Genomic DNA, 140,992 nt, shown 5'->3' with positions numbered 1-140,992 from the left:
AGGCAGCACTTGGGAAATTGTGTTGATATTATGTTTTTGAACTTGAGGATTCATGCTAATTGATGCCCTGCTGAGCTGTTGCAGCACGGAGCACAGGGTAGAGGAAGGTCTCTTCTTTCTGGCCTTAGAGATACTGACCACAACCCATGGGCAAAAGGAAAATGAGGCATAGATGGCTTTGAGGAAATGATTGCTTAAACCATGATCTCAGCCCCAAATAAAGAGGATACGTGTAATCAAAGGAGACAGCTTCCTACTTTAGCTAGGGAGCAGCAGGGAAAAACATGAAAAGGAAAAGAGCAGTGCAGCTCATCACTTGATTAATATATGCAAACAGAAACGAGCAGTTTCCCACCTTGCAGCAACACAAAAGGATCCATAAGATACAACGTTCAGACAAACTATCTCAGCCCACCCTCCAGCCAAGCTTCATTGCAGAAATACAGGGTTGGTGCTGGTGGAGATGCAAGCAGGGTCTGGCCCAAAGACCTAAGTAGGGCAAAGTACAGGGCCACAATTTTTGGATGGGCTGGGGATTTCCAGAGCTGCATTTTCAGGGACCTAGCCCGGGATACTTAGAGGTACTTGATTTTCAGAAAATGTAGAGACCCTGCTTTATGGTGGGAAAAAGAAAAAAAGCTTGTGTGAGTACTCTTTATAAAAGCCGTTGTGCATCACCCAGATGCTGCTGTGCCCAGGCTCAGGACAACGTCTGGACCCCTGAGAAACCAGCACACTTGCTAAGACACAAACCCTTCCAACCTTTACCACGGGGCCCCATGGGAGCTGCAAAGGGTCCCAGCACCCCCTCCAAATCGGGGCTGTGCTGACCCAGGACGGTGTGCTGGCACTGGGGCACGGTCACCATGGACTTCCCGATCCCCATGCATTTTCTTCCAGGAACAAAGCCACCAGCAGCTGGGGAAAAAAAAAAAAAAAAGAAAGAAAAAAGGCTCGTGCTTTGCAGTCCTACCTTCCTAAATAGTGTATGAAGAAGGAAGAGGCTTTCACGACACATTTCTTCTGTTGGTTTAATCCAACCACTCCTGAAGTTATAAATAGCATCCGTACGCTCCTCCACTCCATTCCACCCAGCAGGGATGGGAGCTGATCCCACAGGCAGAGGCATTGTGCACAGTCAGAACAAAACCATCCAAACCTTTTGTTTGCTGGTCCTGGCCCAACTCATGCTTTCTCCTGCAAGTCTGGGCCAAAGAGCGGCTGAGGTGGGCAATGTCACTCTGCTCCAGAGGCCCTCAGGAAGCTGCTCTAGGACATCTTCTGCCACTCATCACACCTACAGCGTGATCGGCTCCTGTGCGATGTCACTCTGCCCACGATATTGCTGTTGCGCCCTGTGCCAGAGATGTGTGAATTTCAGTGACGTTTCTTGGAAAAATCCATTTCTGGACAGAACAAGCAATTATTGCCAAATAACAGCAAGACCTCGGGACTCTTTGAGGCAAACGACATCTTGGAAAATCAAGCAATGATTGTGTTTTGAAGGACCTCCAGCCACAGATGACCAGATTTCCTTGGACTGGACCCAGGTCAGGCTTTTGACATCCCATGGCAAGGGCTACAGTGAGAGGTGCAGGCATCCTGAAGGCTAATATTTGGGTTTGGGCCAGGAGAAGTCACCTATCTAGGGTGCTTGCAGGCATGAGCAGAAGGACCAGAGGCACGACTGCCATGGCTCTTCAGGTCTCCTGGAAGAGAGGATTAGCAGAGGGAGGGAGGGAAAGAGGTTGTTCCCTCCTGCTGCTGCGTGTCAAGCTGCCACCTTGGATTTCACGCTTGCAAAAGCGTGAGACAAACAGCTCCCCAGCAGCGGCTGAGGACGGGCACCGCACATCCCCATGCTGCTGCTGAGGAGCATCCTCCGCTCTGCGGCGGCTGGAGAGGACGGGAGGGCAGGCGTCACACGGGCATCCCTCACCCTCTGTCCATCTCAGTCTGGAGACTGGTCCAAGTGCCGCAGGAACGGCCAAAGAATTCACATTCTCCCCACGCCTCCCCACCATGAGTGTGTGAATACCTCTGCCATCTCCGAGGAGGATCTTTGAGCACACGGGCATGAATAACGTTCAGAGAAGCAGCCTGTAAACTCTGCCTTTTATTAATAAGCATTAGCTCTTAATGAAACGTCGATATGACCCCACATCGTGTAGCAATCTGTACCTGCCTCCCAGCCTGCAAAACAACCCCCACGGTCATGCCGTAGGCAAAATTCCCATTCAAGTCAGCAGGACTGAGGCTCTGGGCTTTGCTCATGAATAACTCAACGATCCCCAGCCCGCGCCAGAAACCTCTTATTCCAGCCCCTGCCTCCACAGGTATTTCTGTGCCAGCCACAGAGGGAAATGCCAGGAGCACAAACAGGACTCGCTCGGGCTCTGCTGGAGATGTTTGCTGGGATGAACTGGGGCATGTGTCTGGCTCTGATCTCTGGGTCCCTTCGGACTCTGCCCACATGGGCAGCTCTGCATGGCTGACCCCAGAAGATGCTCCCCGGCAGGGGTTTCCTAGGAGGCAGGGTTGGGGTTACCGTCGGTCTACACACTCTGCTGTCCTGATTTAGCTGCTCTGGGGACTAAGCCTCTAACAGGAGCCAGGAGCTGCTGGTACCACCCAAAATGAGCATTGGTGGGGCTGCAGACCAGCCCCAGCCACCGAGGTTTGGGCACGGGTCCTCTCCGCTCAGCTGGGTCACACCATTTCTCTAGGCCACATGAAGACTGGCGGTCCTGAAGCCATCCTTGATGACGATGTCAAAGACACTCACCCCATTTAGTCTCCCTAATGGCCAGGATGCATCTGGGGTGCTCTGGGACGGTGAGGCACAAAATCACTGACACATCCATCCCACGGGGCCCCCACTCCTCTCACGCCATCTGGTTGGGATCTCCTTGCTCCCTGGGGCATAAAGCAAAGATTGGGTAAATAATCACTATTTTCTCATGAGTGAGGAGCCTGCGGCCAAGCGGCAGCCCTGCGACATGAGCCGCAGGAGGACCCCCAAAGGTGACTCGTCCCCTGACAGGCAGCTCCCCAGGCTTTGGGATACTCAACCATCCACAGCCTCATGGCTTCCTGATAGCTTCACTCATTTAGATTTTTTCTCATGCTGCCACTTATATCCAGGATTTGCCAAGTCAGAGGGAAGATGGGGTCTGGGTTTTCCTGACACGCATAAACAAGGAGATGTCTGGAGATGATTCCGGTTGTTCACCTCAGCTGGTTTGTGTCTTGCTAACTGAAACAACCAGCAAAGCCAGGCTGAAAACACCGCTGCAAACAGAACAGCCCTGAGGACACCAACAAGCCTTAATGGCTCTGAGCAGCCTCACCTGGAGCCTCCACCCACACCCATGGGCCTAGGAGAGCTATTTAAGCTTGGCCTCAGGCTTTTAGTCAGCTTCTAGACTGTATTGGAGGGCTGCTGGTCTTCTAGCTCAGTTCTGGTTTGTGTCTGGTCATGGATCCCCTTGATCTGGACATCAACCTGCAGACTGACCTCCTGGATTGACCTTGTCACTATGGACCTGCCTGATGCTCCTGACTTCCCAGCTTGACCTTGGACCTGCCTCATCACCATGGTGTATTGCCTTGTGATTTGGACTCTTGGTTGGACCTGGTAACCATCTCTGTGTCTGTCCTGCTTGCCTTCCTTGGGTAATGTGGGACTAGGTCCTGATGGCTGTGTGATCCACCTTGGCTCTTGGCTCTCCTTCCAGCCCTGTTGTTGCTGCTCCCTGATGACTGGGAGCAAGTGCGTGGTTGCAAAGCTTCAACTGCACATGGCTGTTACTGTGCATAGAAGTTTTCTGCTGGGAGCATGAAACAAGAAAAAAAAAAAACCTTGAACAAAATGAGGTAGGTTTATGGATGGAGTATGTTTTTTCTTGAAAGTGCTTCACATCTCTTGTAAAGACAAAAAGCGTTTTGTGGAGTGAAATGAGGTTTTTGTCCAGAGTAAGGCAGAAAAAAAGCAACCAGCCACACCTACTTTCTCATTAACTTTCCAGCTACATCACAGCTCTCCCTCCGTGGCTAGATGCTTATCCATTAGTCTGATTAGCTGGGTGGAAGCAGCAGCTTGCAGTCACTACCCAAGGAAATCTATTTTGGGAAATTACAAACACTGTTGTTTTTCAGCCACATGCTAAAATGCTTTAATTTCTGGACAGCTGAAGTCCTCTCTTTGTTGCAGAACAAAAAGGATATAGCTTATATTTATCAACCCCACTATAGCAGGGATCTCCTGCCTCATAAGAGGTAAGGGTTGACCTCTTATGGACCATCTAGACTGTTATCTTTCACAGAAAGGATATTTATCATAAACAGGTAACAATGGACAAAGCATTGCAGGTTATCTGCTGCTCTCCTCTCCCAGCCATTGCTGAGCTAGGGGAGGAACCAAAGACTTCAGATTCCTTGCCAAATCCCTTGAGCTCCCTTCAGCAATGAGGATGTATCAACCAGTTAATGAATACAGATAGATTTTATGAAAAATGCATGATGAATGTACATGTCCTCTCAGAAAAGGAAACGTGCATCTCTTTCAAGCCTGGAAATGCACCAGAACCTTGAGGAAGGTACCTGAAGTTCACCTGAATGACCTTGTAAATACAGAGAAATTACTCTGCCCATACAGCTAAGGACCTGAGTGCTCTTTGCTGCATCTGGCTCACGCAGTCAAGAGGTAAAAATGCATATTGCTGTCTTGCTAACATCTCTAATGTCGGGGCACATCTGAGCCCTTCTATAATAAATGTGGTGCTGGGAAAGGCAGAGATGCTTCTATTCAAGGGTGGAGTCATGCTCTTGGCATCGTACTGTCTCTTCTGGAGACAGAGCCTCTGCACTTATGGGGAGGGACTCCTGGACGTGAGCTTGGACTCCACAACAAGTGGAGTACTTTGAAGGTCTATCCTAGGACCTGTCCAATGCCTTTAATGACCTGGATGGGATGGAATACTTGCTCAAAGTTTGCAGATAGTATCAAATGGGCGGGGGGGGAGCAGTTGATATGCTTGAGGACAACATTATAGTGACTGCACATCTCAAGCTATTAATTTCTTGGGAAGTTCCTAAATCCTAGGAATTAAAAGAATTGGGAAAGCCTATCCTGCAACCACAGACTGTATAATAAACCCCTGTGTACACCCTGAGATGTGGACAAGTAGGCATGTTTTCCTCTTTTCTGATTGTTCAGAAAGTGTCAGGATCCTGAGTCTGGCCCAGCAGCTGGGGGCCAGTGGGGGGAAAGGAGAAAAGGAGGGGGTTTTGTCATGGATCTGCTGAACAAAGCCAGCAGCAAGTGCTGGGGAGATGGCACAGCCAGGGCTGCAAACATAACGATGAGTTCCTCTATTATATGCTTGTCAATGGCTTATTGCTTCATCGACCAAGCTGGTGACTGGGTTTGAATTACAAAGCCAAGCAGGCAGAGACAAATCAATGCGCTGTAATTCCTCCCCTCCTGTCTCTCTGGAGAGCAAAGTTGTGCAATTGGTGCTGATTACCAGTGAGGAAAAGGGATGCTTGCTCAATTGGAGGTCTCTGGCTGCAGGTCTGTGGTGCCTTCACATCACAGCTACTGTGTGGCTTACTTGACTGTGTCAGGAGCTATGTATCTCCTTAACCCCTAGAGAATTTCAGGCTGTTGAATGTGGTCTTGATGACTTGCTATTTTAAGGCTAACCTTGAGCAGCTGGTTCTATGCAGATTGTTTAGATATTCCCACAGTTGGTATCTAACCTATAATCAATGCTACCTGGTGGTTGATTGCAGCTTACATGGTGTGTTTGGTCAGGCACCTCTCTGTGCTCCTGACTACACAGTTTATCCCTGGATGGAGTGATGAAGATTTGGAAGCTTAATTCCCTGGGATTTCTTGATACAATCATACTTCAGATATGTGCAAATGACAGTTGTCCTGTTGTCACAGGAGCATTTTCAGGCCATCTTTCCTCCCTTGGTGTTGGCTAGCTACTGGCACACCCTCAGTCTTAGGTCTACACTGGGGCCAAGCATGCATCTCTGCTGCCCAGAGCTGTTAAAGACCTCATCCTGCACCTGAATCGATTTACAGTGCATCTAATTGAATTGTAGGAGTCATTGTTTACTGGGAATCCCACAGATGTCTCCCAGTCTTCTCTCCATCCTGAATGTCAATAGACTGCTTGTTTGTCATGCTTGTGATGCATGTGATTCCAGATGGCCTCAGCTGAACTCCAGCTGGAAAAGTGCCTTGGTCAGCTCCATCATGACCCCCTTGCTGGAGATTGCCCTAATTGTTGTTGGAGGAGCAGTTCTCCTATGGCCAGACATCCAGGCAGCTTGCTCCAGCCCAGTGCAACCTTTTTTTTTGGCTGCTGGAGGGGTGGAGAACTCACTGGGGTGAGCTGGGAAGTCTCACTGAGAGTGACCTCAGCTTACACAACATACTGAAATGTCTTCTTTCTTCTAAAGACTTAACTCATGCATAAAACAAGAAGCTGGCCAAGATGTTTTTATGCTTATGAGGCAAAACTGAGAACCTGAGGTTGGGGATGAGAGAGGAAGGATATGACCCAGGCTGGCAGCAGAGGTAGATGAGTGGTGACAAGTCACAGCTCTGCAAGATGGGTTCCTACCAGGGGTAAAGGTAGCAGGGGAAAAATCTCTAGGCATTTTTCTTGAAGGGTCACTCATAGCTTGTGTTAGCCTCTTCTATTTCTGCTTCAGTTGGTCTTAATTTTCTTTTTGCTTAGGGAGTTGGCTCTCCCCACCCTCAACTGTCCTGCTCAGGCAGTTGTCCCCTAGAAAGCTGAGGAAAATGGGTAAAAACAAGCATTGAAGTTTTGGCTGTGCTTGTGTCATCAAGAAATGAAAGTACTGCTATGGCTGGGGGCAGCAGTGCTGGCTTGGAAAATCACAGCTGAGTCTCAAAGCAGTTAAAAACACCCCACCCCCCCACCCCCCCAGTAACCTCTGCTTCCTTCTTCCTTTCTGGCAGTAGCAGGAGGATGGGTCCCCCTTCTCCCAGCTTACTTGGGCTCAGATTTAAGTCTGTATCCTCATTCATACCCCCTTGTTGCTTGCTAAGAGTTTTACAGGCCACCCTATCTAAAAAAGTTGAGAAATAAAAAAGAGGTTTTGCTGCCTTTTTTTATTCCTGCAAAACTCCCCAGCTTGGTGTTGAGCTTCACTGTCACTTTGGCTTAGCAAAAGATGAAAATAATAGTGATAAATCCCCCTGAGGAGATAAGAAGCCACTGTGCTCCCCACTTTGTAATGTCACATCCAGTCTAGACTCAATGGGATAATATAAGATGAAGATTATCCTTGGGGCTTCCCAGGAACATCTCTTCCATGTTATTCTAGTCCAAGAAGTTGTCAGACACCAGGAATAATATGTGGTTTTGTGTGTGTGGGGAGAGGTACCTCCTGCAAGGCTTTCCTGCCTGTCGATGTCTCTGAGACAGCTCTGTGCATGCCATTAGGCCAAGCAGCGAAAGCAGCTCTGTCTTCCTCAGGCTTTGCCCAAGAGGATGGAGAGTGTTAATGTGGCACTGGAAACCTCATGTTCTTGTCAAAACCCCAGTGATTAGTGTTCCCAGATTAATAGATACAGCTCTACTTAAAACCAGATCAATAGGTTTCACTCACTTTTTTTTTTTGGTCCTGTTCCCTGGAGCTGAGGCATTAAGTGATCCTTCCTGGAGATATATTGCACAAGGTGCAGTTCTGTATGGAAATGAGCTTCCTGAGGAGAGCAAATGTTCAGATAATAGCTCATGCCTTTGACCATGCCTTTATGGATGGCGACTGCCTGATCAGGGTTATGTATTATTTCAGGGCTGTGAATAATTACTAACCTCGCTCACTAACTGATGTAACTAGAAAAGTTTCTGGGGTCTCAACCAAGTGTTAGTGAGCAAAGGAATGTGTCTCTCTTGCTGTTCAAAATGCAGGGAGTTTAATCATCCTGCCCACAGGATAAGCCTGGTGAATGTTGGGTGTGATCAGGGGTGTTCTGCTGTTGTCCATCCCCTCGCACCCACTTTAGGCTCAGATTCATCTCCCGCTCTGCCCAGACACCAGCTCACTGCAGCAGCCTTGCGAGCAAACTCGGAGCATGGGAGATGTTTGGCTTTTCCTGCAGCTTGGTGCTAAACTGTTGGGCCGTGTGGCATGCTGTACATCTCGGATTCAAAGATTAAATACCCATTGCACAAGCACATCTGGGTAGCAAAGAGGGTTCTTGTGTTTCTGGTTTTCTCCAGGCAGGAACGATGCCAGCTAGAGGCTGTTGTCACGGGTTAATGGGTCCCCCGCTGATGCATCAGCACCAAGGCAAAGCTGAGACACTTATTTTCCAAGCAGGAGATGCTCATCTTGTGACAGAGATTCTTGTCTAATGACACTAAATGATTGATGCTGCAGATGCAATCATTTGCTTGGTTGGACATTGCGGGAGCTGTGGTGATACACACTAAAACCCATTACTGAAGTGCTCTGTCCTCATTGCCTCCCTCACGCTACAGGACTCCTGTTTTGAACAGACATCAGCCCATCTATAAAACAAGTCCTCATCCAAAATGCATCTTGACTCAGTATCAAGAGGGTCCTTGACTAAGCTTTATTTTATCTCTTACAATGTTTTCTTGTCCGCTTCTCTTCTTTTTGCGGGGTGACAATGTGTCCCTTGGAAGATATTGCGCTCAAAGCGAGACAATGGGAACTCTGAAATGACTGGTTTGTGTGTGGGAATGGTTCCTTGTGCAGAGGCATTGCGTGAAACAATAAAACCTTCCTGCCCTGGGGGAGCAAAAAACACCCCAAAACAATTTCTGCTATGTAAATATTCAGATATCTTTTCCTCTGTCTGGCTGTGATTTTCTTTTTGGAGGATGTAAACTTCAAATCTGAGTAGGTTTGCATGTGTTGAAGAGCTGAGTTTCTATAGGAAATGGTTTGGTCCTGACTGGACCCCACATCTGCTCCGTCATCATGAAGATGCCCTTGGCTGGAGGCTGCCTACCCTGGAGAGAGTCAACAGGGTGCAATAATACTTGAGAAGCAAGTGAGGGACTGGTTATAAATCTTGTAGCTGGGCAAGCTGGTTTTAGACTTAAGCTTTGTGTGTTTAGGAGCAGGCAGGAGTTTTGTCAAATGATGTTTTTGAGTCTCTTCTTCCCATGGGTGCTGCTGTGATGGGATACCTTAAGGGCTGAGTCTGCTTCTTTGGACGAAGACCCTACATGAGCCAGTGGGGCTCATGGGGTGCAAGCAAGGTGCTCCACACCTCCCTGGGTGCAGCCATGGGCACACTCGGCTCAGTCCTACAAGATCTCTTCAGGTGCTCTTCCTTCCCCATGAACCTCTCTGCAGGGACTACATCAGCAATGGAAAAGGAGGAAGGGAGACCAGGACAACTTCCATCCAAACCCAAGCCAAGAGGCTGCGCTTCTCAGCTTCTCATATTGGCAGGGGGGTTGGAACTGGATGGTCTTTAAGGTCCCTTGCAACCCAAACCATTCTATGAAATTGGCTGGTGGATTTGCTGATGGCAGAAGAGGTCCTGGTACCTCTGTCTGCTAGAGGGAGCACTGGGGAGAGGGGCACAGAGGGCTGTGACATCTTTGGTCCACATCCTCCCTTAGCCAGAGATGCTGCAAGTGCTGGGGGTCTGGTTGGTGCAGACATCCCATTTACTGTGAAAAACCCTTGGAATCTGGTGTTTCCACTGAGAATTTCTGGAATTGCCTTTTATTGCTTCCAGTAAGCACAAATTATTTTTTTAATATAACACAAGCTGCACGCTGTCATCAGCGCAGCACTCCCATCAATATGAGCTAATTGGGGAAGCAACTTCCCCTGATAAACCAGTGCAGAGTGGAGACATGCTGTAGTTCTTATGCAACGGGCCAAACTTCTTGCGTTGCCATTTAAAGTGATCAATGAGCCTGACACATCCTTGTAATTAGATTTTTGTTGCTGATATCTAAGCTCACACTAAATTAGACTGATCTCTTGCTTTCAGAAGCAGATGCAAGTTATCTGCCACTGACACGCTCCAAGCGCAGAAGCAACTGAACGGTTCCCAAAATGTTGATCTTGTGGTGCTTGTTGTGATGGAGTGATTCCCTGCAGGGAGTCACCTCTCTGGCATCTTGCGGTGTTTCTTTCCCCTGAAACTCACAGCTTTGCAATTCCCTGTTGTTCAGGGTTGAAGTGCCAAGGACTCTGGGGAAGATGCCAGTAGACCTGGCCAGAGGTAGCACGACGTGGTGTTCTTCCCCTCCAGCTGTCTCAGCTGGGATGAAGCCCCTGGAGGTCCAGGGCTTGGGAAATAGCATTTTTGCTGTGGCTGCAGGCGCAGCATCCTGGAGGTGCATGTTAGTGGCAGGTTAGTGATAAGGAGGGTTAATGCGTGATCTTGGCATTGAGTTATTCTGAGAGTATCAAGTTTTATCTCTCCCTGCTTTGGGGCTTAGCTCTGTGGGTGTTATCACCTGCTAGCTCTCACCCGTGTGCTTTCTGCTCTGCAGGAGATGTGATGCTCTCTTCTGTGAGGTTATTGCTGTCTGATCTTTTTGGTCTTTCTGCTCTAACCAACTCTTTACAGCAGTCTTCAAGGAACTGGGAATAAGAAACTCTGCCAGAGGTGGGAGGACCTGCGGCTAGAGATGGGAAAGGCACAAGAGAAATAGTCTTCCAGGATGGAGCTCAGGGCGGCAGGTGGGAAGGACCCACCATGGAGGATGGTTACCACTACAGTCTGCACCTCTGCAAGTAAAATCGCCAGGGTTCATCCCCGAGCCCTGGGGTCCTTGGCTGTGACAGCACTCATGTCCCCTCTGCTGGCTTTCCCCAAAATATAGGGCATCCTCCACCATGCCAACTTTTGGGATAGGGGCTGTCCGTTGGGAATGATCCTGTTGGGATATCCTTTTGGGAACCAGTTCCCAGAGAGGCTCTGCCCTAGAGCCAACAAAACTAGCTCAGGAGGCAGGAAGAGATGCCCATCAGCTGCAACACTCATTGCTACGTGTTTCAAGGTGCATTAAGTGATTTCCACAGACAAAAGCAGAACCAGGAATGGTTTAGAGGACAAAATAACATCTTCCTAGAGCAATCTGAACTTCCCCTTCTGCAGTGTGAAGCAAACAACGTTCAGGTCGCAGCATTCATTGTCCACTAGCTTCATGTGTCAAAGGAAGCCTCTTCTCTGAGCTGGAGGCAATAACAAAAGGAAAAAGCCTTGATAAGAGTTTACAAAATGTTTTGGAGTAGTAGGAGAAAGGGCTGAGCTGGAAGTCCTCCCCATGCCTTGCCAGCTTCATCTGGAGATGGAGCCTGGTGGAGGGGACCAGAAGCTGGGCTGTGTACCTACCCCAGGAGCTGGGGACACAGCTGGCTCCACAGCTGGCTTTGCTGCACCTCAGGGGTGGGTAACATCTCTGGCTGCTGGGAATTTTGCCCAAAAAAGGAAGGGAGGGGAGAGAAAGACCTCAGTTAACTACAAACTGAGGTCAAACCTGACAAATAGCTTCAGCCCAAAACATGAGGGGAAGGAACCTTCTTGAAAGTGTCAGGACATGTTCTGTTGACATTTCTTTAAGTGTTTCCATTTGATCTTCTCTTATACTTCAGGATTTCCTGCATTCAGGGCAACATTTTCTTCCTTTAAAATGACTTTTTTTTTTTCCATTTTAAAGGGCCCCATAAAGTGCAGAACTCAGTAACCTTGCAAAGGGCTCTGGGACAACGCAGTCATTTCCTTCTGTTTCCAAACAACACCAGCCCCTAAATTCTGCTTGGTTGGCTCAAACCTTCTTTCTCTCTTCTTGTGCTCTGGCTGAGGAGCCATGCTACTGCGAACTGATGCTTCCCGGGGGTAGGTGGTGGTGCGAGAGGCTGGACCACCTCTCCTCTGAAGTGATGCACCTCTTCCCATCACGGCACAGCCCGGGGCTTTCTGAGCAGTTTCCCCTGCTTTGCCAAGCCTGGGAATTTAATTATGCACCCAATGTTGGCTCCAAGCATGGCTGGAGGCTTGTTTGATCCCAGCAGCTTGTGCATGGGGCTGAAGGAGCCCAGCAGTCCCTCACCTGGCAGCTCCTCTCCTTTGGGGTGTCTGCAGCAGGTCTCCTCTGGCAGAGCACTGCCTGCTTGAAGTGTGTAGCTGGAGGGAAGAAAGGGGGGGGCATGAACTGTAGGACTCTGGAGAGGCAGGATCATCCCCACCTCTCTGATGAAAGCAAGTGGCAGGAAAAGCCACAAACCGTCTCAGTGTTGGTAATAAGGAGAACAGGAAATACCCCAGATATTGTTAATTCCCCAAATAAATCATCCCCCCAGGACAGAGGTGGGGAGGTGCAAGCAGGAGAGGTGAAACCCCACCGAAGGGACACATCTCCCACCCATGGTCCTACCCCTGGGTGCTGGGTTGCCTCCCCAGGGGCAGCTCTCCCTTTCTGCTTGTAACCCATTTAACTGAAAACAGACCACCAAATTTGACCCAAATCTTCCTTCTCAGGAGTTTGTGCCTGGAAGCACTTTGCCCTCCTTGCTCCCTCCTACAGCCCCATCCTGCCTTTCGTCTGCAGTGACCGCTGATTGCCGGGGTCCCCGACATCCTCGTTAGCACCCCGGTGCGTGCTGACCCACCTCCCCTGTGCACGGAGACCTTGAGAAACGTCACGTTAATGATGCTGCTCCCGCTGCCCACCCGGCAGACTCGGGCTCCCTGGGGACCTCCCACCCGCGGGTGCTTTCAGAGGGTTAATTGCAGCAGGAGCCCCGGCAGCTTTCCAAGGAGGCCTTTCCAGCGGGGTGCTGGCACAGTGGAAAATCAAAACCTTTCCCTGTCTCGGTAGCTCTCTGTAGAGTTCAATTATGCACGGGGTGATTGCCCCGCTGCTCCTGCAGCGCGGATGGATGAGGTATCATGCAGCACACGCTGCTGCAAAAAACACGGTTTACTGTTTAACTGAATTTACTGTTTCCAGCCTGGATGGATCTGTGTGATAAAGCTCCGTTTCACAGCGTGTCTTTGTAAAAAGGGGTGCGGGACAGGACAGGCGACCCAGGTGAGAGCGCCTGCGTGTTGCTGCGCTCAATGCACGCGTGGCTTGGCGGTCAGACAGCCGTGCAGAGCGTGCTGCTGCATCTCGCAGCAGGACCACGTCAGGCACGCACGTCCTCAGCAATGCTGGTGTGTACGCAGCACACGTGTTTTCACGTGGGCTGGGTGCTCGGGGCAGGCAGGCGGTCCCTCCGCAACAAAAAGGACGTGCGTACATCCCGCAGCCGCATGCGCTCAGATGGAAAAAGCACGTACAAGCCACTGCAGTTGTTTCAAGCACTGATGTCATGAAAGGTGCTAGCAGGGAGAAGTATTTTATATACTTGGGTGATGCCAAGGGACCAGGACAGGGGAGAGCCTTTTCTCCTGCCTTAATTAGGTGATTCAGGTCACAGCAGACTGGCTCATTTCAGCACATGCTACATGGATGCTCCTGGTCCTCAGAGAACATGCCCACCCTTCCCAGCTCAGCAAAACTGCATCAAACTGGGGGAGGAGGGGTCTTCTAAACCTGAGGATCCTGACCTCTCTGCTTGAACACTTCAGTCTCCAGGACATCTGCAGAGATACATAGAGTTTGCCCAGACTTCTTGTCCTGAATTTCTCTTTTGTGGCCAGGCATTCCAAGAGGAGCTGACGCTCTCCCTCACTCAGCTCTGTCTGTATGATGGGAAGAACGCTGTTATTTTGGCAGAACATAGGTGATATCGTGATAAGTTAGAGGAATATTGGCTGAGGGAAAGGCTTGCAATGTGTCCAATGCTGTCAAAGATCTAGGAAAGATGTGGCCACTGCAGGTGTAGCCTGGGGTTAACCGCTCTTCCTTGAAGTTATTAAATCTGAAAAAATACCTGTGGGGTGGTGTGCTGTGATTAGAGCTCTGCCCTTGGGGAGACAGGGATCTGCCAAGTGTTTATAGACTTAGAAATTCAAGAGCTGCTTCTGATTTGGTTTAAAGCAACCATGCATAGATCCATCTGCAGGAGCCGTCTCCGTCGGCTGCACCCGAAGTGGAGGTGCAGGTGAGCAGGGAAGGGGTGCTGGGCACGACCCCCCCGTGCCAGGCAGAAGGTGAGGGCACGGCACGAGGTGGCATTTCCCAACCGAGAAATTGAGGTTTGGGAAGAATAGCGGCAGCAGGTAGGGAACAGGAGGTACCAAAATGCTCTGGGAGCAGAGCCGAGCTGGGCAAGGGCTCTGCATCATTCCCCGGCAGCGCACCGGTGCCGGGGGAGCCATAAACGCCACTCGTGTGATCCGCAGTCCCTGATTTATGAACCTCGCCTCCCTTCTTCCAAGCGACTTTCCTTTCTTCTCACGAAAGCAGCCACCGGCTGCCCGGGAAAGGCAGCATCCGGGTGCCACGCCGGCTCCGCTCAGGGGACCCTCACCCGAAGCATCCCCCCGGCGGGGTCCCGCCTGCCCCTCACTGCTGCCGGGGTCCCTGTGGGCTCTATGCTGCGTCCCAGGCACGCTGTCCGGCCGCGGGGATCAAGCGGAGTTGCTCCAGCGGGTACCGGATCGACCCCTCTCCCCTCCCAGCCTCAGGCGTGCTGCCGGTGCAGCTCACCACCCCCTGCCTCATCCCCAGTGAGGATGAGCCCTAATTACTGCTTGTAATAATTTATTATTTATTGCACTAGTAGCATCCTAAAATGCATGAGCAACACCTTGCAGCTCTGGTCTGGACTGAAAGCCGGTTGAGATTGCACGGCAAAGCTCTGGTTTACATAGAAATGTTCTCAGGCATCTTTATTCACTGAGGCTGAATGGCATCTGCTCCTGGGGCATTTAATTTGTCCCTGTTTAATAGACATCATCCTGGGTTCACTCTTGCTTTCGGGGCTGTTCTTGCCGAGTAACCCTGCCGGATAGGCTGGCTGAGCTCTGCAAACACTGTCCTGCCTCGCATTTTCTGAGCGAGTGCAGAGAGTAATGCAACAGCGAGCTGCAGTGCAGATAAGAGAGAGCTACCTGGGAGCTGGCGCAGAGGACTCTGCCCTTTATTTCCTGCAGGCCAGCAAGCAGACACGGACTTTCCCCCCCCCCCCCCTTTTTTTTTTATCCGCAGTCTGCAAGAACTTAGGTCTTGATAAATACCAGGCAAGTGACGGTGGCTGTGATTTGACTTAAAGAGAGCAAAGGTTTGTAACTACTGCTGGGACCCAACGGCTCGGCACGGAGCTGCCCGAGTCCCGACATGACGCCAGCAGCCTCGCGTGGCAGATGTGATATGCCCTGGTGTCAGCAGCGGCAAGGGGAGGAGGGAGCTGGAGCTGGTGAGATATTAGGATGAAGCAGCAAAGTGTATTTATTCCCAAGGCTGCAGTCCCATTCGACCCAGAGGAGCGGTGCTCCCTTCCCAGGCACCTGGGAAGAGCAGGAACCCCCTGGTCTTGCCCACCGGCATGACAAGTCTTAGATGCATCATGCGAGGAGAATTCACAAGAAAAGCTGTTAATCAGCCCCAAGGCAAAGCTCCTTTAAAAACAGCACCTGCTCCACTTAACCGAGGGAGGAGACCACCTCCTCAGGCTTCCCGTACAATTAAACCCCCTTGGACTCTTGTAGCAGGTCGGCATGAGAAGATGCCAGGCTGCACCGGGGCGGTGCCTTGACTGAGGAGTGGGTGAACGGGAGCAGATGCCGGATCACAGGCACGTGCACCCTGTGCACGAAGTAACGTCGCTGCTCGGCTCTAGCACGTCCCTCCAGCCAGCATCATCACAGGTCAGGCTATAGCGGTAACCCTAGCTTTCATTTTTTTGGTGGTGGCTTCTGCCAGGTCGCACCAACAGCTTGGAGCAGCTGCAGGGAGATCAGCCAACCTCGTCCCGCTCTGCACGGCTGCAGGCAGGACTGGGGTACCGGCAGATGTGGAGAACAGGCGGAGTGACCTGGAAAACCCAGCCTTTTCTTTGCAATATCCGCACCGCAAAGAAGGGGCTGTGCAGCCGGACGGGCCAGGACACCGGTAACGCGCTGCAGGCAGAGGCAGGGCTGCTGGCCAGCGTCGGAGGAGATGCAGCACGTCTTTCACAGGCTTATAGTAAAAATATCTCTTGCCAGCGAGGCTTTGTCGCATCACTCCGCTCATCCCAGGCAAATGCTTCTCCTTGCAGGGCAATCACACAAAGCACAGGTCTTCCTGATACCTCGCCCACCTTGCCCTCTTCATCTCAACCAGCAGGTCCTCCATGCTAGCTGCTTTCTGCAGCACCGTCCGCAGAGCAGCACCGCTCCGTGAAACAGGATTTCCCCACACAGACACACAGCACGGCCGCCAAACCCGAGGGTGTCTGAGGTCAGCAGGATGAGGTGAAGCAGGGGGATGGCCGCTGACCCCAAGTGATGGGTGGCTTGTTGGGTGCTGCTGGGGAGAGGCAGGGGGTGGAGGAAGGGTGGAGATGATTTCCATCACCCTGCAGAGTTGGCAGTCTGTGAGGAGCTCACCGGGATCTGAGATGTTGGGGGTGGTGATGGGCAGTTATTTATTTATTTATTGCTTTCTTCCTCCCCACAAATCTAAAAATAAATCAATTGAAACAAATAGCAGGAGCAGATCAAGGCCAGCACAAGCTCCCAGCACCTCTGAAGAGCAGCAGCAGCAGGAGCGAGCGGCGGATTTGGATGCAAAGCAGCCTGATGGGGCTGGCATTTTCCTCCCGACTCCTTTTTGCCCAGGATCCAAAGGTCACCGCATCTCCTGCCTCTTTGTCTGCCCACCCCTCTTCCCCCTGCCTGCTGGGATGAAGGCTTGCGGGGCAGGCTTTGATCTTTAAACCTTGCAAGCAGAAACCTCGAGCGTCTCCTCTCGGATGTGAACCCCTCCAGGGGAAAGAGCCGCCGCGGGCACCCTTGTGCGGGAGATCGCAGCATCCCAAAGCTGCCATGGGCTCCCCTGCAGCCCTCCCAGCACCACCCCGGTCACGGGGAGGTGCCCGCATCGTTCCCAGGCTTTTCCTAAATCCCCTCCCCTGTTCCTGGTGCTACGGCCACCCCCAGAGCTGGAGCACTTGCTGCTTCGGTGCATGCCGAGGGTCCTCAGCCCTCCCCATCCCACCCGGCTCCCCAAGGAAAGCCCCCAGAGATAAATTCACCCATGGGTTGTGGCCCGTTACAGCAATGCTTGTGGTAGATCTAGGGCCCAGAGAAAGGAGAAAGTGAGAATATTGTCTTTTCCCCTTGCATTTTGCACCATTCACTGAAGGCTGAACTCTTCTGGGACCTTTGAGAAGAATTTGCATTTCTGATTTCCCCCCCCCCCCCCGAGAGTTTGATGGGACAATGCATCCTGGCTGGTACATCTGCCCTCGGCTCCTAAAAAGGCCTCACAAAATGCATTGGCTCTACTGTCATTTCTCTTTCCCTGGTCAAACAGGGACCCAGGGATGCGATCCTTTGTGCACAGGTCCCTGGCATACAGCTGACTCCAGGCAGCGGTGGGACAAACCCTGGGTGGTGCCTCCTCCAGCGAGGTCAAGGAGAAGAGTGTTAAGGGCAGCATGAGCCCTTGAAGACCGAATCTCCTGGGGTTTAGTCCAAGATCTGAGGCTGAACTGCTGGCAAGCGTGACTAAGTCCTTCTGCCACTTTCCCACTGCTAAAGGAAGGGTCTTGCTCCCTCCGTAGAAGGCCATTGCCACCTCTATCTATAGCAAAGGATCTTCTGATGGACTTGTGCTAAGTGTCCTCCTTATGCCAAAGCTCTGTGACGTTTAAACACTGATTCACTACGCGCCTCAAATACATCGTTGGGCTTCAGCAGGGGAACTGCAGTCGGTTAGGATCCTCCTTCCCACAAGGTGATCCTCTGGCTGAGGTGGTGGCGTAGGTGCAGGATGGATGGGTGGCTGCAGGGCCCCGTACCACTGCCTCCCTGCAGGAACTCTCTGGGATGCTGGAGATACAACTGAAGAGGTCCAGGAACCTGTTTGCCAAATCAGAACAAACACCTAGAAGCAGACACAAGTGATTTAGACCCCTCGTTCCCTTGGCAGATGTGGATGGCGGGAGCTTCAGACTCAGAAGCGAGCCAGTGGATTCAGATATTGTGTTTCTCCTCCGCCCACAACAGCCCTAAATGATGCTCGTTGCTCATCCCCATTTTCAGAAGTGATTTTGGCTTCTACCCATCCACGGCCAGCAGTCCCACCAAGCCCAGGGACTTGGGCCACAGCCAGGAGCCCCTCTGGGAAGAGGAACCAGTGTCTCTTTGGGGAGAGGCTCCCCTCTTTCTTCAGGACTCTCAAAGCCGCCGCCTTGCCTGAACCCCAAGACTTCAGCCACATTTCTTGCAGCCTCCACGTTTTTGCTGAGGATGAGATTTGGCAGCGTGGCAGTTCATGCCATGGGGAAAACTGAACTGGGACAAAGCGGGAAATTCCACCTTTGAATTTCCATTGCCAGCAACCCCACGTTGAGCTGATGGTCGAGCACGGAGGCTCCTCTGCCCTCCCGTGACATGGGGAGCAGGAGGCTCTCCCAGGGCAAATGCAGCGAGCTCACTGCGCCTGCTCTCCTGAATAACTCCGGTAACTCTCACTGTCCTTCCCTGGGACTGTGATTTGTTTTGGGTGTCAGCGCAGCACTCCCTGGGAGCCATTAAGATGAATCTAATAAATATAAATATGACCTTGATGATTCCTCCACTGGCAGAGGCTGAAAAGAAAAAAGAAAAAAATTTATTTTACATTTCAGTAGCAGAGAGGACACGCAGCAAACTGCACTGCTGCTGCAAAGCCGCGTTTGCCATCACGGGTTTCCATAGGAAAGGTCTCTGCTGTTGCTTGGCCACCCACCGCTGCCTGCGGTGAGGGTCGCTGGCTCTGCTGGGGGGGGGGGGGGTCCCATGCACCCCTTGTTATGATGGACCCCATTAAGCCCCCCAGCAACAGGGTGCAAGGGAGCTGTTTGTGGCCATGGGGTGCAGGGACAACAGCAGCACCATGGGGACCGTTCACCCTCATTCCCTGGAGAACCACAGCTAAAAGAGGGGTTTATAAAAGGTCCCCAGGCGCCTGGGAGCAGGACGGGTCTGTTGCTACACGGTGGAAAGAGCTGCCTGGGCTGGGGGTGTTGCTAACGGCAGTTCTACACACACACACACACACACACAAAAAAAAAAAGTCTGAATCCATCCAGAACAGGTTAAATACTTGGCTTTTTGTATCTTTTGACATCTACCACACTTACAGCCAGCCTCTAACCATCTCAGATAGAAACACTGACATGTCTTCACAAGAGCGCACTGAAGACTTTGAAGAGTTTTAGGGAGTTATTTCTAGTGGGAGAAGCCTTGTTTCAGCCTCCTCTGAGGCTGAGCAGGAGGCCCCTGAGGGCACTAATTGGCCTTAATGACCATGAGCATCCTTACCTGGGGCCTCCACCCCCACCCATGGGCCCATTTAAGCTCAGCTCAGGACTTTCTAAACAGTGCTGGAGGGGTGCTGCCTCCAGGTCACCTACAATCATGCCCATCCTTGGCCATTGATGCTCCTGATCCAGGCCTTGACCCATGGAGTGACTTCCCAGCTCAACCCTGGACCTGCCTCATCACCGTGAGTTTGTCTGGTGACCTGTTTGGCTGACTCCAACTGATATCCCCATGTCTGCCCTGAGTGGAGGTGGTGGTGGGACCAGGTCTCTGCTCTGCCGGCTGTGTCCTTGGGTGGATCTCCTGGAGGGAGAGGTGGCTATTTTAGATCAGTCTGGTTTTTCTCCTTGCTACAGTCGTTGTGTGCTCCTGCAGACAAAGCTGCTGTAGAGGAGTGGTGGGCAAAGGGAGCTTCATGCTGGAGAGGGAGATGCGGAGCCTCCTCAAGCAAGCGTGGGTTCAGAGAGATGATGGGAGCAGCCATGCCTGGTGGCTGAAGCTTTTTTTTTTTGACAGTCAAGGAGAGTTTAAAGCAGTCCCAGCACCTGCTGGGGAAGGGCTGAGTGCTGTGCAGCCGCTCTGTACCACCCGGGGGTCAGGGCTGGATTGCGCTCTCCCCTGATGGCTGTGCTAATTAATATCACCAGGGAGGTAGTACACAGATATTAGTACTTGATGGTGATTAATGGGTCTAATAGGATTCTACCAGACAGTCATTTTTGTTTTTCCACCATGTCTTTCCGAGCCTGGCAAATGTAATAAAAACTCTGAAATAAAGACCATATTACTCTAATATTTCAGCGCTCTGTTATTGAAAGCCATTAGCTGAGGCTTCTTGCCACTGAACTCATGCACTAATGCAGCTCACCTCCCCGCACCCGGGGGATCAGTGTGTTTCCATCCTGCGGAGCCAGGCGCTGCTCCCGCACGTGCACGGCCAAATCGCAGCGATCCCTTTGATACGAGCAGAGTTTGTCTCCCTGAGGTCAGAGAACCCAAAGGCACCTGTGAACCCAGGTCTATAAACCCATCCTTCTCCAAAAACTCCTCCTCTTTTAGAAACTCTAAAGATCTCGACTTCCTCCCCAAAGCATATGTTAATCTAATTTTAATCGTACCTAGTAACACTGAACACGAAGTCCTCGGTGAATTCCCACAGTGATTCTCTTTAGCAGTGTAGCAGCAGGGCTGCTCTGCTGAGCAACTCTAATTCCTCTGCTGGAGGCAGTCACCTGCTGCAAGTAAAACAGCTCATTTAATGCATAGCTCCGGGCTCCGTATATCTCTTGGCAAGAGCTGGTCACTGGTAAACACTACACGAGCTGGAAGCAGAGCTGCGTGGAAGCCTGTGCCTGCACGGCAGTGTTGTATGCTAAATACCTCCTGCTGAAGTACCTGGTGGTGCTGGAGATCACGTTGGTAGGTGGGAGCTTAATGCTCTGTGCAGAAAGACCACCCTGGGTCAGCGTTTCTGCGGTAAGAGCCTGCACGGAGCTGTACTGGACCCGCGGGCTGTCTCGCTGCAGACCGATGCCCACCTCGTTCCCCAGCGAGTCCTTATTCCGCTTTAATTCCTGCTGCAGTCTGGCTTTTGCAGCACTTGTTCCTAAATGCATTATCTGGCTCCTCCTGAGCTGTTCAAGAGGAGCGTGGACACGTCGGCTCCAAAACTGACCTTCCCAAACGTGGAATGGGGGCTCCTGCAGGCAACGCTTGACCCCACCACCACAACTTGCTGCAGAAAGGGTTAACAGAAACCAACTGCTGCCAGCAGCTCCTCGCCCATATTTCAAAGCTGTCCATGTCCTCCCTTAAATGCCATCCAGCTAAAATGCAGCCTAATTGATTCTTTCCCCAGCCCCTGTTTTGTTCCTTGCTGATGAGTGTTATTAATTGCAGTCCGCCCTCCCTGTGGGTGTAATCCGGTGAGGACAGCTGTGCCCTTCACTCCATGGCAGAGCTCATGAATCTTCTTAGAGGAGGAATGGGAAAGCCCTGGAGGACCATGAGACCAAATGAGCTTTGAAGAAAAGTTCAGGATGTTTGGCGTGACCTTAAATCAGCGGGATTAGACTGGGATGGGGACACAAGCTTTGCATGCGCGAAGGAGACTTTAAAGCATCTGAAAGATGGGATGTTTGTGGAGTCCTTTTCCCCGTCGTGCTGTGGAAGGTCTCCCCTACTGACACATCTCAACCAAGCTGCTGCCACTTTCTCCTAGTGGTGGTCTTGGCAGGACTGTTAGTGCCTACCTGTTTTAAAAGAGAAGTCAAATGCCTCTCTCAACCCAAGAGATATGATCTGTCAAGAACCCTCTGATATCTGCTGACCCCGTGCCCATGCAGAGCTCCCTTGCTCAAGCCCATGGAGAGCTTGCTGGGCTTGGCACGCTGAGTCCGCACTGAGCAGCGCCTTGGCAATGGCCGAGGATCGGTCACCGGAGTCACCCCGGCGGCTCTAACGAGGGTGCCGATCTATCTGGTTCATCTCTCTTCTGTTCAGCTTTGAGCGCTGCGTGCCCAGCTGGCGTGGAGCAGAGCTTTGCTGGACCCTCTGCGTGTCCAGGCTGACGTGTTTCTGAGACCCCCCCCATCATATCGAGGTGGGATCTGAATATGCTTGTGGGATGAAGGTGCTGGTGGAGGTGGCCTGGGGAGGTCTCTGGGAGCCCTTCTACAAGCAAAAATATATTTCCATTTCTCTCCCACCAAATGTGTGAAAGCTCTGGAGAGATCAATCAGCTCTGAAAGGATTATCCATGGGGCTTAGTGTTCGATTAATGCCCCAGATCTAATGACGGGGCTATTTTTCAACAGGGACGCCCCCCCCCCCCCCCGTTAGGAGTAACGCAATAGCTGGTACAACCTTTTCACACTTCCCAACGAGTCCCGTCACCGCTCGTGATGGATAGCGTTAATTACAGCATGCCCTACAGAGCCGTGGCCCAGCCCAGGGGAAGGGTCCTCCGAGCGCTCAGCAAGCCACGGAGCGAGGATGTAAACGCTTCTTGACAAAAAAGCTGAAGCCATCAGCAGCAGGAAGAGTTGTCCTCGCAGCGGCCGCGTGTGGGGGTTTTTTTTGGCAAGCTCTTGTTTGACGCGCAACTTCGGGATGTTTCGTACTGCAGCTTGGAGGCTGGTCTTGTTCCTGCACGTGAAATGGGGATGTTTGCTGTTTGTTTCTGCAGTAAATGTTTGATAATGTGGTGGAAGAGGCTAGAGACTCATCTTCTGCGTAGAAGCCTGCTCCTTGTCACAGTCGCTAATGTCTAGTTTATCCGTCCTCGTGGCATCTCACTGAAATGAAGCGTTTTGAGTGGCAGCATCTCACTTTGACGAGATCTCGCAACAGACTTTTCCTTCTTGCTTTTAAAGCAACTCTAACGCCGAACTCTATCTGTTGCAGATAAGAAAATCAGTAAATAAACTGGCCTTTCCCTCCACAGGAAAGCTGCTGGCCCTAGGAGAGCAAGACCCCTCCTCCTCCAGCTGAAATCCTAACAGGGTTCCAAGGAGTTGGAGCTCCCCGCCTGAGCCAGAGTCCTCCTGCGCTATTTTTTCCCACCAAATGCTGCTGTGTTTTGCCCCAGGTTTGCTTGCCTGGATATACCCAAGCATATTTGCCCTGGGGAAAGGGGGTGAGAAGCTCGCTGTGCCCTGGCACGGTGGGAGCTCCGCGTTGGTTTCTGTGTGTTCTGTTGTCTGGTGGTGCGTGCAGCAAACGCAGACCTGCGGACTCTGAAAGCAGATTCAATTAGTGAGAGAGCAGTGATGTTCCCTTATTAAGTGATGCTCTCCAGGCAGCTTCTGGAAGCAGCCAAGCGACGGTATCAGAGGCTTTTAATTTGTTTTCCTTGCCCTCCCGGGTGAATACGCATACCCAGTGCTAGGGCAGGATGGGGAGGGTTGGACTCGCAGCGTCCTGTCTAGCCTTGCCAAAGGGGACCTGACCCCGTGTCCCCTTTTCCTGGCTGGAAAGGGCCGTGGGGTAGGAATTGCCAAAAGATAAGTGGGGTTATTCTGCCGCTGTCCTGGGATATGTAAAATTCGGTTCTCGCTGGGGTTTTGCAGGGGGCTGTGTGGGTGTCCCCAGCTCCAGAGGGATTTTTCCCACTCGGGGAGCAGGACCAGCATCCCACTAGATGGCACAGCAGGACAGCCAGGGCCACCGCCGGCTCCCCAGGCAGCGCTGGGGGTGCAAAGCCAGGGCAGCCTCCAAACCCCCCCCCAACTGCTCTGGCCTCTGGCTTTTCTAGGTGGGAAACAGCAAAGGAAAAGATCCCAACACTTCTGCGTGAAGCTCTTAACTCTGCCAGGAGCCTGAGCAAACCTGCTGGTGCGGACCTGCACTGCTGGTGCCATCCATCTTCCCGGTGATGCTCCAAATGACAGCTTCGACTGCGATTTGAGCTCCTGGCACAGCCAGCACCTCTCCCCGCTTCGTATTCCTCCTCTTCCAGTATTGCATATTGATGCAATTTATACTTCTGACTGCTCTCCCACCCGGAGCAGCCGTGGGAGGCTGGGCAATGGGCTCTGAACGTGGGGCTGAGTCCCTGATCTTCCTGGGGGTCTTCCTTCCTGCTCAGGCTGCAAATCGTAACGCTGATTTCTGCAGCGCTGCCGCTCCGGCGTTTGTCCGAGCATCTTCCCACAGAGCTCCACTGTGAATGGATCCAAGTGGGAAACACTGCCCACCTTCCTGCAGCTTTTCGCATCCTCGCTCAGAGCCGGGCGGAGAGGAAGAGGAACATTTCGGGCAGGTATCGCCTCTGCTGTCCCCACTGCCAAAACCCAGCCGTGGGCTGGCCCAGCTCCCAGGACGTTCGGCTGAAGGTCCCACCAAGAGCAAGGCTCTGCTGCCCCAAGTGCTGCACAGCTGAATGGCACCGGCAGCCGGAGCAGGGAGAGCTGATGGATGAAGCGGGTGAGTTAGTTTGGAGAAGAAGAAGGAGCCAGGGGTGAAGATCTGGCTTCTCCAGGAACCGTGGCTCTGGCAGGAGATGCGAGAGGGACGCAGCTTGCCTCCGCCCTTCCTCGCACCAGGGCTGCTGCCGGATGCGTCGGCTCCTCCTGAGCCCTGAGCAAAGGGGGTGGCATCACCCCCAGCGAGACCCCCTCCCAAAACACACAGCCGTCAAGCAAGGATGTCACCCCTTCCTCCGGCATCGTGAAACTGCAGCCCCCGGGCTCCATCGTGCCGGGACGGGCTGGAGGACGTGCGGCCCCGCGGCTGGTTTGTTTGATCAGGGCTTACTTGGCTTCGTGTCCCCTCCTGCAAGGCGAGGTGTGCTGGCTCTGCCGCGGCGCCTGTTTGCATACACCCCCCCCCCCCCTTCCTCTGCGGCAGCTCCCCAGCACCGCTCTGCGTTTCGGTTCACAGCGGGGGCAACCCCGGGAGCTGCGCCAGCATCCCTGTCCTCGTGCCCAGCTATTGTCTCTTTCACACGTTCCTTCCCCAGACATCAGCCAGGGTGATCCGGGGCCCCAGTACAGAAGGTGGGACCAGCAGAGACAGAGGTTAATGTAACCGTTGCAAAAATTCGATTCACCCATGCAACGAGTTGCAAGGTCTCTGCGCTGGCTCAGCTGAACCGGTGTCCAGCCTGGGCTCAGTATGTCCCTCCAGGTGGCTGTAGGGAAGCAAACGACCCCCTGTGTGTTTTGCACCCTCTGATGCCCTCCAGGTCAGGGTTCGCCCCCCCCCCTTTACCATCTTTCTGGTGCTTGAGATAGATCTGAACTTCAACGGGGCAGTTCTCCATCTGGCTTAGAGACTTCAAGTTCTTCCTGTTGACAGCAGGGATTTTTTTTTTTTCACCAAAATCTTACCCAATTTGTTTGCACCCAGCCACATCTCCCTCCAACCTGCCCACGATGGGGTCAGGGCAGAGCAGACACCCCCACACACCCCAGCAGTTCAAGGTTCCCATTTTCTTCAAACCAAAGCCAGCCCCGGGGGACACCTCCCACCCTTGTGATGCCACGAAGACCCCCCGGAGAAAGGCGCTTTGGGAAGCGGGGGAGGTAAATGCTGCCGATGCCCAGGCCGGAGGAACATGGGAATGGATTGCAAAGCAGGAGGATGGGATGGGTTGCAAGGAGGATGCCGGAGCTGACTGCTGAAGTGGCTGCTCCTTGGAGGAGCGGAGCAGAGGAGCCGTCTCTGCGGTCCTTCCCCCAGCCCTGCTGCGTCAGGCAGGAGCATCAGGGTGAGCCAAAAAGCAACGGGACTTGGCAGGGGTGTCGGGAACTGATTCTCCTGCTCCGGGGCCCCTCTGCTTCCCGCAGTGCCAGGTAATGCTCGGGTCTCCTTGGTGACGGATTATGGGATTAGAGGGTTCAGGTGAGCCCTCCTGCACACGATGCAGTTACTCCTGGGAACGGCATCATTTCGGCACACTGTGAGAAGCCTCCCCGCAGCTGCCATGTGCCCAGGAGGGGCCGTGCATCGGCTGAGGGGAGGACAGGGGGGCGAAGGATCTGTCCCGATGCTCTGGTCACGGGTGCTGGCGGTGCTCAGGTCATGTCGGCACTCCTGGCATGGGGATGCCCCTTTACTGGTCCACATCCCTTACAAGGCTTTCCACAGACTGCTTTCATCCTTCTGCAACCCATCACCACTCCTTCCCATCTTTCCTGAAGGTGCTGGACACTTTCCTTGCTCTTCCACTCTCCACGGTTTTCCCAAGGTCCTTCCAGAGCTGCCTGTGGGTTGTCTCTCGGGATGCTCCTTCAAACCTCCCCGCGGGGCTCAGGCTGTGCAAACTGCCCTGTCTCTTTGCCAAACCCTCACCGGTCTGTCAAGCCACCACCACCGCAGTGACACCGAGACCACAGCATCTCTGTGCACTATTAGAATTTCAGCAGGGGTACCTGGGATCATTTTTATCCCAAACCGACTGGCCGTGGCAGCTGTGGGAAGGGTCTCTTTCTCGTCTCGGCTAGCAGGTCCTCTGCCCTACAGCAGCGACTCACGTGGGGTCCTCTCCGGGGAGAGGGGAGAGAAAGAAATGGTCTTGAGAGTGGAGAAAAAAGACTTATATTCTGGGGTAGCGACTTGTCTGGGGCAGGGTTGGGACTGGGGATGTTCAGCTTCACGCTGAAGATGGGTGATGCCCCTCTACGACCCGGGGAAAGGTCTGGATGTGGATGTTCCCTGCCACGGCTCCTTCTCCTGCCCGATATCTGCGTGGCTGATGTGGGTAGGGAATGGGACGAGCAGCCGTCTGGGTGGAGATACCTGGTCAGAGATACGGCGTGGGTGTGCGGGTGGAAGGAGAAAACATCTGGAAAAGGGAGGATTTCTCCTCAAAGTTGCCTGATGACAAAAAGCCAGGGGAAAGCTTGTAGGGACCTTTCCTCCCACGGGTACAAGACAACCCCCCCCGTACAGGGCTCCCTGTGGGCTGGGGGACACACCGAAGTGTCCCAGCCGCTTGGCTGCGGCTCCTGGGCCGGCGGTGGCCAGGGCTCTCCCAGCCCAGCTCCTGGCAGTGCTGTTTGCCCGCTGTTATTTAAGCATTCATCTTGTTCAAGCACCACTTTAGCACTGCGGGGCTGGTGATATCTTGTAGAAAAGAAACAAGAGCCTTCCTCCTCCCCTCCCACACTCCCCCCCCCCCCCCCCCCGGGTCTGTATTACCCCAAATAAACACTCACTTTGGGTAATAGTTAACTTTAATAGCTCAGTCCTGGCTTCGGCTGCATGATAGGGCACCACGAGGGTTGATAGTCCTCAGCATAAAGGAGATAAGGTCTGGGTTTGAAGGGCAGCACTCGCGGCTGCTGTCACGGCAAGCATGGCCATTCCCACAGGGGTGGGAGCAGCCACCAGCACACCTCTCTGTCACCCTCCCCAAAAATTTAGCCTGCCTTTGGCTCTTACTTCCCAGCCCTTGTGTTTTCCAGGCGAGCGGATGGCAGGGGCTGACAGCAGCACCGCAGCAGCTGGTCCCCCTGTCCCCCAGCTGCCCGGGCATCGTCCCAGCCCTGGGGTGCCATCGCAGGCTTTGCTGTACCCACGGTAGCTGCGTCTCTGACCCACGCCACAATCCTTTGCTGAGCTGCAGAGATACCTGAATAACCCGCCTGGCAGCTCTTTCTCTCTTAATTGTGTTTTCCCGAGTCAATGGATAACTTTACGGCCCGGGCCATGAAAACATCAAACAAAATAACCTTGGGAAGACAGCTATCTGCCGTGGGGGAGACGCGCCGGATTAATCACTTGGGGGGAAGGGACAATAAAGTTCAAAAATAAAACCATCCTGAAAGTCACTGCCGAGTCCGGCGGGCGCCTGTGGGCAGAGGTTGGTGCTGGGCTCGCTGCAACGCCAGCGCTGCTCGGCCAGGCTGGGGATGCGAGGTGGGCATCCATGGCATCTTCTCCAGATCCCAGGGGAAGCTGGGTTAGGTCCTCTCCCATCGCGTCCCACCAGACCTTGGGCTTAGGGTGCTGCTGTACAGGCACTTCGCTGTCCCGTAGCAGTGGGACCTTCCAGCCTTCCCCTCCAAAATCAGCCTGGGGGGGCAGAGGGAGCCCAGAGCCTCACTGAGCCTCCCCCACCGAGATGCCCATCTCCACCAAGCCCACCAGACCTTCCTGCCACGGTGATTCTCATTGCTTTCCAGGTGCTAGATGTGGCATCAGCAGTGCTTCCTTTTGGATGCCAAGCAAAAAAAAAACAAACCAAGAGGACCCTTGGGTCCTCTCCAGTTGGTGCCTTCACCTCCTGGCTATGCCATGTGAGACCATGTGGCAGGACCCCCTCCTCCAGGCTTTCACCTCTGGTTTTTATCCCCCCCCCCGCCTCCTCCTTCCCTCCCTGTCCTTGACTAGCCATGATCTTGGCATTCCTGCAGCTTTAACAGCCCCATAACTGCGCAGGAACAGTCAATGCAATCGAACCAGGGTTTTACAGCAGCGTTGCTTCATCACCGGAGCACAAACAAGGCGAAGACGGTACCGGCAGCTGAAGAGACACTGCAGGCAGTGAAAGTCACAGGGTGGGTAAGGTGGGTCCTCTCTCTGGCTGGGTCTGCAGGGTGAAGGGCTTTCGGCAGGATGAGGTCCTGCTCTGCTGAGGACCCTTTGGGGGATGAGCCTGAACCAGCTCCACTTCGAGCTGCGTCCCAGATTTGCCACTGTTTTGAGAAAGGTATTTTTTAATTGCCATCTTCTCATCTGTGTTTCAGGGGAGGGCGCTGACCCAAAGGGACCTGAGCAGGGTCTTGCATCTCTCCCTCAGAGAGGCCCAACACAAAACATCTCCCCAGCACCCAAAGGGACTGCATCCTCCCAGGATGTCCCAGTCTGACTTCAAGATGCACTCACCACCGGAGCAGGGTCTTCTAAGGCTGTGATGCCTTACGGCTGAAGCAGAGCATCACCATCCCCAGGGCAAAGCACCAGGGTTGGGGAAAAGGTCCAGGACTGGAGACCAGGGGAGATGCAGCCCTGTGCCCCAACAGGGACTGTCCCTGGGTGCCTTGGTCCCTGCCTGCTGTCCCCAGCACCACCGACACGCTCCAGCCAGCCCTGTCCCTTAAAACTGGGGATGGTACGAATCGCTTTTGATGATGGAGGTAGCGATGAGTGAGCAGAGACAGCTGCGGGTGGGCTTGACAGGCTGTTTTTTCCAAAAAAATGATGGTTTGGAACCATGACTGCGGCTTTCCTGCAGAGGCATTTTAGCTTGAGTGACCCAAAAGGTGAGCCCCTCTCACCAACTCCTGAGCTGTCCCCTCCCAGCTGTGGCCCATGGCTACGGGAAGCCTTTCTGGGATAAGGTGGTCCCCATCCCACGTGACAGGAGCGGAAGCCATGGCAGCCCCATCCACACTCTCCTCTGATGCCCTCTCCGGGGTTTTCCCCGCTGCGGCTCCATTGAGGAAGGACCCTTCAGTTTGCGTGCAATAAAATCGCCACTCTCTGGACTTTCCTGACGTCACGGCAGATCTTCCCCGTTATTCACTATCTCGGTGATCTCGCCAGGAACAGCTTGGCTGCGTAGCCAGAGCAAAGTCCGGAGAGCAGTGGCGTGCCGAAGGACGCGCCGGGTGGAAGGCGGGGGGTGGTTCGAGGAGGTGTTCGGGTGTTCGGGTGTGTGACGCCTCTTGCCATGGGAATGAATTTAGGAAAGATGATCAGCAGCCCGGCTCTGTCTGTACCAGCCAGTACGAAACCATACATCAAAAACAAGTTTCCATGAATGCTTGCAGAGCAGGAGATGGCTTCAAAGGAGGCGCGTGGCACCCAGCAGTCAGTCTCTGACGGGTCCATGGTGATCTCCACAAAGCTCTCCTCAGCCCCCAGACCGCCCGGGAGGCTCCAGCCATCAGCTCACGTTTTCCCAACACCTCCCTCCACCAAAACACCCGTCTCCTTTCCAGCCCCAAACCTCCCTCCCTGCGCCGCAGGTGGCTCTGACATCCCTAGGTGTGAGGATGGGGGTCCCTGACAGCATCCCCTTCCTCCCCCCGCCCCGACTTCTGGCACTATCTGCAGGCAGAAGAAATTGGGAAGGCAAAACTGAGGCTGTTCAGATGTTGAAGTCAGCAAATAGCTACAGGTGTCTTCTCCACTTTTTGCTGGCCGTGCAGCAAAAGATCAGTTCCTGGTGCTGGTTTCTTCCCCAACCTCCCCTGCCTATGGGCTCCACGGGTTTGCTGCAGCACCCAGCATCAAACGTGCCATGGGGACCTGCGGCCGGATCCTTCCCAGCTCCCTCCAGCTCTGCACAGGGAGCAAAACTGCAGCAACACTTTACGACTGCAGGGAAGTGACAAGAGAAGGTGTGTGGCTCGATGTCCTGCTCTCCCCGTCCCCCTGATCTTAATTAGATCTCGGTCCCCAAGTTATTTTTCAAGTGACGGTGAGATCTGGAAACAACTGAGGGAGGAGAAAGACTTGGAAAGTAAAACAGTGCAATGCTTGGGGACCAGCAACAGGGTCTAAAAGCCACAGGAGAAAGATGTAAAACAACTCGTCTCGGCATTGTTCGAGCTGAGGCAACCTGATCAGTAGGGAAAGAGGATTTTCTTCATGAAAAAAATGTGGCTGAAATACAAGAACTTTGGGAAGGAATAGGGAGATGTTGATTTTAACATGGAATAAGACTCATGAGCCAGCCAGGCCAGGAGATGTCTGCAGGAAGCAGTCACAAAGAAGATGCTGGAGAAAGCAGATGGGCTCCTGCCAGGAACAGCTTATAAAGAACCGTTTAGTTCAGCCTGTATATATATATATATATATATATATATACACACCCCCACACACACACACAGAGGTATGTCTGTGTGTATCTGTAGGTGTTTGTGTATGTGCGTGCGGGTGCGTGCACGCAAAAGGCGTGAGCTCCACAGCTGTCGCTGCATCCCCGCTGTTTGCCGACGTACAAACGCACGCGCGCGTGTGTGTGTGTATATATATACACACACACACAGAGGAGGGCACAGATGGGGATTCTGAACGCGTGTTCCCAGCACTTCCTCGTGTGTGTCCCCCATCTCCTCTCCCTGCTCCATCCGACCCGCTCTGCCTGCGGATGCCCCCTTCTCCCCTCACAGGGCAAAAACTGGGAGCATGTAGTAAAGACGGAGGGGATTTAAAAAAAAAAAAAAGCTTCCTGGCCCTCCTTTTTCCTTGCACAGCATTGCAACATCAGTTTGAGAAAGGGCTCGCCATTCCTCCCCAGCCACATCGCCTGATGCTCCAGGTTTACGCCGTGCACAGATCCTTCCCCCGCTCGGATACCCACTTTCCTGATCCAACCTAATAAAAAAGTTTTTTTTTTTCCTTTTCTTAAGCCTGTAAAATCAACACACGTGCAGGCAGCAGCAGGTAAAGGCAAAAAAAAGAGCATTTGCAACAGGAGGGAACAGAAGAAAGACCACGGCTCCATGTGATAAAATTTTATTACAAAACATGAGATAGATTAATAGTTGTAGGGGAGTTTCGGAGGGGGGAAGAGGGTTTATGTAACAAACAAAAGCATTACCGGAAAAATAAACCTTCCACCCAAGTTTTCCAGGTCCCAATTTTTTTTTTTTTCTTTTCACATTGTGTTCACCTCGGACAGTAAAGGATCACTTTCAATCCACAGACCCACGAAGCGATACAGTGCTCTTTTCCTATTTACAGCGATTTTATTTTTTTTTCCCCCCCATGTTATGATACAGACATGGCAGAGAAGAGGCACTTGCCTCCTGGCCGGACTGACATTTGTTCTGCACCAAGCACAAGCTCGCAAAGCCTCCCGGGGCTGGCAAACCTTTTCTGATGTGTCACCTGAGCGTCCCAGGGGATGGAGGGACCTTCCTTCAGCTGGGGTTCGCGCACCCCCAGCTACATCGCTCGGCTCCGAGCCGTCTCTCCCGTAGCAAAGAGGGGCTTTGCTCTGTCAGCATCACTCCCCGTCTCCCCTGGCTTTCTCCCGGGGAATAACTGCACTAAAAGCTGCAATGAAATGCGAGGCTAGAGGCCGTCCACTTCTCTACATGCAAAAATGGAGAAATAAAAGCCGAGGTTTCGCTGTGGTTTTCCTTCGGACTTTTGTGTTTGTTTTTTTTTAAAAAGTGTTGCCTTTGCACTAGTAAAACATTTGCATGTCAGCATTTTGCACGCAGACCAGCGGTGCTGGATTGAGGTGGGTTTTTTTGTTAAGACACTTCTTCCTCTGCCCCCCCATCAAATTAAAAAAAAAAAAATATATATATATATATGTACACACACATAGGCTATGTGAGGACGAGCAGATGCATTTTTCTCTGTAGTGAAAAAACCCCAAGATTGTCAGGAAAATTATTTAAAATTCCCCTAAGATTTAAAGCTGCTTGTTGGTTGTTTTGGCTTTGTACTGGTTTTCAGCAAACAGGTTTTGGGCCCCATCGGCAGAGCAGCGGAGGCAAAGATGGAAATGGAGGGTGGAGCAGAGGTTTCCTTCTCCAAAAAAAACGGGGGGGGGCAATGGGACCCCTCTGAGAGGGCCAGGGGTGAGGGCTACCCCCACGACCAGCCCGATGGCACACGCGGTGCCTGGGCTGACCCTGCAGTGTGGCTCACACGTTTAGGAGGTTCAACCACAACAGATGCACCAAAAAAAAAAAAAAAAACCCCCCAAAAAACATCTTCCCACACGGAGGTTGCAGTTACAGCCGTGGGGGCTGCCGGCTCCCGGGGGGACGCGGGGACCGCGGTGCCGCAGGCTCGCCGTGCCGGGGCTCACCCGCCGAGGAGCTGAACGGGCGCCAGCGGAGCAGGGTGGAGCCCGGCAGGTCCCAGCATGGCCGCGTTGGGTCCCCACCAGCCCCACTGAGCCAGCCTGGGCTTCCTGGAGACATCGGCAGGGACTGGCTGAGGCATCTCCACGCTACCCTGAAATTCCTTTGGCATGAGCTCAACCCGCCCGCGCCCACAGACACGCACGCTCCTGCACCCTGCACCACTGCTGTTCTCTGAGGAGTTTTTCCATCATCAGAGACCTTCCCCAAGCCTCTCCAGATCCATCTCTAAGCAGAAGCAAGAGGTCAAACTGCCCACAGCATGGAGGCTTCAGGCCACGCACCGCTCCTAAGCCCCCATTTTTTGGGGGGGAAGATGGCACTGCACACCCTACTCGCTCATAGGGCTCAACACAACCTCCAAGGTGAGGAGGGAATAAGAAGGAGCCCAGGTCACAGGGGTGGCATTGGCAAGGTCCTGCTCTGTGCCCCGAAGAGGAGCCAGACCCCAGAGCCCACAAGGCAGATGGCAGACAAGCCCATTTGCTCCAGCACCCGTCGATCCCAAGGTGGCACAGAGAAAGGAGTAGGCTTCTTGCAAAGAGCCACACGAAGGGCTCGCTGCACCACCAGCCCTGGGCACATCATCCACCCCAAAGCCTACACCACACCACGCGCCTCCCCAAATCCTTCCTGCCCTCCTCTCCTGTCACGCCAGACCAGCCACGTGCGCCGCAGGTGTGATCAGTTTTATTTATCCAAGGCAAAGGACAACCAGGGACCCAGATGTCATTTCCAGCTAGTGTGTGGTTGGGCGATAGCAGAGATGGGTGGCCTCCAAATTTTTACCACCTGAAGATGCCACGGTTCAGCGTGGCCTTTCAGTTCACACTGCAGACGCGCATCAGTCTGCGTGTTACTTAAATTTGTTCGAGGAAGAATAAAAGAGGAGGACGGCGCGGGGGAAATCAATATTCTGTTGAACGTACCAGGCCCATTATTTGTTCCTGATTTATTTATTACCTGCACAGCTGCTGTTTAAACTGGCATGGCCTGGTTCTTGTTCTGCCTAAGTTTAACCCCCAGTAGACTTTGAAGAATGGCTGATGTGCCCCACACGTCACGGCACCCCATGGAAGAAGAGGGAAGGTGCCTTACGGAGCCCGAGGCGGCGAACCTGTGAGGTAGGTAACATGATTACAATCTGAACAGCAGGATTTATTGGAATTTGTTTCAAAGATGCTTTTTTTTCTTTTTTTTTTTTCTTTTCTGTCTGAACGTGATGAAACGGCAACAGCAAAAGACCAGTGTGACTGGTGATGACTGATTCCCTGTGTGCGTGTTCAAGGCACGAGCAGAGCCTGCCCAGTGCTTTTTGGAGAAAGGCACAACGTATTCTGGAAAACCAGAGCTTTATCAGTGGCTTTTTTGCAGTCCCCTGGGTGGCTTCAAGACCCATGCTGGTCCTTCCAGAGACACCTGAAGTCAAAATTCATCTTGGAAGCAGAAATGCTAAGGACACAACCAAAAAACCTGGCCAAGCAGGGCAGATATTTGCAGCTGGCTGCCAGGAAACCGCAGGTGGGCTCAGCAGGACACAGATGATGGCTCTTGTCATCTGCTTTTGTGCTGTCCCTTTCTTGAAGGCACATCAGGTGCATATGTCATAGGCTCCTTCGTCTATGCCCCCACAGAGACTGGGGTTGTCAACCCAAAGAGCCCCAGGCATGCGCTCCTGTTCTCGCACGTCAGCCAAAACCAGGCCACGCCGCGGGGCAAGGTGCCACATCCACGGCCATGCCACGGGGCAGTCCCAGAGGATTGCACGGACAGTTTGAAATGAGATTGCTCACACACAGCCAGGCTACTAACCCGTCACAACCCTCCTCGGGCTCAGCAAAGGCACAGCCCTGAAAGGGGTAAAAAAAAATCCCAGTTGCTCCTGAGTGACAAAGAAACAGCAGGTTTGCTGGAAGAAAGCTCTTTGGAATCCAAGGTCCATCACCCCAGTGGCACCAGGAGCCTTGTCACGAAATCAGTCTATAATTATAACTCTTTTTTTTAATGAGATTTCTTTTAAAACCAGAAACAGTTGGGGAGAGGGCTTGCAGAGGGGGCTTGCTCACCACCCCTGTCCCACCAGTTGATCACAGCATGGGTTTGTTCATACATACGAGAAGAGAGGCCCCTTGGAAAAGAAAAGAGTTTCAGCTGCTCTTGGAGAAGTGGCGAACGTAGGCGGCTCCTAGTTCTGGTGCCGCTTCATGTGGAGAGCTAGATGGTCGGAGCGGGAGAAGCACCGGCCGCAGGCTGGGCACTTGAACGGCTTGGCGCCTGTGTGCTTCCGGTAGTGCCGGGTCAGCTCGTCGGAGCGGGCAAAGCGCCAGTCGCAGCCATCCCACGTGCACTTATAGGGTTTCTCGCCTGCAGGGAAGAGCCACAGATCACAGACACCGCGCGGCCCCACCACGCAAGAGCCTACGTGGACACGCATCTGCCCAGCCTCCCAAACACCCACCCTGTCCTCTCAGAGGTGCCTGTCCTCCCTGGGGGGGCCCTGGAGGGCACCCAGGGGTGCCCTGCTGCACAACAGGGCTCACGGCCACGCTGATGCTTTACACTGCTGGGGTTCACCTGCTGTACACAGCCTATAGCCACCGAGGGACCAGAAACTGTCGAGCTACAGTAACCAGGTCTTGTCCACATGCCCCCCCCCCAGCTTTGCTTTCTAGGCTTGGTTTCTAGTGCTGTTCAAGTTGCTGTTGGATTTTGGAGCATTTCTGGCTAAAAAAAATTCTGACGGTTTTGTGGGGGTTTTTTTAACTAAAAAGCCAAAAATTCCTGTGGAAGGTGTTGCTGCTCATACAGGTGTGGGGGGCATCAGGAGGAAGAAGGGAGTTATACCATATAATTTTCCTCAAAGCCTCGCATCTTTGAAACCACCATCTAATGCCCTCTGCCTCAAAGTTCAGCCCTGCAGCAGCTCTCTATACACAAAACATTGTGTTTTCTTCAGAACATTTGGGTGACGTAATGCCTCTGCCCTCTTCCCCCCCCCATACACACCTATTCCCAAACTGAAATCAATTAAATTGTGCAACTTCTCAGTCAGCTGGGAACTGGGCTGGAAAAGCCCGTACCCGCTTCCAACTCCCTGTGTGCCCAGGTTGTAGAGCTGAACCCTGGCTGCAGCCCTCTCCGCGCACGGGTGTGGTGCTCTCAAATATTAGCCCTCGCTCTTAACAGCCTGAACAAGCAGGCAGAGTTCAGGGAATGTGCTGACTTTCCCGACCTCAAATATTTACCGTTTCATCGGCCAATTGCTGAGCGCACCATCCCGGCATGAATGCACGTACACATGCAGCATGCATGCACAGGCATGTGTGTCGTGCTCTGACATGTTTCCCAGTGAACGGTCGTTCCTCCCTGCAGCCCGTATGCTAGGCTGGCAGTGGATTTGGCCAGGAAACAGAAAACATTCAGCCACAGCAAGATCTACACTGTCTTGCACGCACCGGACAAAATATGAAAGCAGAGACACGTGAACCGGGAGGAGACAGGGCACCAAGACCAGATCCTGCTCCCCAAAAAGCCCCTGAGCTCTGCACCACAGGGAGGAGAGAAGTGTATTTTTTACGGCTCAGGTAAATACAGAACTTAAAGTCAATTTACAGGCAGCATGCTAGATGTTTTATGGCACGCTGGGGATCTCGGGGGTTTGTCAGCATTTATGTTAGCATGCTAAGACAAAGGCGGGATTTGCACTGAGCAGCCACAGACATTGTCCCAGCCAGGTCACCTGGCTGGGTCAACCCTACCAAGGCCCTTTAGTTTCAAACAATAACAGGTTGATCTCCAGGATGGAAACAAAATGCTTTCCATTGTCCCACGAGCTGGCTCCATCTCCCAGGACAGCACGGCAGGGCAAGCTCAAACAAAGGACCCAAACTGGCATTCCCAGCCCCCCAGGAGGCGGGTGAGCAGCCACCGGGTTATATATTTAATCTCACAATGGCACCCAGGAAATGAATGGTGTCTCCAGGAGATGAATACAGCCCAGCCCATAGCAACGGGCAAACCACAAGAAAAGATCTTAGAGATCATGTACTCCTCAGCCGAGCTCCCATCAGGCAAGGAATCGAAAGAAAGGGCATTATTAACCCTTCAAGTGATGGAGCTGAAGCAGCATCAAGTGTAGTTAGCTGGCAGGAGTTGGGACGGGCCCTGACCTTGCAGCTCCGGTGCTGCGCTCACTGAGGCTGAGGCCTCAAAAGGAAACCACGAGGCTTCAAAAATTGGATGCAGATAGCCTCAGTCTGCCTGCATATGGCTCTGGTTTGGATTCCCTTCTTTTTAGCCACCCTACAACACCACCAGTTCTCTTGACTGCTCAGGTCACATCCTCCTTCGCTTCTCTGCCCTTCTCTGTTACAGCAAGTGAAGCGGAAGGAGGCAAACACACTTGGATTTCCGGCCCAATTACTGGGAAACCTGGAAAAATGACTGCATTTTATTAGGTTCAAAAACCACCCAAGTTTGCCTGGATACATCTTTACGTTGTGACTTGTAAGGACGGCGCCTGTCTCAAATGGGTCATGTCTCTGGGCACAGAGCTAAGACCCGCGCTCTGAACGGAAGCGGAAAAGAGATATTTAATTTTAAAGCGAGAGCCCTAGTGTAGCCCTGAATACAGACTGCTGTTTGTGACAAATGCTTATCACCACCCAGCTCTTGGAGCCAGGACAATGTTCTTCCTGTTCCTTTCTTCCACCCCTTCCGTGTTGTTCTCCAGCCCGCTCCTACCTAGGCCATGCCAAAAAAATATTGTACCTCATGCACAAAGAAAAATTCTTTGCTGGCTTGTTCGAAGGACTGATAAGATGAAAAAGGAACAGAGCCAAGTGCAAGAACTGATTCCCAGCCTCAGGATGGGTTTTGTTCGTTGTTAATAAAAAAGAAAAGTGAACTCTGGGCCAGCTTAATTGCTTTCAGTAAAGATCAGCCCTTCTATAAAAGAGATTTATGAGGGCACTGATGGTTCCTGGACTACCTGGGGATCTGATAAAGTTTCAGGTATAATAAATGCCTTAATGAGAAGACCTCATGTGCTTGAATGCACAAGTGCCGCTGAGCGTGGTTTACCCCAGGGAAGCTGGTTGTGGTGGGAGGTCCTCTGTGCTACTGACCCCATTTAGACCAGCAAGGGCAGCCCATGGCACCTTTGCCCTTGCGAGTGAGGGCACAGCCCTTCCGTATGTGTATTCGGAGCCCTTCTGCACGTGTCTTCGGCAGCTCCCGTGATACACCACTGGCAGCTGCTAAGGGGACAAGCACGCGGCGCGAGTGGTCTGCGTGGCTGGTACACAAGGAGATACAAGGGGTTCCTTCCTCCCCTTGGGAACCACAGAGGCACTTGACACAAAAGAGACAGCCCTTGTCTCCTCAGAGGTCATATATATGGACCACGCACCTTTACGCAATCTTTCTGTAGGCTAAGACCTGGCTAGGATTTGGGACATCTCAAAGGAAGAGCATAGATAGAGGTTTCAGGGGCACCTCCTCCTCCCAATCCGTCGACTTGAGAGCCTCCAAAAGTTCTTCTAAATTCTAGACCACCCTTCCAAAAGGCAAGCAAGTGCGCACAGCAGCGTACAGTCACTATAAACCACTGCAACCACTGGACTTGTTTTAACATTAACATCAGTAGGCTTAACTGTGCTCCTTACCTCAATAACCACCCTGGATTAAGGTAATCAACTCTGCTATATTATCACCGCCATTAACAGGCACAGTATAGGAAGCGTAGGCTGGCAGAGTATCCTGATGCCGTGGTGCCCTTACCTGTGTGAGTCCTCTGATGTGCCTTCAGGTGGGAGCTCTTGGTATAAACTTTTGAACAACCTGCAAAAACAGAAAAGACACAACTTCCCCGTGAGAAAGGAGCCCTTGCTCAAACAAATCCGGAACATTTATATTTGAGGTTAGGGACAGAGCAGGCCTGAAAAGCACTCTGGGTAACAGCACGCAAATAAGCCTGGCTACACCCATTTTGTTTCAGCAGTAACTAAAGAGCATTTGTTCTCCAAGAGAGACTTTTACAACACTCCATCTTTTGCCCTGAATCCTGACACCCATGGGCATTGTGCTGGGAATTAAAAGGGCGGGGAGGAAGAGTCAGGCACAGATTTCAAATCCCCCCTTCCTCAACCAGGTCTTCGAGGCAGGATGAAAACATTAAATTCACCACCGTTAGCTGCTGGCTTTGTGCTGCCGTTTGTCTTTCTGGATTCCAGACCTAACTGATATCACTACAGCAAGGCTGGAGGGAAGACGTATTTTGTAATAGTCCCAGTCCCAGCAGATGTGGTAAAATGTTCCAGGAAGCAGGAAACACCAGGTATGCTGTGGAGCCACAGCTTGGCTTTCAGGATTCCGAATGGAGCCAGTGGGAAGTTTTTTTCAGATCACCAACAACAGGTTTAATCAAAGAAAGGCTTTTAACAGAAACACCGTGACTTGGGCAAAAGTTTCAACAACAGGCGTCTCAAAATGAATCATTGCTAGTTCTTCATTTCAGTTAGATAAAGTTTAGAAAAGCTTCTCATGCTGCCTTTATGGCTCTGCTTCATTGTGTTTTGACAAGTATATTAAAATATGAATTTCAATTTTTATGACCTGCATAAGCAACATAGTGATATTTTTCATTCCAGTGTTTCCACACAGCCTAAAGAAGCCCCTTGCAGGAGATCAGCTCTCCGTCCTGCCCTGCTCAGGAGGTGCAGAAGCAGCTACCTGCCTTTCCCCTCCCCATGCTAGGAGGGATAAGGGTTGGTGGCCCAGTTCAATTTTGCTTCTGATGCTCTGAAGCCTCGGAGGTCCCTCACACTCAGAAAAGAGATGAGTATGCATGGGACCAAAGACTGGTCTTGGACCAAGGACCCTGCTGGGCATGGAAGCGAAGTCAGCCGAGCACCCAGAGCAGTTCCCAAACCCAGAGGGAGCAGCACAGAGGAGCCAGAGCAGAGCATGGCTGAGTTTCATTTCCCCATGAGCACGCAAAGGAAAAAGTGCTGGGCTACCACCTGGAAATGTGGATCGGGGCTTTGCAAACAGGTCTCCCCTGTTCATCCAGTTACCGGAGTGAATTCAGCATGCCTCCTGTCACTTCCTCACACAGACCACATCAGTAAGACCTGCTGCCCCTGCCATCAGTCCTGACTGGTTTCACCTCTAGCTGAACCTCAGCGTGAAGGATTAGAAGAAGCTCTCCACTGTCTCTGCACGTACACACTATCGAGCGCAGTGTTTATTTAGCACAGGTTGTGGGGTTGTTTTTTGCACCACAGGTGTGTTCCTGCCTTCCTATGCAGGCCAAAATCCTGCTGAACATAGGTAAGCTTTGCCTTGGTAATGCATCCTGCAGGATGAGACTCTTGCTCTGACTGGTTCTGACAAGAGCGGAGGAGTCTGTGTCAGAGCAGTGGCCCACTTACACCCTTAATCTGTCTCCCACCATGACCAACAGAAGGTAAAAAATTCAGCACAAACTGTTAACCACAAGAACATGGGTGCAGCTTCTGGCTCAGAAAACCCCTAATCTGCAGGTTGCCAGAGGGTGGGAAGGTGTAAGCACAGAAAGATCTTTTTCGACATGTCCTATTCTTATATACTTCCTCAGGTCACTGCTGGAGACAGGATCTGGGCTAGACAGGCCGCTGGGCTGACCTACTACAGCCACTCTTGTGCCACGGAAAGAGCACATAAATCTGGGAGGAGGCAGTTAGGAAATGACTTTCCCCAGTTCACACACCCCCATGGGAAAACTGTTTGCTTATCCCCAACAGCTCGATGGCTGGGGCTCGGCCCAGGAAGCGGGAGGTGTGTGTCCGTGCACACACACTGGTGATTTTCAAGCCCTCACGCTGATTTCACCGGGGTTTCTCACTAGGGACACAATTGCTTCTCTCCCGTGCGGCACGAAGGAGAGTTTGCAGCTGCGGGTCCCACAAGCTGTGCACAGTGCAGCAAACCCTGCAAGATCTCCTCCTGCCAAGGCATTGCAGGTCTTTAGACGGATGTGCTCATGCAATGAGGTGACACACAGGGAACAGCTTCAGCTCTGGGCTGATCGTTACCCTGAAATGCCTTTCCGCACCACCCTGATGCTGTACATGAAGCCACTGAAGGATATGACACAGAGATATTCAGCTCATTGCCTCTTTGGAAGAGAATTGGGGCTACAGAGAGAGGCTGCTTATTGGAAATTAATTGATGGTTTGCCACTCATTATGGGAGAGTGGGAAAGGAAAGGTCAGTGAGGAAGCCAGCATGGTTTCACCTGTGGAGAGCATGTGGCTGCTCAGAGTTAGGCAAGACCAGAGCAAAACAGGCAGCTAAAGCAGCAGATTTCCAGGAGCATCCCTGTGCTTTGCAGGAGCTCTCGGCCTCTCAGAGTCAGGCTTGCTTTTGCCAGAGCGCAAAGAGGAAAGGGAAGGGGGGAAAAAAAGGCATCAGTTAGCGCAGGCAGGATCGACCTCTTCTACTCCGTTGCTGGTGGTGGGAACCTCGCTTCCCTGGGGCTCTCCACCCGGCTCCACAGCTCCCTTCATCATGCAAAGTGATTTTGGTTTACTGCCACCCAAGGCAGCCCCCAGCCTCAGTGTGTCAAGAAGAGACACCCCTCCAAAGCCAAGCCAGTAGTACCTCAACCGCGAGCATACCTGGGTAATCGCAGTGATGGATTCTCCTTTTCTCCAGCTCAGGGTTGTTGCGCCTGTTGTATTTGGGGGGCTGCATGACAATGTGCCCTTGGGAGAGGGTCCCGAGGCCATTGGGGACTGGGGGGACCTGGGATGACTGGACCAACTTCAGTCCAAAAGTGGCTTCATAGGATGGTGGGGGAGAGATGGTGTTGATGAGCTCAGGTTGATTTTCTGGGCTGCCAGGCTGTGAGTTGGGGGGTGAAGGGGGCAGGTTCACCCCCGGAGCAGGGTAGAACTGCCCTGAGATGTTGAAGTTTCCCTGTCCCTGGGAGACATGTGGGTACTGCTTCACTGGCCCTCCTGGATGGACAGGTCTGTGGACCACACTGGACATGGTGTTACCTGTGGACATGGTAACACCACTGAGACTGTTGATGGCTGTGGTGGTGTTGGAGGAGGATGTCAGAGTGGTAATGTCAGCGCTTCCGTTGCCAAGAGGCATCTGGTAAAGCTGGGATTGCTGTGGATTGGTGGATAAGGGGATCTCAGAGGGCATCTCCTGCTTGATGAAGATGTTGTTCACTGCCACTGACTGGGGCATGCTGAAGACACTAGTGAAGTCGGGCAGGGTCTGTGTGGAGCCGGAGGCAGAAGAGCAGGGCTGAGCGAAGCTGGTGCCAGGCTCTGTTTTGATCTGTGGGAATGACGTCATGGGTTTGGGTGGTCGGTAAAGTCCAGTGCGCAGGTGTGTCGTGTCTGGCAGAATCACATTGATGTTCACGCTGTACGGTGTAGAACTCGGCTTCTCTGTGGAGAAGAACTCATCCACCACCGAGGCGCTCTCGCGGCGGTACTTCTTGTCTGGTAACATTGGGATGGATGGCACCTCATTTGAAAGGTACTTATCCATTTCAGATCGTGTCTACGGCAAAAAATACAGACAAGAGAATTTGTGAAGAGTGACCTTGACACACTGGTGGTGGGAGTCCACCATTCAACAAGTACTTAAGCTAGCAGGAAATGGAGAGAGCAGCAAGAACGGCCCAGGAGTCACTAGCTGCGGTGATTTAGCTGCAGTCTCTGACTCAGCCAGACTCGCCAGGAGTGAATCACTGTCCTCTGTCCCACTTCCCTCCTACCTATCTGCACTGATAACAAAGAGCAAGTTAGACAGAGGATGCAGTTATGAGAGAAATAGAGCCTAATAAAGAAGAGCCAAGCTTTAGCTACAAAGCTTTGGTCACACAAGAGAATTTAACACTAGAAATGGGAGGTAATCAGAAACTCTGCTCCAGTCAGCCTCACCCTTTGGGCATGTTGGATCTGCAGCCCACCTTAGACATGCTGATTCTGGTGTCCTTTAAACTCAACAGCCTGAGACGTATTGCTTTTTATTCTAGGACAATATCTTTAATTAACTGAGAATATTCTAGGACAGTATCTTTAATTGAGAATAATTTGGGCTATAGCCCTAGAAATCTAAATGATTTTGCCACTAATTCAGTGGACTGTGAGCCTAAAATGGAAACTGCCAGGCGTACTGTTACTGTCTTTCCTTGGTAAAGTGACTCAGCCCTCACCTAACCTTTGGTTTAGTTCTAGTTTTGTAGAGCTGTTTTTGCAAGTCTGGGTGCTCCAAGCTAACAGGACCTCTAGCTCAGACAATCACCGCTTGCCAGGTTTCTTCGCCTCCTGGTTCATGTCTGATGCGGCATCCCACTGGATCCAGGCCCAATAATTCAGCAACCTGATGGAGCAATCCGCTAGGAAATTCATCCCCTGGCATTTGATGACTCAAGTTCTGCTCTTTGTGGTTAAAGATACCAGCGCTAATGCTTTTCTATAAAGCTACAGCCTTTAATTATGTGGTTATCCATGTGTCAAGCTCATTGCAAAGCCGTCGTAGACTCATTCATATGTAGAGGAGCTGGCAAAACCACCAGGTTTCCCTGGCAGAGCCTACAGTGCACTTCAGGAGAGCAAGTTGATCTCACCCCACACCCTGCACGCTTGAGCTGAGGGTTTTACAGCTCTGAACTATGTCACTGGAGCGCAATGGGCCAAAGTCATCCCTGCTGCAACTTCACTGCTCTTCACAAAGCTGGACGGGACCCAAGAGATTTCGTCGCCCTTTCCAGTGAAACATATCACCTGTGCTTCCAGCTAATTCAAAGAGCCTTTGCACCTCTGCAAGCCATACTGGCAACGCATGGGTAAGCTGGCTTCCACCCAAATACAGGTACGTGCCACAAATACACCCTCTTGTACCTGGGTAGAAGCTCAGAGCAGCTGGACTTGGAAGTGCTACGCTGCACTGGAACCGAGCACACTGCACTGGGACTGTTTTCTATGCTGTGCTCGCTGCACTGGTGCGTGTACACACTGTGCTGTAAATTCTATCTGTCCTCATCGAATGTGCAGGCCCTGAAAAGTCCCTGCCCTCATTAAAGGAAGTGTTGGCACTACAAGCTCACTTTGTGTCACATCCTTGCCTAACTGTCTCTGCTCAAGGCAGCACTGCCTCCAGCAACACCCCCAATGTTCCAGTGAGGAAACCCTCCCTCAGGCATACCCTAAAGCTAAGGCAGGGAAGAGAATCAGCGCTCCCTCAATGCTGTTCTCGCAGACTGCTCCAAAACCCTGATTTCCTCTCTGCTTCCCCCTGCAGTATCCAGCCCAAAACCTTGATTTCCTCTCTGCTTCCCCTGGCAGTGTCCAGCCCAAGGGAGAACTGTGCCAAAGCTCTGAACCCTGCACACTCCTGCCCTGTGCACCCACACTGGACTGTTACCCTTAGGAGTCAGCTTGCTCTAGGCAGTACCAGAGGCTGCGAATGCCGAACATACCTGAGCAATGAAATGACCCACTTGCCAGGAGTGGGGGCAGGGTGAACATGTTGGATGCCTTTTACTTCTACACTTCCCTTATCTCTGGCATTTAACTTTCTCACCTTCAGTTCCCAAGGGAAGGTCTCCCCCAACAACTCCAGTGGGTCCTTACATGGCAGGTGACCAGGCAAGTATATTAAATGTAGAAAGGCATGGAGGGCCCTAATTTCAGATCCAAAACCTGCATTCTCAGCCAGAGTCCCCCTGTCCACTACCTGCCCCCCCCGTTCGGTGTCTCCCAGCCTCCTTTTCTTTCATAACTACCCCTACCTGCAGAGCAAAGCCTTCTTCCTGTCATCCCATTAAAGACTGATAAATCCCCTTCTGATCCTGAGCAGCCCCAGGGTCCTGGGGAAAGGGGGTGTTAAGGGGCAGCTGGTCAGCAGAGTAAAAGCGATGGGCTTTCACCAGACAGGAAAGGACACCAGCCCTGTCCGTAGCTGCAGCCCCACTGGTGTGTGCTGACACTTAATACCAAGCCATTTCCCTAAGCACCTCCCAGCCAATGCTCTGTCCTAAACCAACTCCTCCGTCCACGGTCAGCACAGTTGGGATGACTAAGTGCTGACATGTCTGGGAGGGATCCAACTCAGGTGTCCCGAATGCAGGCGCCTCTATCTGGCTGTCACTCACGGCTCCTTTCACAGTCAGTGGGAATCCAGTTAATGAAGACACGAGAGACGCGGAGGAGATAGCTACACACGTGCCTGGGTGGCTAGCACAGATGGAGACACCACAAGCGGGAAGAACCCACCCTGGCTGGCGGCGGGGGTGGAGGAGGGAGCGGAGGTGCTGCCATGTCCTCACCAGTGGGTCTGGGGGGCCTGCACTGGGGCTGGCTGGGTGGGGACAGTCCCAGCTCAATCTGTGAGAGGCTTTAGCGGTACCTCTCACCAACGGGGACAGAAGCATGCAGAGGGAGGAATGAGGAAAGCGCCTCACCTCGAGAATGAGCGGTGGCATCCGCTGTTCCATCCTCATAGGGTGCAGCTGTGGGGCAGAGAGGGTTGGGTTAGTGGGGTGCCCTCTTCCCGGCGCCCGTCCAACCCCCACCAGCCTCCCCAACCACCCCTGGCCATGGAGGGCCTCACCTCCCTCCTCCCAGCCCCTCACAGCCCCCACGGCCTCCAGCCACCCACCCTGTCAGGGGACGGACGGACGGACACGGACACACACACACACACCCCCCCCCCACCCCCACACCCAGGCAGAGGCCGTTGCCGGCCGTTGGTTGACAGGCAGCGCCCCCCCCCCCGCCTCCACATCGCCACCTGCAGGCCAGGAGGACCCGCAGTGAGGGGGTGGAGCCAGCCCTGAAGTGGGTGGGGTGGTGTCCTCTTGTGGGCGTGGCCCACCCCACTGTGGGCGGGGCTAGGCGGCAGCCATCTTGTTGCCCCGACTAGGTAGGGGGACCCACTCTGCCCCCCCCCGCCCCAGGCCATGGCACAGCGGGATGGCCCACCCTCCACAGGATCCCGAGTCCAGGCTTTCCGTGCAGAAACAGGGACGTGTCTTTGGAGGCTGCAGGAAGGGCTCAGCCCGCCCAGCCTGCACAGGGCTGACTCCATTTCCCTCCTGCCTGGAGGAGGGAACAGGGCCGGCTGTGCCTTGACATCACCCTTTCTCTATTCACTAACCCCCATCGAGTGGAAGGAACAGCTGCAGAAGCACCTGCATACTTCAGCCAAGCTCCTTCACAGGTAATCCTTGAGTCTACAAGTGGTGCTCCAGCTGTTGGGTCCCTTATTTTGGGGTCAGCCACACCAGGAGACCAACAAAACGCTCTGCTGTGCCTGCCGTCTGCGTTCCAGACCTGCCATGGAAGGTCCAAAGCAGGCCTCTCCAGGAGGAAGCCCTGTAGGCACTGGGTCTCTGCACATCCCTCGGCCAGCCCCAAGTGGGTCTTGGCAGCAGGCTGCAGCCCTGCCTGGGGCAGCTCCAGAGAGGGCAGCTGAGGACACTGCGGTGGGCTCACATGAGACAGCAATGACCTGGAACGATAAGCCCATCCCTCCTTCCCTGTCTGCCAGCCACAGGCAGGAAATTAACCATTTTCTTGCCTTTTTGGGAAGGATTGAACTTATCACATAGCCAGGGAACTCAGTTCATCTCAATACTGCAAGAGAGAGACCCACCGTGACTTGATGGAAAAAGCCTCCAGGGCCTTCTAGCTGAAGAGCCACTGGGTCTTCAGTGGGTTCAGTGACCCAGTTTCCCCTATAGTCACTAGCAATGCCATCATTGCAGTCACCGGATATGAGGATGAGACACAAGGTCTGGAGGTGAGCATGTCCCAGACTCCTCCAGCTGCATGGACAAGGTCTCCAGCAGCTCTTGTCATGGGAGTCATAGGTCAGTAGCTCAGGCAAAAAGTGAGCAAAGGGGGAATACAGGCAAAGCAGACATCAACAAAACTTCTGTGGGTTTAGAGGTGTCCAAACTGAGATCTTTGGTTTGGCCAGGAAGGCAAAGCCAGTAAGAACAGCCTTTCATACAATAAAAACACTGAATTCCTGTGCTGTTTTCCCCTCAAAGTCATAGTGTGACCATGGAGGAAGGTCTTTTCAATCTGCCAGAAAAAAACAAAGCCAAAAAAACCAAGCAGGAAAAAAAAAGGGGTTAGAACAAGTATGCCATTTTGCCAGCAATTAACTGTGAGCATCATTAGAAGAGCACTAGGCACTGCAGGCTGTCGAGGCAGGAGACGGGACGTGTCTTTCCCATGATTAAATACTTTCTAATCTGAAGTTGGTAAATAACAAACTGCCATAGAAACATCAGATGTTGTCACCACACGGGCAGCAGTGGAGAACAAGGAGAGAAATCAATGTTTGCTAAACGGGCAATGAGCTTGTAAAGTTGGCAGAGGGAGCGGTTGGGGGGGGGAAGTACTTGGCAAGGGTGGGGGGGAAGTTTCTTCAGTATTTGGCAGCTTCGAGCCCTGCATTAGCCCCTGCCTGGCCACAGCCTCCCCCATCCTGCTCTGCAATGGTGGGAGGCACCAAGGCAGTTTCCCCCCTTCCCAGCTGGGTCTCAGGCTCTTGCTCCCAGCCAGCCCCAGCCGCGATGCCATGTTGGTCATCGATGCAAAGAGCTTTTGGGAGAGGGGTGCAAGAAAAATGCCAGCATTGCCTGTACAGCTCAGCCAGCAGCACGACCCTGTGACGTGGGGGTTCAGGAGATGTGGGGACCCGCTCCAGGTGCTCAACAGACCCTCCCCGAGCACAGGCATGCGTGGGACAACGGTTGCGCCTGTTGTCCGGGCCCTGGGATTACGCAGTACAACCTCTTTCTCATACATGCACCTGCATGAAACTCCAGCCTCCAAGGGAATCAGCAAACAATGGGGAGGATAATCATCAATCAAAACCCATGGCAAGTACCTGGCAGTACCCCTTTAAAGCCACACGTTATAAATAGACTGTATTTATATACAGATTTGGTTCAATATCAGCATTTATTGTCTACTAGTTAAATATTGACCTGAGTAAATATTTGTTTCTCTGATCATTTGGTTTTGATATTGACCTCGATCAACGTTTTCTGTTTGTTCCTCAAGTCTTCTGGAACTCTCTGCAAAATGGGATTAGCAAAGAAACCCCCAGGACTCTTCCTTTCAACTGCACACCAGGCCAAATGTTTAGCTGCTGTAAATCACAAAGCACCGTTGCAGGCAGCAGAGCCAAACTCTGTGCTTTTGTAGGTGGGTGCTGGGCTACGGAAGGCCCTGGGTGGACTTCTCTGCTTGCTCTATCTCTTGGTTAGGAGCAACTCCAAGAAACTAGTGCTGCCCTCGAAGCATTCAGCTGTGTCTGCATTACACGCAGTGGGGCAAGATTCATCTTCACTAGCTTTGGCCACCTGGAAAGTGGGCATCTAAGCTGAAGTCTCTGTGCAAGCGTTCTCTGGAGTCCATTGACAAGACTGCCAGAGGTGATCTATCCCACCAGCTTTCCATTTTGAAGCTTTCACAACTTTCCACTTGCAATAGCAGCTCCTAGAGCAGGACAAAACCACAAAGATAAACCCTTTCTCTGGGTTTCTGCCAGGAGCTCATGGATGGCCCAGGAGCTGAGCCACACTGCTCTGGAGGGTTATTCTAGTTACTCTTTTCTGCCCTTGTGTTTGAACTACCTAAGGTAATTATCACCTCTCAGAAACAAGAAATTTCCCTGAGGCCAAGAGTCACCATCAAGGCAGATGTGGGCAGCTGGAAGATTGGCTGGCCGCTGGCTGAGCCAGTAGGCAGCAACATTTCCAGCAGACTTGCTGACTCTGTTTGCTATTCCTTTCCTCTGACAACTGATAAAGACTCACTCAAAGGCAATCTACCTTGGTTATTTATCACAGAAATCATGCCGCTACAGTCAGCAATCCCAAAGGCCAAAGAAACCAGGGAAAACACCCTCATCCAACTCCAAGGTCAAGTGCCTGGAAGAGGAGCCATTTGGAGCAGCCAGGCTCCGGCAGGCTTTAAGAGAGCAAGCAGAAACCTTTCAAAAAATAAAGCTGCAAATGGACTGAAAAATAACTCGCAGGGTAGACCTGAGAGACACTGAGCTTGGAGAAAGCTCTGGCCCAGCTGCACCATCTCTAGACCTTACTGAACACAGTGGCCATTCAGCCCATCTGGCCTTAGGCATGTCTCGACGAGGGTGGAAGGTCCCAGGTTGACACTAGAGAAGCTTCGCACCGATTTCCCTTTTTGCAGAACTACCACGCACAACCTCGGCACTGGATGGAGCCCAAAGGCAGGTGGGGAAATGGGGACAGCCCTCTCTCCTCACCCATTGCTCTGTCCTGGCAGGAGAGCAGCTCTCTTAAAGTGTGGGAGGGAAGGACATGAGGACTTCAGGGAGTCATGCCTTCGTATGCAGCTTTCTATTCCTGAGCTGCTCTTGCTCAGCGAAAGCTGGGGTCAAACCCATCAAAACCAACTGGAGGTTTTCCATCTAGCTAAGTGGGCACCCACTGTTGGAGGCAGGAGGCTCAGCTGGGTACACTTTTGGTGTGAGCTGGTACAGCCATTTGGATGTTTTTTCTGGAAAGATGATACGATCTAATGTTGTTTCAACTCCTGGAAGATCAGGAGGCTTGGAGCTACTTCAGCCCCAGCCAAAACATGCAGGAAATCAAGCATTTCCCCGGTTTATACATGCATACAATGAAAAGTTTAATTTGGATAGCCAATGCAGCCTCTGCCGGTACCATCAACCTGAAGCAGGTCCCCCTGCAGCTCCATTTCTCCTTTACAGTTGCAAGCCCTGCTCCAGCACACCCTCTCCCCTGAATCTGAGAAGATGAAGGCTCTCAGATGTCTCCATTCCCCAAGATGACCTGGACAAATTTATCCACCTGTTTCTAGCTATTGCATGGCCATAGGACACTGGGCTTGTCCTTGAGCCCTCCAGCTCCCCTCTGGTTACACATCCGTGCCACGCATCCTGAACCGAGTATGACAGTAGAGGCTGTTATAGCTCATAGGGAGCTTCCTCAGCTGGGTTATGGGTGGTATTCATTCCACCTCACTGAAACCATCTAAAAGCTCACACTCATCACCTCACCTCCTCCGATCAGAAGAAAAGAAGCACATTCCCAGGGCAGGGTCTAACAAAGGCAGAGTGAGTCATCCGCTGCTTGCTGGGGCTTGTGAAGTTCTTGTGGCACTCAGCAAGCGATAAAACAGGCCAAAAAGCCTGTTCTTCCCAGTACAACGCGAAGGCAGACCCAATACCCCGCGCACCTCTGGGAAGAGCAAGGTCAGGTTTCACGTGCGGACAGCAAATCCCACCTTCCTTGTGTCCCTCAACTTCCTCGCCAAACCAGTTAGCGAAACAAAACAAAACAAACCCTAAGGCAGGTGAAAACATTGTGTTTGAACGAGTAGAGTAGGTCTTTGAGCCAACTTCTTTCTTCAGAGCTTGCACAGCACCTAGCACAGTACCAGGACAAGAAGATACTGCCAGATTCAGGAACAGGGGGGGACGTTGGAGCAGGTCTGTCTGCTGCAGCTCCTTCAGCCATGCATGCTACCCTATATATTACCCTATATGTTTCCTAGCATCTGTGCTGCTAGGAGGGTCCTTCTGTTAGCCTGAGAGCAGAAAGCCTCGAAGAATTTTTTCAGGATCCATTCCCTTCAGCTTAAACCTCCTCTGTCCTCATTTTCCCTGTATAGAAATGAATTTCCAATTGCTGTTAATTAAAAGAGGCTGATGATGGCACAGGCCAGTAACTGGCAAATGACAGTTCCTGTGGAGAAGGCACCAAGCCCTGGAGAAGCTCAAGCCAGACCATTTTGGAGCCTGGGGTTTGCCAGCCCCTGGGAAATGCGAGGGCTGATGTCAAACAGTCAGCCAAACTAATGATTTTGAGTTGCCCCAAAAGCACCATGCCGAACCACAAAAACGCCAAATACTGAAAGTCGCTCAGAATGAAACGTTATGTTCTAAAACAACAGCATTCTGAACAATCAGTTCAATTTAACAAACTTGGGTCATTTCCCCATTTTAGAGAATGCCATCAAACCTTCTATTCATTGCGAGAAGGATTTTCATTTGAATACATTCAGCCACCCTTGGGTTCAGCTCCCTAAACTGTCCTTGAGGAGCAGCAAAATGGAAAATTATAATGTTGTACAGGCAGAATTAAAATGATGGGCTGGATTGGCGAGTGAATAGGTACCCACATATCTCTGCCCTCTCCAGGATGGGTTCAGATTCATGAAACAGAATGCCTTAGATGTGATAGACACCATAACAGATGGATAATATTCTTTTCTCCTGCAAGTGTTAAGTACCTGTGTTTTCGGACCAGCTATACTGGGACCAATTCCTTGCCATTCTTTTCTCCTGCTTGTACTGGAAATACTACAAAGAGCAAGGTCATTAAATGCATTTTAATACTTGCAAATCCTGTCCTTGGTGGAAACTTGGAGGTCCTCATCACATTAAAAAAAAATTAAAAAATAATAATTTTCAAAGAATTCTCCAAGCATTTCTGAATTTAATGAAAGAGATTCTTTGTTTGAGTTTCAATCTGAGCTTAGAAGGGGCTGAACCACTTTGATGTGGTAAACAGCCCATGGGGGTTTTTTTGAGAGTTTTCATGCTAGCTCAAGTTCTGAGAACATCTGAATTGTAAACATAAGTTATCCAATCCCCAAACACAAACTGTACCCTGTGACTCATGTAATTCACCAATGGAGCACAAGAAAAGCAAATATTCTAATCAAGGGGCTCAGCTAACAAGACGGTCGTAAGTGTGATTATTTACAGTGGATGGGTTAGATAAAAGAACTCACTGGACCAAAGAACGAGAACAAAATAGCGTAGGTAAGCTGACCAAACAGGTTTGAGAGGAGAAAATTCACAGTTGATGATGCACTGGCCAGAAATGCATTACCCTAGACCTTCGTGAGTAATTTCAGATGACTGTGTTTGCTTCCCACACACCGTTCAGGAAGAGTGATAAAGGGAAATCCGTTGAATTTATTATGGAGCCGGAGTCCCCTGCTCATTTCCTCCCTTAAATACCTGCCTTTTCAGTGTTCTAAAAAAAAAAAAAAAAAAAAAAACCAAACTACCCACAACATGCTTTTCTAGCTAATTTGCAACCTCTCCCATGGCAGCAAGTGGAAAACAGGTTCCAGCGAGGGCTGTGCAGGACAAGGAACAGCACACCTGTAATCTTTTTCAGCGCTGTCCCTTTCTCTCACTCCCCACCTTACAGAGCCAAACTTCCCCCAAGCAGAACAATCAGCCTTTGTACCACCCGGACAAAGCCATTGTGCTCCAACAAGCTCAAAGTTCGGCCAAGCTGTTTCATCCTACACCTTGTCTGCTTCCAGCACTGCTTGCGTGCGCATCCTCGCACACACAGGGAAGTCTGGGTTTGGGGGATTAAGAAAAATAAAATAATAAACGTGGTGGCTGAGATCCCCCAAATTTCCCAGTCTTTGGCTCACCGGTAACACCGGTTTTGTCCAAAGCCTGCTGAGCGGTAGGAAGCTTTCTACTGACTTTGGACCTGCTCCCACAAGAGGATCTGATCTGCAATGAGCCCCTCACCACCATCCCCCGACAGGGCTGCAGCACATGTCCTGCCTGGGGATTGTCCCTGAGGGTCTCCCTGCAAGAGTGGAGCGACAAATCCATCCTTTCTGGGGACTCTAGCGTAATTTCCCGTGGCCCTGCAAACACCTGCCAGACAGAAAGCCCATCAGACTTGCAAATCCACGGGCTGATCCTGAAAGCATCAGGCTCCAGCTGATCCCAAAGCAAAACAGCCTGAAAGGATCCCTCCCTGATGAGATCCCGCTAGCCAGAGGCCACGAAGGACTCAGCTGCATCGTCTTGACTTGTGCTGAGAGGGATCAAGTGAGCCCGGTCCTCCTTGCCCAGCCTTTAACTTGCCATCTCTGTATCACCAACCTGTTTCTGCACACCCCTCGAGCCTGCTCAGGCTGCTGGCACACTTCAAAAATGAATTTTTCAGAGCATTTTGCACACTTCTGCAAAATACATGGGTATATTTGAACACTTTTGCAAAGCCGGGAGGATCCCAGAGGGCAGAATATCCTGGCCACCCAAGAGGGAGTGAAGAACCACAACTTCACACTGCCCACAAAAACACACTACGTGGACCGAGCAGCTCAGAAAGAGGAAGAAGGGACCGAGTCCCTGAATCCTCAGCAGATCACACCACCCTCCATTTCCACGCCTATTTGCACAGTGGTAAGTGTGGGATCCTGACAGGGGCCTGAGCTCAGCTCCCTGCTCAGCTGGTGGCGTAAAGGCTGGGTGAGGACGGGAGGCAGCACACGGCTCCTGCCAGTGTTGTGAATCCACGGCTCATCTGACACGTGGCCGTGCAAAGCCTGCGTGGTCCCTTCACGCCGGCAGGATCTGGCAGAGATAGGCAGGGGAATACCTTCATGTTGCAACACCGCGAGCTCAAAGCCCATCCTCAAACATGGGCACAGCCTTGCAAACAGGCACTACCCAGTTGAGATAGTGGCTGTGGTGTCCCCATACCTGGGGCCGCATTCAGCAACATGACCTTCTCCTGAGCGTGCTGGGGACAAGGAGGACCCCAGGAGAGGACACAATATTTTCAGTCCCCTCTGAGCACCCAAGGAGTGACATTAAACTGCAGAAAGATGCCTGGGCTTAGCTACCCCCAGCCACGACAAGCCATCAACATCTCATTAGAGGTCTGGAGTAAAACTGCAAAGCCACTGTCTCCCCTTTCCCTGCAGAAAAGCTGAATTCACTCACTGCATGCAACTCCTGACAGCCCAAGGATATGAATCACTCCTTGACAGCTGTGCTGCAGACTTCTACATCTCTACTAATAAATACAGTGGAGCAGGACTCCTTCATTGCCCTGATGCAAACCACATCTGTCTGAGCGAGACCCATCACCCTGGTTCCATCTGGGCTGTGCAAAGATGCTGGACCACCAGGGAGCAGGAAAGCCCATCCCTGGTCCAAGAGAGATCCGCCATTCAGTCATCACCCCAGCGCAGCCACATTCACGGCAAGGATGTGGCCAAAGGGGCTCAGACCCCTGAGATGCAGGACACAGCACACACAGTTCTGCCTTGTCCAGAAAGCTGGAGCACACCTAAAAATGCTTGGCCTGGCTTCTCCTGTGATACCAGAAGCAAAATCCCTGCCAGAATAAAGTCAGAGGAACACCGCGGCACCTACATCCACTCCGTTGAAAGGGTCTGGGAAATGCCATTCGTGGTACTGAGGATCTGACACGCCAGGAAGAGCTCTCAGGGAACAGCACCATCCTGACACCATCGAATCTGTTCAAGCACCTCCCAGATGCTGGAGGTGTTTCGTCCCTGCGCGAACCTCCCGCCCAGCCCTCGGGCAGGGCAGAAGGGAGATGCACCAAGCACAAGGGTGGGAGGTGCCTGGGGGGTAGGAACGGAGCTGAGAGGACACAAGGGGAGTGCAGCAGCATAGCCCACCCAAGGAAAGCAAGGCAATGAAGGATGAGCTGGCTTGGGGCTGTCGCTAGCCACATGCACCACGACCTTCCTTGTCACCCATGACAGCCTCTGTCCCCAGTGGGTGCTCACCGGCCTCAACACAACTGCCCTGGGGCTCCTGATACACTAGGCAAGCGGTTAAACCAGGGGACAGGCTGCGGTTTTCGTCTCTCTTTATTCCCAGCAGCTTCTTCGCTAGGTCCTGACCTCACTCAACACTGCTGCAAACCCAGGTGACCCTCCAAACATGAGACAGCATGAATTCACAACCGGCACAACCCACTGAGACAGGCACTGCCTTCCCCAAATCCTCGAGGGCAGGCAATTGCACCCAGCAGGCAATGGCAGGGCCAACAGTCCAAATAGCCCCCATTCTCCCCAACCCTTCATTGTAGCAAACCCAACCATGGAGACAAGCGCAGGCCACCCTTTCCGCCTCACCACCTCGTGCTCCTCACAGCTGCAGGAAAGCCCATTAAGAGCCAGCTCCTGTCCTGCATGTGTTGGGCAGGGAGCAGGGGAAGTGCCATCTCCATCCCAACCATGCTGGAAACCTTCCTTCCAGAAACATCTGCAGGATCATGGAAACTTGGAGATCACGATCTCACTTTCCACCACCGCAGCTGTCTGCCCAGGGACAGGTTTCACAAGAGAGCAGGGATGGGGCTTGCACCGAGGACCACGCTTACACCCAAGGGAGACCATGGCATAAAGCCACAGGTGACTCCAGGAGGCTCAGGAGGGATGGGGTGGCTTAGAGAACTTGGCAATGGGGTGGCTCATCTACTGCGAGGTCAAGTCCAGCCCTGAGGCACACAATCACCCACCTGCAAGCAGCAGATGATCCCAGGAGGGATCCCCAGCCCCAGGTAACAACAAGGTGCCCAGGAGCTGCTTTGGCTCATCAGACCTGGAGAGCAAAGTGCAGCAAGGTGGGAGCAGCAGATGAGCCCCAGTGCTCCCCCAGCCCCCCTGCTCATGGGGGGTACCTGACAGCCACACAAAGGTTCCGTCTCCTCCTTCTCTGAAATGCTTCCCTGAACATGCCTTGCTTTTGGTTTCGTTTGTTATTATTTTTTACCTTCCTTCTAGTGTCAGCCTCCTGAGATTTAAAGGGGAAAATTCTGTTTCTGGCCGATCCAACTCAAATCAGAAAGGAAAAGTGCTTTTCTCTCACAAGCCCTTTTCTCTCCTCTTTCTCTTTTTGTTTGCTTTTTAATTTGGGGCAGGGCAGCTGGAAGGGCAGAGAAAAGGGAAAAACTGAGCTTAAACTCCACAAAGGATCTATTTCCACCTGACTCAGATCGAATAAAATTTTCGACAGCAAATAGCTCCCACCTTCCACTCTTGTTTGAAAAGCGATTTGTGGAGGTGGGAGGGGAACTTTGCAACCAGCGAGATAAAGAGATTAGGTTTGCTCCTTTCTTTGCCCGAGATCAGCAAGACAGAAGTCCAGAGAGCTGGAGCAGCGGGAAATGCCCCGTGGGTGATAGCTGGTGCCGGAGCTCTGACAGGTCACAGCCTTTTCCATAAGTCTTGTCAAACTGCTCTGATAAACACCCTCCCCGAGCAAAGGGTTTCCCAGACGTGCAACCATGCAGCTTTTCCACCCTCCAGCTACTTCAGCATCTCTTCTACGACGACCACAGCTCACAGCTTTTGGCGTTCGTTAAGAGAAAAGGAGCCAACACATGGAAAACTATTCCCCGGGAGACGTGAGGTCCAGCCCTGGGCCGTCAGGGTTTTGCCACCCATAACACTTTGCCCAGGGTGGGTTTGCAAAGAAGTCCTGCTGTGGCGGTGACACACGGAACATGGGTGAGCTGGTGCTCAGCTCCCATCCTGCAGCTTTCCAGCCTCCATCCCAGGGACCCTGTTGTCCATAAAGGGACACAGGATGGTCTTATGGCAAAGGGACATCTCCGATCGGACACCCCCCAAGCCCACCCTCGGCTGCCTCCACCCCAGAGCAAACTGGTGGTGGGGTGGCATTGCCCCAGGGACCCAACTGGGGTGAGAAACCCCTCTTCCCTTCGAAGGGATGGTGTCGTGGGATGAAGGTCTTTCCAACCGTGGGTGGGCTCTGCATCCCCGCGTCCCCCACGAAGAGGACGAGAGGTGGCAACAGGCTGGCCAAAGCCAGGAGGCACCGCTGCCCGTCCACCCCCACGGCCATGGCCAAGGTGTGGGGCAGGCACCAGCCCCACTGCCTAATCCCACCCGGCAGCCGGGGTTACCCAGGGGGAGAGAAAGCAAACCTCGCCCTCCCCGCAGAGCAAACATGGAGCTGCTGCCCTTTCACACCGGGGACGGGCCCCAGAGATAACCCACACCTTTCTGAAGAGCCACCACCCGACCCTCCGACTTCAGATAACCCACCCAAACCTGGCGTGGAGGGGTGGGGGCTCCGGCAACCCCACGGTTACGGGGAGAGGCACTGGGCCGGGACCACCGCAGGGGAAGGAGGAGGGTGCTGCATGGCCCTCTCCCCACCCCCCCACCTCCATTTTGACCCCCACATCCACCACCACCGCTCGCAGCCGCTGTGGATGCCAGATCGCCAGGGCATTGTACGGAAATACGGCGATGGAGACACTGCCTTCATCTCACCACCTCCCTCCGAGGGACGGAGCCCCAAAACTGGGCCTTGGGGCACCAGTGCTGCCAGGAGAAGGAAAACGGGCCCACAGCCCCAACCTCTGCCCCGTGCCAAACCGTAGCTGCCCACCATGGGGATTGCCTCCCAGGGGTCCCCTGAGGAACGGCGGCTGGGACGAGGGGGTCCCTGCGGGGCGGCCGTGGAGCGAGGGGCCGGAGCTGCCCTCCCGCCCCAATCAAAATGGCGCTGGGGACGCGGGGCGCAGGGTTAATCATTAGCCACCGGCGGTGCCGGGCACCCTGCACCCCAGCTCGCCCCATTCCTCCGGGGGAGGGGGGAAAGGAGCCAAAGGCACGGCAGCAGGGTGGGGGCAGGCCTGGACCACCCCCCCTTCCCACCAGGAAGAGCAGCTGCAGGCTCTTCGTGGTGGGACGAGGGGTCCATCACCCAAAACACCGGCAAGAAGCCTTGCCCGCTTTGCCTGGGATGGGCAGCAGGGCTCGAGCGTGCTTCTGCCATGGCCCAGGACAGGGGCAGGCGTGCAAGAGGGGCGTGTGTGCAAGAGGGTCACCCGTGCAGCAACACCCCAAAGCCGCTTATCCGGGTCTTTATCTCTGGCGCACGCAGAGGGACACAACCGGAGAATTTCAAGGATCGTTCCTTCCCCACCGTGGTGGTGCAAAAAATAAATATAATAAAATAAAATAGAAAATAACCTCCCGTGCCCCCCCCACCATCATGCACAGACATGGCGATCCCGTTGCCCACGTCTTTCCCAGTGAGCCGGCAGCGACGCAGAGCCCCTCGGCACCCCCTCACCTGCCGGCCCCAGGGGAGAGGGACCGAGCCCCGGCTGTGGGGAGCAAGCAAAACTCAGGCTCTCCTCCGAAACAGGCAACAGGGCGTTTCGAAGAAAAGCAGGAGGAAAAAAAAAAAAAAAAAAGGGAATGAAACCCAACACGCCCAAGAGAAAATCCGGCGGAGGGGGAAGCACGAGCGTACAAAGCGACGGAGGTGTTTTAGCAAAGAGCGGAAAAACAAAGCAGAATTAAGTCAAAATCCACACTTGCGTTTGCAGGAGGCGACAGCAGCCTCCGTGCACCTGAGTGGGCGAAGCTGACCCCCTTCCTGCTGCCCCATGGCAAACCACCGGCCTCCGCCTTACCTGCGCCAGGTCGGGCAGGTTTTCCAGGGGCCGGACGGGGGGTTTGATGTCCTCAAAGACGGGGGTGTCTTCACCGGGTTCCCCCGACATGGTGACGGGCTTCAGTGGCGTAAACGCCGAGACGTCCTCGGGGAGCGGGGTGGGCAGCACTAGCCCGCTGCTCATTCCTCCCGCACCCCTCACGCCTGCTCCCCCGGGGGAGGGGAAAAAAACTTATTTAAAAATAATATTTAAAAAAAAAAAAAAAAGAAAAACCAAACAAACAAAAAAAAAACCCACAAAAAAAAGGGGGGGGGAGGAAGGGGTGGGGAAAGGGGGGGGAAAAAAAAAACCTGAAAGCAGAGACGAGCTGGAGCGAGTTGCTAATCCTGGGAGGCCAGGTGCCGGGTCGCGGGAAGGCTTTACCTGGGCTGCGGGAGGAGGAACGCCAACCTGGAAGCGTCGGCGACGCCACCGGGCCAATCAGGCTCCCGTGATCGCCCCGTCGGCAGCTCCACCGGGCCACCGGCAGATAAAAGGCTGCCGGGAGCTTCGCCATCAGCCATGCTCTGCCACGGGCACCCGGGCAGCACCGGCACGGCGGCTCTCGCCGGGATGGAAGGACTCGGTCCCATCCACGCCACCCCAAGCCCGGATCCTGCGCCGGGGTTGGAGCTCACCCACGGGGCTGGGGAAGAGCCGAAACAACCCACAGCAGGGAAATTATTTCCCAAATCGAGTCCCCTGCGCTGAAACAAGGGGTTTGTTTTAGTTGTTAAAAACACTGGTTGTTTTTTTTTTTAAATGAGAAAACACCATTTGCCAATGAATGGTTGAATTTTGCACAAAACCTGGTTTTTAGAGACAAGGAGATTCCTGCTTGCTCATACTTCTCATTCGCAGGGGGGGAAAGGGAAGGATCAAAAATAAATAGATTAAGGGGAAAAGGGATAAACCTTGGGGGGAAAAAACCAACAACAAAGGAAAAGTTTGAAAGGTGCGAGGGCACAGTGCTTTCCAGCTCGGCTCCTGCGGAGAAACCAAGCAACTGTGCCTGGGTTTCTCTTTTTGAGAGGGCAGGAGGGGAAGGAATCTAAGAAGCCAGAGCAACAGGGGAATAAAAAAAAAAAAAAAAAATCATCACTTTTTGAATCCGGTCGTCTCTCCCCCTCCGTGCTCATCCACCCCAAATCAGCGCGAGACCTCCCTGCCCCACTTCCCGGTGCCGCCTGGGCAGGATCCCACACAGACGTGCAGGGGGGCTGCTGCTGTCACCCCCTCCCAGGACATCCCCGGCAGCTTCAGGGGACTCCAGGACCACAGAAATTGGAGTGTGGGGGGGCCAAGGCTGCTCTGCCCCCCCCCAGCCGAAGGGAAGGGAGCTAGTCTCCTGCCAGGGAAGGGCAAAGCCTGTTCCCATGGGATTGCTACCACCCTGGTAAGTGTTGGGGGGGGGCCATGGGGACTTCATACTAGGCACACACATGATCGGGGTCCATGATTGTTCAGATGATGCCAGGAGCCATGGCTGGCGAGTTTTGGTGGCATGGCCCCATCCTGCATCCCAGCCAGGGTCCAAAAAGCATCAGCTGGGGGCTGAGCACCCCAGAGAGAGGGGCGAGGGGTGATGGCTCCAAAACATCATTTGGGAAACACCTTCCCCAAGGGCACCAGGTCTACGGAGCTGGCATAAAACATCCTCCAGTTGTGCAAAAACGTTGCCCTGAGCAGGATGAGGCCCTTAATAAACATGGGGAAAGCAGCGTGGGATAGGGATCCAACAGGTTTTAACAACCCCCGGCTTCCGGCAGCATAAACGCAACAAATACATCAAATGAACAGTTTATATCAGTGCGAGACTTTGGACCGACATCCCGGTCCTCCCGAGGAGCCATTAGCGCTGAGCAAGGGAAAGTGCAGCTCTGGCAGCGGAGGGACGGGGCAGTCAGAAACGTCGAGCCCTTGGAAGAGCAAACAAGGGGGAACAGCTCGGGCTTTGCCAGGAGCATCTTCCCCGTGGAGCTTTGGTCTCCAGGAGAGCCGTGCTGCTGCTGGGACAGGGTGGGCTCTGGGATGTTATTATGAATGTAAGAACTTTGGGCAGAAAATGCCAGAGTTAATGCCTGGTGAAAGTCTAGCTGCTGAACTTACTCGATATTCAGATGCAAATTTAGGTATTAGGCTCAGGGGACAATTTTGGTTCCATTTATCTTGCTTAGAATTTGGGGACAATTGCGTTACTGAATTTATAATATCCTGTAGAACCTGGATAAGAACTCCTGCTGCATATAGACCACTGAGTGCACCCATTCTTTCATCCTTACCTGAGCAAGGAGAAGGTCAAGAGCTCCATCTAGATCTCCTAGAAGAAGCAGTCATTCAAAGTCCCTGCACAGAAGATCAGCTCCATCTCCCAAAGAGTGATCAGCCCGCCTTACACATCCTTAAGGGCTTTGGAGGACCAGATCACAATCCTGAATCAAAATTTAATAAGGACCGGAAAATTCCACAATTTCCTTCTTGTCGTCTAGAAGAAGGAAATTGTAAACTAGTCATACCAGGTAGAAGGTGGTCCCTGCTGCTACCTGCACGCTTACATGTACCAAGTGCAACTTATTTGGCATTATTTTGTGCCATCAAAAATAAATATGAGGCATCACTACTTCATCTGGTCATGTGTGCTGACTACCTGTATAATCTTTTTGAGTCTGGTATCATTTATAGACATTTATAAAAGACAGTAATACCTCTTATAAGTGTTGGGGAAAAACTCTACACTTTGGAGTGTAGCTTAGCACCTATGGATGGGAGGCAGAACTGGGCTGTTGGCCCCTTAATTTCAAACAGCAAAAATTTGGTATCAACAAGGATATGAAGGAACCTTTCCTGAGATTTCATCTCAGGAACCGGAACAAGACAGAAGATGGTGTCTCAGGAATCATGGATACCTGATAAATCCTATGAACTTGGACTTGGCTGGAGCAAGGACCCAACTGATACAAGATATGAAAACTGGACTGATAGGAAAGCTGGAGAGGGGCTGGTGACAAGGGCAGGGAGTGACAGGCCGAGGGGAATGGCCTGAAACTGCAGGAGGGGAGATGGAGATGGGATGGGAGGCAGCAATCCTTCCCTGTGAGGGTGCTGAGGCCCTGGCACAGGGTGCCCAGAGAAGCTGTGGCTGCCCCTGGCTCCCTGGCAGTGTTCAAGGCCAGGTTGGATGGGGCTTTGGGCAACCTGGGCTAGTGGAGGGTGTCCCTGCCCATGGCAGGGGTGGCACTGGATGGGCTGTGAGGTCCCTTCCCACCCAAACCATTCTACAATAAGATGCAGCAAAGGTCCTTACTGGACTAAAGAAGAAGGAACCTCCTCCAGCACCACCTCAACCACAGGTACCTCCAGGGCAACCACCCCCATCCGCAGGGAATTGCCTGGGAACGGGGTGGATGTGCTAATGCAAATCTGGCACAAGAGGTGGGTTGGGGGTCTCAAGATTCTTTACAGGTGCTGGATCTGGTTGCAGTCCAGGAACTAAAGGAAGAAATGGGAGATGCAAGAAACAAGGAAGAATTACAAGCAGCAATCAACAGAGCAAATGTGGCGTGAGTAAAGGTACAACAGACACCCCCAGGGAGCGTCCAGTCACAAAACACATTTGTAAGGCCTCTTGTGACATCCAGGGATGGTTTATCCTTACCAGCCTCTGGAATAGCATCCCACAGTATCACGGGGACATCCGTAGCAGTATCACAACAGGAGAGAGGGTCTGCACGTATAGAGCGTACAGCTATCACAGTCAAATCAGAAACGTCCCCGTGGCCGGTCGTACTGTCAACAGGGTTACCGGGGGCTGCTTTCTTTTGTCCAAAACCCAGAGAAACACTACAGAAGCCAGATTGGTAGTGGACTTCTCTCAGTTTTCCAGGAAACTCCATAAAGCATCCTGCCCTAAGCTTGCTTGCCCAAACCTCAGCGCACTGTCCCAGTTATTGCTCCAAGGATTGTCCTGGGCATCGCTGGATGTCTCTGCAGCGCTTTATCGTGTTCCTTTTAATCCTAACGCTAGGCGCGTTGTTACCGCTGGGGTACCTGGATTACGAGGGTTGTATACCTGGTGGGGGTTGTCCAGAGGATCGCGTCTCAAATCAGCACCCGAGAAAAAAACAGAGCTGTACAAGCAGCAAACCTCGTTGCTGTTACAAAACGACAAATGGGACAGGCTCGGGTTGTTGTTGCACCCCACAACCATGGGCTTTGGGAATATTCCTACGGGGATCGGCCTTAGCCCATTGCTCTTGTCTTTATTATCCGCATTACTTGTTCAGTATTACAGGAAGCAATTTGACCATCTTTTTATTTTCGCCTACATGGATGATTTGTGGTGGTGGCGTGTAAAAACCCTGTGCATCTTCGTGCAGTGGTCCATCATCATTGCCACTGTGAGTGAGTATAAATAAAGATAAAAGAAATTTTTCAGGAAAATATTTATATTTTCTTGGTTGCCAACTGGAAAGTTTTAGAATTTTACCTAGTGACGATAAAATTTGTAAATCAAAGGAGTTACTTTTCTCTCCATCCCATCACCAGGGTGTGGGCTTGGAGCAAGGGAGCCGGATGAAGCCCACTCCCGGGAGCGGGGCGCACGCCGGGCTGCGTGGCAATGCTTTCCCAAGGCGGAGCAGCTTTTCATTTCAGGGATGGGCCAACGCCACCCGCAGCACCCTTGTCTGCCGCCGGCCCCGCGGGAAGGGAAACGGCCTTGAGTCTATCAACACCGCTTTGCTCCGTACGCCCCCGCCACGCTGCACCCGCAGAGCCAGACGTACCCCAACCGGCGCTGGTCTAAGGTCCCGTTTTGTCCCCACGTGCCACGCAAGACCGAGGACAGCACGTCTTGCTCGAGTGAGGTACAGCGATAACGGCGGCTCTCCCGTTGACCCGGCTGTGCAACCCACTTCCCTCCCGTCGTTCCCTGGGTACGGAATCCCCTTCTGCGGAGGAAGGTTGGCACCGAGGTGCTGAAGGGGGTTTGGGAAAGGGAGACCCTGTGAAGGAGGGTCCATGGTGGAGCTGGAAGGGGCTCTCAACCCCGAGGCCGTAGCTGAAGTCTCCTCTTCGCACTGCACAGGAGGGGATGGGGCGTGCTGGTGGGTGGTGAGGGAGAACCGGGAAGCCAGACCCTGATCCCCCCTCCTGGCACTGGGTGGGGATTGAGCACTCAGGGTTCGTGGGAATGGCGAGGAAGGACACCCAGGTCCTCCTCTCACCTCCGAGCAGAAGGTGCAAGAGCCAGGAGGTGAAGCCCTTGGCTGAGATAAAGAGATTTGAGCTAAAAGGCAAGAAAGGCTTCGAAGTTTTGGAAATCTGGATCAGGTTGAGAAATGAGTCTCAGCTCTCACCTCCCAGACCACCCCTGGCACCGCCGGCAGCCAGAGGCATCCCAGCCGGTCCCCAGCCCCGGAGCCCCAGGGGCTCACACCCACCCTCAGACCTCACCGGCTGGTGGGGACCAGCCGGGATGGGTCACAAGGGACCCCCAGGAGCCACCCCACACGGGTGACAGCCCAGCATGGCAGCCCTGGTCCCATCCCCACCCAGGGTCCCGCAGGACATCCCACCAAGGAGGTGGTGGCCAGGGAAAGGGGAACCAGAGCCTGGCTGGGGGTTGCTGACCCTTGCTTTCCTCCTGCAGCAGCTTTTCCTCACCCTGCTGCAGCCCCCCCAAACTCCCCTGACCACCCCCAAAGCGGCGGCTGGAGCACCCACCTCTCGCTGTGCCGTGGTGGACATCCCCAAGTCCTCTCTGATTCTGCCTCCCGGGCGTGAAGCCACACCAGATTTGGGCCAGGAGCTCCCAGTTCAGCCTCTGTGTTGGTTGGGAGCCTTGTTGGAGACACAAGCTGCCCGGAGAAGGGGTGCACCCCCCCACGCAGCTTGTCTTTCACCACCACCAGGAGACAAAGGTCTGCAAAGCTGCCGGAGCAACCCACCACCTCGCCTCCCCCCACCGAAACCCAAAACCACCTTTTTTTGTCTTTTCCTTTCTCCTCCTTGGGAGGTTTCCAGCCATCAAATCCTTCCTGGGAGCCCTTCAAAGGGAAAGCGGCCGCCCCATCCACTTGCTAAACCAGTCTGAGCGGTGCGGGGCTGGCAGGCAGGAGAGGCCCCCAGCACCCCAGGACCGGGAAAGGGCCGAGAAACCAGCCAGAGGGACCTCGGGTGACCCCAGAGCAAGGAGACGGATGAGCATCGCACCCCACAGGTGAAGGCATTGCCACCCCATTGCACGCCCCAGGGAGGGGGGGATGCCACCAGCCAAGCAGGGACCCCCCAGCAGGCTGCAATCCCCCCACGCAGCCATTCCTCATCCGCAGGGGAGAAGCAGTTTTTAGGCTTGCTGAATTTTTAGCCTCACCATGACATAAGGTGATGCGAGGGAAAAGGGCAGCTGGGTGATGGGGAAAGCCCCCAGGAGCCAGGGAGAGCCCCAGTGTCCCCCAGCCAGGATGTGGTGGAGCACGGGGAGGTCTTGCAGCTGAAGATGACCTCTTAATGGTGTTGGTTGGACATCAAGCAGGTATCAGAGGCTCTCAGACACGTGGAAAAGTCACCTGGGGGTGTCACAGGGTCAGGTCCTGGATGGCTTCAGGGTGGAGAAGCTTTGCGAGCCGCCACTCGCAGCCTCACCGTGGAGGTCAGGAGATGCACATCCCTGCGCGTGGGGCATGGTGAGGGCCAGCAGCTCCCAGGGGAGGGACAACCCTGCCTGCAGTGGCCAGGGTCACGGGGATGAGGCAGGTCCAAGGTCAGGCTGGGGAGCCAGCAGGGTCCATGGCTGGGGGGGAAGAACTAGAGGCCCCAGGGCTGAGCTTAAATGGGCTCCAGGTCCATGGCTAGGGATGGAGGTCTCAGGTGAGGCTGCTCAGAGCAATTAAGGCCAATTAGTGCCCTCGGGGCTTTGCAGAGGAGAGCAGGCTGGGAGGAAGCAGGGCTTGGACCTGGTGAGATGATGCTGTCACCCCCAGGGAGGGGTGAGCACCCCGCTGCCTTTTTGGCAGGACCTCAGCATCCTCTACAACGCGTGCTGGGTTAGGGGACTGGCGTAGGGACATACCACCCCACACCTCTGTGCCTCCTCCAGCGACCTGGGGGCTTCACCCCACCCCAGCCTCCCCCCCACAGCTCACCCGCCCGTAGGACCGGGACCAGGGGGTGCTGAGGGACCAGGGGGTGCTGAGGGACCAGGGGGTGCCGAGGTCCAGCGCTACGAAAGGCCTCCTAGAGACAGGAGAAAGGATGAAGATGGTGAAATCAGAGATGGAGAGAGCACGGGGGTCCCGGGAAGGGGTGCCACGGTTGGGGGGGGTGGTCTGGGGGTTCCCCAAGCTCAGCCCTCAGTGGTGGTGAGCGAACGGGGCCGGGCGGGAGGGATGTTTGCTCAGGGGCCCGAGTGTTTGCCTCGCCTCGGTAATGACACGCGGGCCGTCACGCTCCAGCCAACAGCCCGGCCCCGGCCACACGCGGGAGAGGCAAAGCGAGACGGACGGACGGAGGGACGGGCAGCCGGCGGCTCGTGCGGTGGCGGTGGCAGGGCAGGGCTGGTCTGAGAGCATCACCCCAGATATTGCGGGGTGTCCCCAGGACACCATGGGCTGGGGGGAGCAGCTCTGCACGGATCGGGGGGGAGCAGAGGGCAGAGACACCCCCCAACTGCCCCCATCACCGGGGTAAAAATTTACGGCCGCCGGAGCCCAGCGGCGGCGGCTCCTCGGCACGGGGACGTTGCAAAACCCAGAGTGCGTTCACACAGAGCTGCGGCAGGTCTGAGCCCCCCCCCCCCCACCCTCCCGTCACCCTCCTCCTCCTCTTCCTCCCAGCGAGCGCCCATCAGCCCACAGCATCACACCCACTGTCGGGGAAAACAGGGGGGGCCGGGAGGGGGGGAAAAACAGGGAAAAGGGCATTTTGCCCCAAACCCACATTTCTGCCATTCTGCGCTGGGACCTGGGGACAGCGGGTGACACGGTTTTCCTCTGGGGGGGGTACGACAAAGCCGTGGTCAGCAGCTGGGACAGGTGACACGGGGACACACCTGTGGGTGCTACGTGACACCGGGATGCAGCCGGAGGTGTCGCCGCCATCGGTGCGGTGAGTTTCTCCCCCACCAGGTCTCAGCACCCTTTGGGGTGTGACCCCAGCGCTGTCCCAGCCACCGTCACCACCAGCGTCCCCGCGTGGGGACACGGAGCTTTCCCTGGGGTTTTGTTAATTTGGGGGAGAAAACAAGCGCATTTTTTTCACAGGGATTCGGGGGATGCCAAGGCTGAGCCCTGCCGGGCTGGGGGCCATTCTCAGCCCGGTGCATTCGGGGGATATTGGGCTGAGCTGCTTTAAAAGTCGTTTTACTGTCCCACAGTCTTTCAAAACACTGGTGGCCTCCGCTCTCCCCACCCCCCCCTTAAAACTCCATAAAATCACAGTTCCACATTCCCCAAAGTTTCCCCTTTTTTTGGCGGTGGTGGTCTGGTTTCTGGGTTGCTGGTGGGTCGCTGTTTGGTTCTTCCCTCCTCCCTGCTTTCTCTTTCCTTCTTTTCTTCCTGGCCCTCCTGTGTTCTCCCGGCGTGTCCCGTGAAGTCCCGTGCATCCTGGGGACGGGGACACGCCGTGGGCTGGGGATGGAGAGGCAGCGGCTTTCCGGAGAGGGAAGAGGCCGACAGCTATTGCACGGGGGGCAATGGCAGAGCCCACCCCCCCCCCACCTCTGCCCTTTGCCGTGGCTCCCGGATTGTGCCCACGGGACCGGGACAGCGAGCGCACGAGACGGGCAAGAGGCTGAAGAGGCCGACGCGCAGGTCGGGTGAATGCCGGGCAGAGTCAAGGAGGAGCCTCCGGACGTTGCGAGTGGGGAGCAGACACCCAGGAAAAACAGGGGAGCAAGGGAGGAGGAGGAGGACGTGGATCCTCACATCGTGGCGTGCCACCGGCGGCGAGGGGTGAGGTGGTGGGAGCGGGAGAAGCTGCGGTCACAGCCCGAGCAGCGGAAGGGTTTGATGTCGGGGTGCTCGCGGAAGTGCCGGGTCAGGTCTCGGCACCGGTGAACTTCTTCAGCGCCGCCGTCCCGGGTGCATCTGTCTGCGGAGCTTCTCGACGCAGGGGTCAGCGCTGCAAAAATTACCGCCACCCGCCTACAGAAAACTACAGACGGGGTTACTCGGCTGCAGCGGGGGCCGCCACGGCCGTGGAGCCCCTCGGCATCTCCGCGCCACCCTCACCCACCCCGGGCTCACCCAGCGCGGTCCATTGGCGCCACCGGGTGCACGAGTGTTGGTGTCAGGGCTCAGCACCGCGCCCACGCCGAGCCTGTGATGGGGCACCGGGAGCCCTCCCCGGCACAGGGACCCCGGGGTGCTGGGGGGTGGCTGGAGGGGGGATCCCCAGCAGGGCCACCCAAGGGAGCACCCCATAACCAGAGGGGGGTGGGGGGCAGGAGGGTGCCCCCTTGGGTACCAGCACCCCCAAAGGGCCCCCTTGAGCCCCCAAAGATGGTGTTGGTACCCCCAAAGGGCCCTCCTGACCGCCCCAAAGCCCCCCCTCCCAATCCCTGATCCAGGCTGGAGCACCCCTAAAGATTCCCAAGCCCTAAAGGCTGCACCCCCAGCGCCTGGCATCACCCCCAAAGACCCTCCCCAAGCCCCTAAGGGACCACCCCCCAACCCTGGCACAGGGTGCCAGCACCCCCAACGTGGGGGTGGGAAAGAAAAGCTATTGAGAAACAAGGAGGGAGGGGGTGAGGCTCGTGAGCAGAGAACAGAGACACCCCAAAACCCCCCCCAAGCCAGAACGACAACCCTCCCCCTGCTCCTGCAGCTCCCCAGATGCTGCTCCCCCCCAAAACAATACAATCAGGATGGAGAAGCCCCCCGCCATGGAGCACAGAGATACAGGGGGGCATGACTTGGTGGGGGGGTGTACCCCTTCCGGCTGCCTGCTCCTGTCTGCAGGAAGGGAGATCCAGGGCTCCCGCTCCAGACTGGGGGGGGCGGGGGGGGCAGATGAGCTGCAGGCAGAGCTGCGGGCAGGGCAGGCAGGGCAGGCAGCACCATGCCCCACCAGCAGCTCCTCGGGGGGCTCCGTCTTGATGTCAGCCAGCAGCACCGGCGGGTCGAGGGGGCCCTCAGCCAGCAGCGCCGACGAGCTCATGGCGGGCGTCGCCTTCCCCTGGCCCTGCGAGAGACCCCCGGCCCGTGAGGAGACAGGGAAACTGAGGCACGGGGCGGCGGGGGGAGGGCTTCTGCCGGCCTCCCCCAACCAGCAGGCAGGGACCCTGCTCGGGGTGGGCGCAGCGAGGTCCCGGCTGGGTGAGGGGGCGCCCAGAGCTGCCCCGGCCGCGGGCGTCCCCCAGGGTCGGGGTCAAGGTCAAGGCCGAGGCCGGGCCTCAGCGCGGGTCCCTCGGGGCGAGCAAAGGCGGGAAGAGGAGACCCCGCCCCTCCGCTCGCCCCGCCCCGGCCCCGCCCTCCCCTCAGACCCCGCCCTCCCCTCAGACCCCGCCCTCCCCTCAGACCCCGCCCTCCCCTCAGACCCCGCCCTCCCCTCAGGCCCCGCCCTCCCCTCAGGCCCCGCCCTCCCCTCAGGCCCCGCCCCCTGGCTCTCCGGTTTCCCCGCTCCCCTCAGGCCAGGCCGGGCCGGGCGCTCCGGGGCCGCCGTTGCGTTCTCGCACACCCGGTGCCGTTTTTCCCTTCCCTGGGGCAAACAGCGCCTGGGCGCCGGCAGCACTCTGCCCCCCACACCCCCGGCCTGCGAGGAGCTCCGGCTGTCCCCTGGCCAGCGCAACGTCCTGCGGGGGGGGGGCCGGGGGGGCCGGTGCCGCTTTGGGCACAAACGGATCCGTAAAAGGCCAAACCCTGGCGCAACGCCCTCGCTGCGGGGTTTTCCCCTTGGCCGAGAAAGAGCCTCTTGGTCCCGCACGGTTGCGGGTTTGCTCCTCCATAGGCAAACCAGAGAGCGGCTCGGCCAGGCCGTGGCGGCTGGGGAGCAGCGAGCTCCCTGAAAAACCTGGCCCTGCCCCAGGTGTTTGGGGCACCCTGGGCTGAGCCGCTTTAAAAAGTCACTTTTGCCTGTAAAAAGTCCATTTTGCCTCTAAAAAATCCGTTTTTAACAGGCCACGGAGCCAAGGGTCATGGCCGGAGGGGAGGATGGCGGTAGCTTTTCTGGCACCTTCTCCCTGCCCCGGTGCGGGGGGGGGACACACCGGCACCCCCCGTCTCTGCCACCGCCCGGGGGTGCGGGGAGGTGGGTTGGGGGTGTCAGAGGGGGATGAGGGGCTCACCCCGACGGGACCCCCCGCTCCATCTCCATCGCACGGGTCACTGCCAAATCGAGGGGCCGGCGAGTGGCTCACTGGAGATGTTCAAAAAGGAAGGAAAAAAGCCACAGTTTTTTTTCCACAGCTCTGCAATTTCCTCAATTCCTGCGAAAGGAGAGATTATTAAACCAAAAAAAAACCAAAAAAAACCCCAAACAAACCCCCAAAACCCATCGTTTTGCCCGGCTCAGCCCCTCTCCTCCGGGCTCCCGCTGCCCACGCTCGGCCCTGGCCCCAGTCCCTCTCGTGCGCCGCTGCTGCAGCAAAGCAAGACACACACGGAAGAAACTCATCTACTTTCAATATTATTCCTGTGTAGAAAAAAAACCCGTCAGTTTTGTACAAATATCACAGCTCAAGAGTTTAAAATTGCATGTCGGTTGGGTTTGGGGTTTTGGGTTTTTTTTTTTAACAAGAAAATAGGAAACAGAAACGCACACACACACCCCCCACGGTGTTTGGAAACAGGAGGGGGCAAGATGGAGCCCCCGGCCGCGGGGGTCCCGGGGGGCTGACCCCAAAGCCTCGGGGGATCAGAGCAGCCCCCAAACCCCGAGGGTTTTCACAGCCCCCGCCTCCTGTGGGGTTTCTTGCCTTCGTTAGGCAAGTGCTTCCCAGGAGGGTGCGGGCCGTGCCGGGTGAAGGAAGGACGTGGGGGTGCAGCCCTGGGAGAAGCTCAATCAGCTGGTGAGCACGGCTTGGGGACACACGGCGGGACGGGGACACGCACAGCATCACAGAACTGTTTAGGTTGGAAAAGACCTTTAAGATCATCAAGTCCAACCCTTAACCTAACTCTGCCAAGTCCACCACTAAACCACGTCCCTAAACACCACACCTACATGTCTTTTAAATCCCTCCAGAGATGGTGACTCCACTGCTTCTCTGGGCAGCCTGTTCCGGGGCTTGATAACCCTTGCAGTGAAGAAATTTTTCCTAATAGCCAATCTAAACCTCCCCTGGCACAACTTGAGGCCATTTAATCACTTGTTCCATGGGAGAAGAGACCGACCCTCACCTGGCTACACCCTCCTGTCAGGGAGTTGTAGAGCACGCTCGGGTCTCCCCTCAGCCTCCTCTTCTCCAGGTGGAACACCCCCAGTTCCCTCAGCCGCTCCCATCAGACTTGTGCTCCAGACCCCTCACCACTTCACTGCCCTTTTCTGGACACGCTCCAGCGCCTCAGTGTCCTTCTGGCAGTGAGGGGCCCAAAACTGAACCCAGCACTCGAGGTGCGGCCTCACCAGTGCCGAGCCCAGGGGCACGGTCACTGCCCTGGTCCTGCTGGCCACATTAGTTCTGATACAAGCCAGGATGCTGTTGGCCCCCTTGGCCACCCGGGCACGCTGCTGGCTCATCGACCAACACCTCGCCGGGCAGCTTTCCAGCTTTTCCTTCAGGGGCCGGGGGTCTCTGCCCCCTCCCCACACCGGTTCCCCCTCCCCAGGCTGCCCAGCATCCCCTGAGCCAAAGGCACGGGTTCAAAGAGAGCTTTTGGGAAGCTTCCCCCCCTCCCAAGCAGCCCCACGGGTACTGGTTGGGGTGGGGGGTGTCACAGCCCCCCATCAGCCTTCCCACCACCCAACAGCCCTGAGGCTCCAACCCCGAATCCTGCCACCCTCCCACGATCGGAGTGGGGCTGCCCCCACAGCAACCATGGGGGATTTGGCAAGGAGGGGGGGTGGGCACCCCACAAAAATAATAATTACAATTAAAAAGAAAAGCATGTGGCCACAGTCTGCCTTTTTAACTTAGAAATGGTTCAATTGTCCCATAGTCTTCAAATAAAAACCCGGGAGCTGGCGGCCCCCACCCTCCCCACCCCATCCCACCCCCCCTTAAAACTCCATAAAATCACAGTTCAACGTTCCGCAAAGTTTCCCTTTTTTGTGGTGGTGGTGGTGGTCTCGTTTCTGGGTTGCTGTTGGGTTGTTTCCCCCGCTTCGTCCTTTTTCTTTTCTTCCTGGCCCTCCTGCTGCTCCTGGCACTTCCCGTGAAGCCCAGCACATGCCGAGGGACGCAGAGGGAGCTGACGTGCCGGGGTCCCTTCTCCCATGGGGACGGGGACACGCCGTGGGCTGGGGATGGAGAGGCAGCGGCTTTCCGGAGAGGGAAGAGGCCGACAGCTATTGCACGGGGGGCAATGGCAGAGCCCACCCCCCCCCCACCTCTGCCCTTTGCCGTGGCTCCCGGATTGTGCCCACGGGACCGGGACAGCGAGCGCACGAGACGGGCAAGAGGCTGAAGAGGCCGACGCGCAGGTCGGGTGAATGCCGGGCAGAGTCAAGGAGGAGCCTCCGGACGTTGCAAGTGGGGAGCAGACACCCAGGAAAAACAAGGAACGGGAGCAAGGGAGGAGGAGGACCAGTCCGGAAACCATCTTTTTACATCTTGTGCCGGTGGGGCTCCTGGAGCGGCCACGGTTTGCTCGCTGCAGGCAGAGCTCAGCCTCTCCGCTCCCACAGTCCCTCCGCGAGTGGGGAGGGGGGGGGGGGATGCACCCCCATTTTCTGCCATCCGCCATCCCAGCCAGGTGCCCCAGGGACTTTTGGCTCCTCACATCATGATGTGCCGCCGGCGGTGAAGGGCCAGGTGGTCGGAGCGGGAGAAGCTGCGGTCACAGTCCAAGCAGCGGAAGGGCTTGATGCCAGTGTGCTTGCGGAAATGCCGGGTCAGCTCGTCGGAGCGGGCGAATTTCCAGGTGCAGCCTTCCCAGGTGCATTTGTAGGGCTTCTCGCCTGCGCCAGGGGAGCGGAGGGGGGTCAGCACTACAGACGGGGTTACTCGGCTGCAGCGGGGCCGCCGCGGCCAAGGAGCCCCTCGGCATCTCCGCGCCGCCCTCACCCACCCCGGGCTCACCCAGCGCGGTCCACTGGCGCCACCGGGTGCACGAGTGTTGGTGTGAGGGCTCAGCACCGCACCCACGCCGCCAGCAAGACCAGAGACGGTATTTTGGGGTGTGCACCCCTCTCCGCCCCCCCCCCCGCAGCACTGCCCGGTCACCCCCCAGGGAACAGCGAAGGGCGCCCCACGGGGTTCACTATGGCACCCCCATGCATGGGGGGGGGCAGCGGGGTGCCTTCCGCCTGTGGCACCCTCCCACGGGCACCATGCGACTGTAGTGGCAGCACCACACCGTCCTCCCCGGGGTCTGCTGCAGCCGCACCCCACGGCAGAGCCTGGGGTCCCGCAGGGCCAGCCCAGGGGGGTGCCGAGCACACGATGGGGGCACCGGGAGCCCCCCCCCCCCGGCAGAGGAATCCCAAGGTGCTGGGGGGTGGCAAGGACCCCAGGGAGCACCCCATAACCAGACCTGGGGGCGGGGAGCACGGCCTTGGGTAGCAGCACCCCCAAAGGGCCAGCACAGAGCCCAAGTGCCCCCAAAGGGGATGCCCTGAAACCTGGCTGAGGGTGTCAGCACCCCCAAAGTGCCCCCAGTCCCAAAGCTCCCCCCCCCCCGCCCTGGCACAGGGTGCCAGCACCCCCAAAGAACCACCCTGAGACCCCAAAGGACCTCCCCAGTCTCTAACGCAGGGTGCCAGCATCCCCAAAGAGCCACCCTGCACCCCGATACAGAGCATCATCGCCCATTGCCGGGTGCCCCAGCCCATCCTTACCCGGGGGCACTGATCCTGACCCCCCCCGGGCAAGGGGGGGTTGCGGCGCTGGCCCCTACCTGTGTGTATCCGCCGGTGAGCTTTGAGGTGGGAGCTTTTGGTGTAGACCTTATTGCAGCCTTCGAAGTCGCACTGGTGGATGCGCCTCTTCTTCAGGTCGGGGGAATCGGCTCGCTGCCCCCGCGCCGCCGGCCTGCCGGGAGGAGGGAGGGATGGAGGGCACGGACCCCGCGGCCACGGACCCCCGGGGCACCCGGGGCCACGGCGGGGGACAAGAAGGGGGACGCACAGAGGGAACACTCACTCTCTCTGGAGGTCCTGGAAAGGGGCCGGGCCGCTCTCGGAGGCGCTGTCCTCGCTGTCGCTGCTCATGGCCATGGGGTACATGGAGCCCGGGTCAATTTTCACTGGTGGGGGGCGGGAAAGAAAAGCTATTGAGAAACAAGGAGGGAGGGGGTGAAGCTCGTGAGCAGAGAACAGAGACACCCAAAAACCCCGAAACCCACTCCCATGCCAAAACGCCCAACCCCCTCCCCCTGCTCCCGCATTTCCCCAAATGCTGCTCCCCCACCCAAGCCAATAAAATCAGTCCGGGGAGACAGAGAAGACCCCGCGCCACGGAGCGCAGAGCTGCTGATCTGACACCAGAGCTGCCGGCAGCAGGCAGCCAGAGGGACGGGCAGGACGGGCAGGCAGGCAGGCAGCAGCGGGAGGGGGGCGGGCAGGGCCATGCCCCGTGTGTCCCCTGCCCTCCCCACGTGTCCCCTTCGGTTGAGGCCCTGGAGGGGGGCTTTGGGTGAAGGTGGCAGGTGTGGGGACACCCCGGGGGTGGACAAATGGGATCCCCTTCAGGGGTGCAGCCGCACCCGGTGGGACCCCCGCTCTCCTAAAATTTCAGGGGTTCCCCCCGCCACGTGCCCTTACCGGACCCAGCGTTCTTGCCGTCCCCCCCGATGAGGGGTACGGTGATGGCGGTGACGCCGTCGGTGGGCATGGTGGTGTAGACGACGGGGAGGGACTGGACGACCACGGGGATGGTCTGGAGGTTGCCCATCTTGCTGGGCAGGTTGACGGAGGGGATGGTGTGGATGACGTGGAGGATCTGCTGTCCGCCGCTGCCCTGCGTGGAGGCCAGGATGGAGCCGGGCGAGAGGACGGCCGGGATGGCCGAGGTGGAGCTGAGGCCGGAGGGCGAAATGGAGACGGTGGCGGGAGCGGGGAGCGGGGGAGCCACCAGCAACGGGGAGGACTGCACCGAGGTGGGGGGCGGCGGTGGCGGCGGGGCCGAGGCTGCTGCTGCCGCCGCCACCTTGGACTTGTTGAGGGAGAGATCGACGGGCTCGGCCTGGGGCTGGCCGCAGTCGCTGGCCAGCAGCTCCTCGGGGGGCTCCGTCTTGATGTCGGCCAGCAGCACCGGCGGGTCGAGGGGGCCCTCAGCCAGCAGCGCCGACGAGCTCATGGCGGGCGTCGCCTTCCCCTGGCCCTGCGAGAGACCCCCGGCCCGTGAGGAGACAGGGAAACTGAGGCACGGGGCGGCGGGGGGAGGGCTTCTGCCGGCCTCCCCCAACCAGCAGGCAGGGACCCTGCTCGGGGTGGGCGCAGCGAGGTCCCGGCTGGGTGAGGGGGTGCCCAGAGCTGCCCCGGCCGCGGGCGTCCCCCAGGGTCGGGGTCAAGGTCAAGGCCGAGGCCGGGCCTCAGCGCGGGTGCCTCGGGGCGAGCAAAGGCGGGAAGAGGAGACCCCGCCCCTCCGCTCGCCCCGCCCCCGGCCCCGCCCCTCCCGCCTTTGTGCCTCTGGCCGGCCCCGCCCCTCCCCGCGGCACGGGGCCCCCCCCCCCAGCACCCCTCCGGGCGGGGCGGGGCGGGCGGTGGGCGTGGCCCCCGCGGGGCGGTGGCGGGCCCCGCCACGCTCCCCTCCCCCGCGCCTTAAAGGGGCCGCGCCGCCGCTGCGCGTAACCCGCCCCCCCCCCCCCCCCGCAGGGAGAAGGGGACAAGGCGGCGGCGGGTCACTCACCGCCCAGGCGGCGCGGGGGGGGCTCCTCCGCGGGTGCGCAGCGCTCATCCCCTCCGCGGGCACGATCATGCTCCCCGCCGCGCTTCACCGGCCGAGCCGAGCCGAGCCGAGCCGAGCCGAGCCGTGCCGAGCCGGGCCGGGCCGAGCGAGAGGTGTGAAGGGCCCTGCGGCTCCACCCTGGCTCGGCCCGGGGTGGAGCTCCTTAAAAGGGCCCGGCCGCGGCAGGGAGGGGCTGCGGGCACGGCCCGGCCCAGCCCAGCCCCCGCGGGAGGCACCCGGGCAGGGCCCCACCCGGGACACCCCCTGCCCCCCACACACACCCCACACCCCACCACCCACCCGAAACGCCGCGCACACGCGGTACCCCAACGCGCGCGGGACCGAGGGACACCCACACACCCCCGCAACAAACACGCACGCGGCGACAGGCACCCCCCCCAGCACCACCACCCCCCCCCCCCGCCCCCTTTGCTGGGGGTCCCTCCGGTACGTGGGCACGCGTGGGGGTGTCCAGCGCCGCGGGACACACAAACCCCCCACCCCACCCCCCCCAGAGCAGCACTTCATCACCCCAGCACTGACCTCCCCCCCCCCGGCCAGGGACCCCCCCGCACGTACCTGGCTGCAGGCAGAGACCTTCCCCCCCCGAGCCAGGCACACCGAGCCCCCCACGCACACTCACACACAGACACACGCGCGGCGCGGCCCGGCCCCTCCCCGGGGCACACCCAGCGCACACACCCAGCGCACACACCCTGCACACACACACCCTGCACACACACACCCTGCACACACACACCCTGCACACACACACACACACACACACACAGGCAGCCGGGAGCCTCCCAGCCCTCTCACGCAGATTGGGGGGGGGGGGGGAGTGGGGGCCCTAAAACACACACGCACGGCCAGGGACACCCCCCCCCCCCCCCAAACCAGCACAGACCCACACTCAGCCGGGGACCCCCAAACACACACCGTCCCACACTCACATCACCGGGACCCCCAAAGCACCTCCACACTCGGGCGGGGACCCCACGGGTACCCTCACATACAGCCAGGGACCCCCCCCAACACCCCCCCACGCACATATCACCAGGGACCCCCCAAAACACACACCCCCCTCAGAGCCAAAGACCCCCCCCCAGTACCCACATATCCAGCTCAGGAGCTCCCCCCAGACACACACTCAGCCAGGGACCCCCCCTGAACACCCCCACTTCCAGCCACCCCCCAATACCCCCCCCCAAAGCCAGGGACCCCCAAAACACCCCCACACAACTCACAGATCACCAGGACGCCCCAAACACCCCCCCCCAGACAAACAGAGACCCCCCCCCCAAACACACCCACACTCAGCCAGGGACCCCCCCAACACACCCGCACACACTCACACACCACCGGGACCCCCAAAACACGCCCCAGCCAGGCCCCCCCCAAACACACCCACAGCCAGGTACCCTTCCCCTCGGGACACAACTGTGCCCCCCCCCCACTGGCTGGGGACCCCCAACCCCAACACCCCCCCGAGCTCCCCCAGGACTCCCACATCCACACCCTCACACCCGGGGGGGGTCCCCACAACCAGGCTTATTTTGGGGGTGGGGGCACAAAGGGGTGCCTCCCCCCCGGGGACCCTCCCCACAGCCCCACTTTGGGGGGGGCCTTGCACCCCAAAGTCCCAGGGGCTGGGGGAGGGGGGAGAGATGTAGCAGCCGATCGGGCAGGGGGCCTCGCTGCCCCCCCCCCCCCCCAAAACCAGCCTCGCTGCCCCCCCCGGGGACCCCTCGCACCCCACGGGGCTTTAATCAGTGAACTGAATTCCTCCGTCCTCAGCCCGGGCACACCCGACACCCACCCGGGGGGGGGGGCTGAGGGGACTGTCGGGGTGCCGCTGTGCACCCCCTCCCCACCCCCTCTATTTTGCCCCACAGCCCCGGGAATAAATAGCGACACCCCCCCCTTTTTGCCCTAAAATAGCTCACGGAGGGATGTGGGGTGCCCCCAAATCATGGGGTGACCTTGGGGGGGGGGAGGAGTGTAGGCAGGCGTGGGAAAATGCAGGCAGCTGCCTTCCATCCCTCCCTGCCTGGTCCCCGTGTGTGTGTGTGTCCCGGTCCGTGTCCCCCACCCGTGGGCGTGGGGGGGCACACCCCGCCGCCGTCACACCTCCCCGAGGAATTTCCTCCCCGCTCCACCCTCTGGCAGCGGGGAAGGGGGGGGGGGGGGGGTCTGGCAGGGACCGAGCACGGGGGGATCCCCCCCCCCCCCCGCGGGGCCGTGGGGGGCTCAGCCCTGCTCCCCACGGCGGGGGGGCAATGCACGGACGGGTGGATTTGGGGGGACAACATCCCCCCCCCAAAAAAAAAAAAAAAACCCAAACCCCACTGCCCTGCCCACGCCAGGGTCCCCCGCGGGCTTGGCACAGCCCTGTCACGGGTGGGGGGGGGGGGTGTCCCCTGCGGACCACCCCCTCATTTTGGGGGTGCGGGGCGGCTCCTCCAAAGCCAAGGGGGGGGGGGGGGGGGAATTTACGAGCGTGTCTGCTCCCCGCAGCTCGGCCCTGGGGGCGGGCAGCCGGCCGGTATCCGCACCCGGCTCCGGGCGGCGATGGGCAACCGGGGACGCGACCGTGACACCTCGGGACCGTCTTTTTATAGCCCGGGCAGCGGCGCAGGCAGGGGCGGGCAGAGGCGCAGGCAGGGGCCGGCAGCGGGGGGGGGGGGGGGGGTTGGGGAAAGGCACCGGGTCCCGCCAACGCCATCTGCTCCGCCACCACCACCCCCCCCACCCCGCCCTGCCCTGCCCTGCCCTGCCTGCTCCCCTGCCTGCTCCCCTCGCTGCCTGTCCCTGCCTGCTCCTTTCGCTGCCTGTCCCTGCCTGCTCCAATCCAGCGCTGCCCTCAGCCCCACGCATGCCCGTTCCACAAGCAGCCCGGGGGGGGGTGGGGGTGGTGTGTGTGTGTGGGGGGGGGGGGGTGTGTGTGTGCGCGAGCGCGCGTGGGACACGCACACGCCACGCGCGACGCTCGGTCCCTTTAAGAGCAAAGGGCGTGGGAGGGGGGGAGGGGGGGAGGGGAAGGGCGGGGCGGGGCGCGCCGCGACGTCGCCCCTCGGCCCCCACCCCCCGCCGTGACCTCCCAAGCGAGCCCGCCCCGGAAGCCGCCACGGAGAGAACGGGGGGGGGGGGGGGCCCACGCGAGGCCGGAGAGTGGGGGGGGGGGAGGGGGAGGGAAGGGCGGGGGGGGCGGTTCCCGCCCCCCCCGCCCTTCCCTCCCCCTCCCCCCCCCTTCGCTGAGCCCCGCGCTGCCAAAATACCCCCCCCCACCCCCACACCCCGGTCCGTTCCCACCCGTGGAGCGCTGCCCCTTTAAGAACCCACGCAAGATGAAAGCGGCCCTCCCCACCCGCGGTTCGTGGCGATCGAGGGTGTCCCGTCCCCCCCCCCCCCCCCCCACTCACTCACTTTCCCCCGCGTCTCCTCCGAGTGCATCCCCTGCCTCCACCGCCGCCGCTGCCCCGGGGCGGTGCCGGGTGGGGCGGGTGGGGCCCCACGCCCCACGGGCGGGGAGGGGAGGGGCCGTATTGGGCGGAGCTCCCCTCCCCCACCCATTTTTTGGGTGGGGCCGGGCGCCCCCCCCCAAAAAAAAAAAAAAAAAAAAGGGGGGGTGCCCCGCCCTGCGGTGACATCACCGGCAGCCAATGGGCGGCTCCCCTCGCATCCCGCGTTGCCGTGGAAACAGATGCAGGGGTTTTGGGGGGGGGGCTCCCCCACCTGCTACCATCCCCCCGCACACACACCCCCTCCACGCGGGGTCCTCCCCCTAATGGGGGAGGAGGGGAGGGGCGTGCTGCTGGAGGGGCTGAGACCTGGAGAACTCGTGTCAGCAATGGCTGGGGGAGGGGGGGGGGGGCAGAGACCCCAGTTTGGGGCCATGTCCCCCCACCCACGGGTGATGGGAGGGGGAGTATCCCCCTGCACCCACGCCCCCCTCACCCCATAGGGGCATGGAGCACCCCCAGCACCCCGGGCTGAGCACCCACGGGTGCCCCGGGTGGGCGCAGGCGGGACGTGGCCGCCCGAGGGGACGTTCCCACAGGGCGGGGGGGGTGGGCACTGCCTGCAGCCATGCCGGGGTCTCTGCCTCACGAGGCCCCCACCACCCAGGTAACCCCCCCTCGAACAGTTGGGGTGCCTGGAGCACCCCCTCTGCCCCAGCACCCCAGCGGGGGGGGGGGGGGGGGCTGGTTGGGTCCCGCAGGGTGTCGGGGCCCTGGCTGCAGCCGTGGGGGGGTCTGAGGCTTCCTGGGGGTCCCCACTGTCGGGGTGTCCCCACAGGTCCCCGACCCTGCCTGGGGGCAGCACCTGCACCGAGTTTGCCAGGGCTCAGCTGCAGCACTGGCCAAATGCACCCCCAGGCTGGGGTTAATCACCCCATGACCCCCCCAAAATGCAGATCCCCACTGAGGTGGTGGCTTCTCCCCACCCAGCCGCAGAGGGACACGGGGGGGGGGGGGGGGGGAAGGCACCGGGCTGAGCTGCAGGGACCCCCCCTCACCACCGCAGGTACCAGCCCCCCCTTGGCCAACCTCCACCTCTCGCCTTCCCCAGAGCTGTGAAATTTTGGGGACCAGAAAAGCTTTTTGGGGAACGGAGCTGAGCGGTGAGAGCGGGCACTGCACCCATGGGGGGGGTGTCCCACCCCAGCCCCCCCCCCCCCCATCATCGAGCTGAAGGACTGACTGCAAGCCCTGAACCATCAGGTAACTCCCCAAAAAAACCACGGCTGGGCGCATTCCCCCCCCCCTTCCCCTCGCTCTCCCTGCCCCGGCTGGGGAAGGGGTCCCGGGGAGGGGGACACACACACGCTCCGAGTGCTGCCTTCGGCTTCGCCCCTCCGCTGCTGAGCTCTAACACCGCGCTCTGCACCCCAGCAGGATGGGGAGGGCTGGGGGGGGGCAAAGGAGGAAAAGCAAAAGGCCGAGGTGCGACGGACCTGCTGCCGCTGGGTGCTGAAGGCCACCCGTAGCCCTCGTGTCTCTGACGCAGCAGAACACGGGTCAGAAACATCCACCCCCCCCCCCCACCCCAGAAACGGTGCACTCTGCTCTTGCCCATCCAGGAGCAGACAAATTAAAAAAATAAATAAATCAAAGTACTCCAGAAATTGGGGGTGTTTTGCTCTTCACCCAGCACCCTACGGCGAGGAGGTCGACGTGGAGTAAGACCAGATCCCCCAACTCTGTCAAACCGAGGGCCGTAGCTCCGTGCCTCCGCTTCCAAGGTTAACCGAGTCCCGTCCCCCCACCTTGCGAGAGAAACGTTTCCTGCCGTTTCTTCTTGAGAAACACAGAAAAATGGATGATGAGGTAGAAAAAAAAAAATAAAAACCAAATGGGAGGAGCTATTGGATCCGAAGGGTTGTGGTGAGCGTTAGGAAGGGTCACTGGTTGTGGAGGAGGTGACCCTTCCGCCCCTCTCCAGCACTTTTGGGACCCTGTGACCACGAGGAGGAGGTGGATACTGGAGCACATCCAGGAGGTGCATGGAGAGGCTGAGGGTGCTGGGCCAGCTCAGGGGCTCCTGCTCCCCAGGAGGGTGCAGGGAAGAGCCGGGCTCTTGGCGAAGACGGGGGGTGACAGGAGAAGAGGCAGAGGGTCGCAGCGGCTGTACGCAGTTTGGACACCAGATCTCCTCCACTCCAGGCTCTGCGGGATGGTGCAGGCGCTACTCGTGAGGTGCCTACAAGCCACAATCAAGCAGAGTTAGAACTGAGCCTGCAGCCCCCCCGTCACCCCTGGATGGGGTTATGACAGCAAGAGCTGCCCCGAAGGGGGAAGGGGCTGCCGGAGGGTGCTGGAGCCTGACCCACCAAGGTGCTGCTCGGAGGCGCCAGGTCGCCGGAAGGACCCTGCCTTGGCAGCGACTGACCTCGGGCTCCAAAAAAGGCCCCGAGGTTTGATTTTATTAGAGACACAAACAAAATACGCCACCGAGGCGGCTGTCGTGAAAGCGTCGCTCGCGTATCTGCAGCCACGCTGCGGGCGGTCGCTCGACCGCACAGAGCGGCACCGGCAGCGCCTCTGCCAGCGAGCGAAGGGAAAATGCTGATTCCAAGAGAGCCCCCGAAACACACGTGCCTTTGGAAAACAGAATGGCAGTGAGAGAGAAGGGCAGGACTTTAGCTACCAGCCTCACGCCGCTGGCCCCAGAGAGGCTCAGCAAGCCAGGGTTGGCTCTCCGTCAGCGATCGGGGCCGCTCTCCCTTCACGGCGGTTTGTTACCTGCTTCCCCACACTCCCCCCTTAACGTCCTCCCACTTTCACATGCCGAAGTTTATTCCCTAAGGAAACCCAAGGGCAACGCCTTGCAATCACAGAAATAAGGCAGCATTGCCCTCTGTCCTTTCCTCCGTCTCTGCAGGAACAGCTGCTGCTGTGAAAACGTACTCTCGGCAAGAAGGTGCTTCAATCTGCGCTGGAATCGCATCCGTAAGCCATCTTCTGCTCTCCTCAAGCCGTGACAGCTGCCTGTCTCCTGCAAGCAGAGCCCTTCCCGTTAATCCCTTGGGAGTGACGTTCCTGAGGCTCCGACAACACGCGGATCAGCAGCGACTCATCCTCTTGCTCCGCCAAACGGCGCTGAGGGCAGGGTTTGGGTGCAGAAAGCCATGAAGTCTCTCTGACCGGAGCGAAAGCAGCGACTGACCTCGTCCAAGTGGTGGGGAGAAGGAAACTGTCATTGCGTTTTGGCTCGCTCCAGCCTGACATCAGGCAAAAGCAACGGCGGGCGAGATTTGCTGTTCCCACCCCGGGACAGGCACGGTATTGCACACCTGCGGGCACCGAAGAGCAAGAGAAACCCTGCGCTGCATCTCCTGCCCCTTCCCAAGTTCGCCAGAAACTCCGGCACCTGAATTGTTAATAGGAATCTCGGCAAGTTCCTCTCCTGCGGGGATGCTGACTTGATGATTCTCCCTGAAAACACACCCAGCACCAACGCATCTGCTGAGTAGGCGGCGCAAGACGGGGATGCTTCATCCCATAAAGATTGAGGATCGATGGACGATTTTGCGCGGAGCCCACCCTCAGCTCTCCAGCCGAGACGTGCCCCTTAGCTTACCATTCTCACGTAACGGACTCAGCCCATCAAGAATTTCCCCCCCCTCGGTGCGTGCGCGGGCAGGGATCCAGGGAAAAGCAGGATTTTGAGAATACAAAGCGGAGAGCCAGGCTCAGAGTCACCACACCCTTTTTTATACAGTAATTTGATGCAGCAAGAGAGAAAAAAGGAAAAGAGATGCTGACAAGCATCAGCTCCCATCCAGCAAGCCAGAGATTCCCCTAACTCACAGTGCCTTTGTTGTTCCTATGTTTAATGGAAATGCACACACAAAAAAGAAATCATTAAAAAATAGACAATAACGTCAAGTAACATTGGTGCCAACACTGTCCAAGTGGCTCGTCGCAAACCCAGCTAGTGTAGCTCATGCACACACCACCCACAACCACCATGTTCCAGGGCTCCTACGCGCCCGCCCCAGCCCCTCCCGGCTCACCAGGACGGTATCGCTGCTTGGTCAGTTCGGATCTTTGGCCCCTTTTATTTACCGAGATCTTTCCGTGGCTTTGGCGAGTACAAAGAGGCCGACGCCAGCCTGAGTGCTTCACTGCTGAGTGAATTTTGCCTCCACGCAGGGGAAAAACAAAAAAATTATCTTAAACAACAGTCTGGAACCGCCTTCAGTCAACGCTCCCCGCCAGTAACGTGAAAGGAGAAATGCAGCTATCGCACGTCTGCTTGCCGAAGCTGCCCTAGGTTTTAGGAGAAAGAAAACCCACTTTCCAAAGCTCTAGGATCTGAAATCCCTGGTAGCAAAAATTTATTTTCATGACTGAAGACAAGGAGGAATTTATAAACATATTCTAGCAACCAACCAATAAAACAGTAAATATTCCATTCCTGTGACTTATATATGATCACCCGGGAGCAAAACACCCAAACCGGCCCTGCCACGTGCCACTACGACAACCAGGAGTACGAGACCACGTACACATCACCTGTCCTCACTTCTTCCCAACCCCACATCGCCAGGGAAGTCTCTTTTGAAGGTCCGCAGTGTATCCAGACATCCTCCGAGTGACTAGTGTCCAACGTTAAAAGGAGAAAAAATAAAGCAGCACACTCATTTCAAAGCCCAACAAAGACATCAACATTGTTAGATTCTCCTAAAAATAAGTAGTTCCAATTCATTTTTTCTCCCCCCAAAGGCCATGTGCCTCGGCCAAGGTTCAGCGCATGAGCAGGCTGTGCTTTGGTCCATCCACTCTCTCCAGCTTCTCAAAGTGTTTTCTGGCATTGCGGATGTTGATCAGCGTAGCCGCGGAAGCTAGGACGGAAAAGGGACGGGGGAGATAAATTAAAAAAAAAACCAAGCAAAAACAGTTAGAAGGGATGCGAGTAACCAAGTCCTCTGAAGTTAAGCGCTGCCTAAAAGCAATGGCCCCATCAGCAAGCTCTCTTATTTCAACCCCACTGCTCCCCAGCTGTGCAAAATTTAACGCTGGAAGGCCAGGGCTGTCTGCCGATCCCAGTACGACACCGAGGACGAGTCAGAGCGAACTACGGTCGAGCGGTTTGCTCGCAGGGATAGCTGCGCAAGTCACCACCACAGCTGCTCGCCTGCCGCTCCTCGAGCGCAATATCACAGCCGGTAATCGGCTCACGGGGTTCGCACAGGTTTTCCCTAATTCAGTAAACCATTTGAGAACACGAGGGCAGGAAGCATCAACACTAAACCACGAGGCTGCCCTGGACAGCGTCTCTTAGGCACCTCAAATCCTAACAGGAGCGGTTTCAATTGGAGTTGTACAAACAGTTGAATGGCCGCGCCTGCAAGGGCTGGCACCGCTGGCTGCAGTTTCTTCTTTAAGATAAATAGATGCTACTATAATTAGAGTCCTTCCCCATCAAAACAGTTCAGGCAGCAAGAGCAAAAACTCAAACGTGATCCATCTCTGCTCTCCTCTCCAAAAATCACCGGGGCTGCCAGATCAGAACAGCCCAAAATAGGTTATTAGACACGACCTACTAAATCAGGTCACATCTGCTATAGTGGTTCCCCACCGCTGCTCCTCCACTTGACAGCACCGCACAGCTCAGCTGTCAGAGGCGCACGTCTTGCCTTCTGCAAGGTAAGACACCTTTTAAGCACCTTCCCCCACCCTCTGCTCAGAGAGGGCAAACCAGCAGGGCAGCGGATCCCTCTCCACCTTTTAATTCCAATCGGTTTTACTGCTTTGCTTGGGGTTTTCTGCCATTTTCCAAGAGAAACACAGTTTAAACCGGACTCATTCGGCTTTTTGACCCTGTGAACAAAACCAGGCCCAGGGCTTATCTTTGCTTCAACTTACGTATTGAAGGGTCTGACATAACCACCATCACGTATGTATTTGATGTAAAGATGTCAATGAAAGCAGCAAAGTTAGAGTTCCTGACCTCCATGCTCTGGAAAGAAGCTGCCAGCTTACTAAGAGGGGAGAAAAAAAAAAGAAAAAAGTAAACGAAGTATTACTGTAACATTGCTCAAAAGCTTTTGCACCAACATCCCGTTATTTGAGTTTTTGGTAACAAACAACTGTTTGAGTCCCCATGAGTCTGGGTGGTGGGTTTAAAAAAAAAACCCCAACACAAAACCCACAAACAAACAAAAAACCCACAAAACCCCAACAACTCTTTAGCTTTAGGCTGAGAACAATATAAAATGATTTGCACATTGAAGGTAACTCAAGATACACAACCCCACCGCCCGTTTGAATCTGCCATGCCCAAGCAGTCAACATCCCGTGCCCCGCCGACGGAAGAGCTCAGCCATTTCGAAGGACGGGGAACGCTCTTGCAGACAACCAGCAGAAATAAGTATAAACCCGAAATATCTGGACACAGCTCCCTGAGCTCCGCAGCCACTTCTCCCTCCTAGTCAGGCTCCCGACGCTTGCAGATATTACCAACAGACTGTGGAACCTAGAGGCTATTCAAAAGCCAAGCTACTCCACAGCAAGCTTTCCACTTTTCCATTTAAAATAATAATACATAAATGATAAATAGCACCTGCAAGCCTCTTCCTCCCAAACCAGCACTGAGGCATAGGGTCTGTGGCAAAGCTCTCCACCTGCCCTTCCGCAGCGCTGCTGTCGCTAATTTATCAGTTCAGCCCTGGAACCTCCCTACCTTGCCCAGGAGAACGAGGCCTAGAAGAAAACGTCCCGCCCCCCCCCCCCAAAACAAACCTCTTTCAACTATCACAAAGGAGAAAGTTACAAAAGATAACAAATAACTCAGTTCTGTTTAAGCACGGTGCAATTTAACTATGGTTACCTCAGCTTGCTGAGGAATCACAGAGCTAGTATTAATTTGGAGAGCCTTCTGGATGAAGCCGAAATACCTGCTGAAGTATTTTCCCCACCTAATGATTAAACCAGCTCACCTGCAACTTAGCTTGAATTGTTTAATAATGTTGCTGATTTTCTCAAATCTGTGGACATCCCGCTGTTCTTTGCATTGATAGTGAGAAATGACCTGGAAGGCAGAAAGAGAGAGAAAGCGCAGAGTTAGTTAGTAATTTATTTCAGCACAAGTTTCTCAGCCTCAACAGCAATCACGTGGAAACAGGTGGTGACCAGGACAGGGATTTCCTTTGCCTTTTGCCAACTGACTCTTGGAAACTATTTGCAACAACACTTGCGGTGCTTGCAGGGTAAAACAAGACTCACTAATACAATCACCGGGAAGCCTTTCACGAGCATGGATGCAAGTACGTAAGATATGCAAGAGACACTACTGAGGTCTGAATACGCCAACTCAGCAGCAATTTAAATCTTGAGTCACAAAAAAGGAAAGTGCAAGGAGAGGAAAAAAAAGCGAGACCATGACTTCAGGTAGGGGAAACAGACACGTGACAAATGCTGGAATGGCTTTTCCTTCCCAAGTCTATGGTGCTGCAGATTCTCAAGGACTGAACCCCAGAAATTTCCCATTCTGCAGCAGGTAGGACACACAAGCACTGCCCCCAAAGCCAGAGCAAGCCGCTCCTCCCCAAGAAAAGCGGAACAAAGGCAGCTGGTTTCCTAGGGAGTTCTCTCTCCATCAGTTCACTGAGTCAGACCTAGACTGTACTAAGCTGCCTGCATTCAGCGCGGTTCCCCTCCTCTTCCTCCCACGCAGCGATCCAGCAGCAACACGCAGACTAGATTCAGAGGATCAGAAATTTTTAGGAATCCTTGCAGGGTGACCCACAGCTCGCTCTCCCTGACCGTTTTCCCAAGGCTGGTAGCCTACAGACCTTTGCTCTTCAGCCAAATTAGCCAACAGGCCAAGAACTGCCTTTACTGCAAAGGGGAATGGCACACGATCAAACAGTTACATCATCTTTGTTCCCACAGCAAACCAAAAAGGAATATTCCAAGAACCTTATGCTGTGCGCTTTAAGCTCTAAGAATCATGACACCAAGCTCTAGCAGAAGCATCGGGCGCCCTTTCGCAAGGATGTTAAGCTCTTACTTTCCTACCTGTGGGGTCACACTTAACGGGCTCATGAGAACTAAGTTTTTTGGCTGGTCGTACATTTTCCCCTCGACCACCTTAAAACGATCGTGTACTTTCTACTTTTTAAACCTGCCTAATTATTCATCCATGTACAGGTTTAGCCGGATTCAAGGATTATGTTCGTACCAAAGCCTTCATTGTATGCCAGTTCATTCCTGAACTTTCCAGATAGGTTTTTCTGTTATTGTGATTTGAATAGTAAGATTTTACTTCAGGAGAAAGGAGTCCTGGGGGAAGTTTAAATACATGAAAAAAGTGAGAAGAAAGAGTCTTTTTAAAAGTCACCATTACACTGAAAATTAGCATAGAATTTTTGTAGCAAAGATTTTTTTTTTTCCAGTAAAAAATATACTTACGATGAAAGTACTGGTACATATGACCAAGGTGGAATTATTTATTATCTACAGGTCAAAAAGCAGAACTTTCCCGAAATGGCAGGTGTTTACTTCTAATAGTTTAAAAAGTGAGAAAAGGAATGGCTCCTTTTCCACATTCCCTCTTCAATCAGATGCTTGGCCATACAGGAAAGCACTCAAAAAAATTTCAAAATCATTCTGTCAGGTCAGCAAGAGTTTTGCTGCAAAGTCTGAAGAGACCAGTCCAGAAACCGAGAGTATGGACAGACAAGCAGGAACGGCGGCTTTCACCGACACATTTTACCTTGCAGAGACAACAGATTGGAAGCAGAGTTACCATGCAGCCAGTAACTTTGAAAGCCGCTGCAATCCAACTGCTTGTGATCCTCTACCCATACTCCAGGTTTGTAGAGTATCAGACAAAAAGGAGAAATCAAGACCAGTTCAAACGCGGGGCCAGGAGGAACTGAAAAGGCTTATTTCAAACTAAAGAAGGTTCTTGCCCTGTGCAGAAAGGAATTCTCAAAAAAGTCCCACGGCCGACAACAGAATGGGGATATGAAACACAGCTTGGAAGAGGCAAACACCAAACAAGCCCTCGGCTCAACTGCTAGAAGCGGAAATTTTGGGGAGGTCCCGTGAGCCATGGAGTCACATCAGCTACTGTCAGCATCACGAGGCCTGGATCGATGGGTTCTGCCGTCTGGCACTGGCTCCCGTCTTTGGGCTACTGCCACAACAGCACTTTCCATCCAGGGAACTCCGTCCTAGGCTGGGCAGGGGAACCCAAAGGGCAGAACTGCTGTATTCACCAGGAAAGTGGCTCTCTCAAACAGAAGCACTTCATCTGCCTCGATGATCTGAGCAAAGTTCCTCAGGTTCATTTCCAGCTGCTGGACATTGGGGATCAGCTGATAGACTATACTGGACCAAGCCTGTCAATAAAGAAAGACAAAACATAAGGGATGCGTTAGCAATTCTCTGCCTCATCCTCTTGTTAGGCAACGTGCTCAAAACCTGATTATCTGCAGTTCTGGGTGTTGATAGCCCAGGCAAGACTGAGAAGCTTCTCCCACCCCCGTGCCCAGGTATCTCGACTACAGTGGAGACCACCAGTCGTACCCCAGCCCCAAGTACACTCTTCCACTATGTCAAGTTCTTCCCCACATCAGCCACAGAGGAACTAGAATACTATTCAACACAATTCATAATCCTAATTTTAAGCTGGCAATGTTCCCATCTACTGTTCCCAGATAAACCTGCTCAAGTTTTCAGCATTGGGTTTGTTTTTTTTTAATCTTGAGCAAGGTCAACATGCAGACGGATACTTGGCAGCTCATCACTGATCCAAACAGAAAGCTCTAATCTAACGCAATGAGTTGGGAAGGAGTCCAGAAGGGACCGGGGATGCTGTAACAGGCAGACTCAGGTCCTCTAACCTCAGCTTCAGCTCACCGCCCATCCTGGCTTTGCACGGATTTGCCAGACGGTGAAACCTCCCATCTGAAGAACCACTGAAGTCAAGAGAAAGAGCCAAACGGTCCTCGCCTTCAGACAAGCAACCCAGCCACTGCACTACCACCACTGCTTATTAGCATTAGCTGGCAATTATAACCACCATCTGTGCTCAGTGTAGCCCAGGTAGCACTCACCACTCCCACTCCTGGAAGACCTCTGCAGTCAAGACTGACTGACAGCAAACCCCCCCCCCCACTCCTGAAAGCGAAGCAAATTCCCAGGATGGTAAATGCTCGTGTTTTAACAGTGCTGCAGAGAAACACAGGAAACAATTCCACGCTGGATAAACATGACTAAAGGATGCAGAAGCTCTTTCTAAAGTAGCCAGGCAAAGCGTTTTAGCAATATTAACACAATGACACCATGACTCCAACGCGTGGAAGGGTTTTACTTTGTTTAATTAAAACCAGGATACTCAGATGCCGTTTACAACGGCTAACCTCCGGAAGCAGTTGCTGCAGAACTAAAAAGGGTCGGTCACTAATAAACCAGTAGCAACTAACGACTCGCCTTCCTCATGCTCTTTTCAAGTGGGAGGGGAGAAGCCAGATATGGAGAGGAAGCAGTACAAACCTTGTAAAGCGTTTCATCCCAGATGGAAGTTCTAAAACAAACACATTCCAAGGGACGGGAAAGGCGCTTCAAGTCTTCCTCACGCTCTTTAAAAATCTGGGAAATAGAAAAAAAGATTAGCAGTTGAGTGTAAATATTTCTGCCTTTGGCGTGGTTGCCGTATTGCATTTACGGTCTGCATTTCAAACAAATCTCAAGTAGCTACTGCACCGGAGAGAAGACAGCAGCAGAGCACGCTGGCCAGGCTGGGCTGGCAGAAACCCCTTCCACTGGGGCAGCAGGGACAAGCAGACCACGGCTGTCTTACAAGAGATCTGACAGGCTCAACACTGAAACAACTATACGTGTTGTGGAGTGGGAATGGAAGCGGGGATGCATAAGTGTCTCTGAGGACCTAAATTTTGACAAGTCCATGGTAACAGGCAAAAAGCTCTGTCGCTGAGAACAGGATAGGAAGAAAGCACTGAGGCTCATCAATATGAGCCGTTCTGAGGCGTGTACTTACAGAGTCTTCTCTTCTCACATCATACTCTGCCCTTAGAAGTTATGGTTACAAAAAAGGGGAGCAGAGGGAACAGCAGAGGCCAGCCAGCCTTGTGCCAGGCTCCTGCAGAACTGCTAAAAAAAAAAGCAGCAAGACAGCCAGCAACGTGCCTCTGCAGAGGAGGACACGACAACCACCTTCACCTCAACTTACTGGTTTTAGGAACATGACAGAACATTAACCAATCCCCGCGAAACGCAGTGTAGGCCAACACTTACCATTTGAGTGCTGGGCTACCAAAGGCTGCAGTAAGATTTACAGAGAGAGTGATTTGGCCCAGTATTTGCATGCTCTTCTGAGTAGCAGACACCTTAAACCAGACCTTGATGGGTGCGCAATGATACACACTGAAAGTACAGCTGAAGTAAGGCCCCTCTTCTGTGCACCCCTCACTTCAGGGCCCCACTAGATTCTGCACAACCACGTAAAACCAGCACTTGTCCATCAGTCCCAAAACAGACCTGGACAGGACAGCGTCGAGATGCAGTCTGGAGGGAAGGCAGATGGAAATGAGGAAGAGCTCCTTGAGTCAACCCTACGAACAAGCTCTTTGAGCTATTTCTGCACTGAGCTGGAGGGCAGAACTAAAGCTGGAAGAGGAGGATCACCACTCTCAGGCAGCACACGTGGTCTGAAGCCAACCTGCTGCGTGGAAGGAGTCTGTCTATGCAGGGAGGTCAGGGCATGGTTTCAGCCACAGGACCTCGCACAGACCTTTGCAGCTGCCAGGAATCAGGAGAAAGTTTAATAAAACTTTTACTTCAGTCAAAAGCCAACAGCCTAAGGGGGCCTCCAAACTTGCTGCAAGGCAGGGAGCAGCCAAGCAGCCAGGGATGCTGTCTAACCCAGAAAGCTAATTCTTCTTTTGGTATCAGAAGTTGATTGCTTTTCGGTCCAAGCTGAAAAAGGTTGGTAAGAACTCAACATCTTCCAAAAGCTCCAAAAAGAACAGAAAACGCCAAACATTTCTGAAACGTTGATCATCAGCCTTTGCAGGATGCCTCTTGGGGCAGAGGAGTGCTTAAGAGGTGATTTTGGGGCAGGCAGGGCAAACTGACAGAGAACAGAATCAACTGATAGAAACCATCTTCCAGTTAAATGGGAAAGTTTCAGCTCTTTTTTGTTGTTGTGCTTTAAAACAGAGCCTATGCTGGACTGAAACCAATAGCTGAAGAGAAACCAACCATCACTGTCACCACCACCATCCTCAAAGCCATCCAAATGGTGAGCAGTGAGTTTAAGATCGCTGGATTTCTTTCAGTTCTACCTTCCTTTCAGTTCTGCCTCCCTTCTGGAACCAAGATCTGGTGAAAGTACTAGAGTCAGTGCTGGAAAAGAAAAGGCTTTGAGTAGTTGTCACTAAAGTTCATTAGTTCTGGTCTCCACCAGATTACATACAAGAGATAGCGATGAGAGACAATTTAGAAGACAAGCTTAGAGGGTTTGGCAATTCTTACCACCTGAGAAACCCTTCTAGGAAGGGTGCTGACGGGGCTGTATTCAAAGTACAAAATTGCAACACATTAGCACACTCAAAAGATGCTCTATTTGAAAGCATTTCTATGGCAACTATCAGCTTCTCACCAGATCCCGCTGATCCTCCTGCACCAAGTCCATCTTGTGCACTAGACAAAAGATCTTTGCATCAGGAGAGTTCTGAAGAATTGCCTCCAAGCATGACTGGTAGTAGTGCATGTCCTTCTCCAGTTCACGGCTCTCTACATCAAAGACATAGATGAGGACTTCTACGTTGCGGAAGATGTTGTCCCGCTGACTGGTGAAGTAGTTCTCCATAAAGGTGTCCTGTCTGAGAAGGAGCAGAGTGACAAAGCAAGGAGATGTCCATTAGAGCAACCAGGTCTTGCTCAGCATTGCCAGGAAAGATGCTATGCGTAAAATACCTCCTGCATTTTGAGCTAGACACCCACAGGTGGCTAAATTCCCCATGACACAAGGCTCCCTAAGCATTTCCAATCACATAGTTAGATGTTCCTGAAGAGCATCTGCTCACCAGTCCCACAGGAAGCTGAGGCTTCCCTCATGTTACAGAGCTTGCTGCTTCTGGACCCAGACTAGCATTTGGGTTGCTAGTTGGGTCTAGCTAGTTGCTAGAGAGTTGCATAAGAAAATCCACAGAAGCTAAAATATAACCAAAATCATCAGCGTAACTTCTTATTACAGGATTTAATTTGCTGAATATGCACAAGGACACAAGAGCTGATGAAGCTTAGCAAAGCTGGACAGCTCTGCTGAGGCTCTGTCAACAGGAGAGTGTTCTTCAAAAAGCTGCTTCCAGAAGCCACAGGATCACTGTCAACCTTCACCCTCGCCCCTCAGCGCGCGCCCCACTTAGATCAAGCTAGCGATGAGCAATTCTGAAACCAGCATCACCTCCCACCACCTCAAGAGAAAGTCCAGGTGAAGGCCTCAGGCTTTTTACCAGCAGAAGACAGCAGCCAGCAAGGGAAGGGTGGACCCACACACTGTTCCTTTTACCCAGGGATAACTCAAGAGACAGCGTAATCATGCCAACCTCTTCCACCCACGAGCCTAAAATGTGGCACCCTTCTTTCCAGAGTTGCCTCACCAGTTTTACAGCGCACACATAACACTTGCTCTATTCCCTTCATCCATTCCGGGGCAGGAGGAGCTCTGCTCTCTTACATCCCCAGTATTATTCCCCAGAGCTAACCAACCCCCAACAGTTTCAAAAGGAAAAGAATAAACAGTACCTACCCTCCGCAGTCCCAGAGGTTTAATACCAGGTTTCCTAGAAATCTAACATGGGAGTGCTCCACGTCAACTGGAAAGAGACAACAGGAGTTTACCGACTGTACCACACCCCCAGTTCAGAGCTACTTCCTCAGGCAGCCACAACCGCTGTTCTTCACAACACTTGTAAAGTCCCATCTAAACAACATCACTGTACCTAAATCTATCCTGAAGGCACTAAGGAAAAAGACAGTTCCCAGAGTAATTCCTACTCTCTACCCAGGCCACTATTCTCCTGAGAGGCACAGCAGGTGGTTCCCTCTTTAACAACACATTCTCTGATTTGCTGATATTTTATGACATTAATTCCAGCACACTCTCCAAGGCCTTAAGCAAGCCTTAAATTAAAAAAAAATCAGTAACACAAAGAACATAAAGTTTATGAACAGCCCAAATTTATGGCAAAGAGGAAACATACACCAATCCATGATATTAAGTCCTCACAGGTGCTTCCCAGCGAGGAGTGTTAGATCCTGACAGTTCATACCCCTGTTTCAGAGGGATAACTTACTGCTTTTTCAGAGCAGTGGTATTGGGGGGAAGGCAGAAGACACTAATTAGGCTTGGTGCATCATCCTGCCAAAACCACAGGTGCGTAGCAAGATCACTGCACCTCCAGCTGTGCTAGCTACCAACTGACTAACAACAGGAAAGCTTCACCAACAAGGAGGACCACGAGGAGGGTCTGAACACTCCTCCAACAACAGGTGTAGCTGCAGCAAAGGCTGCTTCCCGATCAAAAAAAGCATTAAGGATAAAAGTTCAACAATACAGCAGCAAAACTGAACGCAGTCCTACCTTCCCTTTCACTCCAGCTTCCTACCTGCCCTCAGCTGAACTCAGGAGTGAAGTTCCCTGTGAGGTGTGGCAGCCGGGAGGAGACACCCACCTACCCCAGACCAGAGGAGAGGCAGGCATTGCCAGAGGGAACAGCCTCACCCCTTTAATGAAAGGGGTTTGAGCCCTGAGAACTTGCAGCTCAAAGAAGAGAAGTCTTACTTGTGGCACCCAGGCGCCGTGTGTCCCTGGCGATGTAGTTTGCAAAGATAATGGACCTCATGCTGGTCTTCCCAGACCCACTTTTACCCATCAGCAGCACCTGGGGAAAAAAAAAAAGAACAAAGGAAAGAGTTAGCTACCACAGAGCACTAAGTCCTTCACAGCTCCATCGGGGTTAACATCTTACTGCCAAAGCCACCAAAACACAGGACCAACGTATTTCAGATATGAATGTGTCAGGAGAGAGAGGCAAAGAAGAGGACCACACCTGGGAAAGCAGGAGACAGGCATCCTTACCTCCCTGCTATCCACAGTCACCGAATCACGGTCAGACTGAAAACCTTCCCACCTTGTTTGTGTTCTTTAGCTATGCCCCCCACCCTCGCAGGAACCTCTGCCCTTCCAGGCGCCGCGCTCCTGTTCCTTCAACCAGCTGCCTACCGCCCAGAAGGCAGCGCAGCCTGCCCACGGAACCCCCACTCGCAGCGCACGTTGGCCCAGGACTCGCGGAGTTCATAACCGGCACTCGGGGAAGAGCGGGAGCTGCTCCCGAAGCCACCCCAGCACACTTGCCAAATGCACTGACACCCACAGGCAAAGGCTTCATGTTTCTTGATGACAGCAAAGGACTTTGCCAAGACAAAAGAACAGCTTTATCTCAAGCCTTTAAGACCAGCCTGGAAACAATCCCTTGCCCACTCAGCACTGGTATTCTCCAGCCATTATTTCTCTCCTTATCACCCTCTCTTCCTTCTCATAAAGTGATTTGTTTTCTCTTCCCCAAAAGAAGTGAAACACAAGTTACATTTCAAGTTTCAGGTGTCAGAAGCCCAGGAAAAAGTTAAAAGCAGACGGGACAAGAGCACCAGGCTATCATGTAGGGGACACCCCGGCTCCAGAGTCCTGTTTGCAGATCATCGGGCCAAAGGAGACAGAGCGCCTTTGGTTGCCAAAAACTAGGGGATGATTGCAGGGAAAAGAGGGGAGACAGTCACACAAGGCAAGACTTTACATTATGATCTAAAAATAAAAACTAAAAAACCCCAACATTGACAGCCAACACGGACTCACTCACAAAACCAGCTGTTAAACAAGTTCCAGTTACAAAGTCAAATCGAGCCTTTGGCAACAGCTCTGAATAATCTATCATCAAGGATAGGTTTAACATGAGCACGACCGGCCCGAGTCCGCCTGCCCAGCCCGCAGCAGTGCCAAACGCCAGCTGGGAACACACTCGCTCGACTCCCAACCTCGCTCTGCGACCGCACGGCGACAGCTGCCAGAATCTCAGGGCAGAACAGGAGAGGCAGAATCGCACCATCCTGTTTGCAAAATTTATCCTTCCGAGAGCGACTGCAACACTTCACAGGCTGGCCAGCGCCCTTTCCAAAAAGAAGCTGACCACAAGCCTCGATGATTTGGTAACAAGGACTTTCCCTCAGAGAGGCAGGCTGGTCAGGTCACACCTACCAGCCTTTCCGGAGCAAACCCCCAGACAGCTACACTGTCTTCTCCCCTGACCTACACACAGAGCAGAGGGAGATAACATCAACATCTCTTATTTCGTACCACCTGCAGAAAAAGCACGTGCAGAAACTCAATACGGCTCGAAGGCACAGCATGAAAAGGCAACCCCAACTCCCAAGTTTTAGACTGTGGAGGCCTTTCAAAGGGGTCAGACACCAGCAGGAAACCCAATCCTAGTACACCACGGAAAGACTGCCGTATATTCTCTACGCAGCCACTTTAACGGCTTTGAATATGCTTACTGCTGGAATACATCCACACAAACACACTCCATTTCTCAGAAAAAGTGCTACTCCCTCCCCGTGTGTTAAGCTTCATCCTCCCAGGAGCCCTCAGTGAATTACAGGCTCCCCACACAAGTTTCTGTAACACATCAGAAGGGTCTGCCCACAGGCTGACGAAGCGGGTTAGAGCATATCCTCTTCCCTCACGCTGCGGGAGGTACGCAGTGACCAAAGAGTTTTGCAACAAGTACTAGAAACGCACAGGCAGTGGTTAGCGCGGATGGCTCCGCAGCGAGCCTGTCCTACCGCTCACGCCAGTGAATAAACTCACATCTGATTTTAATTTCTAGCACTTTAAGCAAAGGATGCATCTGCTGACTCTGAGAGTCTTAAGAGGCACCCGACAGCCAAAGAACACACCGAGGTACAGATGCAAACACGTAACGACACAGTAAATGCAGAGGGGGAAGGAAAACCCAACTGCAAAGGAATTCTCCATTCAGTTCTTACCTTTTTCTTCATGGCTGTGCTTGGCATCACCCACCTAAAGAAAGAAGACCATCTTCTTATATTGCTCTACTTTTCCTCAGTCACAGGCTTCACTTCAACATCCAAATCCCACCCACAGAAGTACCAGCAAAAGGGGAAGCACTCCCATACTGACATAATTCCCCCCAACCTCCACCGCAGCAGGCATCTCACAGCTTCTGCTCCAGACAGCGTGGGGAAACTTCAGCAAAAGCCTTCTGCTGTTAGAAAACCCTCTAACACGCCTACGATGAACAACGTCCCCGTAATTACACGGCCGAAACAGGCCTAAGCAGAATAACCGCGGCCAGCGCTGGAAGGCAGCAGGAGACACCCGCACTGCTGCCCCACAGCTCGGGTCTCCTCACACCGGGCACCCAGGGCCGGCCTCACCCGCAGTCCCTGCTCCCACCCTTTCCCCCCGGGATGCTCCGGAGCCCGCACCGAGCGACCCACCACAGCCCCCGACCCCGCTCCCCCTCGGCTGTCCCCAGCGGGCCCGACAGCGGCTTCACCCCCCAGTTCGGCCAGCCCCGCGACACACACACCCCCCCACCCCCCGCTACCTCTAGCCGCGATAGGCGCCTCCCGGGCCGGCTCGGCAGTGCCCGCGGGCGGCGGCGGGGGTGCCTGCCGGCCTGCCCGCCGGAGGCGGCGGAGCTCAGCGGGACCGAGCGCCACCCGCTCCGGGGTAGGCCTCAAAGCCGCGGCCTCGCGTGAGCCCGCCGCGCCGCTGGGGTCTCGCCCGCTCCCGTCGCGGCGCCCGGGACCCCCCGCCCCCCCCCCCCCCCCAGCGGCGCTCACGAGACCCAGCGCTCGGCGGCCGCCGCCGGTCACGTGAGCGCTCACCCCGCCCTCTCCCGCGCTCCCGTGCCCTCCCCCGTCATGTGATGCGGCGCCGCTAACTGCGAGGCGGGCGGGGTGAGGAGAGGGAAAGAGGCGGGGCGGGACGGCAGCGAAGCACCGGCCGCCATCTTAGTTATGGGCAGTCCCTTTCTGGCGGGGGGGCTTTATGGAGGCTGCCGGGGCGGGGGGCGCGGCAGCCGGGGGCGGGCAGCGGTTACCGGTACGTGCGGAGCGGCCGAACGGGGCCCGCCGGAGCCTCGTACCGTCCCGAGTGCAGGAGGCTGTGGGCAGACCACGCTATGGGGTGGGCGGACGAAAAGGGAACCAGCGCCTCCCATATGGTCTAGCGGTTAGGATTCCTGGTTTTCACCCAGGCGGCCCGGGTTCGACTCCCGGTATGGGAAGCTTCGCTTTTTCTTGCGATCGGGTTTTTTTTTTTTTTTTCCTTCTCGATCGCGGTTTTTTTTTGCATCTCTGTGGCCAAATTTCTCGGCCCCAGGAGTCTGCGGAGACGGCAGGAAGCGCTGTGCCACGGCAAACTTGCCTCCCGCCTCGGTTTACAACGTTCAAGTAAGTTAGAGAACAACACCTAACTAAATGACGTGGGGTTAACTGCGTTTTTCTCCAATGCAGGCAAGAAAATTGCTGCTTGTGTCCCACTGCATATTTTAAACTTCTCTGACTGTTGTCAGAGGGAAATAGTATTGTACTGCAACTCCAGCAGCAAAAATCTGTTAAAGATTACATACAGAAAAATACATACATACATATATAAATGAGCGTGTAGGCTAGTCATTTATGAAGGGAAATTCCTTAGCACAGCCAGGTACGTCCAACAACCTTTTTGTTAACGTATATATGCTCCATTGAAGGCGTACGGGGTGGACAACAGCACGCCTGCACACGGGGCCACGTTTCCCCGGGAAGGCAGGGCAGCCCCCGTCTGCGGGGACACGGGGGTCCCCCAGGCCTGCCCCGAGGTAGGAGGGCTCAGAGGGGCCCGTCGCCATGTCTGCTGCGACGCGCTGGGTGCCAGAGACCTTGGCTTCAGCAGGTCTTCAGGCAGCCCCCGAGCTGCTGCTGCCACACAACCAGAGCCTGTCACCTCACGTACAGCCCCTTCAGAGCCTTGTCACCTCACCTACCCCCCCTTTCAGACCCTTGTCACCTCACCTACCCCCACCCAGAGCCTGTCACCTCACGTACAGCCCCTTCAGAGCCTTGTCACCTCACATCCCCCTCCCCAGAGCCTTATCACCTCACCTACCCCCCCCGCCCCGAGCCTGCCAGAGCCTCTTACCTCACGTACCCCCGCCTCAGAGCCTTTGCACCTCACGTAACACCCCACCACCCCGAACCTTGACACCTGGCACATTTCAGCTTTAAAGAAACCCCAGCCTGGCAAGAGCTCGGCACACGGCGCCTCGGAGCTGCCTCTCCCGCCTCAGAAGCCCCTCGGCAGCACCGCTTGCCGCCAGGGTCCCTGGCAGGGCTGCGCGCCCCGCGGACGGGCTGAGGGGGGACCCAAAGTGGGAGAATGCATCGCACGGTGAGGGGGAATATAAGCGCGGTGGGCTGTGGGCAGCCCCTCAGATAAGCTGGAGGTGCTGGAGGAGGGAGATCTGTGCTGGGACGTGGTGGGGCTCAGCCGGCTCCTCTCAGCCCTGCCTGGCTCATCTCGGGCGTTTCGGGCCTCTTCCAGCCGCCCCTGCGTGTGTATAGTGGGGTTCGGGGGTGGCGCTGATGGAGCGGCTGCTGCAGGCCCTCAGGTTGGAGGCCCCTGCCTGAGGGCTGCTGCCAGCCTCGCGAGGGGCAGCTGTGGAGGGTGGTGCTTCCTGGGGGCACTTGGGGCCCTCCGCCGGGCACGCGTTGAGGGGGGGTTTTGCGGGGGGAACAGGGCAGGGGGTGTCCCACCACAGCCTGCCCAGAGCCCCATGGCAAAGTGGGTTTCTGTGCCCCCCACCCCAAGGATGGTGGAGAATGTGTGGGTGGGATATAGGTGCTGCCCAGGCAATGTCTGTGAACACGCTAAGTCCCTGCTGTTGTTTTTTTGATGCTACTTAAATAACAGTCAAGAATCATACAGGGTTATAGATACGTGACAATATCTTAGTAGCCCTTTGCTGGACTCGTGCCACTGTCTGTGCCTTTCCTGCACTGGGGAGCCTGTGATTCACTGTTGTCTAATAAAACTTGTACTGAGCGCTCCAGCAAGTAACAAGATACTTTCTTCTGAGGGGTCTGAGTACTGTACTGCCTTCACTGCAGGTTGTTCTTAGTACACTAAATGTTTTAATCTGCTTTAAATGCTTTTATGTAAGAGAAAGACAGAAAAACGAGGTAATACAAGATTTAGTTTTCACATGCTTTTTTTCACAAAAAACCAGTGCTACAGGTTTGCTTCAAAACATCCCTAAGTTACACTTCTTGCAGTGTTCAGGGAATGAATATACACTTGTGCTCAAATCTCGTCGTTTGTACAAGACACTGTGAGTGTCAGCAGGTGACGTGCAGGCAAGCAGATGTTCACTCTGGTCCGTTGGCTGCAGGTACTTTAGCGGACACGGTCAAAGATGTCATCTTCACCTTCTGCGGGAAGGGCCTTCCCAGCATCGCCTGCAAGGGAGATTTAAAAGGTAGAAGTTTGGTACCACCCTGAGCTGCCAAGATTAAGACAAACCGCAAAGCAGAACAGATCAGCACAGAAACCACAGACCTTTTCATACAGGCACAGAAGTATTTAAGTATTAATGACTATCCATGCAAAAGGGAACAAGATACCCAATTACCTTTGGAGCTATCTGCAATTTTAAAACAATAGACAGCCAGCCCTCCCCTCCTCCTGCCCCCAACCAAACTGAAGGATATTGATAAATCTAGTTTAAAAGAACGGGAGCAGCGTGCACTGTGCGTAGCACTCCGTCCTTAAAAAGACCCAATCTGTGGTTAATGGTAAAGCTCTCCGAAGTGGTGAGGTGGGCCAAAGAGGTGATTTCTTGGTGTGCTGCCTGTAGGGAAACAGGCTGCCTCTCCTTGCTAGAGTGGCACCCAGTGTCAGCCAGGACACAGTGAAACACTTCGGTGAACTACAGCGTTACCAGAAGCATTTCCAGTGCATTGAGAGAGCAGTTTAATAAGAGGATCACACAGAGGGTGCAATGAGAAAAACCACCCTGCACAACAGCGTGAACTGACCCGTCACACCCAGCGGGTGGCTCATGGGCACGTCGGTTGCAAAACCCATTTCCACAGCGTGAGTTCTTATGTTCTTACTGAATATATCACCACCTGTGAAATACAGTACGCTGCAGTAACACTTTTGTCCAAGGGGTGAGTCTGGAACAAGAGAGAGAAGTAAAAAAAAATACACGTAAGACAAATATGACTAGAAGCCATTTGAAATTCAGCCACTCGGCCATTCTTCTCGATTTGCTGTCCGTGAAGTGCACAGATGCAGGATTCTGTAAATTTATTTTCCCAGAAGCCTGACGCTGGGCTGCAACGCGTACCAACGGAAAGTAGCGCACAACTGCCTCGGCCTGCGAATTAATGGTGTTCAACCAGTGGCTACGGTGCTGGCGTGCCTGCTCAGAGCGGACGTTAAGGCATCAGAGCAGCGTGATAAAGCAGCTCATAATTCTGGAAGTGGACATAAAGGAGCCTGTTTTGCAGTTGTGAGCTGTCAACAGCTAATTAGTCTCGCTAATAACCCGCTGTGGAGATGGGCGGCTGTACAATGGCTTCCTTACAACACAGAGGAGCTGGGTAACTGTTAAATACCGTGTTCTGTGCGTGGGAAGACGCATCTGAATGCACATCTGCAACCAAACGCTCGTGATGTAGCGGAGATCTACTGTGCTTGTCAGGTTTGCTGTGGATAGGCTGTTCTGGCGTCTTTATTTGGCAGGTGACAGGCACCCTATGAGGGAGCAAATAAAGGAAAAAAATACGACGTTTGAGATAAACAGATCTGAGAGTCTTCCGGAGTCTCACTGCCCTCTCCCCCACCACTTTGTGAAGTGCGTGTCTGTAAATACTTGTGGTTCTGTCACCACGTGCAGTCTTGAGAGGCTGAAAACAGATGGTGCTTGTTAAATTGGAACGAAATTATTATAACACTGAAGTGTAACAATTGCAAAGGGATTCACCGCATGGATATTATGGTAAACCAAAAAGAAGCAGCAAAATACTTTTGAAAGGTCCTAAAAGCTTTCGACAGCAGCGTGCTAATGCCGCTCATCCGCGCCCTGATTCCGTCCCTTGGCTGCGCTCAGCCAGTTCTCTAATCCACCTCCAGGAAGGACCATCTGGGGAGGGCAAAGTTAACGCCCTGCGCTTGGCTCAGTGTTTTCTAAGGATGTCTGGATGTCCTATAGCTGCACCAAACTCGAGCTGACAGAAAAGGAAGGCTCTTTCTTGAGAACTGCTCTGTCGCTTTTCATATCAGCCTGCTTTGAGGTCTCTGTGTAATCCGCTTTTCAGCTCCGTTGTTTTAGGTCTCTCCTGCAATCACCTAAAATGATCATGGAGCACGTGGAAGGAAAAAATAAATAAACCAATCAACGGTTAGATGTGTTTGCACAGGAGAGTCTTGTCAGATGTATCCTCCAGCTTCATGCTGAGCTTTCCCCTTCTATTCTTAGCTTTATTTTGCTTTTTAAGTAACACAGTCAGTCTCCCTGCTGAGGCTTTGCTCAGATTCTCAGCTGTCATCACACTTCTGTTTTCTGCAACGCTCCTTTATCTTCCGCTTTGAAGACGATTACAAAATCCTTTCTAAAACCTGTCAGGATTACACCGAGCCAGCAGTCAAACTGTTAATGAACTTGCGGGGCTCTGAATGTGAACTGGGATGGCGAGTGTCTCTGCTTTCGCTCACAGATGTGCGTTTAGCTTTAAACCAACACAATATTCACACTCTAACTCATGGGCAAGAACTCCTGTGAGGAGATACTTAGTTTGACTTTACTCGCTGCTTGCTTCAGCTATTTGTTGCAACTAGAGGTTGTAAAATTATACAAAATTGGGGGGGGGAGAGGGAGAAGGATGAGAGTAAATATGCAAAATATTTCTGGAAAAAAAAAAAAGAACAGGAGGAGCAACTGCAACTCCTTAAACTGAGCACGTTGATCCAGAGAACAGGCTACTGTTACCATGACAAAATAAACCCTAAAAAGCCGCAGGACCAGCCTGAGATGACATCATTGAAACACACGCGCCCATCCGGCGACCAGGCACGGTGCCGACTCAAAGACACACGTACCTGTCGGGACAAGTCGGGCGCGACGCTCGGGTGCGTCAGGACAGACGCCATCCCCTGCTCGCCTCCGCACCGAGGGCGGCCTCGCACGAACCCCCCGGGCGAGCTGGTTCTAACCCAAAGAAAAGCCAGGCTTTGGGTCTGGACTGCGGCACTCGTCTGCTCAGTGCAGACAGACGTTCGCCCAACCGGTTCTTGTGTTTTTCCTGTAGAATCCGGCCGGTGACTATCCCAGCTTTGGGAAAAACCGGATGGTTAAGGAGGAACATCGCCTTCCCTCGGACAAGGAGGGTGACCTTCCCCCCGCATCCCAGGAGCCGCTCACAGCCCTTCCCGTGGGAAGTACAGCCGCTCCCAGGGTAAAACAAAAACTCGTACTACCCTTCTTAGGGGAAAATAAACCCCCCTTCCGGGCGCTCCGCGGGCCAGCCGAGCCGACACTCCGAGGGCCGGATCCCAGCGCACCCCGACGGGCCGTGGAGCACCGCAGAGCCGCTCCCCGCTCCGTCCCGAACCGACGCAGCAGAGCCCCAGCCCACCGCTGCGGCTCCAGCCGCCTGCCAGGCCGGTGCCCCGTCCCCGAAGCCCGGTGCTCAGCGGCTCCCGCCGGCCCCGGGCCCGCCCCGGCGCCCCCCGCTCCCTCACCCCCGGCCCGGCCCAGCGGCCCAGCCGGAAGTAGGAGCCCAGCGCTTCCGGTGGCGACGTCACCAGCGCGCCGCCGGGATGCATGGCGCACGCCTGACGCTACCGCACCGCGACTGCGATTGGTCGCTCGTTTTCGCGCCTGCGCACTGCCCGCCTGTCACTTCCAGCGCTGCTACTGGGGTCCCCGGGGTCGAGCAACGCTACGGCGCTCCCGGTACCCACGGACGGGCAGCGCGGCGTGCCGCGGGCGCCCCGCAGTGTGCCTCAGGCGGCCCCTGAGGCCTCGCCGGGGTCGGCGCCGCGTGTGAAGGCCCGGGGACACGGGAGCGCGGCCGGAAGGACGGGGCACGCACTGCGCATGCGTGAGCCGCGCAGCTCCCTGCCGCCCCCTGCCGGCCGCTCCCCTGCCGCCGCCCGCCGTCACGCATGCGCCGTGGGGGGGCGGCCTGGCGCCCCTCACCGAGACCTGTGGGCCCGGGGCTGGAGCTGGGGCTGGGACCGGGCACCCCCGGCCTGGCCCCTTCCCCCGGCCGCCAAACCAACCGCAGGCCCCGCTCCGAGGGCCCCGGGGACCCCCAAGCCCCCAGCAGCAGCTCAGGCCCCCCTCATCCGTCTCCACAGGCTGCCCTCAGCTGCCTCCCCCCCCCCCCCCCCCCCCATAACGGCAACACCTTGGTGGTGGTTGTGGTAGACTAATTTCTGAAAGGTGCTTAAGAAATACGAGATCTGGCTCGCTCTGTTACAGAAAAGGGTTTTTTTTCAGCGTCTTCTGTTGAAGAAAGGGATGAGGGGACGCAGGGACGGCAACCATCTGCCAGGGGTGGAAGAGGCTGCTCTTCTGCGGCAGGTCCTGCCCAGCAGCACCCTGTGCAACGCGGGAACGGGGCGCCAAGGCCAACGTTCGCGCCGAGGAATAGCCTGAAAAAAAGCACGAGGAAAAGCCAGAGAGGACGCAGAGGGCTGCGGGGAGCCCCAGCCCTGCTGTGAGGAACAACCTGGCTTTTAGGCATGGCCTCAGGGACGGAGAGAGTGTCACCACAGGAGAACGGGTGCTGTTAATGGCCACCTTTAATTAGCAAAACTGATGGAAGAGCAGAAGAGAGTACAGGTGTCTGCCTATAGCACAGCATATTTGGAGCACATGTGAAGTTAAAAAAACGCACAAAAAAACCTGAACAACAATAAAAAGCCCTGGTCTGGTCGTGCAGGGTAATCCCTCGAGGAAGGACAACTTGTGGAGAAGCTGCCTGACCGTGGATCTAACTCTGAGCTGCCTCCACCTCCCAACGAGAGAAATCGTGTTTCTCTCAGGATAAATGTCCTTCCTCTTAGTATTGTCGACGGTGGTTAACAGATCACCAGCATCTCTGTCTGTAACAGAAAATTAGACATATAAAGAGAAGGAACTTTATGTACCTACAAAATGTATTTCTGAGCTCTAGGAGAAGCTCAAGCAAGTCACCGAAGCCTACAAACGCTCTCCTCAGCACCCTGCACTCAGGCAGACCGTGTCCCCTTAGGCGTGTGTAGCTTTTCAGCACGGGAGGACAGCACCTGCATCCACTCGCCTTGGAAAAGCAGAAAATTACACTCAGTGGAAGCCAGAGGTCCCTCAATTCTAGGCATTGCAAAGCGCTACGCGTACACAATACCTACTCACGCATCAACTTGATGACAAAGAGGGTTTTTTTGTTACTGAGGCGATGACGAGTAAATGGCAAAAATGTACAACTACGGTGTTCTGTCCTGGGGGAAACGGCTGGAATTCTCAGTCCTTGCAAGGAGGTCGGTTGATCCAAGAAGCATTTTTCTAAGTCAGGAAGAAGCAGAAGCAGCAGGTTCACAACGGAGCACGCTCTGAAGACCCTGCTCTACAGAAGGGAGCTTGTTCTGCACAGCTGGTCAGAATTGGACCCGGGTGTGTAACAGCACCAAAAATGGCACTTAGTGATTTTTAATGAAAACAACTGTTTTCAGTAACACAGAACCGGGTGTTGCAGGACTGGTTATTGTGCTGCGAGCACTGCAGGCTGCGGTGGTACTGTGTACACGTTGTTGCTGATGTAGGTGTAACCCCAAGTCCCTGCCATCGCACAGCTGGTCTCGTAGCTGGATGGGTAGCTCATGAGAGCAGAATCCAGAGTGTAACAACCACGTAACACATTGGTCCTTTGCCCCGAGAGTACAAATAATACCTCCAGGAAACCTCTGGAAGGACTTACAGCCTGATGTTGTTGTTACTGGAGGCAGAAGCTGTTTGGAGGGAGCAGAGCAGCAGAAGAGAAAGGCGCTCCAGGAAAAGGAGTGTGGGTGATCTGTTACCCCACTCACTACCGGTAGCAGTATGAGTAACACCACCCCTCCTCACCACAAGAAACGGGGTTCTCTTGTGTGGAGAGGCAGAGGCCGCTATAAGGTGGATCTGTTTGATTTTACATTTTTTACAGTTTACCTTTTTGTCTTCTCTCGACCTTATAAATACTGTGTGTTTTCCTTTTCACACATGCAATCCGATAACCAAACGAAACAGCAGCAGTGAAAGCAAAGCTAAGCCAGGAGCATTTAACAACATCCACGTGGCTGAAACAGCTTGCTTACTCCTCAGTGCTCGCCTGAGGAGAGAGAAACAACAAATGATTGGTACCCAGGTACCTCAGGGTTGTTCCCCAGGCCGGGACACCTCCTTCCTGAGGAGTTTCTCAGGAATATCACAATTCTCTGTGATATCACAGATCCCCTAAACTGCATTTCTGCTCCATTCTTTTATCCAGTTCGTTAGGTATTATTCAAAAAAACCTGTTCACCCATCCTCTCTCCTGTTACCTGTCACCATTTGTTACTGTTGGTTCCATTCTCTATAGCAAACAGATAAACTTTGCATTTAATTTAAATGGGTGACTAATATTTAAGGATCATTTTTTACCACCTTCATTTTCTTTTTTGTTTTTCTCAAAGGAAAGGTCTTAGTACCCCACTTGCTGTAATGCATTGCAGTTAAAACTTTATGGAAACGGTAAATTCAGTGCTTAAGCTTTGATTATTAGATAGGGAGTCCCCTAATACCTCACTATACCTTCATCTGTTGGAGTTATTTTTGTTCTGGGTCAATCATATTATTGCTTACCATCATTCTAATAGGAAGAAAGGGAAATCTGTGTGTGATTCACTGCTGTGCATTATTCAGCACTCGGTAAACATCCGGCACACTGTTCTTGCCTTGCTTCTCAAGAGCACTGGCGTGAGGCACTGCAAATCAGCATTTTGGGGACGAGAATTTCATTCATTCAGCCCACCCCCGGTCATCAAACCATGCTTCACGCAAGGCTTGAGAGCCAGAGCTTCAGAACCTGCCCCGCTGCTGGGCACGTTCATTTGGAAACGATTAGTCTAAATGGGTCTCCACGGAGGAGGGAAGCGGTGCCGAGATCTACCCCCGCCTGCCTCGCCACGCCAAGCTACCCGGCTCCCTCCAGACAAAGAACTGGAGGAGACGCAGCCCCGTAGGGATGGAGAGCCTGGTGGTGGCTGTCAGGAACGCAGGGCTTTGCCTCCAGAGGGAAGTGGAGGATGCTGCAATGGCGCAGGACGTAAAACAGCGTGTTCTGTGAGGGCAGCAGCACCACGCTCGCCTGTGCAACGCTGCTTCTTCATTACGTCAGGTGTCACTGAGATCAACCCCTCGATGAGGCCTTGCTGGCATTAGTTGTGTCATTTTATAGAAAAAGTAGGTCGAATCTGTTCTTGTGACTCACGTTTATTTCTAAAAAATACAGACATGGTTATCGAGGGTACAAGTGTCACCTTTGCTGCGGAACAAAAGACTATCAGGCAAATCCGTAAGGTTTTACTGGCTGAAAAATGCAAGCTCTTACTCATGCGACTGCTCGTACTGTACCATGGTAAACCCTGGGAAATGTGACACAAATACCGAGGAAATGTCTGCAAAATATTCTCTGACATGCTGTGTTACGTTAGCACGCATCACCTGAAACAGGTCTTCAGGCCGTGGTTCTAACATCACGTTACCAGCCTGTGAAGACAGCTTTGTCCAAGCAAGCTTTCGATCTAAAAAGCCCCTTTGGTGTTTCCCCTCCCATCAAAATACCCAGACAAACAAAAAAATAATTAGGATTCGTTGCATAAGTCAGGATTACTCTTAGAAAATCACATTCAGGGCATTTGTGTCTTAACAAGTCTGGGGCAAATCAGAAACTAATGAATTCCAGAGTTTTGCTCCTGGCATTCCCCTCACATCCCCCCAAATTCCCTGAAGGAAGAGTATTGTATAGGAGACGGATTCTGTAGAGACACGCGGTGCCGTAGTTAAGTCCCCGCGCTCAGCAGCTGTCACTCCTCCCTTTATATATGCGCATGTATTTGGAGCCAAAAGGGGCGACTGAACCTGCACAAAGACAAAGCTGCTCTGGCTTTTGTGTTTTGTTGCGTTGACACACACGTCCGTAGACCCTACAGAAAGCACTCCGAGCGTTTCTGGGCTCTTGCTCATTACAGCAAGTATTAAAAATTTAAAAAAAAACCCCAAACCACACACCCAAACTGTCAGCCACAAGAAATATTTGCCTCGGCCCAGTATCAGCTTTCCGGCAGGAGTGGATGGGATTAATGGCTGCTGGCAGGCTGAGCGGCTCGGCTGAAGCAAGAGCTTCAGGAAAACAGAGAGCTCCAGCAGGCTCAGAGACATAACTCACAGCAGATGCCTTTGCTCTGGGTTCTCTTTCTCTCCCCTGGTGTGATAATGATCCTGATTTATTAGTGAAGATACAGCAGCACCCTCTTTCCGAGTGGTGTGCTGTCTTTACAGCCTGTCTGGGTTCTTATTAATGCTCTTTATCCCTCCCATTTCAGAAAGAGCAACAGTACGAGGCGGAGGAGAAGCTGTTGCCTAGAGATCAGACCACGACGTTGATACCCTGGCCATGCTGTTTGCCAGGCATTATTAACCAAACCCATGCCATTTCTGCAGGGGTTATGCGGTTGCAAACAGGTTTACAGGGTGGCAGCGTTAGAACCGGCAGGAAGGACGCACAGCATCGGCATTCCTTCGCACGGGGGCAGCACGCGTGATCAGTTCAGCTTTGCAATCTGCATGCTCTAAGGTGTGGCCGTTTCCAAATCCCAGGCTCATCGTAAAGGTGGGAAATAACTTCCAGCATCAGACTGGATTTTAAATACTGGCTTTCCTAGCACTACTGTCTTTCTTGTTCTGTCCCTTGATGAATCCCGGCTGGTCGTGGCCTGCTGCCCAGTGACAAACCCTGCCGGCCAGCCGGCTCGCTCAGCTTTCGGCACACTGCAGCGTATACAGCAACAGCGCCCGGGTTCCAAATCGCACTATTTGCATCCAGCACTTCACAGATACAGGATGAGCCTGTAACGCAAATAACACCGCCCCGTCTCCCACTCGTTTATGTAATCTCTGCCTCCACTCAAACACATGGTTAAAGACTCCAAAGAAAAGACCCAGTCACTCAGGACTTGCATCTTGCTCTCCGGCCCGTCGGGTAAATCAAATCCTGACGCACAGAACACGTGGCAGGTCGTGCAGACCAACTCCCTCCTGTCTGGTGCAAAGCTGATCTTGTTCATTTGCTGGGCAGACCCCTCCGGTCTATCACTGATCACCAGGCCCAGGCCAGTAAACAAGTCAAGCTTTTAGCGTCGCGAAGTTACCAGAGCATCACCCAAAACACCCGTTCTATCGCACAAATCCGGTCCGATATCCATATACCCTGTTCTTCATGCAGGGAGGAGCTTGGGCCAAGTTTAGGCTGGTGGAGCCTTTCTTCAGGAAAACAGGGTGACGGCTGGCATCGGACAAGGGACATAAAGCCTGCGAGCATCCGAGCTGAAAGGCAACTTGATCTCCACTTGCTGAAATTCTCGGCATGAACCACTCAGGATTCGTTGATGTCACTGGGTATGATTCGGGGTTCAGGTAAATTTAAGCTAACTGCTTCCTCTGGCCGTTTGTTTCTCTCACTAACCCAGGTTGTTAAAGGTCTGGAACGAAATTTAAGATACAGCTTTTGTAGACAGCTCATTATGAGAAAACAAGAAGTACAAGCACGCCGAGCCATTTGAAAGTTGGGAAAAGCAGGCACATTTTTACTCAGTTATTAACTGTCATTACTAAATATACACACTGTCCTAAGCGCAGGGCAAGAAAGGCTGCTTGAGTGGGGGAGCAGGGTGGAAGCCACATAGAAAAACCCACCTGCAATGCAATAGAACACACACCTGAGAACTCCTTCTGGAGCAACTGCAAAAGGCTTCACAAGCCACAAGTATTCTGCAGACACTGGGACCTCCTGCCTGTGCAGGAATCTTGCTGCAACCATCTATTTTTGTCACCTCAAGATTAGATTTCTCCAATGCGTTCTTCATGGGGTCGCACCTGGAAACTACCGAAGAGGAAAAGGTAACGTGAGATCCTGCTTACCAAGTCACGCATCACCGTGAGAAACCACCACGTCCCTGCTCTGGGCGCTGCATTCGCTGCCAGCAGGCTCCAGGTGGAATTCAAGACATTTGGTTTTCACCCATAAAGCGCCAGTTTCTTTAGCAGCAGTGGGTGCCTTTTCCCTGTGCCAAAACGCTGCAGCTGAGACCAGAGACAGAAACGAGTTTGGAGTATTGCTCATGTGACGAGGAGCGGAGTGCAGAGAATCCTTTATGGAGCTGCTGCAACCCTCAAATTCTTAGCAAAGTCGGCTAAAGCCAGAAGTTAATAGTCTCTTCATGTGCTGAAATACTCACCAATATTTCATCGGTTGTAGCAAAGTATGGTCTAAGCAATTTAAAAAAAAAAAAAAAGGTATTTCGACGTCAACAGCTCTGTTCTGTATTTTAATGTATGGCATCGGCCTTTCAACACGTTCATAACTTGCACTGCCACCAGTTAAATCACAGCTGCATTTGCATTGTTGTTAAAGTTGGGCTAGAAACCTACCTCCGAGTCTTAACTGTCACACATCTGAACTGCTCAGGGTGTAAATGTGGTCCAGAGCGCTTCCCAGCCTCACCATTTCTAGCGCCGAACAGCCCCTGCAGTGGCTGACACGTTGGGAATCTGCCTGGATGCAGAGCGAGCGGGTAAGCAATGGTGTTCCTTAGCTCCACATGTCCAGTAAGACAACTGCTGCCTACGCCAGCTGTGGTCAGAAGTGTATTTTTAAACAAATCGCAGGAAACAGTTGTTCATTCACAATATTTTGTTGTTGTTGTCATTAACAGGCAGGAGGACATAAGCACTCATCTGTCTAAGGGGAAGAAAAGCTGGTAATAAACTGTCCCGTTAAACCAAATTACCTGGGTCTCCTCTCCAGAGCTGGCAGCCCAGCAGTGCTGAGTCTCCTGTCTGCCCCTGCTTGACTTGTTAGTTCATTAAGACAGAGATAGGGATGACAATCTAATTACACTGAAATGTGAATCTGGGCTTGGAGCAGCACACCCCATATCTGACCCAGGAGATACTGAGGGAAGAGTTTCCAGGATGGAAAGAGAACACTACTGTCAGTTGTTAACGAGTTTTCAAACACGGGCGGCTGCTGAAGAGATACACCCCCACCTTAAGGGCTGTATCTCGGGCAGCTTCACAGGGTTGTGCATAAACCACCTCAGCTGACCATGAGCAACGTGTAAAGTCACGTCCCCTTGTTACTGAAATGGGGGCAGAGCAAGCGCTGACCACTCAGCAGGTACAGCAGCAATCCTGTATCCCCCCTTGTCTCTCCCCATCCTCCATCCCACGGTTAGACCACAGCTACTCCTGTCAGAAGTGCAAGAACGATTAAAGTCCACAGGGAGCCTTCTGCGTCGTCCAGTTAAATGCAGCTGCTCCAAAAGATCAGCCCATCTCAGGGCTGCAGCGTTAGCTTCCCGACCTCGCAGCATCCCTGCTGCTTGCAGAAAACAGGATGGAGAAGATCTCCTCTCTCCCAGCCCTTAGCTGGGCAGCGCTTGTGCTGCCCAAGTGCCACCTCACTGTCGGAAGTCTGCTGGTCACCTCCTCTCCTGTCCTTGTTAGCCCTCTCCTCAATCCGAGGACTGCGCCGGTTTCCTTCCGTTAGCCCTCTCCTCAACCCAAGTACTGCGCCGGTTTCCTTCCATGCTCGACTCCAGGTTAGTTAAGGGGAGGGAGCTGCTTTAGACGCGCTGGCGCTGCCAAGAGCTGAAAAGAATAACCATGATCTGTACACTCCAGGACTGACGTGAGACAACGACAACTAAGGCTCAGGATACTGGAAGTTATGTTTAAAAATAAGAAATAAAACCAAAGCCTTTCCTGGCAGCTCTTACAATGCTTCAGGAGAGCCAAACGTTTCCCCAGGAGATAGGAAATGAGCGGGTATTTCTTACAGCGGTGCTGTAAGAGACAGCCCTGTCACTGGCGCTTGGTATTGTCGTTGGGGGTGTCAAGGACCGAGGGAGCCGAACAGCTTAGAAGTCGCTTTCTGATCCTCTGCACCATCGGGTTTCTTTCCGACTCAGGGCTGAGGTACACTGAGAAGGGATCACAGAGGAATGGTTGATCTCCTGAAGCTTTGGTGAACCTGCCTCATTAATGGAGTCGCAATACCCCATACTGCAAAGTTGGTTCGGTTTTCCAGCATTCCATTTCCCACCTCCTTTTTTTTTTTTTTAAATAGGAAAAAACTAAGCTGAACACTAATCCAGCACCATTTCAAGTTTGTCTGTCCCAGACTGACAATCCTCTTAGCGTTTCCTGTCACCCCAGGAAAGGGCTTTGACACATTCTATATAGGAAATGTATTTTTATGGCCAGGTAACGAGCCGATAGCCGTCTGTCCCCTCGAACAGCCAGGCAAGCACTCGTGGCTCCGAGGAACCTTCTTCTCCATTCCCGTCACAGCCGCACCAGACCACAGCTTGCAGATGGAGCTCACCGTTTCAGCAAGCGGAGCCTCAGTGCTCTGTAGAAACTATCTTCCACGGTAGAGTAAAAGTGAATTAAGGGGAGGCAGTTTCCATCTCAGCGAAGAGAGCAAATGACCAAAGTGCTTGTTCCTAGTGCATAAAAGCTGCAATTACAAGCTCATTATTTAAGTGGTGTATTTCTGATGCTTAATCTTCCTGGATTCATTCAGACACTTAGAAATGTTTCTGAAAGGATCCTCAAAAACTCAGCAGGTCTCAGTCATTTTGAATTTTTTATTCTACGTTCCTCAGAACAGATTTAAATAAATTACATTAGAACCTCTCTATTTTAATAATTGTAAAACCTGCAGGGGAAGAAGTAAAATCACTTTCCACTTAATACGAGTTTACCAACATCATTTGTAATGTTTAAAAAAACCCCGCAATGATAAAACCACACAAACACTCTCCCCTTTGATTTTAAGAACAATTTACATCTTTTAACTTCCCCCCCCCCCCGCCTTGATTTAGCATGGCAATGGTACAGAGATGAAATTAGCAGAAGTACCACAATAACACCATTATTTTCTGTGTTCTTTACGAGCAAATAGCTTGAGGCTCTGAAACAATTTTTGTGTCGGGGAAGATGGAGCAGACAAAAGCACGACGTCTTTCAGCAGGTTAAGCAGCTTGTACCTGCTTGTGATATATTAAGCTCCTTATTTATCGTTCTTACAGGAACTTTCTTTCATTGTATTATAGTATAGTGTAGTGTATAGTATATATTATAGTCTTGTGGTCAATGAAATCTGCCATACTTAACCCTCCTGCTATGTTCTTTCTTCTCTCCATTATCCTGCCAAGCAATTTAGTTCTTTCTTAGTCAATACATTGCTACAGAATTAAATTAGGATTGCTGTAGAAATCAGTCATACAGGCAATATAATATGGGGCCCAATTAAAATATTCTCCTGAATGGAGCAGGACAGCTATATTTAACTAAATAAAAGCGATACATCAGTTTTTATCAGTTTCTTTGGGCCAAATTCTATTACCTGAGTGTAAAACTAGAATGAGTCTGTGGATTATACCAAAATCCCTACATGTTTTACTCCAATGAAGCAGAGAGCAGAACCTGGCTCTTAGCCTTTGTCAAAGAATTCGCATTTACATTATTCTCTTACTGTTAATTCTGAGATTCAGTGGGACTCGTCCAACCCTCGCTAGCTGGCTCACAAATTGTCTCAAGAACATAACAAAATAAACCGGCCGCGCATTTCTAGAAACTGCACATCTTTTTCTTCTTCACTAGTAGGCCAGCACTGACCTGATGGCCCGAACTTCAGTTTTGTCTTTAACCCCCCTGAGCCTGAAAGCTAGCTAACCACGACCGAAGGCGTGGTATTAAACAACCAGCAGTAACGAAACGAATCCGTCTGTCTCCTTTTAACCCTTTTGGGGAAGACGCTGGGTTTGAAATAAAGGTGGTGGGAGAGGAAGGGGCACAAGAGGCAGTGCCTCCCTTCACCACGGCCGTACTGCGGTCGGGCCGCTGCCCCCCCTGACAAATACGGTGACCCTTTAACTTGTGCTGGAACGTGGAGGTCTCTCCTGCTCCCTGATACTGCTCACTAACAGATTTACCAGTCTTCTGCGTTCTTCTAAAACTCTTTTATCAACAGAGGTGAACTCTGAGGGTTTACAATTACTAGCGGGACTCAGAGGCCCGGCCAAAAGGAATTACTGCAATTTCGCTGTTTCCATGGCACTGTAACAAGGGGAACACAGAGTTAAGATTTAACCTGGTGAAAACAGACTTCTCCTGTGCCAGTGCTTTACTCACCTAAGAGTGACCGTCCTGCAACCTGCCCCAATAGCCACCTCGCCCCAGGATCTCCAGTTCTTTGTGCCGCCCTGAAACGGAGATTCACGTGTTTCACATGTGTAAACTGTGATAAATTTATACAGTCGGTTAGCTTCGTTTGCCAGGAAAGCAAAACCTCTAATTGTTTCATAGGGCAATGAAAATCATCACCGAATGAGACACAAATGAGGAACTGAGGAATGTAATATAACTGCAAATTATCCAGGGAAATGCTTGAAGCGTAATGGGAGGCAGGTTCCCAGGTGAGCGTTCTGAGCGTGCGGGAATGCACACCTGCTTTTGTTAAACGACGATGCCCCGTACATCTTATACCTTACCCTTACACAACTGCCATCTCACACGGCCCTATTAAGTAACTTAGAAACAAGTGGAGTTGGAGCATATTTATTTTATCTCTTTTTGCTTATTTTCCATTCTATTTCTCCACAATGACCAGATAATAATGGTAAAATGTGTGTGACTATGTCTGAGAGGAAAGAAAAATGAGGAGTCTGCGATGTGTTCCCCCATTTTTCCTAAAAGGGGATGTCTGTGTCTGTTCTTAACCCTTGCAAGCAACCCTAAAATATATTTAGACAAAAGCAAGTAAAAGGGAAGGCTGTAAATAGCTTCAGTTTCAAACATATGAAATGATAAACTGGAAAGAATAACCATTTGCTAAAAGATAATTAAGATATATAACCCTCTGTTGGGGAAAAAAAAAAAAAAAAGATGAGTGGGATGTAGTAAAAATATCATGAGATGGTTCCAGTACAATATTCTTTCTGTTCCCGCATAGTATGGGGACAAAGACTCCTTGAGAGAAATCAGCACTGTATTCAAATTAAAACCAACAGCTGCCACCTTCTATAATGTAGCTATTAAATTAATAACTGTGCGGGGCGGGGGTGCGAAAAACCCCCAACCCCTAAGCACACACTGGGACTTGACCCGCTAACAAAGCTCCAGTGGAAAATAGTAAAGCTGAGGCAGATGTGAAATGGGTCTGTACAACCAACAAAGGACGGCGAAGAGCCCGGCGACAAACCGCGCGGCGCTTCTGCTTGGCACGCAAGGGCTAGTCAGGGTCTCCAGAGAAACAGCCAGTCTTTGGGGATCCTCGGCGCGGAAAGATCGCCACGTACGGCTTTAATTGTGGCACGTACCTAGGATGGGCTGAGGAATAGTTCTGCTTCTTCACTGCTTTTGTTGCTAAACAGTCAAACGCGAGGTTCATAGCAAATTAAGCTGACCTGCATAAAACCTAAGGGGGGAAAAAAATGAATCAGTAACCTGATTGTTCTCCCTATCACTAATAGCGGTTAATCTGCATTTTATAGTCGTTCATCATCTGAAAGTACAGGCACACAGCTGAAAATGAATACATTACGGCAAATTGCCACCTGTCTGCTAACTGGTATAATGAAGAGCGTATTCCCTCTTAGCCCACTGCATGTGTGAAATGGATGTTACCTCACTGCTGGCGTAGATTAAAAACATCCATATGGACTGTTACTGCAGCTCAGTTGACAGGAAATAATTTGCTAAGCCACTTATTTTCTTTTGATCACATACTAACGCATCGGGTTAGTTTCCCGTTGTATTTATAGTTTGCCTTACTTCTTGGCTTTTCAGGTACTGGTCCAGTACAACCTTGTTCAGTTCGCGTTGTCCACATAAATACGGGAACATTTTAACCTTTCTGTTCCCTTTTAGCCCATTTTTGTCTACCAAAATAAACTTAAGCCTGGCCCACTTCCAGTAATTGATGAGTTGAACCGTCCCCCACAGAAAAAAGCCGATTAAATGTGATACAGATGTTAAGTACAACCTTCAGGGCAAAACTTACGATTGAAGGTTATTTCATGGCACATTTTCTTAGCTTCGGAAGAGCCAGATTTACTTGGATAACTTCGACTTTCCACCTAAGTGAAGAACTAACTGAAGTCCTTTCCTCTGGTTTGATTTATTGGGTCATTTTTAGTCTGGTACATTGTAAAATACAGGATTTCCTGAGTGCAAAGGAGCTTGGGGACAGAAGATCACAGCAGCCCAAGCCCCTTTTTAGCTTTGCATCTTGACACCAGCAGAATTCTCATGGTAACAGACCCCTAAATAAGGTGTTAGAGACCAATTTGTTTGCAGTTCTGCTGAGCAAGAGCACCAAGAGAGCTGCAAATGGTTTACATTTCCAAAGGACTTCGTACCCACAGAACCAATTCTCTCAACTCCTCCAGTATCCTTTGGTCGCTCTTTCACTATACAGACCAGCCTGAACTCTTCTGGTTTAATTCTTGCTGCCAGTGACACATAGAATGATGTACAGTTTAAAACACTGAAGCTGGAATATTGAGGTCTTTGGAAAATAAGCTTAACACTAAAGAAGCTTTTAAAAACCTTTTAAAAATGTGAGCACTGCCCAGAATTAAGGGGACCCCAGAAAGTTGAATTAGCAAAACTGAACCCAGAAACTGAAGCGGCTAAAAGTGCCAGGAAAATACACAACCAGCATTTCAGCTTTCAATCCAAGAGATGGAGGCAAGCAGGATATGCACAAATATGATCTTTACAATGTCATGTAGATGCTTCCGCTCGGCGAGTATGCCAAAGAAGAAAACCTGTGCAGAAGGGAAAGTTGTGGCCATCTCTACTCTCAGGCTACGAGGTTCATCAATGGCAGTTACTCCTCATCCCCAGTGTGATCTACCACAACTGAAACAGCCCGAAATCTACCGTCAGTCTTGTACTCTAGTATGCATATTCAACAAATTAACGGTTCGGAGAAATGCTAATTCTACTGTCTCCTTATTTCTGAGTTCTTGGCCTCAACATATTAGCATTTCTCTTCAATTCCTTGCACAGACCTTGCTACTGACCTGTAAATAACTTTAACCTGATAGGTTATATTGTTGGATGGTAATTAGCTAAACTCATCCTTAGGTTTATTTACTTCAGAAAATAAAATCTGATCTGTACCTGGCTTTGTTTCCAGAAACCAAACCAGTGTTCCCTTAGGCTTTTGGGAATTTTTCTCCTACCCAACACGTTCCCTGGCCACTTAACGACAAAAAAAAATAATGCTAATCCTGGCAACATTAGCTGCAATGATAAAAATGTACTACCCTACACCGCCGCTCAGGAAGGTAAGACTTTTGCCACCCTAACAGCTATACAGAGTGCTTTGGCTCTAAAACATTGACACGCTCTCTAATATGCTAAATGTGTTCTAAATAATACTGGTGTGTTAGTATGTCATCCTTATTTGTTGCCGGTTTTGATTCCCTTAAGAAATGGTACTTCATCCCTCTAACATTTGTACCTTTTCTTGGTGCTAACTTTCTGAGCTCCTGAATAATTTTACTGGTGTTTAGCTTAGAGTTTTGCTGCCTGAGTTTCAGGTCATCCTTCTCTGTCCTATCACCGTATGAAACAGATTACACTATCCCACCGGAAAGGAATATATAAGGGATACATACCAAGTCACCTTGAAGACAGTTACAGCCTCCGGTTATGTCTCGTCAGAGAAATCTCTTCCCTAAATTATACAAGTGTAGGTGTTTCTGTCTTTCTGTTGCCAAAGTCTTTATTCCAATGCCCTCAAAGACAGAACCGGTCCAACAAACGGCATAGTTTATTACTGATCACCAGTGATTAAGTTACTTTGAATAGTACCAGAGTGCTAATTTTGTCTCAGGAGTTTCACATTCTCTAACCTAAACAGTCACATCCTTGGGCTCCAAAAGGAAGTTTGGGCTGCTTAGGCTGTTCAAGAGAAAATTCTCCTAAGGATTGAAGCTAAGAGTCTCGTAGCCATCTCCATGAACACCAGCTTATGATGTCTTTTACAAGACAGATGATCCAATCAGGAAAAGTTAATCTGGGCCTGATGCCACAAGTCCTTGTGTAAAGGACAGAGAGCAACTAATCCGAGCAGAGACACTGCAAAGAAACCAACTGATTTATTTGTCTCTTATTCTGGAGATACGTACTTCAGAGCTGTATCTTCCAGTAAAGAAAGAGGGGTACGAAAGACTGAGCTAATCAAATTGGCAATGAAAATAAATGCAGAGCAAACAACCTCACAGAAACGCTGTGAAAAGCGTTACAAATGAAGTGGCCTCATTGCTGTTCTCCAGAAAATCAACTGGTTTTAGCAGAAGGATGGCAAGAGGGCTTTAAAGAAGCCCAAATCCTGAGAAAATGGATTGAGTTGCAACTCAAACAGATAAACTGGCTGAAAATGAATGAGAAAGAAGTTACAGACTCTTTATTGTATCAGATGATAAGGAATTCCATACATTTTTTTACCCTAAGGAAAAATTCACCACCTCATTTGAACATATCAACAAAATCATGTTACAGACAGGGTGAGATCTGCCTTATCAGGCTTTCAAGAAGTTGAAAAACTCTTCCTAATTGTTTTAGGGTGAGCTTAAGACTATCTAAATACCCCTCAGGCTTGTATTTAATGCAGTAGTCATCTGAGGGATTATTTATATTATATTCAGTAGCCTTGTCTAAGCCTTTACCTTTGAATCCATGCAAAGAATTTTGCCGCTTATTGTAGCTACATCCAAACTGTATCGGGGAAGAAGAATGAAAAGAAACGGTGCAAGCCGAGATCTGGGGATCAGGATTTCCAAGTTCCAAACCCAAACTGGACATAGACTTTACAACATCCTCGGGGCAGAAAAAACATCCGGAGGAGTGTAAGACCTTCACAAATAGATGCTTCTTCCAGCTTTACTAACACTGCTAACAGCTCCCCTCCCCAAGCTCCTCTTGCTCCCACAGATACCAGTTCACAAGAGTGCCCAGATGAAATAACCATTTAATTTTTTTTTTTTTTACCTCTTTGCCTTAGATATTTCGTCTAAGAAAATCTTGCAATGTTCTTAGGTGTAGCTCACTCTGCACTTCAGCCCTTTTGCGGCAGCTCTGAAAGAGGTATCGCTGAGCTGGTATTGCTCAGCTCCTAAGGAAAGCACAAATAGTCACAGAGACGCTCACAGAAATCGGTCTCCAAAAAAACAACAGGCATAAAGAACAAACTGAAATTTAGCTCCAGACAGACATATACTAAAACAAGGACTGGTGAGATTAAAGGACAAAATGATGAGTGAAACAGAATCTCCAGAATGTCCTCCTTTTATTTATGCCACACCAAGGCACACCAGATAACAAAGTTACACCGATACAAAAAAGCCAAGTTTTTATTTTCTTTGTGATTATATGTGTCAAGCAAAGGGATGAGTTGTATACTAGAAATGTACAATTCTGTCTGAAATACCCCATTTTCTTGCCTTTGAACCAGACTGCAAGATATTAATTTAAGGAAAAAAACCCAAGGAAGTGTCATCCAAAATCGCCGACTTCTGTTTATCAAAACAAAAAGTGTTCAGCATCTTGGGACGGTAATGAGAACAAGAGGTTTATTAGCAAGTCTATTTTCTACTCAACAGTCTAACTAGTTTCCTGCTGTGCTGTTTCCCTAATAAGCCTGTGGATTAAATGCAAAGTTTCCTCTATGAAATGAAGCTTCAGACTAATGCTGGAAGAAACCACGTACTTCAATGAAGAGAAAGTTAAAAAAAAAAAAAAAAGTTGTTGTTTAAGCCCTTTGCTGCCCTCTGGTCCCCCTGGAGAATTCACAGCCAGCAGCAAAGACACAGAGAAACAGACCAAATCACTGGAGGCTGAGCTGGAATTTTCTCTGCGTATCTGGAAGACTGACACGGACAAAGCAGTGGTACAGGGGCGTAGGAGAGGCCAACGGCACAGAAAGTGCTGCAGCAAGTGCTGTTAACTCCTTCTTCCTCCTGTTACTGATCTAGCTCTGCCAGCCTTTGCCAGCTTTTATCATACCAAATATTTCATTTGCTTCCATAGACACTTGGCTTCTGCTTTTCCTCCGCCTCTCTTCTATTACCTCTACAAATCCTCTTCCCTCTCAGTCTCTCTTCCTGCTGTTCTGCAGTTTTTCCCCCTCCACATTCTGCCACTTTCCTTCTGTTCTCCCTTCGTGCAGCGTCATATTTTGCCCAAACCTGTCTAGGGAAGTCTTGCACGCTCTGTTTCTGCCTTGTACACCCATATTGGATTGTGCCTTAGTTCCTCTGTTGGCGATGCCAAACCTCAGACCCACAAACAGTCCCTGCTATCACAATACCTATCAATAAAAAAGAAATTATGCCACAAAACTATTCAGTGATTTTCATGACATCTGAATCCGTAACTCCTGACTGTTACCTGCAGGAACTAGATGGGTAAGATGGATTAAATATTAAGGTAAGTTTTAAAGAAAAGCTGTTGTGAAATCAAGAGAACGCAGCCTTTTCTATGTGGTGTCACAGTTAAGGGAGTTCCTCTCCGATTGTTCCCATTCTGCTTTCTTACTTAAGTGTACCTGGCGCTGCTTGGCCAGGGAGGGGGACCCGCCAACATAAAATTCGGCTTTCTCCAAAGGGGCAGAACACGTGCCATTAACTCTGCGGGTCCAGACGATTGTTCCACACACTCCTCTCTGAACAGCCACTGCAGGGAAAACAAACAGTTTACATCGATACACTCTGGAAAATACTTGGCTTGATTATTGCTAGTAGTAGCAAGGAATTAACTCAGGCTAACCTCCTGGAATCGAGTCGCGGCTTCATTTTCCTCCCTGTGCTCAGTTTTATGCCTTTATCATATATATCATCCTAAAAACTTTTCTTGTGACTGTGCACCAAGAGCAGGTATTAAAGTCACTTTCTGTGATGGTCTTTAAATCCATCTCTGAACCGCTGCTGCCCAAACCGGACTCTCCCACCCTGCAAACATAAACTCTGTCTCTCTGATCTAGCTGGACACTTTGCTGCAGCTGTATTTTGACCCCTCACCGATGCTGCACCAGCACCGAATTCGATGCCAAAATCAGGGAATAAAGGGTATTCTTCCCCTTTACCTCTACGACAGCAATCTTTGTATGGCCAGTAAAATTTAACACCCAACGTTTATATCATCACAAAGATTGAGGGCTTTTGCTTACAGCCAGTAGAAAAGATCTGCTTTGTTTCTCTCCTGCTGCTGAGATGTGTTTTCGGTCTGTGTAATGTGTCTTCTTAATTCAATATAACGCAAGCCACGCAGGGAAAATTGTATTAAGACAAATGCCACAAAGAAATCCTAAACCAGCCAGTGAACCAGTGGTGGCCTGCACTGGATGTACAGCAAAAGGATGATTATAAACTTCTATATGACTATTTCAGACATATTTTGGGAAAATTTTTGTTGCATCTGAAGTTTCAGGAAGGCTTCACTGCTTTCAGCAATCCCAGTTTCAGCCCAGCAAGAGCTGACCTAAATCTACAGTAAAGTGTAGAGATAGAAACAGATTAAGATTCTAATCTCAATTCCATCACGGATTTTCTTCATTAGTTCTAGTAACTCCCTTTCACTTTCATTACTCCCACTCCCCATTCTCAATCTGTGAGATAAGCATCAGCTCTTTTTCACAGGGCACTGCGAGGTTGGGGTTTTTTTTTAATACAAAATGCAATGACACTTTCTGAGGGAAGATGGATAGACAATTGAATATATTTTCTTAGAGGAAAACAGCTTTAAAAAGCCAGAAAAATATTTCTTCATGCCCATACAAAAAACAAAGTTTCCTTTAGCTGAAAGCCTAACTAGACCTTAGAACAGGCTGCAACGTTTGCTTAGATCTGCCAGTAAAGTCCTGCACAAGTAAGAGTTTCACATTCCAGTACTAATTCTCAAAGATTTGGCTTTTAAAGACAAAGTCCATATTAATGTTTTGTTGCTGCTGTTATCTGGTCTCGAAAGGCAGCGTGGACCTCAGATGTCCTGCTAGCTAACCCGGCTCGTCGCAGGGCCCTTGCTTGCATCGTGAGTAACACGAAGGCTGAAAGACTAATTTCTGCAGGGCTGTTCTTTCTAAAAACCTATTCAAAACTTAGAGAGGAAAAATACTTCAGTGTATCCAGTTCTCCTGAGTGTTTGAATCCAGTGGCAGGGAAAGCAGGAGTTCCTTTGAACCTGTTATTTCCCCAGGGAGAGGGATACAGGTTTCACATCTTTCACAGAAAGGGAGGAACAAGAGGTCACTTTGCTCAGTTAGGAATTTTGATGTGGGAATTAAGAGTTGGTTTCCGTGCAGTTATTTACCTCGTCTCTGTCAAACTATTAATCAACTTAGAAAAGTTGATTAATCATTGTGCAGACTGTTGAGAGAAAGATACGTAAGAACTTATAACTTATTTTGAGGCTAGAAGCTGGTGTGAATAATCAGGCAATTCCAGGAACGGTGAAGATGAACCAAATCTGTCTTCATAGCACTTTAAAAAAGAGAGAAGTACAAGCCGTACTTACAGCCACCATCACAAAACACTAAGAGCTCGCTGTAAATTGAATTTCTCTTGGGAAGTGTCACAACAACTTCATGAAGCTCAAGTTCAAGACAATTGTTGGAAGGCTGAGTGGGGCAGAAGCCATTAAAAATAAGGCTCCTAATCTTTTACCTAGGTCTTCATATGTAGCACAGTAATTAGGACTCAGTTTTCCACTGGAATAGGCTTGTTATAAATTTACTAGAGAAGTTATTGTTTAAGTGAATAAATCTATTGTGCGCAGAAAAGCTGACAGCTATTTCTCATTACACAGGTCTGTCAGTAGTTCACCATTTCGGAACCATTTCCATCCAACTCTCCTTTATGATCTCGGATATGGAGAGCTCCTGTCAAAACACAGCTCTGCCAACGCACCTTATCCAAATTTACAACATTAGCTACACTGCAATCCTTGGTCCAAACGCTCCCTGGGCAGTGCGCTTCCATCCACACCCACTCCTTCATTTCCATGTTCCCCTCCTGCGTCATCCTAGAGCTCAGCAGTTTCATTTCAGTCCCTACTCAGAGCTCAGCGGTTTCATTTCAGTCCCTATTTGCAATATGCAATTTATTCCAGGGCCAAAGGTCTGGCACACGGAATGCCAGGTTGTATCCATGTGGCAGGATTCAGGAATTGATGCGGATTGAAGCTAAAATGGGATTTCCCAAACAAGCTAGACCTCGACCTTGCAGTCCCAACACAGAACAGCTAGGGCTCAGGCGCGCTGCCCGCGGGCTGCCCTGGATCTGCTCATACACTCACACTCGGTAGAGGCACCGCGATCAATCCCTGCCCCAGAGAACGTGTCCTCCTGGGTCCAGCCTGCAAAGAACCCCAGCACTCGAGGAGGCTGTTGCTTCCAACCTCCAGTAGCATGAGTATTTCTCCCTGCGCGAGCCATTGCAGCTGAAATCCCTCTGCATGCCGGCACCGAGGCTGATAGCTAGCACGGTTGGCCCCGCAGTATTACATCTAACCTGTCAGAGCTCATTTTCAACCTCGTTATTCCAGGGGCTGGCGCGCTGCCAACTCATCTCCGATGGTTCGGCAGCACGAGCTCCCCTGGGGCGTACTTTGTTTTCAAATGTCTCTCTCCAGCCTTACACAACACAAAGCTCTGTCATAAAGCCTGCGCGGAGAGCAAGATTTCTGTGCCTACTAGATGCAAACTAGTGGAGTGCGTGTCTGGGGCTGAAAGTCGATGCCAGCGTTGGTCTGCCTGCCCTCGTCAGCATCTCCGCTTGGTCTGACAGCCCCGTATCTTGGCAGGCTGAGCGAATCAGAAAATAGCCTTCCTGCAGAGGGAAAATCCTGGTGGAAATACAGGCTTCTATTTTCACTCTCCCTGTGTTGAACAGTAAGTAAATATGCAGTAGGTCAAATCAGCTGGGGTTGTTTTTAACTGTGTTTTCCCTCTCTTTCCACCTCCCTACACCTGGATCTTCCTTTGTGGTGTCTTTTCTGGTAGCCCATATTAATGGTAGTGAAGTGTGTAAGAAATGCAGGACATCCGCTACCTGTTCCTCCCGCCCCACTCTCTGCTCACCTCCTCTGCGCAAACAGGCAGAGGTGCTACGCTGTATGTATCAGCACACACCAAGCAGAGATGTTCTCAGCTTCAGGTACCATAAAAAGGAAAGGAGACAGAGTTCAGGGAAATCAAGTCTGGAGGCACACTGCATCCCCTTAAAACAGTCCAAAGAATATAATGGTTCATCAAATGTGTACACAGGGAATATTGCTTGAAGTTGGAAAGTAAAGTAATAAGTTTCCAAAAGGAAAGAAAAAAAAAGAAAAAAAGAAAAGAAGAAAAACATCACCAAAAATTGGAAGATCCACAGAGTGTTTTCTTGCCTTGCTAGAAGCTTATGGGAGACTCCTGTAAAGGACATGTTAGCCTTCCATCCTAGGTAAGAAACAAACACGCTCTTTTCTTGAAATGCCAGAGGAATGAGTATTTTCCATGAGTATCTAAGATGTGAAAGGCCTGAGAATGCAAAACTAAAGGAGTGGTTACATATCTCAGTAGCAGAGTACGCTTCAGGCTTCATTACATACTGATGCAAATGTAAAATATGCAATGTAGAAATTAAAAGGCTATCTCTTTACGATTACAAGATCCCTCCTTTATCAGATCCTCTACTGTGTTTCAAATCTTGAATGGTCACAGAGCAGTGTTGGTTTGATAGGAGATGGATTTAAATACCAAATCTGGTACTACACATTAAGGTTCCTAGATTTCTGAGAACTGAAAAACTTGACCTGGATTTTCTGAAGAGCACCTCAGATGGGCTGAAAAATCAAGATAAGAGAGACCAAAAGAATGACCGGCAGGCTGAGACTCCTAATTACAACCCTGTAATCAATTGTATCCATAGCCTTAGGCAAGCGGCTTCAGCACTTGGCAGAGTTCGAGGAAGGAGCAATGAGCAGCAGTACAGAGGCTTCTTGATGTGTATTATAACTTGCTATTTCATGCGGATCAAATAGCTACCAAGCACTGATAGATTGGTTGTGTTTAAAGTACTACAGAAATCTCAATATCCACTCTCAATCCCCCACAGTCCATTGTCTTCCTGATCCGTATCCTTAAGCAGCATGCTCAAGAGTAGGATTTCTTCTGTGGTTGCTATTTCCCTCCTCTTATATATTAAACAAGAAAAAACACACCAAATGAATGGGGGTAAAAAAAACCCACCAAAAACATACGAAAGCACGCTATCAGCATCGCTAAGGCCGGCCAAATTGCTAAAGACCTTCCAGAAGTAGTCAAAACTAATCTATGCTTTGAAACAAGAATAAAATTGTTTGTTTAACCAGTTATTGATCCAGTCTTTTTAAATGAATTACTTAAACTATTCATCCTGATCCTGGCAGCAAAAAAAAAAAAAAAAATCACATCTAGATTAAATGGTAATGAACATCCTTAAACTTATTCCCCCCATCCCGGTCCTTAGGAAGGATTGGCTACATCCATTTTCCTCTTCTCTCCCATCCTTGCTGCTTCCTTGAGGAAGCCCCATCCCATTTCCTTCGCTCCAGCTCCAGTACTGCTGAGCAGCACATCAGCATCAGTGTGTGCATTTATTCCCTTTGCAGCAAACTACATCTATTGCATAATTTATGTCTTAAACATCTTTAAAAGCAGGTCTCACTTCGCTTGGTTATATTTTGTAACATTTTTGGCAGAACTAGACATTAAGAGGCACGCAACTAAGTTTGACAAGCTTTCTTCTACTGCGGGTTATTGCTAACAAAAAGGCATCAAAGCATCGCACCGTCAGATTCGGATACTCTTGAGAACACATTTGTCCCCAGTACAGGAACACCACCGCCCTGGGAGGGATGTTCACACCGTACAGTGGTGCTGGGAGCCTCTAGGCTCAGTCCTGCTGACGATCATCCAGCAGAGACTACAAGGTAAGCTGCAAATACAGGACAGATCCCAGAGCTTCTGCATACAAATCCCTTGGAAGCATCTCGATACTTGACTCACCGTTTGCACAGACAGCACTAAGGTGTCTGGAGTGTACAGAACAATCTGACAGCTGTAGAAAAAGTAAGCCCTACCGAAAACTTTATGTACTCACCTATTTTTTGATGGCGTGAATGCACTTTTAAGTACCCTTGTCCTGAAATCAGCAAGTCTTCTTCTCTCTCCAAAACCTGTTTGTATCGAGATCGCTGTGAACAGGATTCATGTGGCCATCTGAAGAACTGGGAAAAAAGAAAATCATACAGTCAGGTTTTCAGATGGAAACGTGGATAGCTTCACCTACACCATCTCTCTTTACACACAGACACTACACACATCTGTCAGCCTGTTGGAGAACACTCAACTGCTCAACACAGTGAGGCTGCAAATGCCAACTTTTTAAGTAAACCCTCAGGTGAACACTGTTCAGTTATGAGTCCAGCTCTTCATGTAGAACGTTAATCCCAAGACACTGACTTTTGGAGCAGGGAGCTCGGAGCGTGCAAGCCATCTCAGAAAGTACTGAATCACTGAAAGACTCGGTTGGGTATTTTCAGACTTCTTGATCACTTCCACTTACACCTAAGCATGACCTCATCCTCCTGTTATGAGGCTCAGATGTGATGAATTATTATCACAAAGGTGCCCCCAGATGTCTGATGCTGGGGTACACATGGTGCAAAACACACCGAGGCATCAGACCCTGGGGTAGAAGCCAGCTGGCTCTGTAGTGCTGGCATTTGAGTTACCGGATGGGATTATTCTGGACTGGTTTTGTGAACTACAGTTTTGAACCCTATATGAATGTGACATAATTAGATATTTAATATTTTGATATATCTGTGACCACCTATGACTACTCCGTCTACAGTAACTGGAAAGATTTTGAGTCTGTCTGCTGCCAAAAATACCACTGACTGCTGCCTGGCCTTGTGCAGAACCTCTCCTAGCACCTTGCCGTCCCCATCCAAGACACCTTAAACAACATAGTCCCACAGGGTCCTGCTACAAACGTGGATCTTCACCAGTTCTGCACCACCTTAGAAAATTCAGCGTCAAGAGAGTACAGTGCTCATTTGACAGTCACACAGACAGGTGACATGCAACTGCTGATTTTAGTCCGTAAAAATCATCCTCTCCTGGAAAGTCTGTAGCAACAGCTTCAAGCAGTCAGTCGACCTTAGCAGTGCTCTGGGATATTCTTGAGGCTTTTTCTGAATGTTCACTGATAATTGTAATGGCTTGTACACACACACACGCCTGCTTTCCTTCTCTGTCTTGTTTTCTAAATGCTTATTTCTCAAAAGCAGGGGGATGCCAGCTAGACAGAGTTCAACAACCGTGCACATTTGCGCTGAAACACAAGTCTGAGAGGAAGGGGAAACAAACATTCTGCACTTGCTGTCCTCCTCCAAGCCTTACCAAGAGCCTTCTCAGCAAGCGAACAGGAAAGCATTCTTATTGCACTCAGTATGCCGTTGCGTATCACGAGATTATTCTCCACCGCTGTAATGCCAAGTGCGCTGACCATGCCTTCCAGCGTCAGCACCCTGCCAGGGAGATGATCCCCATCTAATGGATCTCGTGAGTCTGCATTTTCACCTTGCATTTAACTTGCAATCTTTTATTGACCTACCACTCCTTGCTATCACCCCGGCTACATAACTGCAACAAGAGCTGTAGTCTTACATTTAGCAGCAGTATACCCAGACACACAGTTTACTGCAATACCTTGTGTTGGCCGTGTATGACACAACCTCAGACCGTAACTTCAAAAATTCCAGTAATTTTAAAACATGATGCTAGCATATAGAAATCCTTTTTCCTCCACAGAACTCAACGCATCTCACAGATGTATTATCACCATAACTATTTTTCAGCAGAGAGGGTTAAATTTCATGCACAAAGACTCTTAATTATTAGAATTGAAGGAGACAACACAGCAGCAACCATCCAACTGTACGTTCTCTGAGAACAACGTGGCTTCAGGACTCCACCTAAAAATTGTTCAGCAGCAACAAGAAATCAAGTTTGCAGCACTGTGCAAGAAAAGTGACAGCCAAATAGAAGAACTAACTTGTTGAAGATCATTCCAGAAGTCAGTTTAAGTGCTGGGAAGAGAACAGACTTTGTCTACTTTCCTGCTGTTTACTTTATTCGCTGGCCCTAGAGGCTCCTCCACGGCTCCCATGAACAGCCTGTCTCCCCTTTGCCTTCACACCCTCCCAATTCCTTACTTCCTCGCTGTATCCTCCCAGCTTGCCCTTAAGGCAAATGATGCATGTTGAGCAATTTTAACCACCTCTCCAAGTCAATCCTTCAAATTCCATAACCTTTTTTGTTACCTCTCTGACTTATCTCTTTGGCACAGAGGCAACAGAATTGAATGTAAACACTGTGACTCCAAGTTTTCTGCAATTTAGAGTGACGGAGACTGGGAGGCATCCTGTCCTCCTCCGTCTGTGGTGCAGACAGCCCCCAGGGCAGGAACAGGCTGCCTCCCCCCAGTGATCACTCCTCCACCCCCGTGGTGTTCCCTCTGTCCTGACACAACTCCAATCACTAGTTTCTGCATAGTTTTGTCTGCAGGTACACTGAGTCATCTATTACAGTAACAAGTAAGCCCGAATCAAAGCCAAAATCTCCCATATGAAGCATGAAAGACAGTCATGGAGATTAGCATGGTTTCCTGCAGCTCTGCTGATGGTATTAGAAATGAATTCACCTCAGTACATCAGCAAAGCTTGCCACAGAAACTGAGGAATGCATCCTGCTCTGTTCCATATGAGATTTTAGATGTATACTTGAGGCTGTCATCTACAAGCCAGATCCCAGAAATAATCTGTTCATGGATGCTTCATTATGACACCTGGGAAGAAAACAGCAAGAAGTTTAGAAACTATCTCAGCTAGAAGCTGCCCTTGCCTGTCAGTCTCATGATAAGAGGAGACCTAGGAAGTTCAAATGCAAAAAAAATTGGCTTCAGAGACTCACCAGCCTGCTGTGTCCTGCAATATATCCAGAGGCAACAAACCATGTCAAGCACGCAAGATGAGTTCCAAGTGTGCGAGAGCTGAAGTGATCTGCAGAAGAAAATCAATACAGAAAAACCTGTGTTAAGTAGCCACATGAGAGATTAACAAAGATCAATTCCATAATGAAGAGAATCTTTTGAGAAACAGGAGAATGCAGCGTATTTATTACACTTTGTACTGTCTTTTGAGGCAGAGCTTGCCTAGCAGAGGTGCTATATTTCCATAGATTTCCCCATAACCTCTGTGATCCGTGAAACATCAAGTGGCTGCATTGATAAATTCTTTGACAGAGCTAGACTGAAAAGTTAGCTTTGCAAAAGTAAATGCGTGTAACTGGGGCAAAGCAGGAGAAAAAACATTACAGTCCATGATAGGGCAACAAAAACAGCTCGGAGTAAGATGCGAAACCTCTAAAAAAACCCAGGTTGTGTTGACAACAACCAAACTGAAGCGATGATGATAACATCTGCAAGGAATTTTTGCTGCCTGGGCAACCCTTGAAGTTCCCGGTACGTTTGTGCAGAGCAGAGAGAGGGGGACTTTATGGATGTTTATGTGTTCATGGCAAAACAAAAGGGGAGGAGAAGAAGGAAACATTTTCCAGCTTCAGAGTGTTACACTGGAAAGGGACTACTGTTCATAAAAACAACAACAACAACAAAACCTGTTTCTACTCAGCTGCTAAAATCCTGTCTTAAATTTCAAAACCGGGGCATGATGTTATTTGTGGAGACAGAATCCCATCATCCTTGCACACACTTGCCAGAACCCGCCGCCTCCGGAGCAAAGCGTGCCAGCTCTTTCACAAATGAACAGCAATTGCCACGGATGATATTTAGGCAGCGCAACAGGTATTAGAACCTGGCCTACTGCCTCGTACAAGTCTCCTTCTTTGGGATATACTTTCCTTCTCCCTGATGCAAACTGCATTTCCATTAGACTCGGGAGACTGACTGTGATTTCCAGCATCGTAAGAGTGACAAAGCTTCCCCCAACCACAGACACACACAATGCACTTTCCGTGTTTTCCAACCAGCAAACGTGCCTAATTTTATTTAGTCAAAGTGTTTTTCCTCTTAAGTGCCTTAATGAACACTTTCCACAGAAGAAATAGCCCAGATTGGAGTCACCAATGCAAAACTACTGAAAGCCTCATCGCGCCTCCCTCCCTTTTACCACCAGCACAGAAACTTTCTTTCTACAAGTGCCTGGGCTTCCAGCTCTGCCGCATCCCGGAGGTATCCAACGCTTCACTGACGTGTTTGCTCTAGGAAAGCATTCCTACAGCCTTTTTTCCTCTACAAGGCTCTCCTCGTTTCACTCTGCAGCACGCTTTTCTTTAATTTTCAGCAGGAAGAATCCATTCCAGAAGTGCCTTTTATTGACTTCCTTCAGTGCAGTCCAAGAAACAGTGTTAAAAAGCACCATTTCCCCTCTTTCACCTGGGTGCCTCTCATAAACTGCTGGCAGTGTACCAAGAATTGATAGCATGGCCATTTCCTTTACTTTACAACAAAGGCTACTGGAGTCCACACTCCCAATGTAGAAAGCAGAAGAAATTCTGCATCATCTTGTTTTGAACTGGGCAGAAAGAAGTGGGATGCTTTCCTTTCCTCAGCTGTTTGTAAGATGAAATACTGACACTTTCCCATAGGACATAATCCCTCCTGAAATCCTGCTAAGGATTCTGGACTGACAGACGTTACGTCTCGGAGGAATTTCCACAGAGCCTACATCCAAATGTTACAACACTAATAATATGCCATACTGGTACCAGGCAACCACGTACAAGAGCCCTGATCCATGCGACGTGAAGAAGAGTGAAGGACAAATATTTACAGCGCTTCTGTGACTGTGAAGACCCAAACTATGACCGACTTCCCGAGGGATGTTCAAAGGAGACCAGTGTCAATGAAGAGCTGAGACCAAAGCACCTCCCAGCGCTAGCTTTCTCCTTATGTACCCACCTCTCTTCCTCTCTGCGCTGCGTTGCTGCAGCTGCCCCACCATCAGTACCCCGCGCCAGCGAGTTTGAAGCACATTCAGGTCTAACTACATCTTTGTCTTCCCACTAGATACACCTCGTTGCTTAAGGCAAAAACATCTCAGCTCACATCTCTCACCACCGAGCAGCAACAGCCCCAACCTATCATCTGTGGGTTGGCGTCCTTTGTCACCCTGACATCTGCTCGCAGAGGACAGCCACCCTGGGCACGTGGGGGGCTATTTGGGAGAGCAGCCTCCCCGCCGTAGCTCACCATGAGCTGCAACGAGCCATCGCTTACCCAACCCCCTCATAGATTTCTTTTCCTACTAGCATTAAAATTGTCGGATTGGCATTTTCAGCATGAGTCTGCCAAGATGAACTTGAACTACACACGCATCTGTCTTCTTCATATCAGCGTGAATCTTCTTTCATTGCTTCCAGGGTTGTTAATCCTTCTCCTCTGGGACTGCACCAGCATGGTCCTTCCTTCTTGAGGATAATCAGACTGTCAAACAGGATTCTAGAAAGGACAGAACAGTTCCTTTAATTTTCCTTCCTTCTTTATAATTAGGTATTCAGTCCCACCGGAGCAGAAAAAGGACAGACGAGAGTTCAAGGACAATCCTGGCGTTTTTTTAATGGCATTTATAGGTGATGGTTAATCAGAAGCCCACTTCAGAACTTACAATTAAGAGGAATCCTAAAGATAAAGCTAGCAAACATTAAAGGAAGGAACCAGAGGGGGTAGGAGTGAGAAAAAAGTATTCACTCGCAGTAAACCGCAGAAAATGGGGGACCCATAAGGCAGCGCCACAGGACAAACTCAGAGGGCCAAAGGCTTACGGAAGGAGCAGTTCCCTTCAGTGTCCCTTCAGCCGTAAGACTTGTATCCCACTAGCAACATAAATCACGGAAGAACGAGACTGGAGCATATAAAACCAGGCGTGTACATAAATCACTGCAACACCTCGCAATGTCTAGACACGAGTGCAGCACAATAGCAGTGGCACATGTGTTCTGGTTGCCTTTGGAACAAGAGAAGGAAGAAGGTATTTCCTGCTGTGCCAATGCTTTTTCCCCCATCTACACTGCATATACAAATTCTAAGGAAATGCAGCCAGTTCTACGAAACACGAAACACAAAACAACTGGATTTTTTTAACACGAGGGAGGGAAAACACAGGGGACTTCCAGTTTGACTACATAAGACACCAAAACTAGGTCTATCAAACAGCTATGTCTACAGAAAGTGAAAGACCATAATTTACCATCTCACCTGAAAAACAATTTTCAGCTGTATACGGCTGCTAGCAGCAAAGTGTCTTGCCAGTTTATTGGTAAATCACAAGAGAGAGCATCTTCAGCTGAAGCATCGATGCCAGGCAATGATTTCTACACAATCCTGTGCTCACAGCCTTGGAAAATTGCCTGGGTGTCCCAGCAGAATCAAACAAGATAAAGAGAGGGCGATTCAAGTAATGAGTAATAACAAGGCCTGGAAAAGACTGCCTGTTTACAGACAAACGTGATATTTACAGTAATTAATAAATGTGACAAGACAGAATGAAGCTGATAGTAAAGTAAGCATGGATAGGTTACAGTTCAGATCTGGTACAGTTTAAAGTTTCCACTCCCAATTTGGAAGTTCTGAATTTTATTCATTTTTTTTAAAGATGACCCACCCCAGCACTCAGATCTGGGTTCAGCTTTTCATTTCACCAGAGGCGAAGGGGAGTTGGCGTTAGAATCTTCATACTGATCCTACCACAACTTTAAACATGGCATTCAGCCTGACAAAATTCACCTACTTCACTGCAGGAGAAAATACTCATTGCAGGGTGACGTTAGATCGAATCCTCCGATAAGAAAAGTCATTTATTCTCTAAGCAGCAAATCGGTGTAGCCCCAGACCAGTTTTCTATTTGCATTGCGGGGTGGTTTCGCAAGGGCAAATGAAAGGTGGCACTGGCTCCGAAAGCATTCCTGAACTTTACTTTTTATCACTGCAATTCATCTAGAAGCTTTAACCATGACAAAGTCATCCCTGGGACAGACAGCATATAAACTATCCTCAGAAAGGAATTCCCTGCTCCAAAGGTGTTATAACCTCCTTAGTAAAGCCTAAGAGAGGAATGAAAACTGATCTTTCAAGACCACAGAGCAGCTCCGCAACATGACTGGGATCCAAACCCGAGTTCTTCTGGCTCCCAGGCTACAATTCCATCAGCCAGATCGAAGGAAAGCAGCACGGGTATTTTCACTCACGTAATCTAAACATACATTGCCCAGCTCACGCTCTTCAGCATCGGTCAGCGAAACTACGCGTACTCTGAAATAAACGCTGGTGGTGCTGAAGATGCTCCCAACATGCTGGTTCCTTGACAGATACCTGTGGGGAAGAACAACCCGTGGGCTGGGGCTTGCTCCTCCATCCACTTGGGGATGCCGAGGCCGCAGAAAGCCAGCAGCGCCGGCACCGCGCAACATCGCCACGGCTCTGGGTGACACGGAGAAGAGGAGGGCACCGGCGGCTCTCCCGTCCTCTTTCTGTAACTACACAATCGGGCCACGATTCCCCCTGTTTTTACCCTGGTGACAGACGGTGGAAGCTTGCTATTCCCAGTCACATTTATTTATCGCTTTCCTCTGGTCTCCATGGAAACAAGCCACGATATCATGGGCTGCGCCAGGCAGGTCGGGAGGTCTGCAGAAGCTGCTGGGAGCCAGTGGCACAGAGCAGAACAAATGCTAAAACTAGAAAAGTGTAATTTCTCTGCAAAGAGCAATGAAATAAGTGGCAGGAGAGTTGAAAAGCACTAAATGTGAGAGGCCTGAACTTAATACCACTTCAATTATTTAACAAGATTGTCTCGTCTATATATTTGGATGAGTATGATCAAACCTCAGGACTGCTGAGGTCGTCTCATCACCGCTTACAGACGGCGCTGGCATATTGTATCTCTCCACCCACTGGGCACCTTTGAATTGCTTTTTATCAGCCTTCTCTAGAAAAGATGAACAATGAAAAAAAATCCAAAGCCAGGTGCTCAGAGCTGAGCTCGATCCTACAGCAATCAAGGACATCAGGTGAGTCTGGACTGGGCTCCAAACAAACACAGACGACAGTAATAATGCAGGAATATGGGTAGTAAACACAAGCCTGCAGCTGAAGTCGGGGACAGTGCTGCTGGGGACCAAAGCCAGATCCTATGATTAGTTTAGTATCGTCAAACTCTCCTGAGCTATTTAAATGCCTAAATTGTGAAGAATGTGAAATGTCTTCCCTTACCCATTTCGTAAGCTAGAGAAATATTAAGTTAAAAAACATGTTTCAGACAAGGACCATAGGAGTCGGTAGGAGACACCGATCTGTCCCACCTCCAGTTTGTTCTGTTTCATTTACGGAGTGTCCATCACCCCTCCCCAGGGGAAACGCACACAACAGTTAGCATCTTCGACAGCTGGGAAGGTCCCAGCAGATCTGCTGTCTTTACACCCACCTGCTACGCCTCACTTGCACCGCATGGTAACCACAAACACACCAATCTCCTGACTAAAGTTCTTGACACAGCTTGTGAACATCTCAGACTGTAACACAACTTCCCAAGCACGCCTGGGAGAAGTCTCTAGCAAGAGTGGCACGCAGCAGCTTGTTTCTATTTAGAAGAATCACAGACTCTGTTTTCATGGCCAGGAAGAACCATTTGAATCATTTCATCCGATCTATAGCAAAGCGCGTAGACTATATCCTTGATATAAACTCTTGTCTGAGCTCCAGAAAAGTCTACAAAATGAGCCTGACAAAAAACTCTGAGAAATAATTGCAATGCCTGGACAGGGTTTCCTGCAATTCATCACTGGCATAATTAAAAATGAGAACCCAACCTCCAGTCTCGCTTCAATTCAGATTATGTTACGCATTTGTGTGCCACACTGAAGAGCAAAACAAGTTTTGTTCCCTGTGCACAGACCGTCATGAAGTCATTCATAATCTCTGCTTGCTAAAGGCACTACATTCAGTTTCTGGAGTCTTTTGGTAGAAGACCAAAACCCAACTGATGGAAAAATTTGCTGCTGTATTTCACAGAATAAACGTACGATAGTGGTGGGTATCTTAAATACATATTTGTTCATTTTGCCTTTGCTTCACACAGGCCATTCCCACTGCACGAAATTGCAAAGTGTTTCCACAAGTACCTAGCAAACATGTGAATACTCTGAGACAGAAGATTGTTCGTGATCTCACAGCAGGCTGAAAAGACTCTGAATCTTTAATAACCTGGTCTTTAAGAAAGGAGAGATTATTTCCTAGTACTGAAGTCCCAAGTTATTCCAAGTTTTCAGCTGCTGCAAAGGAGCTCACAGAAGGTGGCCGAGAGCCTTCCTAGAGGCTGCCTATGAGCCACAAATTTTATTTGATTTTTTTAATTTAATTTGGAATAACATGTAAGACTTGCAGGATGCATGTGTAACGTCAGTGCAAAGTGGCTTGTTTATTTGTCTTCTGGCCAAAAAGCAACAGGTCCCATTACTGAGAATGTCTTGATTACAAAGAATTGCAAATGAACTCCATCTCACAAAGAGTTTGGGAACAGATTTTCAAAAACCAGCTCTGATGTATTTGCAAATTATCCGTAGGCACGCCGGCAAGCATCACCAGCGCTTCCAACATACCCACGTGCAAACTGCTGTCCCTCCCGACATAAGGGGTTCTGCAGGTCCAGTACCGTCACGCCAGCAGCAGTTTTACTCCGGCACTGCCGGCTGCGGTAGTATATTTAGCGTTGTTTAAGCAGAAGTCATGCACTTGCTTTTGAAATTTTGGCCCAAAATGTAAACTGAAAAAATCAATATCCATAAGCGTATCTTTAAGAATCTAAAATATAGAATGCTAAAAAGAATAATTGATTTCTTCCTCAGTTTACACAGAAGATGCTGTAGCAATCTGACAGAGTACATTGTATCATGTATATGTGACCAAATGTACATTCAAAGGACATTATCCCTACGGGAAAGTCCTGCAGAGTTTAGTAAGAAATACAAACCTACTGACCGTTTCAAAGTTATGCTCGAGAGTCCTATGCCAGATGAGATTTACACCAGCGTTGTACCTCTCCCATCAAACTGTACCATGCGCTCTCGGTGGAGACAAGCCAATGAGGCTGTAACATAAATATGCCCAGAGGCAGCACATCCATATTGCCCGACTGAAAAGAAAGAACAAAGAAAAAAATCAGAACTAATTAGTACTGTAATGTGTCTGAGGCTAGATTTAGCGTCATTCAAGAACCACGGGCAGCAGAGGAATGAAGAAAAATGGAGCCAATTTGTGGCTCGGTATTTATTAGCATTTAGATAATATGCCCCATCCATCATATACAAGGCGTGTTTCAAAAGTACCGGTGCTCCTGCGTCCTGAGTGCCCAGAACCCTTGTAAATCGCCTGCCTCGGATCTTGCCAAGAATAAAATACATTCATCTGGATGCAACCGCTGGGGGAAGACATTTTTTCCTTGTGATGGAAATAAAGACTGATGATACAAAGGAGTCATAAAAGTAAGAGGCTGCAGATTAAGACAGAAGGAATCCACTCCTGCCCACTGATGTATATCTGTGATTTACAAGCTGCCAAACACAGTCATGGGATTATGGGAATAAAATTCCAGTTGACAAAGACAATTTGAAAGCATCTAAAAACCTTCAGCCGAGTTGGTTGCTCCATTACCCAGCTGTTATTTAGCAGGGCAGAGAAAGGGAACCCCAAGACTACAGAAAAGGGCCTGCAGAGGTTCCAGAAAGGAAAACATTAAACACGGTAGTAAAAAACTTTGATTCCTGTCTTCATCCAGAAGATAAGTAAGCGTGGACAGCACCAGATTTAGACAGATCTGAACAACAGCTCTGTTTCCAGATGTTGCAGCCACCCACTCCTGCAAGCAGTCTGGAATGAGTCTTCTATGTGCCATCCCAAGCACAGTTGAATTCCCACAGGGCCATCGCTTTGCAAAGAATGGGTTCTTACCATCATTTACTGCTTAGTGTAGAGAAGGAGATAGCGGCAGAGGTTCATGGCTTCACCGCAATCTCGGAAAGCATGTTGTTTTTCTCTGTTTTTCAAGTTTATTCCCCAGGCACTCCACGAGCAGACTCCCAGAAATCTCATCAATTTTTTGACTCAATAAAATCCTAAGTGGCTGAAATTAAAAATATAGAAAATTAAACATTCACTTAAGCACTCTGATAAATCAAGGCCTATAAAAATTAAACACGAAATGAATCTTTTCAAGTAGATTTCTGCTTTGCTAAAGTTTTAATGAGTTTTGACCTTTCATCCCCCTTCAGCATGGGAGACACATTAAAAAATCTTACGTAATTTCCAGGGAAAATATCTTCTTGCCTACCTTCAGTTAAGAACATAAATTGTTCTGGGTCCTAAGCAGTTGTCAGCTTGAAAACAGACAGGCTGTTCAGTATTTGAGCAGCTGTTAACTAAAAACAAACAAAAGAAAACAAAGCAACCCATTTCATAATGAGCATCTATCTGTAATGATTATAAATCATTTATGTCGGTTGATTTATTAACATAACAGTGACATCGGACTTGTCATTCCAAGCACAGACACACAGTATCTCAAGTTACTTGTTTATTTATTTGCATAATCTTTGACAGCACCGTCAGGTTAGATGATCCATTTCTGAGTAAAATGCCAATTCCTGGGCTGTTACCGGTGGATACCAAGACCCAATAATGGTGACAGAAGAATTAACTCACAACACATATTTGACAAATAGATGAGCTTCAAACTCTCCAGTGGCTCGGGACCGTAATGAGGAAGGAGGTTAGTAAATAGGAACATTTTAATTCAGGAACAATGACAGGCAATTAATACCAGTGCCATACCGCCACATATCCTGAAAACAATTAGGATATGCTGAACGAGCAGTTATGTTTACTGAGTTTTCTGTGCCAGCAAATACTGGGGGGGAAGCATGCTTAAAATAGCAGGAGATTGCGGTGCCATATAACTGTTTCTTTACGGGTCAGTACCTTCCCTTTCCTCCCCCCCACGCACACTCATATGAATGTCATTTAAAGGCAGTAACGCAGCAGTGGTGCAGCGCACCTTCCCGGGTTTCGCTCATCTGCACCCCCACCCCACAGACCACCTCACCACCACATTCTCAGTTCTTTAAAGGGATCTTAAATGTCCAAACTGCATCTAGGATAAACACTTCTGCATCCCTAGGCCCCAATCTGCTAGGTCTTTCCACAACCTTGCAAAATGTGCCACCATCTTTTAAAAAGTCCAAGTGATCACCATCTTGATTGCCAGCATTATCTGAGCAACACCAGTTCCTCCCAGTACAGACAGCTGTGGCATGGGATAAAGGTTGCTGCCAAGTCTATCACCAGCGCTGCTCCTCGAAGTCCTCACTCAATGGTGTGGTATGAACTGGTACAACCCAGTCTGTTTTTCTAAACTTGCCATAAATACTGTACTACCTGTGACGGTGTGGCAGCGATCCTCTCCTCTGGCCATCGTCCTATACAGTTCTGTTCTAGCCTGTTTGATTATCTGAAAAACTCAGCCAAACTCATGGCTAAATTTTTATATCTTAAATTTGGCTCCTGGATCAAATGCCGTTTGACACTTGACAGCCTTGGGTCTTGCAATTTCTAGAGTAAAGTATTTGAGTGTAAGTCTCCTGCTAGAACAAAAATGGAGCCTGACAGTAAAGGGCTTTCTCGGGGGATAAACAACTCTCCAACCGCTCAGCTGCTGCACCTCAGGTCAGTTGACTGTAACAAAACCACGACCAAGAGGGAACAGGGAGGAGAAGCCTGGCTGATCTCTTCAGTGTAGTCCACAAACAGATACAGATGCAGTCACACCAAAACCAGAAGCATATTTCTCAAAGAAATATGAGAAATTAAGCACACACAGGTATAAACAGTGTTCAGGGTACGCAGGTAATGATGTAGCCAAACATAAAGCGAGTGTATGACCCTCTTCTCCAGCCTTAGCCACCCCACGTTATGGCACACTGCAGGATTATAAAAAAAAAAAGGTAGATGGCATCTCATGCGCTGTACTGGCAGCCCACCTCTGCACTGCCATCAAACCAAGAGCCAGAGGTTTTTAAAGCCAGAGAGCCTGCATTAAACCCAAGCAGCAGGCAAAACAGCCGAACCAAACAACATGGCCATTGCCAGTGACAGCCGATATTGGAGGGGTGTGTGGGAATGAGAGATGAGTGCTCTTTTCCATTCTAAATCCTCCTGAAAGCTCAATAAATTAGTAATACGTTATCCGTGGCAGCAGCAAGGCGTCTCACGTTCGTGGTGACTGCAGTGGGCAGGTAAAAGCGTGGCTGGTCCGACAGAGACACCAGCAGGAGAGATGACTGCTGCTGCCTTCACTGTTTCAGCTGACGTCCCACCTTCCTCATGCCTTACCCTTTGCTTTTGCTCTTTCTGAATATATTTCTGCATTGTTGCTGCTTCTGGCTCAGCGTCTGCCTTCTGCTAACGCTTCTACTTCGGTGACTACACAGCCTTCGTATCTGCACCTGCGGCTCCAGTCTCTCCACCTGCCCCTGGCTCTACACGAGCAGCCACCCACACCGCTGCAAGAGAGGAACGCATCTCATGGTGTGACGAGTCCTACAAGATGGGAGAAGTGCAAGAGGGAGGCAAAGCCTTCAGGGTATCTATCTGTCCCCGGAGGGTTTGATTTGTGCAAGACAAGAACATGAAAAACAGCATGTAAATCTAAAGCGGTTTGCATTTTGCTTGAAAAAGCTAAAACCTGTCACGGTCCCCACCCCTGCAGAGCCACAGGGCGGGCTGAGCCCACGTTTCTCCTTGATCCGCTGCTGGGCCCTTCCTGACAGACCCAAAGCCCCGGGCTGTGGGAAAATGCCGTGAGGGCAGGAGCAATCTGTCAGGCTCGGCCGAGGGCTCAGCCGCACTGAGAGGAGGTCCCTGCTTTAAACATCTCACCCCACAGCCGGCACCCAAAGGCTCTCCCTCGGCACGCCCCAAAGTTTACCAAAACCTGTGCTTGAGCGTAGGTTGCAAACAGTGTGATAGAAGGGGACTCTGGACTCAAGCACTGCTGTGAGTTCACACCCAAAATATCATATAGATTTACCTGTTGTCTCTGATGTGAGCCCAAGCCTAAAAGCATGAAAATCTTCTTTTTCCTTTATGATGAATACACATAAATTGGTGTCTTCCCGTGCAAAAAGTCGCATCATGGACATGTAACCACGAAAAACACCCTATAACTTTGCTGTAGACCTACAGAAATCTCACATGACGAATCAGTTTTTCTAAAATTTAAGTAGCACGCATTGAAGAAACCTGACAGGCACCTCATTCGAGTTACCGGCTGAGCCAACAGCAGGTTCATAATATGCACCCTACTTCTATTTCTATTTCTATTCAACGGGAGCTACAAATTATTTCAAGGAAGGTTCATGGTTCTTCCTGAATTATTGTATTTTTATTGGCGCACGAGCAGAAGTGCACCTCGTAGGAATGAGGCTGTGAAACGAACAGAGCACGAAAGGCTCCACTAGGGAACGCAGGAGCCACTCAAGGTCTTCTCAAGATTAACAGCATTTTTATGGAGATTGACTTGCCCGCCTTTCTGCTGATGCTTTCAATAGGAAGCTGCAGTAACTTGACTTAAAATTAAATGAAGCTACTTATATGCATAAAGTTAACCAACCACTTAATTAGTTTCCTAGTCAGTCTTTTTTTGTAAAATGAAAGAGGGGGAGCATTCATGCTCATTTGTCTCACAATTAAAACCTTTTTTTTTTTAAAGGCAGGATTGATACTTTGCTGACTACTCACAGGGAAGAGATCTGGCATCTCTGTATGGAAGCATGCTGTCCTCTAAAAGAAATTTAATGTTCATCAAAATCACACCGTATTTTGAAACGCCTCTCTGAGCATCCCATTTCTTAGCTAACAGCTGCTTGCACCGTGGGTAGATAGAGCATACTCTCGTACCTCAGCACATTCCTTCCAGTGAAGAAGTGAGAAAATAACAAGAAGAGAGACATCAAGGGGAAAATGGAGGAAGACAACCCCTGCGCAAAGTCTTGCTTAAGCAGCAATCAGTTGCCTCATATGCTTTGTTAAGCAATGGCATCCCTACCATTTTACACCTCTTCCTTTCCCGAGTTACCTTGTCCCTTACAAGACGCTAAAGCCGGTCCTCCCCTGCCCCACGCACGCCATCCCAAGGCGGCTCACCCGGGCATCGATGTATGCTTACACTCCCCAGACCTGTCAGCTCTCTCAGGCTGGCTTCGCTCTTCACTGTTCTAGACTGCATCATCTTGAGAAATGACGATACCTAGGAGCTGTTGTCTGGGCATGGGTTTGGCTTTCGATGGAGAGGGAGGAAATCCTGCACAGCAGGGTTTGCCAAGGAGCCTTCCATCGGAGCACAGTCAGATTTGGGCTGCTTAACAGCTTGGCTTTAGCCCTGTTAGAGCTCTGTGCAATGTTATCCCTTCTGTATCAGGATACAAGCATTCTGCTAATCGTGCCACAATCTTCTCTCATTAAATCAAATGACTTTACTGTATCATGTCACCGGATGGTCTTGGCTGGGCAGACAAGTGAACGCCGGCCCTGTGGTTGTTTGAGGACAAAGTGCATCGTCGTAAGGACCTGTCCTAGTGCTTTGTCAGGGTTCATCGGCTATTGAGAAACAAGTATCTCACGGGGCTGTACGCGTGCAGTCGTGACTCTCGTCAAGGAGAAGGAGACAAACGTTGAGGCATTGCTTTGAACTCCTTTCTCTCCTGAGGTCTCAGCTGTAGCTCTGGCAGGATGACAGTGGAGAGAGACGTGCAGTGTGTGCAGACATTTCAATAGCTGGGTCTGCTGCCTTACATCAGGACAACACATCGAGGTATGGT

At 52.2% G+C, this 140,992-nt stretch overlaps 3 protein-coding genes, 1 long non-coding RNA gene and 1 other non-coding gene across 8 annotated transcripts; 1 reads left to right on the top strand and 4 right to left on the bottom strand.

Moving 5' to 3' along the window:
* Positions 1-31,369: 31,369 nt before the first annotated feature.
* On the bottom strand, positions 31,370-58,271 carry LOC104636768 (Krueppel-like factor 5). Its single transcript, XM_075763730.1, has 5 exons — positions 58,037-58,271; positions 45,209-45,256; positions 41,397-42,300; positions 38,518-38,577; positions 31,370-35,100 (listed from the first exon to the last, which is right to left on the bottom strand). Exons 1-5 carry the CDS (start codon positions 58,199-58,201, stop codon positions 34,922-34,924), a joined length of 1,356 nt encoding a protein of 451 aa, XP_075619845.1. The 5' UTR covers positions 58,202-58,271; the 3' UTR covers positions 31,370-34,921.
* An 11,395-nt stretch (positions 58,272-69,666) lies between these two features.
* On the bottom strand, positions 69,667-78,551 carry KLF8 (KLF transcription factor 8). Of its 4 annotated transcripts, XM_075763733.1 has the most exons (6): positions 78,471-78,547; positions 75,006-75,182; positions 73,919-74,477; positions 73,299-73,425; positions 73,054-73,187; positions 69,667-72,115 (listed from the first exon to the last, which is right to left on the bottom strand). In XM_075763733.1, the coding sequence occupies exons 2-6, from the start codon at positions 75,072-75,074 to the stop codon at positions 71,934-71,936; spliced, it is 1,071 nt and encodes a 356-aa protein (XP_075619848.1). In that variant the 5' UTR covers positions 75,075-75,182; positions 78,471-78,547; the 3' UTR covers positions 69,667-71,933. The 4 variants fall into 4 exon arrangements, with proteins under 4 accessions (XP_075619848.1, XP_075619850.1, XP_075619851.1 ...); XM_075763735.1 differs by lacking the exon at positions 75,006-75,182 and having other exon boundaries at positions 71,117-72,115; positions 78,471-78,551; XM_075763736.1 differs by lacking the exon at positions 75,006-75,182 and having other exon boundaries at positions 71,117-72,115; positions 78,467-78,528.
* A 4,307-nt stretch (positions 78,552-82,858) lies between these two features.
* Positions 82,859-96,450, bottom strand: LOC104630758 (ras-related GTP-binding protein A). The gene is made up of 10 exons (XM_075763737.1): positions 96,217-96,450; positions 95,633-95,666; positions 93,372-93,471; positions 92,337-92,403; positions 91,185-91,407; positions 89,057-89,152; positions 87,778-87,900; positions 85,492-85,583; positions 84,419-84,534; positions 82,859-83,394 (listed from the first exon to the last, which is right to left on the bottom strand). Exons 2-10 carry the CDS (start codon positions 95,657-95,659, stop codon positions 83,297-83,299), a joined length of 942 nt encoding a protein of 313 aa, XP_075619852.1. The 5' UTR covers positions 95,660-95,666; positions 96,217-96,450; the 3' UTR covers positions 82,859-83,296.
* A 378-nt stretch (positions 96,451-96,828) lies between these two features.
* On the top strand, positions 96,829-96,900 carry TRNAE-UUC (transfer RNA glutamic acid (anticodon UUC)). The gene has a single exon. It is a non-coding gene; the product is annotated as a tRNA-Glu (tRNA).
* Positions 96,901-118,352: 21,452 nt separating this feature from the next.
* LOC142603394 (uncharacterized) lies at positions 118,353-135,091 on the bottom strand. Its single transcript, XR_012837320.1, has 9 exons — positions 134,723-135,091; positions 132,239-132,437; positions 131,325-131,476; positions 130,438-130,568; positions 129,830-129,938; positions 128,021-128,109; positions 127,752-127,895; positions 125,142-125,268; positions 118,353-119,697 (listed from the first exon to the last, which is right to left on the bottom strand). It is a non-coding gene; the product is annotated as an uncharacterized LOC142603394 (long non-coding RNA).
* Positions 135,092-140,992: the final 5,901 nt, after the last annotated feature.

Source organism: Balearica regulorum, chromosome 11 (genome assembly GCF_011004875.1).
Source record: "Balearica regulorum gibbericeps isolate bBalReg1 chromosome 11, bBalReg1.pri, whole genome shotgun sequence".
NCBI classification, from domain to species: Eukaryota; Metazoa; Chordata; class Aves; order Gruiformes; family Gruidae; genus Balearica; species Balearica regulorum.
This window is presented reverse-complemented; position numbering and strand designations above follow the sequence as displayed.

Excerpts from the sequence above, each read along its gene's own strand:
- LOC104636768 (XM_075763730.1), bottom strand. The coding sequence starts at position 58,201 with ATGAGCAGCGGGCTAGTGCTGCCCACCCCGCTCCCCGAGGACGTCTCG. Across the intron at positions 45,257-58,036 it reads ACCTGCCCGACCTGGCGCAG|CTGCACCCTATGAGGATGGA; the intron begins GTAAGGCGGAGG and ends TCTGCCCCACAG. Across the intron at positions 38,578-41,396 it reads CCATCACTGCGATTACCCAG|GTTGTTCAAAAGTTTATACC; the intron begins GTATGCTCGCGG and ends CTGTTTTTGCAG.
- KLF8 (XM_075763733.1), bottom strand. The coding sequence starts at position 75,074 with ATGATCGTGCCCGCGGAGGGGATGAGCGCTGCGCACCCGCGGAGGAGC. Across the intron at positions 74,478-75,005 it reads CCCCCCGCGCCGCCTGGGCG|GGCCAGGGGAAGGCGACGCC; the intron begins GTGAGTGACCCG and ends GGTCTCTCGCAG. Across the intron at positions 73,188-73,298 it reads TTCCAGGACCTCCAGAGAGA|GCCGGCGGCGCGGGGGCAGC; the intron begins GTGAGTGTTCCC and ends TCCTCCCGGCAG.
- LOC104630758 (XM_075763737.1), bottom strand. The coding sequence starts at position 95,659 with ATGCCAAGCACAGCCATGAAGAAAAAG. Across the intron at positions 89,153-91,184 it reads AGGAGGATCAGCGGGATCTG|ATTTTTAAAGAGCGTGAGGA; the intron begins GTGAGAAGCTGA and ends TCTATTTCCCAG. Across the intron at positions 84,535-85,491 it reads CAATTCAAGCTAAGTTGCAG|TAAGCTGGCAGCTTCTTTCC; the intron begins GTGAGCTGGTTT and ends CTCCCCTCTTAG.